General features: G+C 38.6%; 1 protein-coding gene across 1 annotated transcript; it reads right to left on the bottom strand.

The window, feature by feature from the left end:
* Window positions 1-58,190: 58,190 nt before the first annotated feature.
* MDFI (MyoD family inhibitor) lies at window positions 58,191-109,237 on the bottom strand. The gene is made up of 5 exons (XM_032219116.1): window positions 108,924-109,237; window positions 108,479-108,694; window positions 72,583-72,807; window positions 62,555-62,830; window positions 58,191-59,669 (listed from the first exon to the last, which is right to left on the bottom strand). Exons 2-5 carry the CDS (start codon window positions 108,573-108,575, stop codon window positions 59,413-59,415), a joined length of 855 nt encoding a protein of 284 aa, XP_032075007.1. The 5' UTR covers window positions 108,576-108,694; window positions 108,924-109,237; the 3' UTR covers window positions 58,191-59,412.
* Window positions 109,238-109,809: the final 572 nt, after the last annotated feature.

Genomic DNA, 109,809 nt, shown 5'->3' with positions numbered 1-109,809 from the left:
GGTGCTTCAAGTTACCTATCTAGTTTTGCCATATAAGACCTGTGAAGATGTTTCTCTTTTGATCCAACATGTTCTTAAAAACCTGGAAACTGGGCCTAGAATGTTCAGTTTAGCTTTAGGTAATTTGGGTTTTAACTTTCTGGGGATGCTTTCTCTGTCTTTTTATCCTTGATATATATGTTGGAGTTCACAGTTCACATTTCTATCCTTATATATAATCTCAGTTTGAACTCAAATCCTCCCCTATTCAAGAGCCATTTTAGACCTCTCAGAGTTTTCATTTCATGCCTTTCTCTCTCTCTTTCCCCTTTTTAAGGGGGCACTGAAATTTATACAATATTTAAGTAGCATAGCGGAGTCCTGGAAGATATTATTAATGTAAAAGGGACAGGCTGGAAATGCACTTGAACCTGGTTACAATTAGAGGGTGATTTTTCTAAAGGTCAATGAATTCAGATAATATCCAGGGGGGAAAAGAAATTTAATACCTTTTTAGTGAATTAATTAATTATAATATTATATCGGCTTGGGGTTCTTTTCCAGAGTGATTAAGGGAGCGATCTGTCTTCGGAGAGGCTGGGGGAGTCAGCAAGTGAGCGAGAGACTGACAGAGAGAGGGAGAAGGGGGAGAAGCACTTTAATGCAAGAATAATGGAGCCTTTTCTTTCCTTTAAAAACTTACTGTATTTCAAGGCCATGCACTCCCTGCCTTCCTGGATCTATTTCTTTCTGCTCTTTGGCAAAGTATTATGATTATTGCACCAAAACCCATGCAAAGCAAAGGCCATTGTTTCCATCACTATGTGGGTCAAAAGCTCATTATGAAATATGTCTGTGTGCACATTAATGCCTTAATCAGAAATGGATACTGTATATAGATATTATAATACATACATGGCTGTATATAAGTTTGTACACATGTGGCAGATAATGTCCAAGAAAGGGAGAGCCAATCCTTTAGGCTTCCTGACCAGCCCAGGACTCAAACTTTTACTGAAGTTTTGGTTTATTAAACCTCTTCCTTTTAACTGATTACATTGGAATAATTTGCATAGAATCCCAATATAAGCATTTTTGAGCTGTAGAAAGCAGTAACTTATAAAAAACAAAAGCCATCATCACTATTAGAATTAAAGTCTTTTTTGAGACTGTCTCTATTTATTAGCTTCAATAGACAATTATATATTTAATTCTTAGACCTACATATTAACATTTGCTTTATCTGATTATTAACTAAGGTTGTAATCCTTACATCTACATATCTACACATATCTACAAAGCATGGATTTCAAAGCAGTAAAAACATGTGTGTAATTGATAAATCCATCAACTGAACTAATTAAGGTGCATTTTAGTAAGGAATATTCATAAATCAGAGCTGACTTCCTAGAAAACATATTTGATTGCATTTTGTTTGTAAACTTTGGAGTCCAATTCTATTTTTCTAATATTGTAGAATCTTATTAATGTCTTCTTTTCATATTTATGATAATTTATATATCTCCAGATATGCTCTGATTGATCTCGCCTTAACCTCTCATGACCATGTCAGGCTGAGAGTCTTCCAGATCCAATTTCTCTCTCATTGGCATCCTCTTTAAAAAAATTGTGAAGTTTCAAGAGAAATCCCACTTTGCAACTTGTTAATTTATACAAGAAGCTTAATGCTTCTGGGACTATTAAGGTGGTTCCTTGAAGAATGCAGGACTGCCTTGAAATAAATGGTTTCAGAATTGCATTCAGAGTGATTTGATCTTATTGGGCATGGAATGTCTTAGGCTAAGTACCTATTTCAGGTTGTTGCTCCTTAAGTCCAGGATCTTCAGGTAACTCAAAGCAAAATAGTATGGTCATCAAAGTCAATAAGACTAGTAGCAGTCTTGGTTTGGTTTGGTTTTATTAGTTTTGTATGCCGCCCACTCCCGAAGGACTCTGGGCGGCTTACAATAAAACAGGGAAAGGGGATAAATAAGACGATACAACAAATTAAAATACACAACATTCACAATTGAAGCGGGGCTGGGTATTTCAACAGCCCCCAGCCTGCCGGAACAGCCAGGACTTAGTAGCTTTACGGAAGGCCGGGAGGGTAGTAAGGGTCCGGATCTCCACGGGGAGCTCATTCCAGATGGCCGGAGCAGCAACAGAAAAGGCTCTCCCCCAGGGGGTCGCCAGCCGACATTGGCTAGCAGATGGAACCCGGAGCAGGCCAAGCCTGTGCGATCGAATCGGTCTTTGGGAGGTAATTGGCAGGAGGCGGTCTCTCAGCTACCCAGATCCAATGCCATGCAGGGCTTTATAAGTAACGACTAGCACCTTGAAGCATGTCCGGAGACCAATGGGCAGCCAGTGCAGCTCGTGGAGGATAGGTGTAATGTGGGTGTACCTAGATGCACCCACAATCGCTCGCGCGGCTGCATTCTGGATTAACTGAAGTCTTTGAACACTCTTCAAGGGCAGCCCCATGTAGAGCGCGTTACGGTAATCCAGTCTTGAGGTGATGAGGGCGTGAGTGACTATCTGAAGTGCCTCCCGGTCCAGGTAGGGTTGCAATTGGTGCACCAGGCGGACCTGAGCAAAGAACCCCCTGGTCACAGCTGACAAATGGTGATCTAAAGTCAGCTGTGGATCAAGGAGGACTCCCAAATTGCGAACCCTCTCTGAGGGGCGTATAATTTCACCCCCCAGACTGAAAGATGGAATAGTTAGCCAATCTTTGGGAGGGAGCATCAATAGCCATTCAGTCTTGTCGGAATTGAGTGCAAGCTTGTTTGTTCCCATCCAGACCCTGACAGCCTCCAGGCCCTGGCACATCACTTCTACTGTCTTATTGCTGCTACCAGCATGGGGTTGTCTGCTGTATTCATATTTTAGCCATTTATACCCTCGGACCACAATGCAATGATGCTTGTCTTGCTTAACCAACATTTTACTGAAATTGCTGTATCACCCTCATTTTCTCTGTGACCATGACTGCTGAATTTGAGCTTTGATGGGAAATCCTTTCAAAAGGGGGTTATTTATATCCTCACATAGTCTTCTCTTCAAAAGGGAGAGGCAAAATATTTTAAGAAGGATATCATACATGCAGTTAGTACATTCAACATTAATTATGATGTTGTTATATGTAGGATACAACTCTAAACCACTATACAAGCTTAGGAAAATGCTTGAATCCAAAATGGCTTGTATCACAATGTTTCCTGGCATAGGTTTGTGTTTGCCCAAGCCAGACTGAAATTTATAGGCTCAGTTAATCTACAAAGCCAGTGAAATTAATTATAACTTTGTATATGAAAACTCAACATAATCTTTCTAGAGATATATACTTGTAAGTAGAGGAGCATGCTGGAAATCTTGTAACTACTGTAATTGGAATTGCTTTTTCCTAAAGCTTTCTAAGAAAGAAAGAAAGAAAGAAAGAAAGAAAGAAAGAAAGAAAGAAAAAGACAAAGAGAAAGAAAGAGTTCTATATTTGAACTCATTAATCATAAATCCACAGAAGTTGATAAGAGTTTAAGAGCTTGTAATTGTACTCTGTCCTGAAGGTCCTGGTTTATGGGGATAAAATAGGGGAATGTCTTATAACTCATGAGTATTCAAATATTCATGGAAGGTGGGGTTCGGAGTTTTAATTGATTGCCTCATTAGACAACCCACCTATCAAATAGAAGCTTTGAATAGGTGGCACAATACTGAAGGTCTATGACTGATTAAAGTACAAAATTTCACACGTTTCAGTGAAGCACTTACCAACTCTAGTTGCATCACATTCAACAGGCACACAGGAATGCTCATGATGGCCTAGTTAGTCATCAAATGATTGCTTCTTCTTCACAAATGGTTTGTCATTCAAGCCCCTAACCTACTAGCTCACTATCCTAGCAATATATAGAGCATTCTAGGCTCTAAATCATCAAATAATTTCTTCACACAGGGTAATCAGTATAGTAAATTCTCCTTCAAGTTGAGATTATCTTCTAATGACTCAATGGACACATACTTGGCTAGCGACATGAAAGTGGCTCACCACTGCTTTCTCCCTGGGATGTTTAACAGCTGCTGAATCTAGCCTACAGCCTTGGGATTTCTTGGTAGTCTTCCATCCAGGTACTGAGAGGATTTGACCTTACTGGATCTGACCCTAAATTCTTTAAGAGCATCCAAAGGCAGTCAGGTTTTCATATTTTAATAGTTTTCTAGCAACACTTCATCATAAATATTTTTCAAGCATACATTTGAAAAGCAAAGAAATTTCTATCAAGTGATATTGCTCTTCCAAGAATCCACTAATGTATGAGAATACTGGTTATAGACATATACAATGCAACTTGTCTTTCTTTGAACTTTTTACTGATGTTCCTCTTTATTAACAAGGAAAAAGTCATAATTTTACAAGAGGAATGTGGAAAATAGATATGATGCTTAGCCATTTTTAAATGCACAATAGGCCCAAATTAACAATATTTGTTTTGTGACTGATAGCAAAGATGATTACTGATTGGAGACTTTTGAAGTTGTGAAGAATGCTATGTAAAATACTTTCTGAAGATACAAATGGTGTCATTGTAAGAATAAGTGAAATCTCCCTTCCCATTTGTAATACTTTCTACATGCACTCTTTCTATATTCTGTCTAGCAATATTTCTTACACAGTACTTTTTTCTTTCATTCCATCATTCAAGGTTTTTCTTAATATTGTGCAGGGTTTTCCCCCTTTTTATAAGATACACATAAAGGTAATTAGTTGTTTATAACAGTAACATTCCACCTTCTTCTTACACCTTTCATGAGATAGAGACTGAATTGCAAAATTGCTTTGTACATATAACAGTTCTATATTATACTTAGAAATACATCTTATTGAATTCAATATGACTTAACAAATTAGTTTCAAAGTTGATCATAATCAGATATTGAGTTAATATCTTAAATAAATCCTATAAGCAAATACAATGTGTCTGGAAACTTATTTTGGATATTTATATAAGTGGATTTCAAATGACAGGTTATATAGATGGAAATCACATAAATGCTTCTTGATTCTGCACTCACACTCAGTGAGTTTCAACTTTAAAGTTTCAGTTTAAGGACTTAATGAGATTTGATTCTTAAATATGCACTATATTAATAGGAAAGCTCAATTCCTTAACTACACCTTTCACTTTAAAACTAGTTCAATAGGGGAAGTGAAAAAGTACGGCAATATCATTAGGGTATTAATGTGAATGATATTGAACTGTATTCTTCAACCAGATGCCTGCCAGATTTGTGGGACTCCAGATTTTAGTGCGACTAAAATTTTTGGAAGCTATAGCCTCAATACATTAGGGGGATACTAGGTTGTAGGATGGTTAATCTTGAAGAAATATTTATAAAGTGCTCTTTCAGCACTGGTTTCGAATTCTATGTTCTATAACATAATAAATAACTTATCTTTTCTAGTCTTCTGGGTGAAATTAATAACAACATCCAATGGGCTGCTCTGGTAGCCTCCATGTTCATTCAAGTGTAGAAGACTGGAATCCAAAAAAAGGGGAGATCTTTTGCTAACTGGACCAGAGAGAGAGAAAGAGAGGACAAGAAATCTGATAGAAAAATTCTGAAGAAATAATGTTTGCAGTCTAGCCAAATCTTGATATTTATTGAACATGGTGTGTGTATATCAAGGAGAAGTAGTCACAGAAACCAGGTTGTATTTTTATAGTATTACTCTTAAATTTCATGGTGAGTAAAGAAGCTTTTTTCATTGGAAATTGTTAAATGAAAATTTCATACGATGAGCAATCTTTGGTACATATGATTCATGTAGTGAAAGATTCAGGCACAAATTATTAAAGTATAGCCTCTAGCCTCTTAAGGATGGCTTGTGTCAATCACCTGACATTTAAGGGCAACCTTGATTCCTTGAGCTTTGTCTGCAAAGTTTTATGCAAAATGTGAGGTACAAATTCTTACTAAGCACAACTGCAGTGCCTTATGAGTTTTTATCTGTGTTGGGATAGACATAACACTTCCACCTCACTCACTGTAAACTATCCTTCCTTCATTTCATCTTCTCAAGACAAAGCCCACCATCTTCCTGCACACAATTCTGTTCTTCCTTCCCATCCCCTGGCCTCTCCCTCCTTCTGCCTACATGGCTGTGAGAGAGAGAGCTTGCTTGTTCCCATTGTGCTATCTTTGAGTCCTAAATTAAAATTTATGACATCTTGAAATGAGCAGTGAGGGTAATTTTGCTTCTGAGTGAAGATGCTAATGAGTCTCCTTAATGGCGTGAATAAGGAGTTGACGGGTCGTGTGTCACTTTGCGCAGCCCGTGCCGGTGGTGTAATGGCCACAGTAAGTGTCTGTAATTATACCCTGTCTTGCTGTATTTTGGCAGCTGTTGTGGGAGAACAGGCGGCTCAGTCACATACATGGGAGGAGGGGGAAAGAGGGGGAACAAATCCCTTGTTCTATGGCACCTTGGACTAGCCCTTCTTCCATTCAACATCCCTTAAGCAGCAGGTTTCCTGGACATGTCCCATAGAGTAATTCAGCTTTGGAACTTGACATTGACTTCTCATTCAAGTTGTCTTTAGGCCTCACAGAAATGGGACACTGCATGGATAGTTGGTAACATCTGTTGTCCTCTTCTTTCACTCCACTTTTCATAAGAACATCTTGTTTTGGATACTGAAAGATCAGATGTTCCAAAAAGATAACCTGAAAAGTTACAATTCACAAGAGAAATGAACCAAGAGAGGGAAAGACACCTTGATTATAAAGTAGGAGGATGAAGCTATTCATCAAAAGCTAGAAGTTCATTCATCTACTTGAATAGAATAGAATAACAGAGTTGGAAGGGACCTTGGAGGTCTTCTAGTCCAACCCCCTGCCTAGGCAGGAAACTTCCAGTGTTGGAGCATCCACAACATCTGGAGGCAACTTGTTCCATTGATTATCGTAATTATTCTAACTGTCAGGAAATTTCTCCTCAGTTCTAAGTTGCTTCTCTCCTTGATTAGTTTTCACTCATTGCTTCTTGTTATACCCTCAGGTGCTTTGGAGAATAGTTTGACTCTCTCTTCTTTGTGGCAACCTCTGAGATATTGGAACACTGCTATCATGTCTCCCATGTTCTTTTTTTATTCTTTTCTTTTTTCTAACCTATACAATGAACAATTACAATAACAGCATTTCCTTTGCACTCTAGTTGTTTTGCTAGAGCCTTTTTTAGTTATCTCTGATATAATTTACTCCTTATGCATTTGTTGTTAATTGTTATTTGTATTTCTGCTCTCTTTGTAGCAAATAGAAAGATAGATTGGCTGCAATGTACATATTGGTTTTAGCAAAATGGCTTTTCCCATTTTTTTGGGTGAATAGCTTTCAGACAATACATAAACCAAGCCAACATGTATTACAGTCACTGGAAAAAAAGTATTCCACATTTCACCTAAACCAATACATAACTATTCTAAGCCGTTCTCTATATTGTTATAGATGGTATTGTGTTCCACCTAACTCAATTTCTTGACTAATCTATACTCAACCCCTTTGGGAGAGATTTTCTCCAACTCTAATTCCGAGCTTGGTTTTTCTGCAGGCCAATTTTGCAGAATGTATGATTATACAACTGAAGGTGCTGATCTCCCTGATGAGTTTCACGCTTCTAATATATTTAAAAATGCTTATTGTTTTCTTTTAATTGCTTTGCTTTGTCTTGCATTAACTAGTAATTCCCAATCATACTTTCATTTTTTAATATCTTTTCCAGAGTATTTCCCGTAAATGAAGGCTTGCATATTTATTGGGAGAAAAGGCGGAGCTGGAAATGGCTCAACTACTAGGGGTTAGAAGGAGGAATATGTTGCTGCTCCTTAATGCTCAGAAGTCACTATTGAAAGGTGGATGGCATGACAATAAATGTGTCTTGAGGGAAATGATATGACTATTTACCTACTTGTGTTAGACATCATGAGAGAAGTAGATAATTACTATCACAATGACACCATAACAGAGATGTTTTAATTTTGACATCACTATGGCTTGCTATGGACAGCCAAGCTGGGGCAATATAAACCAAAACTAGTTTTAACAACAAAAAAAGTAAAACATGCTTTAAAGACAGGATACAACTTTCCTACTTTCAATGTCTCTCAGGTTACAATACAAATTTAGTTGTGGATGAAATCTAGGGCAAATATTGATAAGAGAAAGAGAATATCTTATTTTTTTTTTCATTTGAGAACTTATCATAGGGTCCTAAATCTGACTATGTAGACATATAAAGTAAGAAAGGTGGAGAAGTGGTCCTCAAGGTACTTAAAATGCATTTAAGGCTCAATGTATTTGCGATCAGAACAGAGGTCGGTTGCTGCCGGTTCAGCCTGGATTGGCTGAACTGGTAGTAGCAGTGGTGGGAGGCTTTCCCCATCTACCCGGAAGTGTTTGAGTGCGTGCGGAAGTGTGTCTGAATGGGTAGTAAAAAAATTAGTAACCCAATCTCTAGGCCAGAAGGACTTTTTGCAAATACTGGCACTGGCACAACCAAGCTTATTTGAGATTAGCAAGCTGAAAAAAGTTATTTCAGGCATCTGTGCCTTTAAGATAAGATCTATAGATCTGAAACATACTGAACATGCACTTTTTCAGAAAAGATGAACCTGCTAAAGTGTCACTTTTACTTTTGAGACTCTGCAGCACATGGTGACAACAGATGCTGCACAAAGTGCTCCCTATTGCTACCAGTCATTGACTGAATTTTTGATTGAATTGCAATTGATTGTCCACACTTCAAAGGCCTTTCAGGAGGATGAGGGGATCTTCATGTTTTATGTAGAGGGCATGGCATAAAAGTGAAGGTGTGATCATCCATGATGTCCCAACCAGTGCTGGGTTGCTCCTGTTTCAGTCTGGTTTGGCTGAACCGGTAGTAGCGATGGCGGGAGGCCCTGCCCACCTGCCCAGATGCCTCTGCGTATGTGCAGAAATGTTGCACGTGAGCCCACCCGAGCCAGTAGTAAAAGTATTTGCAACCCACCACTGGTCCCAACTTTTAGAAAGCTATGATTCCCAGGCATCATTTTGACAGCTTGCTTTTTATCTGCATGTTATCATGGTTTTTAAAGTTATACATGTACAGCTTTAATAAGAGTTTCTGCAGTAGCAAGCAGGGAAATTGAAGACAAAGTTACTTCTTAGTAAACTCCACTAACCAAAAACATCTAAATAAATTCTTAAGTTACTGCATTTATAGTCCAGTTTATGTTCCATATTTACTTATACTGTAAATCCCAATATTTTTTATCCAAGAAAATCCAATCTTTAAAGTTAGTCCAGAACTAATGAGATCAAAGCCATCTAGTTTGGTTCAGTACCAGATTGGAAGCTTCAGGCTTAATTTCTCCATAGTAAGGCAGTCTCCCTTTCAGGATGTGCTAGAACTGAATTCTCCTATCTCTATGTTCAAAGAGATTGTATTTCTCTTTTTCGTTAAAGGATTTCCTGTGGACAAAAAGCTTGAACATAAACATTCACTCTTTCAGAAAGTGACAAATTGGCTTAGGGAAATCTCCAGATATGGACCAAGTGCTGAATCAGTACATTGATCTTCCTTTTCTTCCTCCCTCCCCCTGCTACTCTACAACAACAGCAAAGCTCCCAGCCGTTTCCATTACAGAAACGGGAATGCTCTCATAAAAGGATTTCTGTCAACATGAGCTACAACAGAGCCCGCCTCAACTTATGCAGCACCATCCCTTAGCTGTTACGCACTCTTTTTGATGTCAGTGTTCGGCATTCCTCCAATTGTCTTGGCATGTTGTCAGCCAGAGCTTTCTGAGAAGCAAAATTTGGACAGCCCTCTGTTTTCCCTGCCCCACCTCCAGGCTCTGCAAACCAAGACTGTATCAGAACAATTACCCTATGAAAACCTCATTCTACTAATGCCATCTGTCGTGGGAAAACGAACGTGTCAGTGGAATCATGCCTCGACTCTTCAGCACATCAGAGAGCAGGCTTCTTGCAGAATCAATAAAAGTGTCTGTTACAGAGATACAAGCCGCAGTTTTAGAGGACAATATCAATAAACTCTGGAGAGCTGCTCATATACTCAAATCAGAGGTTAGCCAGAAGATTGTTTCCCTGCGCCAGGGAGATCATGGCCATTGAAATATTGAAGTACTTGTATATAAACTGCTCTTTCAAGTATTTTTGACAAGGGTGCTAATTAAATCTTAATTGACACTGCACTAATTAGCTTCTTAATTACACAGAACCACATAATTAGCAGCACACTCTGTGCTAATTGTTAATTAGGAAAACCATGCTTCTCCCGCCCCACTCCTCCTGTTGCCTTTTTAACTGAAGGGCCTCTTGTAGCAGAGAGGCTCTCATAACAATAGGACTGGTAAATCCCTCTTCAGAAAGGCCCTACCCTGGCTGCTGCTGCTCCTCCTCCTCTCTCCATCTAATACTCCTCAGCCTGGCCACTGCTGGTTTGAAGGTTTACACTCAGAAAGAGGAGCTCTAGCTCAGGAGACTCCCCATTCTACGGAGCTGTTGGCAGCCTACCAGAAGAAGGTGTTTAGAACACTTTCCAGCTGCTAATTAATTAATACAGGATTATGATTTAACAACATAACAAAGTAAGTTCATCATTTGGCAAACTGGCCAATTAACCCTCCCCCCCCCCCCTTTGAGGTGTTCTCCATGCAGCCTGAATACTATCCCCCTTTTAATTAACTCTTTCTAAAATCAACAGACCTCAGCTACTATGTTCCAGATTTTATACTTCCTCCGCATTTCTGATCTGGGTAGGATTAACCATTTGACCAAGTCAGAATGATGATGATTGATTTTTCTATTGCTACCTTTTTCTAACTCCTAGCTCTGCTATGTTTTCATGCGCAGTGCTTACATACCTTATATACCATGGTTTCATAAAGTTTGTATTTGTATTTATTAGTTTGTCAAACATGAACAAGCTAGCAGGTACAAATATAAACATGGATATAAATGAAAGAAATGAATACAAATAGATGGGAACAATAGGGCAGGGACGTTAGGCACGCTGGTATAAAGCTTTGAGCCAGGAAACATTGGATCCAATTCTGGTAGTCAATTTTGGAGGTGGAAAACCATAGCAAGTTAGGAGAGGATTTAACTACACTTTGCTATGAGACAGGACACTTCTCATAGGACATTCCTGCAGTGGCTCCATTCTCTTCCTAAATTCCCATCCTAGGATCTCAGCTGAGCAGTCAAGTGGATTATTATCTGCCTCAACTGCTTGAAATTGGAATTGGAATTGGAATTGGAAAGTTTATTTATAGGCCGCCCTTTTCCCTGGGGGGACTCAGGGCGGCTTACAACTCATAGGGAAAACTCATAGGGAAATCTCAAGTGACAAAATTTCCATTTTGTAATTTACAATTTAAACTAGTAAAAATAAAGTTATCACACCAACAGGACTTAAGTATCTTCATAAAGTATAGATTTAAAGGATTAGATTTGATAATTAGAATGCTTGAAGTTTCTGGACTGAGATTTGTGGCATGATTAAAGAAGAAATAAACTAATACCTCCAATTATCAAACAAAACAAGACAAACAAAAACCAAAACTCCCCCACAAAAGTGGCAATTGGTGATATGTTGAAAATAGCTGAAGAATGGCATATAAAAAGCTAGAGAGAAGGAAATTGATTGAGCTAAAAACTGAGTTCCAGAAGAGCAAATATAGACAAGGAATGCAGTTTGAAAGAAATTAAGGATAACAAATAATATAGAAAGGAAAATATATTTTAAAATATTCCAGAAATCAAGTGAATTTATTATGCAAAGATGGGTACTTTTCATCCTGAAGATGAAATATGGAAGATGTACAAATATATGAAAGAACTGTAAATAAATAAGTCCCTTATTTACAAATGTTTCACTGAGCTAGAGACAGATTTCTAGGGAATGAAGTAAGTGCATTTTAGAAAACATTGCTGAACAAAGCTACAAGAATTGTGTGGAATCTTATAAGATGATTGTCAGCACTTCAATCAAGCAGTGAAATGCTACATGCGATTTTGTAAGCAGGTATGGAAAACATAGCAGTCATCAAAGAACTGGAAAAGTCAGATTTCATTTTAAAACTAAAAAGGACTGTACTGTGCTAAAAGCGCTTGCATAAATGCACTTGTGTTTCATATTCCTAAAAGAATGCACAATATTGTGCAATCTAGACTTCAACTTTGCACAGAATGAGAAATGCCAGATATACAAACTGGCTTCATAAGAGGCAGGAGTACTTGAGATCATATTGATAACTTTTCACAAATAATGTAAAGAGGCAGGTCAAAGAAGTCTATGTTTGCTTACTTAATTACACAAATCCTTCTGACTATGGTAAGTCACCTTAAATTGTGGAAAGCCCTTGAAAATATAGGTGTACACAGGCAACTCATCTGTCTCGTGAATAAGTTTTAAAATGACCAGGAAGCAATTTTTTTAAAAAAAATGGACCAAACAAAGGTTCAGATTTGGAAATGAGTGCATTAAGTATACACACTGTCCATTTCTATATTTAAGGCATAAACAAAATATATAATAAAAATGCTGGACTAAAAAAAAAACCTAGAAAATTGAATTAAAATTGCTTGGAAGAACCACTAGAAAAAGGTTGATCTTTGTCTGAAGTTCCTGATCTTATACTAGCAATGTATCAATAGATCCAAAGCATTATTTTTTTAACTCCAGAAAAGCAGCCAAATTAGCCTATGGTAGCAAAATAAATCTACATCAACTTAATGACTATCTATGTATAATATATTTTACATAGACTGGAACCTCTTCTGGTAGATGCATGAACTATTTAGTTGCAGTTGGGCAGGTATCTATATATGAAGAAGAAAATAAAATTTATAGACAGTAGAACCAAATGCTCATGAACTGCAGTACTTAGCAGTAAGGCAAATGTATTCAAGATAACAGCATTGTGATTCTTTCATTAATAAGAATACAATTTTTCTTGCTACATTAACTTTGTGCTAAAAGAGAATAGTTTAGAATTGCTTCATTAGAATTTCCACAAACTAAAGAATCCAAAGTGATAATTCTGTAATCCAATATTTAGCTTGTTAAAATACACAAACAACTGCTTTTTTTTTTTAAAAAAAAAGAACATTTAGAAGTGTTCCTCTAAAGAGGAGGGAGAAGAATAAAAAGAATATTTAAATAGTGTTTTAATAATGCTTCTAAAGTTCATTGCTAATCCATGGAGGGATAAATGAAATTGCAGAGAACAACTTCAAGCATATAACATCAGCTATTTGAGAAGGAAGCTCAAGATCTGATGACTATTCTCTTCATTCTAGTGGTCATTAAAGAGGACTGGAAACAGCCATCTTTATCCATGATAAAGGAGTAGTATAAATGTTCTGAATAATGGACTACTGGCATAGAATTGATTGCATCCCATAAAGATGTGTTTCTCAAAGCACTGCATATTTGATGAAGAAAATCTAAACTCATTTCTAAAGTTCAAACTTCAGATCAAGACCTGTATATTGTATGAGAAAGTGATCATATTGTTGTGATGATTCCAATTAAACCCCTCAGTAAAAAAATCAAAAATAATATTCACATATTCAAGTATACTGTAATATTCAAGTACAGGAAACAAAGTTTCATCATGATTTAATAGGAATAATGAACATCTGGTAGATTGTCCCCATGACTGAAATACAGTATAAGAATTGAAGAACATACATAATTCAAAAGGAATAGAAGTAACAGAAATGGAGGAAGAATGGCACTCTATTCAAAATATCTACACATGTTCAGAAATGCAAGTGAATAAACTTTACATCTGGTTTGCAGTTGTTGGCATCTACTATTGCCCAATCAAGAAGACGTGATAATGCTTTTCAGAAGCAATGTTCAGCTCTTTCAAAATGACATGAAATAATAGTGAAAGGGTACTTTAATTACTCTGGCAAATATTGAGAAACAAAGTTTGCAAAGGAGTTTCTGATTTATACTTCTGACTATTTTCTTCTCAGAAGGTAGAGAAAAGTGCAAAAATATTACTTCACAAGAAATTTAATTCAGATAAAGAAGATTTTAACAAATGCATTAAAAGTTTCATTAAAATCAATCTCTCATGGATAAAATTGCATAGAAAAAAAGTTAACTGGAATCAAACTGCAAAATAGGTCAGAGTTTCTAAAATAGGAAATGCTGAAAGCAAAATTGCAAAAATAAAGGATCACAGAAGAAGTCATTAGCTGCACAAAAGTCTTAATACAAAATTGAAGACAAGAAAATAGACACATAGAGAAGCAGTAAAAGATACAGTTCACCCAGGAGGAATGCACACAGGAAAGCTAACTCTCAGAATGAGCTTAGTTTATCAAAGGATGAGAATATTAGAATAGCTTCTTTATGTATGTTGAAAATAAAAGAAACAGAAAAGAAACATTATGCCACCTTCTCAGTGAAAACTGAAATGCTGCCAAGTGGCAAAGAAAAGGCAAAGCTACTTAATTCCTATTTTGGCTTATGTCTTCTCTAACAGTAGAATTTGTTTTGTACCAGGAAATTGTGCCCAGAAATACAGGATGGGCACTTGAACTAGATTAGACATATAATCAGGTTTAGTTGGTTTATTCCAGCATTCAAGACAACTTCTAAGTCACATCCACAAAGTGACTTGTCCATACTAATACCCTGGAAATACAATTTGAAATCCACACAAATTAAACTAGAATGTTCCCTTTAACTTTCTAATGAGGAAATTCTGGCTTTAAAATGTGTTTTCTCTAATACAGTCATTTTCTCTACTACAATCATTGTAGTTTATCTTTTCCTAAGCAAAAAACGATATTAAAAAGTGGAAATTTTTCATTTGAGAAGGGAAGACTAATAATAGTCTTCAAGTATCACAAAGAATTTTACTCAGAAGGAGAATTTTAATACAAGAATTAGGAGAGAGGATAAAAAATAAATTTGCAAATATTTTAATTTGTTAATTAGGTACCTTCCTTGGCAAGTTGTGGGAATGCTACAGACATAATATATACAGATACACTTGCCTTGATAGTAATTCTTGGAAAAATAATTGATTACATACAGCATAAAACAGCTGCAAAAAAGACAACATACTGTAACTTTAAGCTGTGTCGACAAGAGAAAATTGATCTAATGACAGAAAATAATAATTCCTTTTTATTTTGTACTAGATAGAATCCACCTTGTATATTTAAAAAAAGATTCATACGAACTAGAAGATGTTATGAGAAGAGCAATGAGGATCATCAGAGAACTAGAAATTAACTCTTAGGAAGAAAGATCACAAGAACTGGGAATACTTAATTTGAAAAGGAAAGACTAGTAGGTTTTTTTTAGATATTTGAAAGGATTACACATAGAAGCACCTGTTCTTCATTATTCCAACATGCCTGGTAGAAAACAATGACATTAAGTAAGAGAAAATCAGATTCTGCTGAAAAGTTCGAAAAAGCTTCATAAGAGTAGTTTGACAGTACAACCAATTAGCTAGCGGGTTGGTAAGCTCTTCTTTACTAGATGTGTTCAACAGAGCTTAGACAGTCAGAAATCCTTTAATATGGATTCCAGCATTGAAGAAAAGGTTGGATTCAATGGCCCTCCAAATCTATGATCCAATTATTCTAATGTCTGGGGACAGATTTGTCAAAGGAAATCTTAGAGTCAGTAGAACAGTCTGCTTATTTTGATGTTTGGTCAAGATTATGGTGCATGCTGAAAGTCCACTTTTCAGAAAGATCTGTTGAAATTAAGGGTAGATTACATACCTTCAGATTGTTTGAGGAGCCCTGGTCTGGTCTGATAATATTTTGAAAGGAGTGTTGATGAACCCCCTAAGATTCAGAGGAGAGAAAATTGTTTGGATAATTCAATGCAGAAGAACACATATATTCACTTTTGAAAAGAAGGCAATGGCTGTTACTGATGTGTCAATGGTCTCTTGCATCTTCCTTAAAGGATATGGAAGACATAGATGGATATTCAAATTTTGAAATGTAACACACACACAAACAGTAATTATATAGATTAGTTCTATTTAGTCCTAATACTATTTATTACCTCTTTCTTCCTACTTGTTTGCTATTTTGTATGCCATCTACAGATGCAATCACACAAATTTCATTAGTATTTTGATTAAGTCAGAGGTCACAAATACATGAAAAAATAGCTTATTTAATTTTTTTAACTCGTCAAACTTGCCTGTTGCAGCCAAGTTCCAACGCTTTCAATAGCCTGACTTGAGAGTTTTAAACTGAAAACCAGTTTCAATTAATGTTTCATAAAATGCATTGAGAAATTTTGATGAGGCTAATGTTAAGATTCATAAGCTCTGTAGGAAAACCTATTGGCCAATAACAGAATAAGAAAAAATATAGAATCTTCATCAACAAGTATTTTGATGAGGGATATCATGATTAAAAATAGATAATCCTTAATTTTAGATTATATTAAATCTCTCTTCTCCATGATGTTCATATGTGTGGATTCCCATGCTGACTGAGGTGTGTGGGAATTGTCCAACACACTTGGACCAGTTTGAGAATGGAGGGACTGAGGGGGCATTGGTACCCCTTACATGTTCAAAGTTCTATATTTTAGGTAAGCATCAGGAGAACATTTGCATTTTCTTTCTCTTGGGATCCTTGTTTGACTCCCCTCTTTCTTTAGAGCATATTTTTTCCCATGAAATATAAATGTGGCTTAACTCCTGTCATGCAGTTCAGCTGTCACAATAACTGAACTAATGGAACTCTGGAAGAAAAATGCAAGTGGAAAAAGCCAGACCTGCTTTGCAAGGAATGGGAGGGCAGGCAAAAAGGAAACAGCTAGATTTTAAGTAAAAAGAAGAGTAGAAATCAGGAGCTAAGGAAATTATTTGCATTTGACAAATCTTTCTAATTAAGAGGCAATTATATCCTCAGATTCCTAATTGGGATTCTGGCAGTTTTTCAGGCTTGCAGGATAATTGCAGTCTGGTAATTCTATTAGGAGGGAAATTTGGGAGAAATACCTTATCATAACATTTAGCTTTTGCCATCTGTGCTGATGAGCTACAGCAAGGATGGGAGTGTGGAACTTCTCCATTGGGGTGACTGGCAGATATGCTCAGAGAGACCTAGGGCTGGTGTGAAAAGCACTTTTTCTGCAGCCATGGGAAACAGATGCTAAGTCTTTTGAATGTGGGAAAACCATGCTCTTGTACTTGGCTCAAAGTATTGATTTTCCTCATGTTTTCTACAGGGCCGTGATGACGAACCTATGGCATGCGTGCAACAGGTGGCATGTGGAGCCATCTCTGAGGGCCTGCGAACTGTTGTCCTAGGTCAGCTGCAGCGCACGTGTGCATGCTGACCAGCTGAATTTTGGCCTTTGAATGGCCTCTGAAGGGCCAGGGGAGGCTGTTTTTGCCATCCCCAGGCTGCAGGAAAGCCTCTGAAGCCTGAAAGGGTGAAAAACAGACCTACCGGAAGTTCGGAAATGGGCCGTTTCTGGCTTCTGGAAGGCCTTCGGGGGGGCTGGGGGAGGCTGTTTTCACCCTCCCCAGACTTCAGGAGGGCTGGGGGGGGCGTGCATGCATGCATGGGGTGTGGGACAGCAGGGGGGTTGTCATAGTGAATGTGCTGGGGGCACGCGGGGGGAATTGAATTATGGGTATGGGCCCCCACACGAACGCTATCACACACATACACATGCTTCTGGCACCTGAGCCAAAAAAGATTAGCCACCACTGCTACAAGGCAATTGGCAAATCTAGAACTACATCTAAATTAGCATGAATGTTAGACCCAGGTTAACAACGCTCCACAAAATTAAGCGTATATTATCCAACTATAGAGGCATAGCTTTATTGCAAGATCACAATCATGTATGTACAAAATAGGACATGGATATTTTTCCCCCTGTAATAACTGCATTTAGTTGGAGAAATGACTTAGAATTGATTTGCCTACCCTACTATTGCTAGTAACAATATCATTTTCAGCATGATCAGCTGAATCAGATTTTAGAACTTTAGTGAAATGCCTTCCTGTTGTGGTTACTGTTTAATACGGCAGAAATTGTCTTCCTCTGTAATAACATATCACAGGCCACAAAGAAGTATGGTGGTAACCTGGATGATTTAAATTCCTGGAAATTGGTCATTATCAGGAACACTATTGATGAAGAATAGCTGAATGAAAAGGAACATTTTAGGAAATTGCTATGTACTTTGCTAGAAAGGAACTAGGATCAGTCCAATGGGAAATTTTTATTGAGTACTCATTAGGCATAGAACCATTTAAGAAGTTTAGATTAAATTTGTTGAAAGTTTGAAGTAGGCGAGACCCATTATAGTTCCCCAACTTATCTGCTAATTTATCTGAGAAGTTGTGGAATGATATCTATATTAGAGGATAATAATGGCATTTAGTATGAAGCAGTTTATCAGGGCAACTTGCCCTTGCTTTGAAATCACCTGTGAGAATTTAAATGCATTTATAATTCGTATATTACCAGCAGACAGCTCTAAGTACAATAGCGTGATGTAAATACTAGTAAATAAATATATGAAATTGTTAAATGTAATACAGCTATTACTTTTTGTTAAATGTAGTACAGCTATTACACAGCACTCCAAGAAACAGCCATGAACAATTTCAAAATGAAGTGCAAAGGAAATCAGCAAGTTAGGCTACCAGATTGCCCTCACTCAAAGGGATTCAAATTCTTGAGTCGTCAGAAAGCTTATGTTTCCTGTAATTAAAAAAATGTCAAACCTTCTGATGTAATTCATAAATGAGATGTCTCTGCTTTTATTCTCCCATCCAACTAGATTTCTGGAGGTAGCCATCAATGAGCTGTAAAGCTCAATCATTGAGATATGGAATCTGCTCTTCATGTTGTTCCTCTGGGAAGGTTGGATAGGTATTACAGTATAAAGCTGTCTTGAGACACTTCAGAATCAACATTATCTAACACCAAGGGCTTTGAGTCATGTTTGCTATTGATGGTTTTACTTTCTTCACTTAGGTAGTTTTTCCTTTAACTTCAGGGGTTTTTTTAGTCCCTTTCTCCTTTTTGGAGGCTACAGTTTTTTTGGCAAAGGCCCTAGGGCTCTTGGGGACCTCAAGGTCATGTTCTTGAGGTTGTTAGTTGGACTTTTTGACTCCATCTTGTTTCATTTCCTGGGCCAGGCATATTATTTGTTTTTCAGCTCTGTCCTCTGAATAGTCAGGGTACTTTAGTGAGGTGTTCTATATACTATAGTGTTTTAACAGTCTTCTAGAATGGTGGAGGAGCAGTGGTGAATTAAGACTCACTGGTGCCCTAAGCACTGACAAATCTTGGTGCCCTTCCTCCTTTGTACATACTGTACAAATCTTCATTGGTTTTTTCCCCCCTCAACTTTATGGTGCTCCCTTTGGGCTTGGTGCTCTAAGCACGTCCTTAGTCTGCTTAATGGTTAATACACCACTGTGGAGGAGGCAAGTCAACTAAAGATACAGTTATTACATGTGATACAGCATTCGTCCAAGATCTTCTTAAACTGGCAGATCCATGAAGGAACTAATGTTTTAGTTTTTAACAAAATAGCCTCTACCTTGGATGATTGTAAAAAGTGAAGCACCCGTTTGAACGTGATGAAAAAACAGAGGCTGGGCTGTGATGGGTGTTGGCTTGTGCTTAGATTTCCCAATGTTTATTTGCAGGAGTACTTAATTGACTCAATAAAATGTGGGGATTCTATCATATGTATAAGTGCCAATACTGAGAAAATCAGTTAGTTTGCCTTTATAAGAATTAGCTTTGCTATGAAACAGTTTCTATTGCCAGTGATCATCTTATAAGTAGGCTCATGCCAGTTGATGCACTTGAAAAGGAACAGCTGCTAATATTACTAACATAGCCTTATTTTCACTTATCTAATTAAAAATTGTATTTGCCGTTGTGGCATATAAAATGTAAACGCCACCAGTAATCCTTAATTATGGGATACAGTAATGAGAATTCCAAGCAATTCAATGAAAGCAACAGAAAGCTCACAAGAGGCAAACCAGATGAGGAAAATAGCTGCTATAGCAAGTTCAGATTCATCCCATAATTTACCTGTTTTTAATTATAATAGAAGAGTAGCATAGTCCACTGTGCTTTTAAAAATAAAATTAACATCTCCCACCCCAGTAGCTGAACTGGGTTTTTTTTTAAGTGCTAACCAAAGTTGTTAACCACTATATTCTTAAAAATTATGTATGTTGCTGTGAATTTTTTTCTAAAAGAAAGAAGAAATATATACTGTTTGGGAGTTGGGCTATACCCCTGAGGATGTCAATTTCTCATGCGGAGGTCTGCTCCCTTGTTCAGTGCCTCTATGTTTGGATCTGAACTTTTCCCTGTGCTCTCTCTAATGGGATATTGTTTTAGTCTTGGTCTTCTAAGACTAAATATTCTGGATCAACTCATATTCTAGAGTTGAATATGAGCAGTGAGTTGATCCAGAATATGAAATAAAAACTTTGATTTAGGCTGCTTTGAAACCAACCATTCTCCTAGGATAACTGATTGATGTGTGATGAGTATGCCTGAATCATTGTCTGATGATACTTCCAAATTCAGTACACAATTGAAAAAAGAATAGCAAATTCACAGTTCAGTTGACTATAGAAAAGGCTATCTATCTATTTAGGATTGACTACATTTTAAAATTGAGATGTATCTTGAAAATCTTAAATTCTCAAAGTGTAAGTTGTGCCCCTTAATGTTCATAGAGAAAATTACGACACTGTAATCTAGGAATGTAATTTCCTAGAAAATTATATTTCCTTTTCTCCTATTTTATTATTTTTATCAGGTATTTTGTAAGTACTAAGACCCAATTTTTTGTCTTTTAAACTGTAAGCTATCCTGAGTGATGGATATGAATCAGAGGAATGAGATACAAAAACTTTAAATAAACCAAAAATGAAATTTCTTACTACACAGGTATGCCAAAAGCATAGAATTGAATGTGCAGATAATTTTATTCCCTCTTCTTTTTTATGCTTCTTGTTGTTAGTTGCAAAGTCATGTTCGACCCATCATGACCCCATGGACAATATTCCTCCAGGCCTTCCTGTCCTCTACCATCCTCTGGAGTCCATTTAAGCTTACACCTACTGCTTTGGTGACTCCATCCAGCCACCTCATTCTCTGTCATGCCCTTCTTCTTTTGCCCTCAATCTTTCCCAGCATTCGGCTCTTCTCCAGTGAGTCCTTCCTTCTCATTAGGTGGCCAAAGTATTTGAATTCTTTTTTTTAAATACTACTCATGATAATAGGATAAAATTCTAGACCATTTTATTAATATATTTTTAAAAATTGTGAAAGATGTATGCATTTGTCTTCATTTGAAACTTTATGAAAGTACTGAAATTTTATATGTAGCTTTTTCAAATGTACTAGATGGTTCAAACACTTTTTGGGGGGGGGGATTCATTTAAATACAAAATTTTCCCATACCTATTCCTTGTTAAATAAATTTCTCAAAGAAGATTTTGTAATCTCAACTAAGTTTTAAAATCGAATCACCTCTTTTCAGTCACAGTTTACAGAAATACATGCGCTTCTGTGAAGACAGCCATTTTTTTCCCTGCAGGTTTTTGAGTTGATAAAGGGAAATGCTAGCACAGTTTCCTTTCAGTACTGCATTTTGTATAGCAACTGACTCCATCTTTGTCCATCTTTTTATTTCTGCTCCTGGGAAAATTAATAGGATTTCTGGTGGAATTCCTTTAATCCCTACTCCAGAGGCTTCTGAGTGATGGGTTACCTGCAATAGTACCAGATGTTTCAACTGTTGTGATGTGGGTCTTTTTAAAACCAATGTATCTTCAGATGTATCTTAGAAGAACTAGCCTGCATTTCTTAAAGTACAGGATGAGCAGTGAAACACCCACACCATATAAAGCTAAACATCGTTTTCGTTTTGATTCGTTTTCTTCTGCGAAATTCTGTATTCAGCTATCAACTGTAGGGAGTGCCGAAAACAAAGTCATTCTAAAATTATGGTGTTTGATTCTAAAAATCTAGAAGTGTTGACAGCTAACCAATATGAGCATACAGATCCAACCATAGCAATAGAAATCCCACCCAGCACCCTTCTAATTATAATTCAAGTCAATTATTTTTCTCAGCTGCATTGGGGACTAATTCCCTCCCAAAGTCCCCCCGTAAACATTTTCCCAGTGCTATCAAATTTGCTACACAAAGGCAAGACTGGGCTGTGGCTTATCTTGGCTGAGTATTATTCCTCTATCTTTCACTATGTAAACCTACTCGCCTGCTGATAAGAGGCCTTACACAAAGGATCAAAGGAAAGCAAGGCTCTTGTGGAGAGGAGGGGGTCTCTCTGTCCCCTCCTCATGCTATTATAAATTTGCAGACACCGAAAGAGCTGCTTTCCATCTCAATAACCCAGATTAAAATAATTACCCCAGGCAAGTTTCATTAGCAAAACCCCAATCCCCATGCTAGTGCTGGGATAGGATCCTACATGTTAGCTGCCTGGCTGCTTGAAATAACTTTTCAGGCCAGGCCCTGCACTGAGGCAAAGCAACAATTTCATGTTCCTCTTATCCTCTCTTAAAGGGGCTCATTAGCCTTTCATTCTGATGTCATGAAAATAAAACACCACCAGACTCTGAAATAGGATATAAATAACACAAGTAGTATTTGTTTCCCTGGAGGTGTTTGGACTGCTGGGGGTGGGTGGGAAATACCCCAAGACTAAGGCTATTCCTGCTACGAGCTTAACAGGTAGAAATTTGATCTGCATGATGAGCCAGTCTCAACAAGTCTTGAATGAAGTTTGCTCTAGTCATGGCTGAGGTATTTATAAGGACTTCTGGCTTTTGAGACTTTTTAGTCTTGGTGTGTGCTTTGACTCTCTTGTGATCTTTAGCAAAACTCTGATTTGTGTCATTTCAACTGTGTTCTGGGAAAATCAACGCACTTCCCAAAAGCAATCAGAGGTGGTATTCAGATGGTTCAGATCAATTTGGGTGAACTGGGAGTGGCAACCTGCAGGTGGGTCTGCCCACCCGCCCCGGATCTATGCTGTCCTTTTCGGCCATGTTTTTGAAGCCATGCGCATGTGAGCAAACCGTGGGCATGAGCAAAGCGTATGCACAGAAGGCGCGGAGTGGTAAACTTCTGTGAAACCCACCTCTGATTGCAATAATATGTTTCTGACTGTGTGGAGGTTTGGTAGGTGATGCACAGGGAAAATGAAACGATAGGATCTAAAACAACTGACAACATTTACATTTAGATATCAGGTAACTAGAATGAACAGTCTTTTCTCATCTCAATGAGCTCCCTCCCATTATGATTCTTGACTAGTCAATTTCACTTTCTGTATTTTTGGAAATACAACTGTATTTTTTCTGGCTCAAGGTTATTACTCCACTAGTAATTTACCTTTTTAAAGAATGCTCATAGACTTGTATTATGGCAAATTGCATAGACAAATTGTATAGAGTAGTGAAGCATGATATGTTCCATTGATCTGATAATGTTGGTACTTCAAATATTCAGCCCTAACTGCATACCCGAAATATCTACAATGACCCTGAAAGACCCTTTGTGGTTATGAGAAAACATACATTCAGTGTTGTTTGGGACAGAGTATATTTTGGTGTGATATTCTTGAGCAGAATGCAGTTGAAGGATTTGATGACATGTCAAACAAGTGTAAGAATGCGGAGAAACTAATCTGTCATTTTTGCTGCTGGCACTGATATGTATGTATGTATGTGTATGTATGTGTATGTATGTGTATGTATGTGCATGTATGTGCATGTATGTGCATGTATGTGCATGTATGTGCATGTATGTGCATGTATGTGCATGTATGTGTATGTATGTACACACACACACAAACACACACACTGTGTACATACTGTAGAACTTAAACTGTTTCACCTGATTAGTGCTGGAGAGACCACTAAAACATTTGTGAAAATATGCCACAATATAATAAAGAGATTATAACTTACTAATGATTCCTATGACCTGTTCAGATGCATAACTTCAGTAACAACACTGAGAAATTAATGTTTTTTGTTCTAAACAGCACCTTTTCCCTGAATTGTGGCAGGTTGATGCCATGTAATGAGGTTGATGGAGACCAGGTATAAAAAAAGATGGACAACATTGGGATAGGAGAAGCAATATTGTATGCATGATGGATGCCCTTTTGTATTTTTTGTGGGGAATGAGTAAGCCAAAGGGGCCTAGAAAAGGACTTGAAAAAGTATCAAAAGAAATTTCCAAACTGTTCTGTCAACCTTCCTTCAGCTTTCTTAGGAAGGACATGACTTCATCTTAAATATGAGCCAAGAGACACTAAAGGTGAGGGGTGGGGGGAGAAAGTTGGATGAGGGGAGAGTATAAAATAGCCTTCTGCTCATTCTCATTGTAGCATAATCGGTTTCCTATTAATCGGGCATTATTATTATTGTTATTATTATTATTATTATTATTATTATTAAACATCTCTCCTTTCCCAAATAATCTCTGAGCTGCAGCAATGTCCCCAGTAATAGCTCCATAAATTTCAGCCATAAAAAGTAATGGAGGGAGACAAATGAGATAATTAGGAATAAATCTTAGCGAGGTCTCTATTCATCAACATCCCCCGGAACTGGCCAATATTCCAAATCATTAGCAAGCCCGTAATTAACAAAGAACCCAGGCTTCCAATGTTAATAAAGCTTTTCCTGACTCTATATTATCAGGTAGTGGCTGACGAATCGGCCCTGTTAATATTATGGCCTTTGTTAAAGATCTCACTCTCTTTTCCTCTCACTGCTCTTTTTTTTCAACCTAAAAAAAACCCATGTCAGTTTTCCCCCCCTCTTCTGCTAAATTTTAATTAGATTTTGCATGTGCATCTGTAGAGGGCGAGTGTGGGGACAAAAGGACAAGGGTTTTCCTTTCATACTCAGCAATGCTGGCAAAAAAAAAAAAAGAATTCGAAATGCAGGCTCCTCTCCTCCCCCACTGCCCAATCTCTTTCTTCTGTTTCTATTCAGGAATATAAACCTCTCCTTGGGGTGCCTGTTTGAATCAGGTACCATGGCTCATCCTGGAGCCTTCTGGAACAGAGAATCAAAAAGGCTCAAGATCACATTTCAAGGACTCACTTCCCATTCAGATCTAAAGTTATATGCATCAAAATGACTAATCAGCTAGATGGTCTCATAGTTTCTTAACTGCCAATATTTTTAGAGATGCCCAGGATGTCTATGAAGATTCTCAGTCATCCAGGTCATTGTTGAGCCAAAGGTGCTTTTTCAAAAGACTGGTTTAGTTTTCTTTAACTGACTGACATCAGTAGGATTGAGAATAGCTAACTACTGGTATGTCATAATTTGTATCTTACCATACCAATATAGATGAAATACAGATGGTAAACTTTTTCCTGGTTTTAAAATGTAATGCTCATATTGAAGAATCGCTTTAATTTTAATAAACATTTTATCCAAATATTCAAAGGCTATATGTGTTGAAACATTTTTTAAAAAACTTTGTGAAATCACTTTACATTTGCAAGTGAACTAAAAGTATCTGAAATACAGATATTCCTCGTTTAATGACCACAATTGGAAATGACAACTTGGTTGTTAAGTGAAGCAGTCTCTAAGTGAAACTGTGACTGTGCATATGATATTACTTTCACTTGCTTTTGCTCTATATGCCTGCAAAGATTAAAAATATGAGGATTTGTCACAAGGTTATTTTTTCATTACTGTCATAATGATGAATGTCATTAAATGAGGCACTCACTAAAAAGGATTGCTTGTATGCAGATTAGTTAGATACTTGACTACATTTTAGCTCAGTGGGAATGTACAAATATTGTCAAATCGAGGTATGTTGGATTTTTTTTCTTCCCCTATTTCTTCAGCTGCATTTTTTTTTTTTACTATTTAATGCTGAAAGTAAATTTTGGCTCCTGAGATCCCAAAGTTAGAATGATTTATTTGAGGACAGGTAGTTTTCTCAGAATGAGGCATAGATAAACATTGTTTCAGTTTAATTTGTTTTTAAAGAAGAATTGGGCTACAAACTAAAGGAAATATCTATCATTGATCTAGAAGTGGCATTTGTTTAGGGCTTTTTCACATCCTCCATATTGCTCTGATCATCATTTCTGAGTTTAGATGTGTTGGAAAATGAAAATGAATTCAAGCTTCCCAGCCAGAGTGGGTTGCAAATGGTGGCGCTACCAGTTTGCTCACTCGCGCATGTGCAGAAGCTTCTACACATGCGCAGAAGTGTCCGGGTGGGTGGGGCCTCCTACCATCACCACTACCGGTTCGCCCGACCCGGGCCGAACCAGGAGTAACCCATCTTTGTTCCCAGCACATGTAAGCCATAGGTTAAATATTTAATCTCACAAATTATTAAACATAAGAGGATTTTGAGGAAATCAGACTGTGAAGTTTAAAAGCCCAATATCATGTATCATTATTATCAATATTAGTTCCAAAATGTCTTGTTGTAGGATTTTTGCACATATTAAGCATTAGATTTTTGTTCAAAATCTTCTTGTGCTAATTGCAAAGCAATCATTTTTATCATTAAAATATTTAGTTATTTGATTATGTTGCATTTTTTTTCATCAGAAGTTTGAGTTGGAATACATACTAGCTGGTGTACGTACTAATTCTTCTTCCTATAAATTTTCCCTAAGACAACATTTCTGTAAATTTTCATAGGCTGAGAGAAGGTGAATTGTCCAAAGTCATCTGATGAGCTTCTATAGCTGAGACTGGATTTAAATCTGGGTGTCCCTAATTCTAATCCAGCACCACCTGTTTGTCTGTCTGTCTGTCTCTCGGTAAGTGTGGAAGTGTAGTTTGCTTTGATTCAGTGAAGCTATTGCTCTTATATGAAAGGCTTTCATCCTGTGACTAAAGCCCACAACACAGGGGTAGGTTCTGGCAGGCACTACTGCCAGTTCGCTCATGTGTATGCTGTGTGCATGCTTGATGCACGCTGTGCATGCACACACAGTGTGCATTCATGCATAGTGCAATAAAAATTGTTCTGTGCATGCTCAGAAGCAAAAACAAGATGGCGGCACCTATGGCGCTGCCCAGAAACCAGTTCTGGGGTGTGGCAGGCCTGGGTCGCTGCCAGTTCCAGCGACTCATGCCGCCAAACCACTACCTGTTCAGCCGAACTCGTCCAAACTGGTAGGAACCCACCACTGCCACAACAGAGTGTTTTACTTCATAATGTTACTAGATTGGACACCTGGCTTAGTGAGCAATATGAAGTTTCAAGCAATTCTCTTCTTCTTGAATTTTAGTCATTAACAGCTACTGAAAATGAAGTATGGATTGTCAAGACTTTAACAGCAGATGTTTTTGTAATGCAACACATGAAGCATTAATGAGTGGGTGATAGAGGTGAACAAAGAAGATCTTAACAATTCATTGGGTTCTTGTGAAGCATCCTCCAAATGCAACCTTCCTCACTTTTTACTTTTCACAAATCAAAATTAATGCTGGGATATTTTACACTCTAATAACCATCCCTCAGTTGACTCAATTGTGGGACCATCTCCTTCCTCCATTCCTATTAACCCTGACTCAGCAGAACGTTAGGCAATGTCTGTTTTTACAGAGCAGAACTCTAACCTGAGCAACTACTGAAGCAGCTCTTTAAAACTTTAACAGAAAGTAAGTTTATTACAGGAAATATAAGGGGTGGGGATCAGCAAAGCTTAGCTAGATCTTCTTAGCAGGAACAAAGTCAGTGTGGAAGAATCCTGAGATTAGCAAAAGAAACACCAAAGTGGGTGAGAGATGAACAGGGAACATAGAAGACATTTTCAGCTGTCTCTCTACACCCCTCTACAATTTGTGACCTATAGCTTGTGTAGAGTGCAATTCAAGTGACACTTCCAATGAGAATGAGATTCCTTGGGATTTCCTGATCTCCTTCCTCTTCTCCCTCCACTGTTTGTGAATAATCTTAGGAAATGATCAGTTCACTAGCATACAACTATGCAACAACTAAAAAATGCAAGAATATTGACCTTGGACAATTCAAATAAGAATAGGTTTGTTGCAACCAAAACAAAAACCACTGACTTTTTAATAAATGTTGTGTGTGTGTGTCAAGGCAAAATTTTGCTTTTTAAGATGCATTGGTTTGAAGGCCAGAAACGCAATTTCTCAACCATTTGAACCTCAAGAAACCAGAGAACAAGACTCCATGTTTCAGTCACCACATTTGCATATGGTAATAAATTTGCATCAGTCCGTTGTACTGTACTTACATTGGATCCAACAACCTGACAACCCAAAAAAGAAGCTGAATACATCTTGTGCGGACTGGCTGACCTCTTAGCATGATGGCTACTGCCTGAAATATCTATGCTGTGAGGAATACCTGCCCATTTTGCACACATGAAAAGTGAGAGCATGCTTCTTTTTACACATGCTTTCTGATATGTTCCAATGAGACAGTTGTTTGTCTGAAAACGGGGTTGACTTTTACTGTATTCTTTTTCCACAAATACAATTCAATGATTTAATTAATTAAATGATTGATGTCAAAAGCCAATGTGATTACACTATTATTTTGTTGGCTTCAGGCCTTGCAATTTTTGGGTTTTTTTTTTAAACATGTGCCTCTACAACTGTGAAGTTTATGTCAACACTATTCTAGCTCCACTATGCAAATATATTGTGCATTAATCAGGGTACCACTTTAGAACAGTTTGGAAGAGGAATAATAACATTTCACACAAGAAGTAACTGGATAGAGTAATTTGCTACTTTCCTGCTATTTGTGAATAGAGATAGGAGAGAATCCTGAAGTTTTTCTAAAATTTAAAATATAGGATTCAATTCAGAAGTATAAAGTACCGTACCTGCCTTATAGAAACCACATGCAAAACTTTGCATGTAGAAAAGTGCACAGAAAATATATTAGAGTGAAACCACTCAAAAAAATTAAGCCAACATTTTGCTCAGTATGGATAAGATAAGATATTTGATATAAAATATTGGCAAATATGATGTAAGCTTGGGTACAATTAAACATTTCCCTCCATATTTTTTATACTTTGTAAACTTAACTATTCCAGACTATTTTTGCAGGTGCTATTAGTAGATTATTTTTTTAAATAGAATATTCATTTGATATGATTCTTCTGGTAACATATAAAATGAAATTTCTCCTACTCTGGGGCAGATTAAAATGTGTAAGTACTTGATTCCAAATTTTAAAAAATTAAAAATTGCAAATTGTTATCAAATGATAAATCTAAAGAAAAGATATTCTAAAATCCTGGATGATATGGGGATGTTCTGTACGTCTTGGGTGGCATTTATCGCCACTGATCATTATCACTTTGAATTTTTTAAAAGTTTGTATAGCAAATTTACAAAAGCTCCATTTCCTCATCGTACTCTGAAAAATTCTTTGCATTTTTCCTCTCTTGCTTCAGGTAGGACTAAAGCCTGCATTCCAGTGAGATTATCATGTGCTTGGACTAGAGCCTTTGTTTTCCCCTTGGAAGGCCTGCCTGGGCCATAGCCCCTCCCTCTGCCCCATCCCACTTTCCATATATCTTATAACACAAAGTATATAATACTTGACTCTGAGCTGTGACTGGCTGAAGTAGTTCTCATATTCTCTCTCTACAAGCATATAGACTGCATTAAACCAATGTATGGAAATCACGAGTGGGTTTTAAACATTTTTGCGAATGAGGGGGCTGACAGTGTGGCAGACCTCACTGTTCCCTTAGCTGCCTGTGTGAGGATATTAGTGAGAGCTTTTGGTCTTGAGAGACACCATCCTTTTCCAATTCATTTTTCAGCACAATTTAAAAACCATTTTAGGAACCCAATTTAAAAAATATGTAAGCCGTGGCTTAAGATTCCCCCGATTATCCCCAAATTTTCAGATCCTTTGAAATTTAACTCATATTCCAGGTGAAGGTAAGAAGGATATTTAAATTATTAAACATTTAATGATTAATAATAAATTAACAATTACATAATTTATCCTATTCAGAGTAAGTTATAAGGAAGCCAGGTTCTTGCTTTTGTCTCCTAATTACCTCAGACTATGAAAGCTCTCAGACAATTTACCTTTACAGAAAATGTACAATATAAATTAATTCAGTTAAAGACTAAGACTCTAGAATTTAGAAATAGCTTAAATACCAAAGATGCAGTTTAGGGTAATCCAACTATCATGAAAGATAATAGGCAGATCTTAACATTTCTTGTAGAAACTTTCTGCAGTTTCTGCTGCTTTGTGAGCCACTCAAGATAATCTCAACACAAACAAGGGAAGCAGAAATTAGATGGAATCTAATTTCTGTGAAACTAGATGACATAAACTGTGTTTCTTCTCCATAATGCTGGTGAGGTTTGGGTATTTCATGTCTATGTGGCCTGTGTGACAAATGGTGGATGATTTATGAAAAATGGAATCCAATCTATTACCAGCATAACTGGCCCAGCTCTTACTTTTTGTGAGGCTTTGATTATCTATATTGAACCATGAAAATGCTAATTTCATGCACAAAGAATGGATTTGTTTACTTTTCAAGTCTGCATAGAAGAAAATGGTTTGAAAAGAATGGAAGAAAATACACAATTTTTAACTGGAGAAAATTAGACATTACATTTTGGGTTGATCAAAACTCTTTTGGGATACAATATGGTGCCATATTGACTGGCCCTCATGTCTTATTGAAAGATTTGAGGAATCTCAATCTGCTATTTTTAAAAACAACTTCTTCATGTTTGTAGACTCCAATGGTAATAACATATTCTCCATGAGTCTCAGGCTAGCCCTTGACAATCTTTTTTTTAAACATAATTTTTTTAAAAATTGAAATTTGTCTTCCTCTTAATTTGTTGTCTTCCATTTGCAATAGGGAGGAACTATAGAGTCATGTTATAGTTATGCACTTGAGATTAACACTTCCTCATTTCAATATGGCTCATGAGGAGTCATTCTGAACATGAACGAACATGAACATGAATAATTAAAATGCAGTGAGCATGAATTTAGTTAGTATATAAAATGCATGCATTTCATATTTCTGTAGTATATATTTCAACATTTGAATATGAATGGTACATTCATTTGGAGATTTGTCAGAAAGATCAATTAGCGATTTGTGATCTGTTTCTAGTTATAAAGTATTGTAATTTTTCACAGACAACACAAACCATATTCCTAACAATTCCCTTTTAAATGTAGTTCTCTAATTGCACCTGTTAACACTTAAGGTAAGCGTGTATAACTGTCATTGCCTTAGATGAGTTAGCCAAATATTATCATGTTCTGTAGGGCTTGAAGAAGCCTGTGAGATGGGAAAAAGAAAAAAACAGAAGAGATATCAAGCTTATGACAACATCCAAATAAATTAAAGATCACAATTACTAGAAGCAAAAGGAAAGAGTAGAAAGTTGATTTGTTTTACCAAGGTTAATCTAAAACACGTTCCTATAAAATTCTGTCACTTTTTGCTGACACCATGATTTACGGATCTGGATAAGGGATAGATTATGGAAGAAGAGGTACTTGCATGTAACCTTGTGCAGGTGAAGAATTAATAAGCTTGTTTGTACTTGTGATGAAGTGACTTCTTTAAATATTTCTTTTCTCTTTTCTTGTTATTTCTTTCTCTTTTTGCTTTTTTTTGTAATAATACCCTAGACACTGGATATATAGAATAAAAGTTTTTGTGAATACACGGCTGGGTACACGGCTTTTAAATCCAACTATTTCTGTCTCTCTGGTCACAAGTATTAATTTAGGTCTATAGCTCTGTAAATTGAAAACTTTCTATAGAATTCTGATCAGATGAGTCCAGTTTTCCCAAGAAGAACCCAAATCAATCAGCACAGGGGTCAGTTCACTTCTTGGCTTTGTGATTTGATTTCTTTCTGGCTACATGCAGGAGCTGTGGTCAAGAACTGAAGGTCCCGTTTCAAATGGCAGGGTCAATAATTTGTTCTCTATATGAAAGAGGATTGAATTAATAATCAGCTGTGAAATATTGTCTAAATGTTGGGAAAAATAGATGTGCCCTGCAGAAGGACCCAGCAGAAATGTTATTGATCCTACACTAGTTGATGAGACATTGCTGCAACATGGTGCTAGCTCTGGGAGATAAGAGAAATAGCATGTTTAGTGAGTGTGTGTGGGGTAACAAGAAGAGTACTCAACTCCTCTGCTCATAATAAAATTCCGTATACCACCAGGCTTGAAATTTTAGGCCTGGGTAACCTTGAACTATACCATCTACATTCCGACTTGAGCTTAGTGCACAAGACAATCTGCCATAACGTCCTACCTGTTAATGACTACTTTTACCGGAATGACTACTTTAACCGGAATAATACAAGGGCTATCAATAGATAGAAACTAAATGTAATCCGCTACTATTCAGCAATAGAGTAGTAAATATGTGGAACTCTCTACCTGATCCTGTTGTCTAACCCACATACCTTTTACCTTAAACTGTCTATCGTGGACCTTAAGCATTTCTTAAGAGGTCCTTAAGGGGGCGTGCATAAGTGCATCAGCATGCCTACCACCCCTGTCCTACTGTCCCATTTATATATACTCTATTTATGTGTTTATGGCTATGTTTTGCTTATTTTTATCCATTTATTTATACCATTTTTCATGTGTTTTCATACTTGTTTCCTTATACTTGTTGCTAAATAAATACATAAATAAATGTTTGTGCATGGAGATCAGAGAAAGAATATGCTGTGACTCAAGGGCTTCTTGGTATACTTAGCTCTGGGGTTGTAAGAAACAATGAAGGAGAATATTTATAGCTCAGGGTTGAAATCAGGGGTCCTTGGTGCTCTCTGAGCTTCATTGTTTTCTTGCAGACATTTTATTACCAAAACTAGGTAACATCATCATCATCAACCAAGCTCAGAGAGCACCAAAGACCCCTTTCTGAAGAAATCCCTGGGCTGCTGTGCAATGCAAAGCCACAGCCATCCCTACAAGCCTCAGCTGCCCTAGCCCAGCCCAGTAGCATGGTGCAAAGCCGCTGTGTCCCGGGAAGCACAAAGGGACTTCTTGGGATGCTGCAGTTCTGGGGTTGCAAGAAGCTTCTAAGCTGCAGAACAGTGCAAAGCCCAGGCCAAGCGGTGAGGCACAAAGGGGCTTCTTGCTGCCTCAGGAGGTCCATAGCCTTTTCGGACCAAGCCCCAGTTACATTCACCACCATCAACCACTATTCCCAGATCTCTGCTATCCTGCATACCCCATTTGACCTTCATTGTTTTCTTGTTTCTGTTGTTGATGCGGTGGGTCTGGGCTGGCCCTTTACAAGTCAGGTGTTGTCCCCATGATTCCACCTGCCCCAAGTTTTGCAGGGAAACCATTCTGCATGAAACCATTCTGCATGAATGGGGAAGAATTTCCCATGTGCCAGCAGCTGAATGCCTGTGGAGACCCAACAAAGGAGTATTTATATCAAATGCTACTTGTGACGGCGTATTAAAGTGAGAACTTGAATGATAAAGGACATCCTGATCCAGTCCAATCTTTTAATTGTACCATAAAATATGTCTTTAGGTGTTCCATAAAAATGTAGTATATGACATTTGGCTGAGTGCTGCTTTTCTTTTCTTTTTAATTTTTTTATATTTTTAGTCTCATACACACATTTATCTTAGTTATTATTCTTATCATGTTTTAACACTTTTAAACAGTCATTTTTCCATATAAAAAATTAAAAAATATGACTGGGATTGCTTTGCTTAGCATCCCATATACCTACTGTTTTACCTCCATCCTACTTTTCTTTCCTTTCCTTTTCTCCCTTCTTCCCTTCTCTACTTTCTTCTCCTCCTCTCCTTTCCCTTTTCTTCTTCCCCTTCCTCTCCCCTACTCATGTCTACCTCTTCTCCATCATACCCTCTCTCTTCCTCTGCCTATCCCTCCCCATCTTCGTCTCCTTTCCTCTTTCTTCTTTCCCTCTCCTTCCCTCTCTTCTCTTCTCCTCTTCCTTTCTTCCTTTCATCTTCTATTGTTGTGGTTGCCTATTTTCGTCTTCCGTCTAGTGTATTTTCCGGATGGTATTCCAGCAAATCCGGTTCTAACTTTATTTGCCATTTTATATTCGCTTTTCCTCGTTATATTTTCCAATCTGTTTTTTTTTTACCTATGTCTCATTCTTTGAACATATCCTTATGTATTAGTTCTTTACTGAGGGTTGCTTTCCTATAGTTCTCTACAATATAAGGTTTTGAATGAGGCTACTATAACATCTCCCCTCCAAGGTTTCCCCCCCCCACACACAGACAAAAGGGCATCAGTAAGCAGCAAATGCATCTTATATGAGCAAGCTCCAAGAAACGCCTCAAACCTCTTAATTTATAATTACCTTAGGCCTCAACCTGTTCTTGCAAAAAACATTCTATGGGTAGAAAGAAAGGGAACGTTGTGAGAGAGTTGTGAGAAAAGAACCCATCCCATGGTGCACACAATAATTTGGACTTCTCATGGAACTTTAATGGACTGGACTAGGCAGCAAACTTCTTGATAAAAAAATACTCAGAAGAGTCTTAGTGTGCGACATTGACAGCACTTCTAATGTCGCTATTAAAGGGGGAAAGTGGTGGAGGACAGCCAATATATATAAAATAGAAGACTCAAAACTAATTTATAATTAGTGTCCGATTTTGAATAGGCATATTTTGAAAAGCTAACATTTTCTTCCATTTTGACTGTTTCTATCAACCTATGAACTTTTAAATGTGTATAATTGTTTACTATGCTGGGAATTAGAGGGGGCAACTGCAGCCCAATATACTCAGAAGGCACCAGGTTAGAGAAAACTGGCTTCAACATTGTATAATACTGTAGAGACCAGATTGTCTTTCCATCTGAATGGATTCATAGTGTGGCATCAAGGAGCACAATGCTATCAAAGACATTCTCAAGATTTACCATAGAAAATCTGTGTCAGAGAAAGAAATGGAGATTTTTTGAAGTTTCTTTTAAAGCCCTTCCGCCCTCCCTTCCCAAACCTCTTTCTACAGGAATTTCCATTCTTCCCAGCAGCAGCAGAGGGCAGTAGTGTCTCTCTCTGGTATGCAATTTATTGGCCAGTTTATTACAATGTCAAGAAAGCAGGTATTCAAATCGGAAGAAACCATGGTAGAAAAAAAGCCCTCATAAAATAGCTGGTGCAGGTATAAATATCACACAGAGGCTTACTCTTGCTCTCAGTTACAGCTATGCAAACTTTTGAGTTACTATGGTTGTGGTAGAGTAGTTAAAGTCTGTTTTCGGCCAGTTGCCTTGAATTAGTAAACTATGATCTAATTTAATTTCCAAATCCTTCCAAACTTCAAAAGCAGTGTATACATTCAGTATTTTTCTTCCCCTAATAAATCCTGTCTGCATTTAAACCCAGTACTAATACTTTATATGGTAGGACTAAGTTCACAAGTCTCTTTAAATAGATCATGTTTGTCACAGTTGAAATGGCCATAAAAAACTTCTAGGGCAAGCACTTAAGATACAATGCACATAGGGAGGGGGAAGGCGCGGAGAACCGGAAAGGAAATTATACAAATCCCTAAGGAAAACTCTAACTTTCTGGCAGAGAATTAGAGGTGGGTTGCAAATTTTTTTTACTACCGGTTCGGGCACGTGACACTTCTGCACATGTGCAGAAGCTTCTGCTCATGCACAGAAGAATCTGGGCAGGTGGGCAGAGCCTCCCAACGCTGTTACTACTGGTTCGGCCGATCCAGGCCAAACTGACAGCAACCCACCTCTGCAGGGCACTAATAGTTTATACATAGGTGGCAACCTAGGTTGCTGGGACAAAGAATCAAGAAATGGCTCATCTTCATTTTTAGAAAAATTCAGCCACAATCGAAGAATCCAAGTTCCTTTTAAGAATGTAAAAAAACAGGTCAAGAGAAACATAGCCAAAACAACTAGGAGCAAAACAAATAGAAATGACCAGGAGAACAACTACTGCATGTACATAGGCCATTCTCTAAAAACATCAAGTATTTTGTGCTATAATTCTCATATTTTCTTGGGTGCAAATAGAGGTTGCAAATTGTAATCCAACACTTGTTCACAGCTTTGTACTATGGTTGAAAAGACCAGTTAATATTTTAAGTTGGATCAATGTAATTATAGCAGAACCTGACAAAGAACAATTTTTTTTCCTAAAATTTTGGAAATGCGCCATTCATTTCTAGAAGCCCAGATTTACAGTAGACACTGACAACTTGACAGAAAGAAATGAAGAATGGAAGTATTTTCTGTCATCAAATATTATATCCCTTAGTTCTGCTTTTTGACACAAGGCAACCAGCCACATACTTTCCCCTCCTTCTCTCTCTTCTTTTGTATTCTTTTCTAGACATGCTGAGACAATTAGATGCTTGGTGATCATGATGCTTTTTGAGAGGAAGAAAGAGGCAAATTCTTGAAACATACAAATTATTCTACCATGCCATCTATAGGCTGGGATGGTTAAGATTCCACAAGGAATACCTGTCCAAAATAAGCCATAGTAGATCCTACAGTATGTATCCAAAATGCAGATGTTTTTCCTTTAACAATTTCCATTATGGAACATCTGAACATCTTCCACATCAAAGCAAAGTGAACTTAAGCCCTTAGAAACTGTGGCACCCTAGTTTGTTTCTTGCAAGATTTTGATTGCAAGAATCATAAATATGCTAGGGAACTTCAGTATGACCTACAAAAAAATTCACTTGTTGCGAACACTCCATACACCACCATTTGCATATCTTCACCCTTGGCCAACTGTAGTCAGTTTTACTGCAGCTTAGCAACAAAGCAATTCCTTTGTCAATGCTTTCATTTTGCAACTGCAAATGTGCATGGGTTCCATTGGTCAGAAGTGAGGGTTCCTACCAGTTTTTACCTCAGTGTATTATGGCAAAGCCTTCATGTGCCCTGTTCTTGCAGCCCAGCAGCTTTGTGTAGGCAGAAAAGGTTACTTTTATCTTGCCATGAAAAGGCTTGCAAGGGAGTAATGGTTAAAGTGAGATAAGGATGCTGTGGAACTGTGATTTCAGTGCTCCCCTATTACTCAGCAGAAGGGAGTGTGTCTCCTCAAGAGGAGTTCTTATGAGTGTGAGGATGGGAAGTGCAAGAGTGGGCAGTGAAACTAATGGCTATGTGGAAAAGTCCAAAGAGTTGCAGTCTAAGTTAAAATAGCATTATTCTAGATCCTGGGAAATATCTAACATGTATGCAATAAATGTAATGTAACATAAGTCTGAATCCTATCAGTCACAGCCAACAGAAGCAGCCTAACTATAAAACTGCTATATTAAATCTTTCTGCAACAATAAAGCTCACCTTTTATTGGGACAGAAGCCAGCGTGGCAGAGGGAGATAATCTGATGCCATGTTTGTTTTGGGATGGTATCTGTGCTGGGATAGTATTAAAATCCATTTTGGAGGAGAAGGCGGTTTGTAAATAATCTAGCTTCTTGGAGTAATCCCATTGACAAATGTTAACTGAAGAGATAAGGAGAACAATCAATTATTTAAAGAACAAAATGGCCTTTAGCAGGCCATCCAATGACAAACAAAAACTGTCCAGGCTCATTGACTTGGCAGAATTTCAGCCGACATCTGAGCTTTTCTTTGATATCCTCAACCAGAGAATGATGAAGGCTGGTTTGTATTATCAAAATTTTCATTTCATCTAAATGTGACCAGCAAAATATTCCCAGGTCTTTCTATGCTTTTTTGTCTTACGTGAATGCCTTAGTTCTCAAGTTTTACCACTGACATCAAGGAAGAAAGGAGAGAAGGGTATGTATTTATAGTTTCACTCCCTGATGCAGAAAGCTGTAGGTCCACCCTCAGCACTTCAAAACTTGAGGCGCATCTCCTTAAATCTCTAACATTTATCAAAATATTTTCTTTAATGTGACAGAAGGGGAAAAACAATGTTTGGTTTTAATTAATTTCCAAACAAAATTGAAATTTAGTTTTCATCTTGGCCTCACCCCAAATGTGAGCCATTTTGCTGTAATGATTAAGTCACCAGGCTAGAAACTGAAAGGCTGGAAGTTCTAGTCCCACCTTAGGCACAAAGCCACTTAGGTGACCTTGAAGCCATCACTCTTTCCATCAGCCCCATGAAAGAGAAAACGGCAAACCACTTCCAAAAGCTTGCCAAGAAAAGCTGCAGAGATTAGTCCAGGTAGTTTTGTCAACACTGACTTGAAAGCATGCATCAATCAATCAATCAATCACCTAAATGCAGCCCTCAACATCTTTTCCCAAAGCCCAGCCAAAATTTTACATGTTTGCTTTGCAGATCCTACCATACCACATGTGTGGGCAGCACACTGGATGCTACTTTTTCCTGCCTTCTCCCAACTTCCTTTCCCACCTTTTCCTGTCACTATCCAGGGTTTACTGAACTCATCAGGTTTGGCCACAATGCTGCCACATGTGTGGGGTAAGAACTGTACTGCACCTCTCTGCAGTTCAGACTAGAGGGTCACAGTGATAGGTAGAGAGTGGGGGTGGTTGGTTTCTGATGCACTGCATATATACGTTGCACATGGCAAGCTGGCTCCTTCCTGCCTTCTCCCAACTGCTGAGTGTAGACAAGTTCGTTTATATTGGCAAAAGTTTGCAAATCAACCATTTGTTATTAGAGGAATGTCTGCACCTTAACCTCTGTGTCATGCTGGTATCATCACATTTTTCAGTCCAAAAGAAATGATTGTGTTCTGGCGATACAAACATAAATAGGGAGTTGTGTAGAAGAAAAAAATGAGCTTTATTCAGTTTGCATGTATCTCCAGAGATGAAAGTGACTGGTGCCCTTTCTCTTACTCTGCATCTGATTTTCTTAAGGGTGAGGGGTTTCTTTCTAATAATTTTTCTTGTTTATTTTTTTAAGAAAAAGCAAAGCAGCACCAGAATCTCCTAGTTTCTTCTTAAAATGTGTATTGTTTACCAGCATGGGAATTCTGAGAGTTGAAACCCACACATCCTAAAGTTGCCAAGTTTGAAAAACACTGGTTTACAGTCTGTTTGTTTATTTTTCCATTGACTCACCAATGTTTCTTTTTGAGTTTTTCATCAAATATTGTCTTTTATCCTGCAAAACAGAAGCAAGTCCTTGCTTGCACGTAACATTGCTTGTCATTTGTCTGACATTAGAGATAACCATTGAGTTCTTGTGATAAGGTGATGGCTGCCTTCCCAGATCTACTATTATCACAATCAGAGGCTCTCCAGATGAGTCGGAACTAAGCCTGGCAATCACTGGCCAACATGGGGATCCTGGAAATTGTAGTCCATCTGATCCAGAGAGCTGCAGTGGAGACCAGTAAGCTGTTCTCAGGCATAGTTGAACACAAGTGTGTTAAATGTAAGAGGTTAGAAAACAGCAGCTGATCTGACTGTCTCTCCCTGGGGAATTTCCAAGAGAGAGGATGCAGGAGTAGATAGGTCTGATTCCAGAGTCGATTCGGATGGTGTTTCCTTTGCCATACGTCCTTTGACACTGCTGGCTGTGATTGGGTGTTGGACAACAAATGCAGTTCGAGTGCCAAGTAACACTTCTCCACAAGCCCTGAACTTTAGAAGCACTTTTTAGAAATCAATCATGAGTGTGAGAAAATTGCTTTAGTTTTATGAAGTTATGCAGATAGTTTATTTGGGTTAGGATAGGAGGTTTTTAAAATAAAAGATATGCATTAAAAAAAGTAAAAATCTCCATATTTTCCCTCCATAGATCCAAGACACACGCTCTTTCAGTATATTTTCAAAGAGGGTTAAAGGTATGTTCTTTAATTATCCTCCCAAATATTCCCAGTTAATGGCTTTCAAATGTTGGCATCTGTCCTTTCCTTGTGCACTTTGACTGCTGGCTCTGTCTCAGGCACACAGCAACTCTTCCAGGAGCGAGATGTTTAAACACCATCTCCTCTCCAATTTCAGCAGTGTGTTATAAAGAAAACAACCCCTGCCAGCTGGAGCAGGAAATCACTATTTGGTTTTATGAGGCACCTCTTCCTGACAGTCTTTGCCGAAAAGCTTTTGCTCGAATTACAGGGCCTGTATTTTATAGTCAGTCAGCACAGTCTTTTCATTCTCCTCAAAAACCCTTCTAGAAAAGGCAGGTATAGTAGGAATGTGGAGTTTTCTTGGGCAGGGGACCCTCTGATTTCTTAGGTTTGGCCCTGAATGCCCTGAAATGAAATTGGAGGGGGGGGGAGACCCTCATTCAGCTGGAGAACCAGGGATCAGAAGGTATGGATTTGACAAATGGCAAAGATAAAATATTGCATAGCTGAAATGTTATGTCCTCTGAGTTACGACCGGAGGCTGCTGAAGGAGTAGGAAGAAGCCCTGATTAGTGCAGACACGGCTGCCAGCCGGGGGGGGGGGGAGAATTGCTGCATTCCCATTGGTTCCCCGCCTGACAGCTACAAGTGTGGACCCGACTCAAGTACCGGCTATGGCTACTGCCACGATTTTTGCTGCTTTTTGCCCTGAGGCGGAATCCTGGGACGCGTTCCTTGAACGCTTCGAATGTTTTCTCCAGGCTCATGACCTCACAGAGCTCTCCCTTGACAGGAAGCAGGGAGTTTTTCTCAATTATTGTGGCCCCGAGATGTTCGCCACGGCTTGGGTACTATCCTTGCTGATGCCTGTCCACATAATGCCATGGGATCTGCTTCTCGCAAAGCTGAAAACCCATTGCGAGCCTAGATAAAATATTGCGTAGCTGAAATACCCAATTAAGTAAACACATATTGTACTTCAGGAGGAACAAAGCATCCAAATAAAAAAAGCCCAACATTTATTTACTGAGCCAGGAAAAATGCAGTGTATCTGGAAGCTGTCCACTTCTCAAATACAAATCCAACCTGCAAATGACGAAACAGAAGCTCATGAAAGAAAAAGATCTTACCTCTTGCTGCGCTGCTGGTGTTGGGATGCCCCGCCTCCTGCCGGCCAGCTGGTTTTCGGGTCTTCGCTGTGCATGTGTGCATGTCCATGCATGTGAGCATTCACACACAAACACACCTTTCAGTTTGGGCATGCACACACACAGTTTGGGCACTCGGTGTTTAAAAGGTTCGCCATCATTGCTATAGGCACTTCTAGAAATAAAGGTCTCCCATCTCCTGCAAATCATGGGACACCATGAAACTACTCTGCCTTTTTTTCCCCTTTGGTAAGAAAGAAAAGTGGGGGGAAAAGTGGGGACGCTCGGGAAAAACTTTCCAGCATAAAAGTTCACAAAAAAGTTGTGATGGGGGAGGAGGGAGGGAGAGCGTACTTCTTGCCATTGGATTATGAATGGCTATTGGGAGTGAAGAAATGTCCAGATACTGCATGAACTAATCATGAATGGAAGCATTGTAACTGAAAGAACTTTAAAGTTGATGATTCTGATTGTGGACAGCTGAAATTTTAAAATATATGATTTAAATATATTGTACTTCTCTATAATTGTTTTAAATATAATACTTATGCAGGTAGTCCTCAACTTACAACAGTTCATTTAGTGACTGTTCAAAGATATGTCACTGAAAAAAGTGACATTTTTATGACCATTTTTCACACGTATGACCATTGCGGCATCCCCATGACCACCTGATCAAAATCCCAGGGTCATGTGATCCCCTTTTACAACCTTCTGACAAGCAAAATCAATGGAGAAGCCAGATTCATTTAACAGCCGTGTTAGTAACTTAACAACTGCAATGATTCACTTAACAACTGTGGCAAGACAGGTTGTAAAATGGGGCAAAACTCTCTTAAACAAATGTCTCTCTTGGCCACATAAATTTTGGACTGCTTTGTTGTCGTAAGTCGAGGACTACTTGTATGCTTTTAGTTACATTTTTCTGGTTGTTTTTTTTAAGTATGGAATTTTATAATTGTGCCAATAATATGCTGGGAAGGATTTAAATACCTACATAATTTATGGCTTTAGTAGAGGTTGTTGATTCAAGGATGTGCTATGCCAGTGTTTCTCAACCTTGGCAACTTGAAGATGTCCGGACTTCAACTCCCAGAATTCCCCAGCCAGCATTCGCTGGCTGGGGAATTCTGGGAGTTGAAGTCCAGACATCTTCAAGTTGCCAAGGTTGAGAAACACTGTGCTATGCTGCCTTTTTATTTCACTTATTTCTATGGTCAAGTGTGGGTCAGCTTGTTAGAATAACAGTCTCGGCACCTCCTTAGAACCTCCTAGAGACTAAAACACATGAAGAATGGCTGCAGAAATTGGGTATGTCTAGTTTAATGAGAAGAAGGACTAGGGGTGATGTGATAGCAATGTTCCAGTATTTAAGGGGCTGCCATAAAGAAGAGAGGGTCAACTTATTTTCCAAAGCACCAGAGCGCAGGGCAAGAAACAACAGGTGGAAACTAATCAAGGAGAGAAGCAACCTAGAACTAAGGAGAAACTTCCTAACAGTGAGAACAATTAACAGCTTGCCTTCAGAAATTGTGAGTGCCTCATCACTAGAGGTTTTTAAGAAGAAACTGGACAGCTACCTGTCTGATATAAGTAGATATGGTATAGGGTCTCCTGCTTCAGCAGGGGGATGGACTAGAAGACCTCCAAGCACCCTTCCAGCTCTATTCTGATTGATTGATTGGTGTATCATATCGTAAAAGCAATTATTTTTGTATTTGAGGCCTTTTGTTAGCATACTTACTCAAACTATTTTTAATCAGCATCTTATGTAAGACTTGTGTAACCTTGAGGCTTTTGCTTTTGATTTATCTGAGGGAAGAGACCAGCTTCAGAAAATAAAATGATTATTGCATCCTTTCCAGCTGTTGTCATTTATTTGGGTAAATTTTCCCTGCCATACTTATAAACAAACTTAGTTAAAGTCTCTGTCAGGTTTTGGTGATTTCATGCATACATCCATGTTCTTTTTGTGCAAAAAGACAGATGTGATTTGTTGCTGACTTCTATTTTTTCCTCTTTTTTTATATTCCAGTTTCATTTCACTCCTGGGATTTCTTGGTGATCTATTAACCAACCAATGACTAAGTTTGAGCCTCTTTAGGTTTTTTTTAAGAAACAAACCAGAGGTGGGTTCCTACCAGTTCGCACCTATTCGGTAGAACCGGTTCGTCAAATCTACCAAACCGGTTAGAAGAGGTTCCACCAGTGGACCCGGAAAGCAGGCCACACCTATAGAAGAGGTTCCAAACTTTTTTGAAACCCACCACTGGTCCTTCGATAGGATTATTCTACACTATCATGCTCATATTTATAAAACTCAGTGCCCCTGTGAAAGGTAAGGATGACTACTGCGTTTGTGGTGCAATCAGAACATTGCGTGTGTTGAAGTTGTTTTAACGCAAACCAAAGATGCCTTTTAAAAAACAAGTTTACATCATATTCTTATGCATGCCAGTGCTGTGTGTGAGGTAATTTAAGGTGGTTCTGACAAGTGTCGTCGGCATCTTCATATCCGGTCACATGGGTGGCAAGCCACTCCCATCTAGTCACATGGGCAGCAAGCCACTCCCACAAAGGAGGTCACACCCACAGAGTAGGTTCGAACAATTTTTGAAACCCATCACTGAAACAAACCCAGTTTAGTTAAGTACTGCCCTCTGAGAAGACTGCACTAAAACATACAGACAAATATAATATCCACTTTCATTTTTGCACACATCATTTAAAAGGTTATTTTCAGAGAAAATGGAGAGTGAATAAGAGAATTCTTTTATCCCCATTTTCCTATCAGACAACCTTACTATGTGCAAATATCCAAGGAGGAATTTACAAATATCAGCGAGTCACAAAAAAAACTATTAGCTCTCTTAAGCTAATAAACTATACACCTATACTACCCACATACAGTCTAAAGAAAGATGGTGTGGGGAGTCCAGAACTGATTTTTGTAAATCCTCATGATCTGATTGCTTGTGAGTAAAACCAATATCATATTTGTTCTTATCTTTATTCTTTGGACAGAAATTTTCCATTGGTGCTTGCTCTGATATGGATAACTATCACTTGTCCGCCAGCTGGTAACATCTATAGTCTTATAAATCTGTATATTGCATGAAAATGTTTAGCCCCATAGGGATCTGAGCAATTGACAGCAATGCAGAATTTTAAATCACATAAAATCACATTTAGTTTTTTGATTCATCTCTGCAGGTTGTTTTAAAGAGAACCAAATACATAGTTCTGGTGACTCTGATCTGATTTTCCCCAGATCTTATCAATATCACTGAAATCCCCCCAAAAAACCTTAGTAAAACAGAATGGAGATTTACACTGTCACATTGTCACATGAGGGAATGCCTTTTGCCAAACTAGAGGGAATATGACAATATTTAAATATAATATAGCTCAACAGTAGTTGAGCTATCAACAAATCTGGAATTCTAAATTTGAATATATGTATCAACACAAAGACTTTTTCTTGTCAGGTAACCCTACATTCCCTGTTAGTAATCTAATAAAGTGGAATTATGGTATCTGGTTCCAATTCTTACAGAATGAATGTCACACATTCTGATGGAAGGTCTGGTTTTATATGAAGGAACAGGTGCAAAAATTGGTCTCTCCATATGAAATTTTCTGGATGGCTTCTTTTTACTCCTCCTGTCTTACAGGTTATGTTGGTCTATAAATATAGATTTGATTTGACATGTTGTAGGAAGGAATCCCATGAGATCAATAAAGTGTATTTTTCATGGCTACTTCATTCTGGCTTATTACAAGCAACTGGTAGGCAACAATGGATAAACCTGAGGGAACTGAGACAGTCAGGATATGTGGCATTCTACCTTCTACCTTTTTTTATCTTCTCTCTGCCATACCAAATATTCTTTACATATAGGAACTAAAGAAATAGCAGTTGAGCTATCAACAAATCTGGAATTCTAAGTTTGAATATATGTATCAACACAAAGACTTTTTCTTGTCTCATATCCATAAAAGGGTCTAACTGGTCATTTAGGGGTGAAATTTAATTATATGAAAATTGAGGGTGGAATTCATAAAATTAGAAGGTGGGATTAAAGCTTATGTGAGACGTAAGCAGAGGTCACATAGCTTTTCATCAGTGAAAAAGCAAATAAGCACAATGATAAAGGTAGGAAACATCTGTTGCTAGACATGTCACAATGCAATGATAAGTTTTATAACAGGAAATGAATGCCAATTCTATGTACAAACGTTCAGGATAACCAATGTGAACTAAGCTACAACAACCTACGTTTTATTTTGGGATGGGGAGAATTATGTTATTTATTATATGAGCTTATTTTTATAACTGCAACAATGAAACACAACCATTATTCAAACAAGTTTGCAATATCACTAAACTGCTTGAGAAACTTAAATCATTTCCCTATTGTTTATTTAAAACAACTTTCCTCAAAATCCCAAAGTGTTGGATCCTTGAGGTTCCAGACGGAGCTTGGGGTTATTCCTGATACTCTCGCCCACAGTCCGGTGGAGACCCTGGTTGCAGCCTGGAACTCAGCAGCGACGGGGTCTCTTGACCGGATTGCGCCACTACGGCCGCTCCGAGGCTGTGGATCCAGGAGGCCTCCTTGGTTCACCAAGGAACTCCGGGAGAGGAAGCGCCGGAAGAGACACCTAGAGCACTTGTGGAGGTCCAACAGATCCGAATCGAACCGAGCACTTCTAACATCGTGCATCAAGGATTACATCAGGGCAATTAGGACGGCAAAAAGATCTTACATTGCCACCTTGATTGCCTCTGCTGAGTCGCGCCCAGCCACCCTGTTTAGGATAACCCGTTCCCTCCTAAATAGGAGGGATACGGGGGACCCCTTGCAGGGTAGGGCTGAAGAGTACGTCCAGTTCTTGGCGGACAAAGTTGCTCGGTTTCGGTCGGAGTTGGACTCCGATTCTGCAGGTCCAGCCGAGGCACAAGGGGATAATCTGGTAGACCATCGCTGGGTTGAGTTTCAGGATGTTGCCCCTGGGGATGTGGACAAGGCCATGAGAGCTGTGAGTGCCTCCACATGTGTACTGGACCCGTGCCCCTCCTGGCTGGTTGTTAACAGCAGGGAGGTGACATGGGGCTGGATCCAGGCAATTGTTACCGCCTCACTTCAGGAGGGGGTCTTTCCCCCCGCACTTAAAGCGGCGGTGGTGAGACCCCTCCTGAAGAAACCATCTTTGGATCCAGCCGTCCTTAACAATTACCGTCCAGTCTCCAACCTCCCCTTTGTGGGGAAGGTTGTTGAGAAGGTGGTGGCCTTTCAGCTCCAGCGGGCCTTGGAGGAAGCTAGCTATCTTGACCCATTCCAGTCCGGCTTCAGGCCTGGCTACAGCACAGAAACCGCTTTGGTCGCATTGACCGATGACCTCTGGAGAGCCAGGGATGGAGGCCATGCCTCCATCCTAGTTCTCCTTGACCTCTCAGCGGCTTTCGATACCATCGACCATGGTATCCTTCTGCGACGACTGCGAGAGGTGGGGGTGGGAGGCAATGTTTTGCAGTGCTTCTCCTCTTACCTCTCGGACAGGTCGCAGTCGGTGTTAGTTGGGGGGCAGAGATCGAACCCTAGGCCCCTAACATATGGGGTGCCGCAGGGTTCGGTCCTGTCTCCCCTACTTTTCAACATCTACATGAAACCGCTGGGCGAGATCATTCGGCAGCACGGGATAAAATACCATCAGTATGCGGACGATACCCAGCTGTATCTGTCCGTCCTGTGCCAACTCAATGAAGCGGTGGACGTGATGAACCAGGGACTTGAAGCTGTTAGGGACTGGATGAGGGCTAACAAACTCGTGCTCAACCCGGATAAGACCGAGTGGCTGTTGTGTTTCCCTCCCGCCAATTTGGCAAGTATTCCATCGCTCAGGCTGGGGGGTCAAACACTATACCCCTCAGACAGGGTCCGCAACTTGGGAGTCCTCCTGGACCCACAGCTGACTTTCGAACACCATTTGTCAGCTGTGACCAGGGGGGCATTTGCCCAGGTTCGCCTGGTGCACCAGTTGCGCCCCTACCTGAACCGGGAGGCTCTCACAACAGTCACTCGTGCCCTTGTGACCTCTAGGCTGGAGTACTGCAATGTGCTCTACATGGGGCTGCCCTTGAGGAGTATTTGGTGACTTCAGCTAGTCCAGAATGCGGCCGCGCGAGCGATTGTGTGTGCACCTCACTTCACTCACGTAACACCTATCCTCCGCGAGCTGCACTGGCTACCTGTCGATCTCCGGATACGCTTCAAGGTGCTACTTGCCACCCATAAAGCCCTCCATGGTAGTGGATCTGGGTACTTGAGAGACCGCCTACTGCCAATCACCTCCATTCGACCAATTAGATCTCACCGATTAGGCCTCCTCCGAGTTCCATCCGCCGGTCAATGTCGACTGGCAACCACGCGGAGGAGAGCCTTCTCGGTGGCAGCTCCGACCCTATGGAACGATCTCCCCGTGGAGATCCGTACCCTCACCACCCTCCAGACCTTCCGCACAGCCCTTAAAAACTGGCTTTCCTGTCAGGCCTGGGGCTAAAGATTGCAACCCACCCGAATGGTATGAATGTTGTGTTTTAATGATGTTTGTTCTATATGTTAAAAGTTTGTCCCCCCCCCCTTTTTTAAGTTGTAAGCCGCCCTGAGTCCCCCCAGGGAAAAGGGCGGCATATAAATAAACTTAAATACAAATACAAATACAATCCTAGGCAGTTGGGAAAGCTCTCAGTTATGACTGAAAGGGAGCAGCACTTAGCTGATCTTAAATGAAAAGACTAAGCAGTGTTGAACCTTGGAATATATTATATTTATTCTTCAGCAAAAGATGTGATACTCAGAAGGAGCAGCTAGTGCAGAATACAGAATCCACGGGAATGCTATAGCATTCTTGTGCAACACCTCTGCTTTATTTGGTTACTAGGTGGCTCAGTGGCTAAGACGCTGAGGTTGTCAATCAGGAACGTTGGCAGTTCGGCGGTTTGAATCCATAGCACTGCGTAATGGAGCGAGTTCCCACTACTTGTCCCAGCTTCTGCCAACCTAGCAGTTCGAAAGCATGTAAAAATGCGAGTAGAAAAATAGGGACCACCTTTGATGGGAAGGTAATAGAGTTCTGTGCACCTTTGGCATTTAGTCATACCAACCACATGACCACTGTGATGTCTTCAGACAGCGCTGGCTCTTTGGCTTTGAAATGGAGATGAGCACCACACCCTAGAGTTGGGAACGAGTAGCACATATGTGCGAAGGGAACCTTTACCTTTACCTTAAATGCCAGATGCAATTCAATATGCTCTTATGAAGTCTTTCACAGTATAAGGTCTTGTTATTTGACAGATCATTTACTTTTTATAGTTTCTGGTCATCTTGTACAATCAGTTAAAGTCAGCTTAACTTAAATCCATCCATTAAACAACATCACTGTTAGGATCTAGGGCATGTCTCATCTCTATCATAGCACTTGCCCTCTGGAGTATCTCAGAGAGTTGTTGCCCCCCCCACATTGACCTTATTTAAAAGAGGCTTTAAAACCTGGATTTTCCTCCAGGCCCTGGGCTAGCAATAGCAGTTAGACTTATATACCACTTCACAGTGCTTTACAGCCCTCTCTAAGTGGTCTACAGAGTCAGCATATTGCCCCCAACAATTTGGGTCCTCATTTTACTGACCTCGGAAGGATAGAAATCTGAGTCAATCATGAGCCAATCAGAATCAAATTCCTGGCAGTCAGCAGAATTAGCTTGCAATACTGCATTCTAACCACTGTGCCATCATGGATTAGAGAGAGTTATGGGTCTCTTACATCATTATATGCCCCTATGGACCAAATAGCCAGACATGCACTGGTAGCATTTATCAGCTGGGTCAGATTTTCAGAAGAATTCAGTATTATAGAGATACGGGGGCTAAATTCCTGGGGAAATTCACCAAAACAATAGTTTCATCTGCCAGTTTGCAATTGAAGATTATGGCCAAGGGCAGTCACACTTCGGAACTGATCTGTTTCTGGAGAGAGAACAAATTCTTACATATGTCTTTGGATAAAATTTCCCATAACATTCTCAGAAGTACTCATTTTCTTGGCCTGTATTATTCTCATTATATTTCAGATTTCTCTTCACCTACAGGGATTGAAAAGTTGGCATCACCCAGAAGTTTCAATCCATACCTCCTACAAATTCTTGTCATTGCTGGCTTGGGCTGATGAAAATTGAAGTCTAAAAATTCTGGAGAATCCCAGAATGTTCATTTTTTGCACCAACCAGACTTAACTTCAAATGACTTGCATTTGTTCTCCTCAAGTCTAATAGCAAAACAGAATTTATAAAACTGTGGTTTCTTTTCTCTAAAGGCTGTGCTGAGAGGCTAAAGTTTCCAAACAGATTGTAGTTTGGCACAACCTTGATGTCAGTCTGCCAATTTGGCCTTGTGTTAAATATTACAGGAACCAAAGTGCTTCTGTTCCCACAAGACGTTATAAGATAGCAATGCAGATCAGATTTGGAATTCTTCCATTCCTAGTCAATAAAAATGCAAAGGGTTTCAAGACAGAACTAAAGTCTTCAACTGGGGAGAAAATGGAGGTGAAGGTAAATCTGGTAAAATGTAAATCTTTAAATTGCAAAGACAAATTAGCGTCTCTCTTTTAAAAGCACGATTTACTTATTTCTTAAGATAATTCTATTTATTGCATTTCCTCAAGCAGGGTTTACTATTTCTATTAAAAATAGAAAGAGGCAAAGAATGCTTTATTTATGGCTGTTGAATATATTCAGGGGATGTAACTGTCTTGCTATTGAGTATGCTCTTATGGTTAAAAGCCCTAGACAGCCAGAATGAAACAATGGATACTGGTAGTCCTCAAATTATGACTGTAATTGAGTGTGCAATAAGTCATGGCAGTAACCTGCCATGCTGGTAACCATGTGACCACCACACCCAATTTCATGATCTTTTTTATGGTGGTCATTAAGTGAGTGCAGAAGTCATTAAGAAAATCCATTGTTTGCTCTGGGGCATTTTTCCCCAGAAACTGGAAGCAAATACTGCTTTTCGGGGAAAAAATGTAATTCTTGATCATATGACCACAGAAAACTGAAAACAGCTGTAGATGTAGTATTTTGCTGAGCACCAAAATGTATTCATGTCACTGCAGGGATCCCTGGATGTTGGAACTTCAAATCGTCCATTTTTGGGGTCCATTTTTGGGGTCCATTTCTGGGGTCCATTTCTGGGATCCATCGTATCTTCAGATGGTTGCAAAGTATGGTAATTGGTTGTAAGTTGAAGACTAGTTGTAGAATGTAAGAAGTTACAGTCAGAAGTCCATGTTTAGCTGTATCCTTTTGTGATGATTAGTGGAAAGCTTTGAGGATATCCTCTCACATGATTCCACACTACTGCCATACAATTAAAAAACATTTCAGTTTTTTGCTGGATATAAGGTTAAACAATTTTTGTCTGCAAATCGTTGGCCATCTTCTTTACTGATGTTCCTTTTCTGCTACCTGAAATATTAACTTTTTTAAAAGAGGTGAAGGCAAGAAACCTGAGTTGATCAAAGTCAAAATGTTCTAGAATTATTCCTCAAGCAATTCATTCAGTGACACTATAATTTTCTCTTTGATATTAAGTAAAGATGTTTTAATTTTCTTCCCCCCACCAAGTTTCTTAATTTTTTAAATATTGTATTTCAATTTGCATACATCATGTTTATTTTAACTAAATGTCCATTGTATTATGATTCACCTGTTAGCAGCTCTTGGAGCCATCTCAGAAAAACAGTTGAAACAAATATTTCTAAAGTAATAAATACAATGTCATGACCAATTCTCTTAACTTTTTTGAGTTATTGAAGAGGACAGCGGTTGATATTTCAGTGTGCTTGAAGTATTGAAGAAATTTTGTTAGTGTTTTGTTTGCTTCTTTGCCTGGGCTATAAATCTCCCTTGGTACCTGTTTATCCATGTCAGTGCAGATTTCACAGAAGCAGGCCTTCCATGAAAGCAGACCTATAAGGACTTTTCAATCCTTAGCCCCCTTTACTGGGTTGGTCCCCCATGTCTCCCCTCCCCCCCATTATTTGTTTTCTTTGCAGGTTGAGGAGAAGGTGATAGAAGTTAAGAGAATCTTAGAAATGCAAAACCACGCCAGCAATTGTCCGAAGTGAGCAGGACAAGGAGAAACTGCCAAGACTATAGCTGTCAAGCCATTTGTTTTCTGGAGGGAAAAGCAGCAAAGTTGGCTGATGGATCTGAAATGTTAATTTCTTCCAGCTGTTGTCAGTCTGGCAGGCTCTCAAAGGAAGTTTAATAGACTGCAGCCTTCTCTGCGCTGGCACTGCTTTAACAGAGACAGCCCAGTGCAGCCTGGTGATTAAACAAAAGTCTTCATCTCCCATGGATTTATTTTTCTTTTTGGCTTGGCTCATTTCAGTGCCATGTGTTTCCATGCTTTTTCAATGTTCAGCTTGTTATAGGGGAGGAAACCATCTTTTTGCTAAGGGGAGGTGACCAACAGAGGCCCTTGGAGATGAGAAGCAAGTCAAGTGACTGGCCTCAGAGGCCATTTCACTGCACTTCACAGCAGGCGCCAATCTGGTCCCTGACCAACCAGGAGAAAGTCTGTGCAGTGGAAAAGAAAAAGGTGTGTTTTATTGCTATTCTGAAACTCAGAATAGCATTGGAGGCAGAAAGCAATGATTGCCTTAAGTGAAAGAACGTGCCAGATTGAACTAGAGCAGAGAGGATTTTGGCTGTTATCCACAAGATGATAGTATAGCAGTGCTAGCCACATCCTATCACAGAGCAATCACCACTTGGGTTATTTGTCATACGACCATTCCTCCCTGAAAAACTGGAAAGAAATGCAATTCCAGGTGACACATAATGGGTGTCAGACCATGCAGAGGATGTCCATCCCAGCCAGTCCTGATCCAGTTAATATTTCCTCGTTCCTAACTTCCAAATGTAATTCAGAAAAACACTCTTGGCTTTGTTAGGACCATTTTCTTTGCAATATTAAACAAATCTGTTCCTCTTGCCCACATCCTCTTTTTTTATATATATTTGTGGAGAAGCGGTTGGGCTCCAGGCATTGCAGTGTAGCCTGCTCTTTTTCTCCCCTCTTTCTTAGCCTCCAGTTTCCCAGAAAAAGTCTATATCTGAGACCACAGAAGCTGCCTCTGTTATTATGAACTGGTAGAAGCCACTTTAGGCTCCAGTGCAGGTGTGTGAAATCCATGGGACACATGCAGCGCGCACACACACACACACACACACACTCACGCAACATCTCTTTTGCATCCCCCTAAGGATTCCAAGATTGTACCTTTGAAATTCAGTGGTATTTTGAAAATTTCAAGAGACTTTAAGAATGGGATTGGAATGGAAACGGTTTATATTCTACCCCCATCCCCATTTTAAAAAGCCACAAAAGAGGCCAGATAGTTTTAATCACTTTCTTCAGAAATTGGGAAATTTCTAAAATTGCCTGGGCAGGTCCTGTAAACTTTTATTAATCATCAGCTCTGTTACACAAACATTGCACAGATAGATCATCCAGAAGGCATTTGAGACAGTTGAAATACACAGCCAAAATCACTGGCAGGCAAAAAAAAAAAAAAAGGAACAAGAGTCATTTTAGGCTAAGCACTTCCTTCCTTCAGAAAGTCACAATGCTCCAATGCTTCTAAGACTGCCTACCGCTGATCTAGAAAAGATAGGAGAATTGGCTGTTTCCCTAAATAGAATATAGACCATTGCAATGGTTTATTCATATCCCTCCCACATCATTCCAATGCAGGTAGCAATTTAGAAGCACAATCTGATTGCAGCTTACCTTTTCACAAGCATCATCCTTACTTAAGCAATCCAAAGGATGTTCAAGAGGCCAAGTGCTTATTAGTCCCTGCCTCCACCCTACAACACATTGTGACTGGATGGCTAGTAGTAGTCTTGAGTGAAGAGGTCGTCCTCACTTGAAGACATAACTGATTTGAAGCTATCTCTTCCCTTTTTTTCCTAACAAAACATTTTTGCAAGTGACCCAAAGTTTGATTCCTCCTATATTTGAATGTAACTGCCATCACATTTGCCATTTTTATGGTCCCTAGGCAATTTAGCTTTGCCAAACTTAAAGCGTTGCTTAGCCCTGTATTGGCCCTTTAAATCTCTATTTCTTATGTTCTTAGAGTGACAAAAATAATTTAGGGGATTTACAGGCTCTGGGGATATTTATTTTCCTGTAGTTATGATCTCTCATTTGTCTATGATGCTGACCAAGGCAATAAATATATCGTCCATTTGGCTGTCTTCTCTTGATAGAATAAGCACTGCATGGGGGAAAAGCTTTCCCTAAGAGCTTCTTCCATGTGAATGTATATCTATTTGCTATAGTGCTAGGAGACCCTGTGGTTTCAACATGTCCTATCTGTTTGTTGAGTATCAATAATGCTATTATATAAGAGTAGATCAAAGAGGAAGTCAAACCATAATCTCAGTAAAGATCAGATCTTTTGACAAATATCATACAGTAATTCCTTTAGTTTGAAAGGGATAAAAATTAGTTTCAGGATTTAGATCTTGATCTGATCTTGGCTCATCAAGTTGCACTTGAAATATCAACAGAATTTTACTATTAAGAACACTTCTCCTGGGAAAGAAATAAAAAGGATACCACAACGTGTGAAATTTTGTATGGAAAGTGTTTCACAATAAACATATTTGCGGAATAAATTCAACACTCTTTTTATATGTATTCAAGTTCTTCTGCCTCCTTGTTTTTATTCTTCATTCTGCAATTTTGTTTCATTTCATCCTCACAATTTTAATTTGTTATTTGAAAGAAGTTCATGCAACAAGAGAATGACAATATCAAGGCCATTCACAATGACTTTATGATGTGTGTGACTTAAATAATTTTTCGCACAGTTAAACCAAATGTTTGGCTGCATTATCTCAAATTATTCTACTGTAGCTGCAACCCTACATACAGACCAGTGGTCGGATTCACATTTTTTACTTTTATCTGTGGATGTGGCTTTGTGGGCGTGGCAGGGAAAGGATACAACAAAATCCCCATTTCCTCCCCACTCACAAAATTTTTATTACCAGTTCTCCAGAACCTGTCAGAACTGGCTGAATACCACCTCTGATACAGACACTGGATGGGAAATTCACATTAAATATTCATAATATAGTGTGACTATATTGTGCTGCTGTATTGTGGGGGGAAATCTGTTTATGTTTTTAAAAAATAAATTATTTTGACTCCTGCTGACTTCAAATAGCTTTCTTAATAACCATAAGATAGTAACTTGCCAAGAATTACACAAACATAATCCTGCTTACCTTCCAAGTTCAGGTAAGGTCAAACATGCTGCTACCTGTAAACTCTAAAAGATAACATGTTTGCGGTTTACCCTTAATTATCATATTTGTTTACATTCTCCTTTCATGAAACAACTGCACCTTAAACACTTTCAGAAGACAGGGGGGCAAACTTTTTAAAAATTATACTGTTTAGGATCACAATAACATTACTGTAAACCTTAAGCAGAACAAGTAATTTAGGGCAAGCATGTGGAGTGGCTGGGATTTATTGCTACTGTAGTATATGATACACTTTTCTAAGGGTGTTTACAACCAGTTTGGTTCCAATCAAAATTACTATGAATTTATGGTCTATTTTTCTGTGATACACATTGACATTCAGCTCTATGATTCCAGGGAATTTAGCGTCTGAGATGGTTTAACTTTATTTTGTCAAAGATTGCAAATTAAAAATAGAAATGCATAAGTAACAACTAGGATAAATTAAAGACACATAGAAATGAATAAGATTTATGCATACATTCAAAAAGTAAATGAAATACTAATAAGCAATAAGGTGGTAGCTGACATTGGAAAAGTACGAATTAGTCCCATAAATGACACTTGGCCAATCCAAGCATGGGTGGGGTTGAGCCCACTGATTTTTGATGGCAACTGCCATGGAGAAGAATCTAGTGACTTTTTTGGACATTTCTGTGGAAATATCTGCTAATAAAAACTGTACAGTTTTGGACTCTGCACAAACACAGACTGGATGCAATACAATACTGTAATAAAATTGCCAGACCTGATATAGTTCACAAAAATGTGAGGTGTTGTTTCAGTTATTCCACCTGAACATAGGCAGTGGCAATCTAGATAAAGAATGCTACTGAGCTGCCTCTGCACTAGATTTAGGGTCAGGATATTAAAGTTAGTTAATGTAAATGACTTTTTTTGCTTGAAGCAAAATAATCTTTAAAAGGTAGTTTGAAAAATGAAGATGGGATAAAAGTTGTCTGATGCATAATTTGAAACTAGATCTTTTTATCTTCTATCGTGAAATCAAAAGTGCATTATTTGTGTTAGATGTAGCTTTCACCAAAGCCATCATTGATATTGCCTGAATAAAGCCCCAGATAGAAGGAAGAGTTAAATTATGTATAAGCTGAACGCGGAGGTGGATTCCTACTGGTTCAGACCAGTTCGGCTGAACCGGTAGTTTGCTGGCCTGGGTTGCCGGAACCGGCAGCAACCCAGGCCTGCCACGCCTCTGAACTGGTTCCCCGATTGGCACCGCATGGTTTTCCCCCCCACTTTATAATGTTCTGCACATGCACAGAACTATTTATGGGCAACTGTGCACGTGCGTGGAGCACACGAATGGCATGTGCATAAGTGAACCGAGCAATTTGCACACACACTGAACCGTCAGTAATGCCAGCAGCAACCCACTTCTGGCTGAACCAAAGAATGACTTCCAGTTTCGTTTCAGTATCTTAGGTGGCATTCTAAGAATATTCTGGATATTCTTATCCAGGAAGCTCTGGAAGGAGATCCTAATTCAAGTCTCAGTAGGGCACTGGGGATAAACTAATGGACATAGAGCAGCGGCCCCTAAAATTTTGGGCACCAGGAAACTGTTCCATTGAGAAAAGTTTTTCCATGGATGGGAGGCGGCATTGTTTTGCATACTGCCTGCATCCTGCAGATGGTACTTCACTTGTTTGCGGGGGCAGGTTGCTAACACATTTTGAACTGGTTTCGGTCCATGGACCGGGGGTCAGGGACCCTGACATAGACAATGATTCAATTCACTATGGACTACATTGTTTCTAAAGGTGTTGTGTTTTAATAAGGGTATCTCCTTGCTTCTGAATAATCTGCTCTTGTCTTCATTTGTACATCAAAATCATTTGGAAAGAAAACCTATAATCTAAAGAGTTTATGCCTTTTCCTCTGTCTGCATCTCTGCATAACTGAAGAAGAGGTTGTGCCTAATCTTCTGTTGCTTTATGAGTCTATATGCCCCAGAGTTATTGATTGTCCATTCCCTTTTTAAAAGCATCTTCCCATCCCAACCCCGTGAGACTAGTACCTACTCACATGCTATACATGTGAACCATCAGTTGAAGATAAATAACCTCATTTTTTAAAAAATAATTTCTTTACAAATCTGTGAATCTGTGCCTTCCTTTCCTTTGTAATTGATCAAAACACTACATTTTCTTTTCTAATACAGACTGAGTTTTAACATCTCCAAAATCACAGTACCAGGTGGCAGTTATTCCTGGCCGCTGACCCATAAATCCTTGGGAAATTGTCTGTGAAGCCTGATGTGCAATGCGTCACTTCTGCTAACATCAGGGGAAGTCTGTTTGTCTGCTAGCTGGCGCAACACAAATATAAGAACAATAAACCCATTTACTCCCTGCCCAGTTACTACGTGAGCCACCAACCCTGTGAGCACTGAGCTTGCCTTGGCATCTGAACAGCTGGTCATTGCAGAATGGCTTTCCAGGGAACTGTAAAAACCAAATGTGGCAAGACATTAATTAATTGAAACTAAAGACATCTGTTGTTAATTAATTCCCTAAACCCTGGTTAACTCTTCCCTTGCTCATGTCTGCAGGATTCCAAGCCAGCAATTCTCCCAGCCATATGGCCAAGCTTAGGACATGCCTATAGTTCAGGTGAGTAGCAAAATTATATTGGGGTAAAATTAAGTAATTAAAAGAAATGGAAGATAAAAATCTTATACTTCTACCCTGTTTCCCTGAAAATAAGACCTCCCCGGATAATAACCCCAAAAAGGCTTTTGAGTGCATGCGCTAAAATAAACCCTCCCCCCAAAATATTGCAACACAGCAGCAGCTATGAGGTGACCATGCTCACCACCTCCTGCACCTCAAAATAATAAGATCTCCCTGAAAATAAAGCCAAGCGCTTATTTCGGGGGTCAAAAGAAAATAAGACAGGGTAACACAGTAAGAGATATAAGGTGAATTCCAACAGATGCCTTGCACATGAAATATCCTTTTGAGTGGTAAATAATAAGGTGGATGTTGGGTCTACCCTTTATTCATATAACTTCCAAAAGAGAAGAAAAATTTCTGCCCTTGAAAGAATTTGATATTTAAATGACTGTTTGCCATTTATTTTTATTTATTTTATTTATTGGAATTTGTCAAACAAAAATGATAACAAGAATAAGAGAACAAAAATACAATGACAAGGACGATAGGCACATTAGTGCACTTATGCACGCCCCCTCTACAATCACTTAAGTTTGAAGTAAGGTCCACAGGAGTCAATTTGCGATTGAAATTGTGAACAATTGTAGGTGAGACAACTTAATTGTCTCAATTAAGACAATTTAACATGATTTTATTTTCAAAGTTTGAAGTTGATGTATATATTTGTATTTGCATTCCTACTCCTATTCTAGATAACTGATTCACTGTTTAAAAGCATTTCTGATTCTTGCAAAATGTATTCAAACAATATTTTGGGACACATTTTCAAGACCCATTATTGATGGATAGCTGCAACTGGAAGCAAATTAAAAAGTTCTTTTAAAGCAATTTCATATGCTGATAATATAAGAGAAGTATGTGTAAATTCCCCTCACAGACCTGCATGTTTACACTATAAGGAATGTAAATTGTTGAAGTTTGTACATTCTAAATTTGAACAAGGAGCATTCTGTATGTATATTTTGTATTAAGGCATTATATTTATGTATAGAAACATTTCAACTGAAATGTATAGTACTTTCAATTCCCAAGCCAGTACACAACACTGAACAATTTAAAGTCAAAAGTGAAAAATATTTTTATTTACAGTAACAACAACAGACAAAATATAAAACTTTCCCCAGACTACAAAGAGGCAGAGGACTGCCTTACATGCTACAAATTGTCTCATCCACTCGCCCAAGATACTGGATGTCTTGATTTCAATTTTCTTTTAAAAAGGATATGATTTTTTTTAAATAGCAAGTGACTCATATCCGGTGTCTTTGAGTTAGGTTTAGTGTTTTCCTGCTGTGAAAAAAAGCAAAGGACAGCAGTTTCCCTTGTCTTCTTTTAGACCAATAATCTCTTCCAATCTGTTCAAAAGCTTTTTCCTGACAGATCTCAGCGGTGGCAAAAAGGCCTTCAACATTGTACATTGAAAATGAAGAGAGCCATGTTCTGGTCACATGGAATGATACAATGCCAACATTGACATGTCTCTATCAAAAGACAAATGGCAGACGGAGCAGCAGGAATGAGATATGGGTCCCACCCAAGAATTCACAGGAAAAATCCACTCCTAATTGCTGACAGATACCAAGTGGATCTACATTAGTATGGATTAATTAGGGGCTGTTCCTTGCATCACGTTACTGGAGGAATTTAGTTGGTGTGCCAGGGATAAATCCAGAACAACTGCATGAAAACATTAGGTAAGCTGCCATTGCTTTGGATGCTCAGGAGGCAGCTAATTACCACCTAATGGGCATCAGATAAGGCAGCAGTAACAATCCATGCTGCTGGACCAGTAGTATGACTTATTGTCATACTAAACACAGCCTGGGCATATCTTCAATGATCTTTGGTGTTGTGTAATCGCTTCAGATCTTAACCAACTGGCATAGCTAGTCGTGCAACTATTCTTCTCTGGTATTTGGCTCAGGCAGCAGGAACACTGCTATTCCCCAGCCTCCATGTGGAAAGTTCTGATGTGAGGGCAAAGAGAAATAATAAAGAGTACAACTCCATAGAGATATCCTGCTATTTCTTCAAACTGTTCATTGCTGTCTTGGGAAAAAAAGAACCACATCTTCTAAACAGTTTCTGAGCCCAGAATCGAATTCAATAGAATTAACTCTGTCAACTCTTCTATTCAGGTTTCTGGTTTTAAACTTGGATCTTCTCAAACCTCAGCCATCTGATAACTAAAGAAGAACAACAGAGACTTAATTAGCATAGTTTTCGCCTAAGGGTCTCACTCCAACAGCTTCTGTTGAAGGATCAAGATTTGGCTTCAGGAAGAAAAACAAAGGCCACAGCACTCCATGCAGATCTCCAGGCAATCAGCTGACTCGCAGCAAGCATCAATGATGCCACAATCCATGTCACAGGGCAGGTCACAATCAGCACATTCCCCAGAGCCGCAGCAGCAGCAACAGATGCAAGAATCTTCAGAGCTGCAGGAGCCACAAGTGGCACAGTCCAGCATGATGTTGCAGAGGGTCAGGAACTCACAGAAGAGGCAGGAGAGAATACAGTGGACGCAGCAGTCTGGAATAAGAAAGAGACAAGACTATCAAAAGCAGCCACAGATAACCAAGTACAAGAGGCTGAAATAGGGCAGGAAGGCTGGATCAAAATGGAAGGAAGAAGAGAAATGATGGACCACTTTTTGCACAGCTAGAGTACAGCACGATGCTGCAAAGGCATCACTCTGAAGCTCTAAGGATGCCAAGAAGACCACTAATGTTGAAACAAACCGATTGCATACCAGCATCTGAAAGCTCCTAGGACCAATCTTAGGAGATTTTGTAAATACCCTGCAGATGCAGATGGAGGTGGCGGTGGCTGGGCCTCATAATATAAAATTTTAGCTTCCATGGATCAGAATATAAATTAGTGGTCTTTGAAGGGGCTGAATGTATGAGTGAGTAAGTGATTATTTGGGAGGCAAAACAAAAATCCCCTCTAATAATATTTTGGCAGTTTTGATTACAAGTCTGGAGTACTTTCAGTTGCACAGCTCATAGTACTATCAATCAACAGTGTAGCTAGTCCATCTTTCTATACTTTACAGATTTTCTTTGAAAGGTAAACAGGAGGGGGAGAAATAATAAGTAAATGCAGGAGAGTATCAAATAGAAGATAATGCCTTCTGAGCTCTCAATAAAATTCCAGAGATAGTAGGGTTTTTGATGAACCCATCCTGGTCTCACTATTTACAGCACTGACAGGGGTATTTGTAGTCCTCCTAGATTTTTGCAGAACTAAAGCCCCCCCACCCCATGCCCCTAGCATTAGCTTTTCTGGTAGAATTCCCCAGACATAATTTACAGAACCCTGAAGGCATACAGAGCTTTCCTTTTGAACATACCACACATTGTCAAGGGTATATAGCAAATTTCATGATGGGCCAGATGTCCAACAATTCTCAGATGATAAGAAAGAGTCCTTCCATCAATTTCTTGGAAACAACTGCCATTGGGCTTCTCTGGCAGAATAACCACTAGCCCCCCCAGTAAATTCAAGAATGAAAGTATGTCTTAAAAATACCTTGAAACAACATTAAGGTTTACAATCAGTGCTTTAAAAAAAAGATTGGGGAAAAAATTGGGGGAATACTGACTACAGTGGATGATGTGATGCTGGATGAGATCCTTGTGCAGAATGTACTGGGTTCTTTTCCTTGATTTTGAGGGAGTTTTAAGGACAAGTGGCTATAAAATCTCTACAGGATGTACCAGATAAGCCTTGTTCTTCAAGGATATTGCTCACATAACACTGATCTCCTGCAGGAAGAATCCAGGCTAGCTGGAAACTCAATATAAAACTTTCACTTTTAGTTGATTTCACTTAAGGTCAGGACCTTAGACCCTAGGTGCCTTATTTTTGGAACCCCTGAATAGAGATGATGCCTATATTAAGATTTTCATAACAGTTTTATTATACAGGTAGTCCTTGGACTTGGAAATTCGGACCGGAATTGCTGTCACTAAGCAACATAGTCTTAAAGCATGATGTCATGTGACTGTGCTACCACTCGACTTGTGGGAAATCGATAGGGAATATTTGAAATTGTAATTACTGGGCTCCTGCTCACTGTGATACCATAATTGTGAGGCACATGCCAAACTCCCAGACCATTGTGGGGATACTAGGATGACTAGAACTCTAGTTCATGAGTCTTCCCTATTCAGCATTGTTGCAAGTTTGAATGATTGCTGCATGAGTGGCTATAACACATCTGCATTCCCCACATTAAAATGTCAGGAAACCATTCAAGTAGCTTTTGGGAATTGTGGTAGGAGAGAAAGGCTGCAAAAAAAGAAAGATTCAGGAATTGTGGAGCTTCAACTGCAATTCTCCTAAATCGTCTCATAAATAAATGAGTATTTGCTTACAGTACTTACTCTCTTTTTAACTGTCTTCCCCTATTTGCACAAAAAACCATTTTTTTAAAAAACATAATGCACTCAGGAATGCAATTTGCAAGGGTGAGGAAAATACACAGTGAAGCAGGAGTTTGGCATTTATATTGAAAAACAAAATGCAAGTGTGTAGACAAAACAAAGAAAGGAACAATGGAATTCAAACTCCTGACCTGCCTAGTTTCAAAAACAGAAAACGTTCCCCCAAACTTATGTTTATATACAGCAAAATTACATTATCGTGATTCCTGAAATGCTATTCCCAAACAGGGACACAGAAATAATCAAAGATAAAAGAATAAAGGCATGACTACCCAGAACTTTCCTATTTTGAATTAATGCTTTCGAAGACAGTGGACATATAAATAATTCCCTTAGCCCAAAAGATACAGGATATCTTACACCACCCTTTGGCCATGTCAGTGGATAAAGCTGAATGGAAAGGATACCAATGTTGTGGGATCAAGGACTCGTGTTTTAAAAAGCAGGTCCAGTTCTTAATAATCTCCCAAGGTGAAGAACCAGTTGAAGACCTAGAGCTGATAGCCTATATTAATTAAACAAATTCTTAAAGGGATCGAAATCCAAAACTAATGTAAATGAAAAAGTTCTTCAATCTTAGATTGGATGAGAACTATGCTTTTTCCCGTCCTCTCATCTTATATGCTTCATTATAACTCTTCTGCCTCTATTCCTCCTGTTTTAAGTTTCTGCAATCATCTGATTTCCCTCCAAAGCAGTTTTTTTTCAACCATGGCAACTTTAACATGTGTGGACGTCAACTCCCAGAATCCCTCCACCGAACATGGCTGACTTGGGCAATCTTGGGAGTTGAATTCCATGCATATTAAAGTTCCTAGGGTTACAAACAACTGCCTGAAGGGGATGGTGGGGGGGTTCAAAGTATAACCAATTTTACAGTCCTGGAGGCTATTCTTGGATTATGTCACAATAAAAAGACCAAGTAGGAACATGGTCTCTCTCATTTAGAGGACCAAGTGAAGATACCTTCTTGTGCTTCAGTAGGGATCTGAGAGGATGCTGATTTGGAGCTGCTCTTGCTTTTTTTGCTGATATGGCTGTTGATGGAGTGATGGGACTGCAGTTTCCGATGAGGCTTCTGGGAACTTGACAGTGATCTAAGTTCAGAACATAAGATCCCATTGCCAGTCTCTCCCTTAGAATTGCTGAGGTCATCTGATAGATATCCAGCACCATTTTGTAGCAACGGGATACAAGTCAAGTCTGAAGGAATCTGGACAGTTACACGGCTTTGAGGCTGACCTGTTGGAAGAGGAAAGACAATTTTTTCTCCTAAAAAAATCCTAATTTTCCAATTATTATCATCATTTTATACAGAATTTTTAGTTAACTCACCAGTTGATGCACTGATCTTTAAAAAAAAATGAAAAAGAATCTAACCAGACTTTATGTAATATCTATACCTCTGCAAAATTGGGTAGAAGCAGAGTAATCAGTAGAATCTGTGTCTAATTTTTTTAACCCTTAGTTTCAAAAAACAGGAATGATATTTTGGAACGCACCTGGATAAAAACAGATATACAAATAGGACAGCATAAAATTGTAACTGTAGCTTCCACAAGATTAAGTTGGGAGTAGATGTACACATGAGATTTATGTCTATGGGGATTCTCAGTCATCCAGGTCATGGTTGTCCCAAAGGTGCTTTTGGATACTCTATCTAATTTTCTTTTTAACTTTTGTAATATGTGTTTTTTTAATGTTGTACACCGCCCTGAGTCCTTTGGGAGAAGAGCAGCATATAAATCCAATAAACAAACAAACAAACAAACAAGAGGCAACAAGTGAAAACTTAAACCCCTCAGAGAGGGCCCACAATTTGGGAGTCCTCCTGGATTCACAGCTGACATTGGAACATCATTTGTCGGCTGTGACCAGGGGGGCCTTTGCCCAGGTTCATCTGGTGCATCAATTGCGACCCTACTTGGATCAGGAGGCACTCCAAACGGTCACTCACGCCCTAGTCACCTCAAGTCTGGATTACTGCAACGCGCTCTACATGGGGCTATCCTTGAAAAGTGTTCGGAGACTGCAACTAGTCCAGAATGCAGCCGCGCAAGCGATATTGGGTGTACCTAGATACACCCACGTCACACCGATCCTCCGTGAGCTGCACTGGCTACCTATTGGTCTCCAGACGCAATTCAAGGTGTTGGTTATTACCTTTAAAGCTCTACATGGCTTAGGGCCAGCATACCTCCGAGACCGCCTACTGCCACATTCCTCCCAATGGCCGATGAGATCCCACAGGGTGGGCCTCCTTCAGATGCCGTCAGCCAAACAATGCCGGCTGGCGGCTCCCCAGAGGAGAGCCTTCTCTGTGGCTGCTCCGACCCTTTGGAACGAGCTACCCCCAGAAATCCGGACCTTGCCCACTCTCACGGGCCTTCAGAAAAGCTGTGAAAACCTGGTTATTCCAGCAGGCCTGGGGCTGTTGAGGTTGAGGTCTAGCCCCGATCGTAACAAATGTATGTGTGTTGTTTTTAACATGTTTTTATTGTCATTTTTTATTATTATTCTTTCTTCGATGTAAGCTGCCCAGAGTCCTCTGGGATTGGGCGGCCTATAAATCGATTTAATAAATAAATAAATAAATAAATAAATAAATAAATAAATAAATAAAAATAACTAGACTTTCTGGTTATTTTTTAAACCAGAAAAACTAGTAAGTTCAATAGCCTCTTGCAAAAAGTATATTTGGGATATGAGAGTTATCTTGAATCAAGATTTTGTGCTATCATTTTTGATAATAGCATTTTATTATTGGACCAAAAGAGAATAGATTTGTTAGAATTATTTCTATTTCTTAGAATTACATCTATTTCTTCTTATTGTTTCTCCTAAGCATAACTTGCACCTGGAGCAATCATTTTATTGGCTTTAATGTGTCAGAAAGCATTCTGAGAAATAACTCTATTTTTAAAGTCTGCTTTTGCTCTATAGTCCTTACTGCAATTAAATCTTTTAGCTAGGCATGTACTGAAAATGGTCCCCAGCAATGTCCCTTTCTGTGACTAAGATCTTTATAAATTTTAACTCATAGATGAAGTAAAGCTTTATAACAATGATTAAAAGTTTCCTCATGTTATTGTTTCTGTTTCAGGGCAACTAAGGGATTAGCAATGATTTGTTCCATCATGAGTCAGCTCTCAGAGAAGTAGTTTCCCTTATTATCAGCTTCAATTGTGAGCAACAAAGGTTGGTCACAAGTTAGCAGGGATAGATTTATCTCATGATAGATGCAAACAAACATGATGTAGTAATCAAAGATAATTATGTTGTAAGGTAGGACAGCAGCTGTTCCTATGAGGAGGAGTAAAAAAGAAGAAAAAAGTAGCTAAAGATGAGGTTGTTCCTTTTCCCTTAACAATAATTGCCCTTGAAGTTTGAAACAGCTATAAAGCCCTTCAAACCCAGGACAAAGTTCCCATATTCTACATATGCATAGAAATTTACTGTCTGGAAATATTTTCTGCAAAAGTTAAAATAATATGGTCTTTTAAAATAGTGACTATGCCAAGTGGGTCCATCAAATCTCAAAAAAGACCCTACAGGAGCTCCTCAATAACAGACAACACAGAGAACAATAAAATAACCAAGTTGTCATTCCATATGTTGCAGGAATATCAGAAAAGCTCAGGAGGATCTTCAGCCAAAACAACATACTTACACACTTTAAACTGAAAAATACACTAAGGCAGAAGCTTGTCCACCTCAAGGATAAAACATCCAGACACAAACTGAGCAACATGGTATATGCAGTACAATGTATTGAGCCATGTGCAGATCAGAACATTGGGAAACAAAACAACCACTTCATAAACGTATGGCTCAATGTAGGAGAACAAACCCATCAGGACTAGATTCAGCAGTCCAACTGCATTTAAAAGAGAAAGGCCACTCTTTTGAAGATAGCAAAGTCCACATTCTGGACAAAGAGGACCACTGGTTTGAAAGAGGGGTTAAAGAGGCCATCTATGTTAAAACTAAACAGCCTTCTCTCAACAGAGGGGTAGTGATACAACGTCATCTATCTCCTGTCTACAAGACAGTCCTTTCAACAGTTCCAAGAAGGCTCCACACCCATTTACATTACTCAGGTAACACTGATGACACAGATGAACTTCCAGGTGGCCTCAACAACTCTCTAAAAGCATGTAAATGACCAGCTGTCTGGAAGAAGTATAAATCCTTCCATTCCTCACCATCCAGTCAGAGCTGAAGAGGTTTTGTGATGCAAAGCTAAACATCTTTGAAGAAAAACCAGAAAGTCCAGATGCCTCTTGAAAAAGCACCTTTGGGACAACCATGATCTGGATGACTGAGAATTTCCATAAATATTTTTAAAATAGGTTTTAGACTTTATATGATAAAAAAAGCTAAACTAAACATGTAGATTAAGGTATGATATGTTATTTTTCTGCATTTCAACAATTTCTAAGACCTAGAACATCTGTAAATCAACAGGACTTTTAAAAAGCATTAAATCATTCATTCTCCCTTACCTTCAGTCTCATTGGGGCCTGCTATCAGGCAGAAAGGTGGAATAGAAGAATAGTAAGCTAATAATAAATAGTAATAAAGAATCAAATTCTGAGTTCTTAAGAATGATTTATGAGTTTTAAAACTCAGAAAATTGTATTGACCACATGCCAAAATTGAATCGATGTAATGCAACATGTTTTGCATAAAAAGTGTAATTTAAATACTCATTCTATGCCAGTTTTTTTTTATTAAAAAGGAAATACATATTTGGAAGTATTTCCATTCAACTTTAATTGTGTTTATATACTAGTAATTGTACTCAAGATCACAGCAGAAGTCCAAAACAAACAAATAGAAAGCCCTTAAGGAAATTGAGTTATCTGGGAAAAACTGCTGATTTTAAGTCTTCTTTGCTGGTGGTGATGAGAGCAGAACTCCTTCGCTGTATGTGATGCCTTGGGGGAGTGGCCTTTTCTGTGTTAAGCAGCTTTTTTGTCTTCTCTGAGCACTGCTAGACAAGCCCAGTGCTGGCTGACCTGTTATTCAGCTCTTTTCCACTGCAAAACCATGTGACAATAAAAGAGCTATGATTGTAAACTCCTGTCTAACTGTAACTGTGTGGCTGCATTTTCTTCAATGAAACTTTCTAAGAATTTATGACTAAGAGATCATATGTATACATGATTAATTTGCCACATCACCAGCATGCTGGATTTCAAATGATATATACCAGCCCCTGGAGGAGCAAGAAGTAACCAAAGCTAAATGGAAACCACTCTGGTGGAGGCAACATGTTAACTGATTGTGGTTTGGCTGTGAATGCTCAAAACCCCTTTAAGCATAAATTCAGAAAAAAATCTAGTTTAAAGACTGAAAACTAATGGCAGTGCTTTAGCTAACCCCTTTTAGGGCATGATATTTTGAAGTCCATGTTTCAATTCTGCCATGTATTTTCAAATCAGATATACTCCTATGGGTTTTATATAGTAGTACACGCAGATGAGGTTCTAATGGTGCATACATTTTCTACAGTCTATATATTATGTCTGGAATGAACCGGATATACAGAAAATGACCTGGTTCCCACATTTACACCATGGACTTTTACCAAGTGTTATCAGACACAATTGGCTGGGTTCACATAATGCACTAAACCAAAGTTCACCAAAACACATTGTTGCTTCAGTACAATATGTGAATTCAGAACAAACTGGGCTTCTTAAAAAGTGCTACTCAAAATAATTGGGAAAAGGTAAAGGAGCACTTTGTACATTTTTAAAGAAACCATCCCAACTTTTCCAGTGTTAGTCAAATGTTTAAACTTTCTGAAGACTCTAATTAAGCAATGTCTCAATGTTCCTGTAATCAGAAGAGTACAGAATGATCCTTTGGTATACAAAATGTGTTGGAGCAGTCTTAAAATTGTTGATTTAATGAACAATGGACAGATCCATGGAAAAAAATAAATTATCTTGGCCAGGAAATATATTTGAAGGAAACAAAGCATAATTTAAACAAATTATGAACTATAAATACATATGGATTCATGTATGTGAGATTATCTTCATCCTTCTCAACGTTCTGAAAATCCCTCAAAATCAGGCTACATTATCAGGATTTGGGGTCTAATATGGAGAGATTTTGTGATATGACCTCCTTACTGTAATTAATATCTCCCCCCCTTTTTTAAACTGACTTTTTATAGTTTTTAAATTAAGTGCTATATACCATCCAGAGCCACTTTCATGTTAGATGGCCTGCTATATAAATATGATATATAAATAAATAACATAATCTTGTTAGACCAGAGCCAAGCAAAAGGGTGGGTTGGTTAAAAAGCAATGAACCAGACCCCCCCCCCAGTAGATCTTGTATTTTGGGGGGGGGGGAGGAAGTAAGTTTTATATTTCCTCTCTCTGATTTATAAAGCAGCAGTGAATTAGCAGAAAGTGTTGAAAGCTAAAGAAACCATGAGCCAATTCAAGAAACAGAAGCTATATTCTTTCTGGGGTGTCAGTTGGACAGGGCTCCTGGACTTCCCAGATGAAAAAGGCCACACTGAGTCATACTGAGAGCACCATGCATGGCCTTCAAGCACAAGATGCTCCTTGTGTCAAGATACTGTGGAGCCAGGAAATGCACAGTAAGTAGATGCCTGGCTGTACAATCCTAGTTTCTTTAGTTACGGGTAACCTATCAAAAGGGTGCTACTCATACTCAAATCTTTATTATGAATACTGGAATCAAAGAACACAAGTAAAATGGAATGTGCAAGGTCACATACCGGTAACTTGTGGTTTCCATTTAAGTATACATCCTTTGGTAAAGGCAGAAAATATCTAGTTGCTTTGATTTTGGTTTGATCAATAAAATTGGATGCTCGGTCCTGCAAAAGCACTCTTTGCAAGCAACAAAACTGAACTACTCTCCTTCTACGTGAGTCATCTATAAGCATTACGAACCCAGCGACAAACACATAAGAGAATGCTAAGCTAGACAGATAAAACATCAAAAGAATTTTTTTAGCTACAGGCCAGAGCTGTTGATGATCAATAATGGTTGCATGAAATGAGCATGAAAGCATTATGTAAATATTTCCCCCTCTAAAGAACGGGACAGAATGGAACAATAATTTGGCTTTCTATAAGGATTATTTTCCTGGAGAATAGATAGAAACAATTTCTGGCCAATGAGTACTTGTCATGATTATGAAACACTCAACTTTAACAATTTTCAATTTTATTTTGAAGATTTCTAGAACAGCAGTCTCAAACCTTTGGGCACCAGGGACTGCTTCTATAGACAGAGGTGGTCCTGCAGACCAAAAGGGGTATGGTTTTGTGTGCTGCCTGCATACTGCGGATGGAGCTTCAGTAGTTTGCATGTCCTGGTTTCTGGCATGCTATGGCCCAGTGCAAGTCCACGGATTGGGGATTGGGGACTGGGGACTTCTAGAAAACTTTTCAGTTGATGATCTCAAAGCATTCCAAATCAAAGTTTGGTTGCATTTTATAATATTGTCCTTAACCTCTTAGCCACAACTATCTTGTTTAATTCATAACTATGAGGCTATGAACTAAGAGGCGGTATGTACTGCTGCATATTATTACATATATCACCTACACCCTGTGTATAGGTAAAGGTAAAGGTTCCCTCACATATATATGCCAGTCATTCCTGACTCTAGTGGGCGGTGCTCATCTCCATTTCAAAGCCGAAGAACCAACGCTGTCCAAAGACGTCTCCATGGTCATGTGGCTGGCATGACTAAATGCCCAAGGTGCATGGAACGCTATTATTTTCCCACCAAAGGTGGTTCCTATTTTTCTACTTGCATTTTTACATGCTTTCGAACTTCTAGGTTGGCAGAAGCTGGGACAAGTAATGAGAGCTTAGTCCGTTACGCAGTGCTAAGGATTCGAACAGCCAAACTGCCCACCTTTCTTATTGACAAGCTCAGCATCTTAGCCACTGAACCATAGTATACCCTATGTATACTGTATTATAATTAAAATTGAATCAAGTTTACATTCCTTAGGCTACTTGTTAGGAGTACAGTCTCCTCTCCCCTTTTTTGGAAATAAATTGTTTCTTAAAATACAATTTGTTTTTTGACCCATCTATGACCCAGGTATGCAAACATCAGCATTCTGAAAACAGTCTGCATTGTGGTTTCCTTTCTGCCTTTTTGTGACTTTGGAATGGCCGCATTAGCATCCTAATAGCAATTTTTCATGAACATTTGTTACTGATACAGTAATGGTTGCCAAGGTCCAACTATATCTACAGCTATGTCTGCAGAATAAGAAGAGCGAGTTCTGTCTTTGTATGTAAATGCTTTCTGAGAAGAAAAACTTTCAGCTTAAGTTTAAGAATGGCTTTTGCTGGCTGAGTTCAGTGGAGCCCAAGAGAATATGGGTTCACACACCGACATGACCTTAACTGCAGTGGTATGAGTGAACTATTCTAATCATCATTATTTTAGGGACAAAATTATAGAGTGGAGACTCCCCTAATAAGATAATTACAGGTGGGGTTTTTGCTGATGATAAAGAATTTTGTTCCCAGCACACTATTACAATTTTTCTTGGCCCTCAAATAGTCTCCCTTTTCAGACCAACACCCTGTGCTCCACTAGCAATCTCAATTATTTCTAGAGGTCTCTTTGATTCAGATTTATGTGGTCAACAGGCAGCTCCTCTCAAACTAAAAAGAGTGAGAGTTGCATTCAAACTAATAGATTTTTTTGTTTTGTTTGCCGAAGAAACAAAGTAAACAAACCAAGGACATTTATATGCCACATTTATAGATAGAAAATGTAAGAAATATGAGTTTTATTATTTGGGGAAAAATAGATTTTGTAGCAAAAAGTTTTAACTCAAAGGCTCAGCCAGTGATAAAAATGTCACTCTCTGATATTTGGAATAGCAATGTGACCTTCTTTTGACTTGGCTTCAACTACATCCATACTATTATAATGTAAGTTGGGCTATAAAAATTGTTTTATTCCTAAATTATACTAGCAACCAAGTAAAGAGAATTGGTTCTTAAGTTGCAGAGATACTATGATTTTAGAACTCACTCAGTCTGAGAACTGCCCTTCAGCTGAGCTCAACTGACAGCTACACGTACACTAGAAGACGGTTTTCTTAGTAAAAATGGAGGAAAAGATTACCACTGTTTGCTTCCAGTTTGTTTTTTTTTATTTCCCAATTTATCCTACAGTCCTGACAGTTATCTAACATTACTGCTAGTCTCTCATCTGAGAACAAACCATGTTTGTCTTTACTTCAAACCAAACAAGCTTCCAGGCAATCTCATCTCAATGCTTCTACTTGCTGAAAAGCTCACCTTTTCACTTTTGTTACATGTTGCAAGTCAAAATTCAGTTTTAATAATTAAACATACCTACAGTATTAATACAATATATCTGAAGCACACCTGATATAAAAGTTGCCAAACTGAAGACATAGGTTTGCCATAGGTTTGAGTATACCTAGCCAATCAGTCATAAACTGCAACTGACATAAAAGGACACCATGAATAGGATTGGGATTGGAGCATCTGCATTTTATATTTTTCTGCGTGTTGATGAAATTAGATAAATGAACATTTCTAAAAAGCAAACGGATGAATTTCAAATCAGAGAAATCCATTCATTTCCCCACCTAAATTATTTAAATCTCATCCATTGAGAGAGCATTTGAAAAAAGTGTATGTTTAGTTCTGTTGATAGTAAGAACAATATCTTAATATTACAATGTCATATTAAGAGTACATAGTATAGAATGTTTTAAGGTGAACAACAACATGCTCTGTTGCAATGGTTAAGAAGTTCAAGGAGGATTGTATGATATGAACCCTATGTTCATTGGAACTATTTATAACATAAAACTGCATTCAAATGTTGTACAGCAGGGGTGTCAAACTCAAGGCCCAGTGGCTGGATTTGGCCCATAGGGTGCTTAGATGTGGCCCACAGGGCTGCCCTGGAAACAGCAAAGGACCAGCCCGCAGTACCTCTGCCAGGGAAAATGGAATTCGGGATAGCCATGGGCGATTCTCCCGAGCTCCGTTTTCATTGGCAGAGGGTTGTAGGAAGCCATCACAGCCAAAAACGGAGCCACCATAGGCATCCAACATGAGTGACGTCAAGCTCGCCACACCCACCCTGGCCCCCCAAGGTCAAACACAACCCTGATGCGGCCCTTAATGAAATTGAGTTTGACACCCCTGCTCTATAGCATGATACCAAGAATTAAACGTCAGCATAATTCATAAATAAAATTGCCACCTACAAAAATTAGAAAATACAAATTGTAATGTTTTTTCAAATATGTTTGGGAGATTGTAAATATATGTGTTTGCGTTACCATCTTTACTGGCTGTACGAAATTCGCATAACTTTTTGGTCACAAGCTTTTGAAGAAATTGAAAAACTATCTTTTGTAATCAATCCTGCTTTTGAATTATTGACCTTATTTCCTGTTGTATGATATTCTTCTACTTCTTTCTGTAAATATTAAGAAATAAATACTATTAAATACAAATATTTAAATAAATAAATAAAAATTGATTCAGTTGCCTGCCCAGTTTGTTATCACTACTAAAATGTAAAATTGAAATAAATCTTTCAGTCGATCAAAGATATTTAAATTCATGGGAAATTGCTTTAGTTGAAAATTTTCAAAGGGTCTTTTAAAAAAATCTATTATAAGTGACTTTTTTCCAAGTTTCATTATGGTTTTTATTAGCTATATTAAAACTGTTTTCCCTAAAAAATTACCTTGTTTGTTCTAGATAGAAATATTGAATATTGTTGCTTAGATGTTTGGGACGCTTCCATTCACTCACTGTTTTACATACACTTGTTTTCATTTTTTAAAACCTTCTTTTGCCACAATTTATTTTTCATTTTGTAACTTTGTTTTATTTTATCGTGATATTTTCTTTTTCAATTTAAAAAAAGGAAAGGAAAAAGTCGATGTGATCGGAAGGAAAAAACATACACGTCACTGCCTCTGCTGCTGTGAAGTTGCCCTCGGATTCTGTGTTGGATGAAGAATTTCCATTCATCAGGGATCTATGAGATGTTGAACGTTCTTCCAGTGAGATTTCGTCTTTCACAACTGTGGTCTGATTTTGAGAACTAGGAGTAGAGGTTACGGAGTATGAAGTTGCTGATGCTACCTCTGAAGTTGGCCTGGAGGAAGGGCATGAGTTTGTATCTTGGCCTGCAAGGGAAAAGAGTGTTTCAGCATGAATATAGCTTACTTATATTATGGGCAGCATGTGACTTCAGAAAATCCAAGCTGATAAAAGTGTCTCTCTTTTACGTATACATGCATGCAGAGAGAAATAGAAAAGTGAACTTCCTTGTCTGTCATCCCATTATATATTAGCATGTATCAGCAGTGAAGAATATGTATCAGCAATAAAGAATAAATGGGTTTGTGAACCTCTGTTATTTGGCATGAAGTTCATTTGCCATTTTGTGCATGAGCAAAACTGCCCCCCCCTCCTCAGAATCTCCCAGTGACAACTATCTGTAGCATCCCGATTTTATATTGGCTGTCCTCTTCTCACATACTACTTCCACAATGAAAACGAGAAACTGCGTAGCAAGAAAACAGTCCTGCACTTTTGAAATTGTATGACAAATGCATTACTGCAACTTTGTTTTGGTTATGTATTTATTATTCAAGTATCCCTATTTTGGGTACTTTTTTGTGTGTGTGGGGGGGGCTCTATTAGACCAGCTTTCCAAATTCTATAGATGGAAGGATTTGTTAGGCTGGTATGTAAGCCTCACAAATGAAGGCTAGTTGCAAGAATTGGATATTTCTAGTTTAATGAAAAGAAGGAATGTTCCAGTATTTAAGGGGTGCCACAAAGAAGACGGGATCAACCCATTCTCCAAAGCATCTGGAGGAACACAAGCAGCAATGAATGGAAACTAATAGAGAGAACTAACCTAAAACTAAGGAGAAATTTCCTGACAGAACAATTAATCAGAGGAATGACTTGCCTCCAGTAGTTGTGGGTACTCCAACACTGGAGGTTTTTGAGATTGAACAATCATTTGTCTGAAATAGCAATAGTACTTAGACTTATATTTTGCTTCATGGTGCTTTATAGTTCTAAGCGGTTTATAGAGTCAGCTTATTGGCCCCAACAATCTGGGTCCTCATTTTATCGACTTCAGAAGGATGGAAGGCTGAGTCAACCTTAAGCCTGGTGAGATTCAAACTGCCAAATTGCAGGCAGCCAGCAGGCAGCAGAAGTAGCCTGCAATACTGCATTCTAACCACTGTGACTCTTTGTTATAGGCCTTCCTGCAGAAGCAGGGGGTTGAACTAAAAAACCTTCAAGGTCCCTTCCAACTCTGTTATTCTGTTAAATAAGATCCATCTGGACATGCTTTATATACACATGTGACAGGATATCAATTTAGCTTAGAAACAGACTTATGTATGGCCTGAGCGCTTCAACCTCCCGTCTCATGATGTTTCCCCCTTTAGAGCATTGCTGGAGTCTAGTGCTGAATCAGGGTAGAATATCATGTGCTTCAGACATCATGGGAAATTATGGCCCAGTGTCAAAAAGAGAAAAGGAAAGGATTTGTGTATGGCTGGACTATGTAAGAATACAGTAAATACTAAGAAACATATAAATCCACATGTAAAAGTGGATTAATGCGCTACTATGTCCAAACATTCTTATAATTAGCTTTAATCTTGTTGTGTTTAGATTTTAGGACTACTATTTGCATTTCTCTGTTGAAACTTACTTAAGTTGGTCATTTTGGTCCATCATTTTTAATTTACAGAAGACTTAAAACTGTATAATAAAGTGTCTTGTTTCAAATATTACCCAGCCATGTATGTACTTCAAAGCAATTGCTCTCTTTTCCTTTCTGGCAAAACACGCACCAATTAAAAAGGCATTGAAGTCATTTGTGAAGCAACAACAGTGAATTGTATATAATTGGGGGATACCTTAATGCAATTGTTGAATTTTATTGGGTAGAAATGGAACCTGTTGAAAGAGAGGAATATAAGCGCATGAGAAGAAAACTGAAGATTCACTGAAATCAGTGGACAAATTCCCATGCAGACTCTGAGATGGCAGGCTGACAAATCTCTCTCTTCACCCCTAAAACCTCTTCAATTTCACCACAGCACTATTGCTTCCTACTCCCTTGGCTCCTTCCTGCTCCTGCTGGGCACTCAGAATAGCAACAATTTGCACACAAGATGAGCAGCTGGATGCACCAGCTTTGGAGGGGGTGGAGTCACATTTTATATAAAGTAAATTACACCTTAGGTGAAGAGAGTAAGACCAAACACCCATAATTACACTGCCGGTAACAACAAGCTCTCCTTGCAGCCAGGCAGGGGGCTGAAGGCAGGAAGCAAGAAGCTTTGGACCCATCATTATTCTGAATAGAACAAGTGGTCCTACATGCAGGCAGTCAGGGAGGAGAGAAGGAAGACCGCACACACATAATTTTAGTCATTGTAACACAGGGGCCAGTATGAGTACTGAGGTATAGAGTCTAGGGGTACTATAGTTAACAAGCTATTTTCTATGTGATTCAGAAACATCTGCATAAACAAATGATCTGAGGTGACTCATACAGCAGCATTGTAGAAGCTTTCCCAGAAATGATTGTTTCGTTCAGTATCAGAGAGTGCTCTAGGAATTGGCAATCTTCATCAAACAGAAGCCATCACATTGTAATTTAGTGTATTCTCTCCCTTCCCTGAACATTTACTTTAAGAAAGAAAAGCTGGCCTTTCCTTCGATATACTAAACAATCATGATATTATTATCATACTGGAAACTTCAGCCACGCCTTTGCAGCTCGTGGGAGAGGTCTCTTTTCTGTGTGAGGAATTTAATAAACAAATAAAAATAAATTTCCAAAAATCCCTCTCCTCCCCATCATCTGTTGCCTCTGCTCATGTTCCACATTTCATTGATATTTACAAATAATCCTACCCCCCTCCCACCCCAATAATGTATGGGGACAAACTAAATTGGGAAATTACCTAATTTCAAGAAAAGCCAGACCCCATTGTCTTTTTTAAGTTGACAGAAGGAAAACCAATTTAATACATTCATTTGTTTATATCAGGGGTGTGAAACTCAAGGCCTGTGGGCCACATCTGGCCCAAAAGGTGCTTAGATGTGACCCATGGGGCTATCTTGGAAACAGCGAAAGACCAGCCCACAATGCTCTGCCAGCAAAAATGGAGTGTGGTTCGCACAAGCTCCATTTGCACTGGCAGGAGGCTGTCGCAGCCAAAAACAGAGCTTGGGAGCTGGTTTTCACTGGTGCCCCCAACATGAGTGATGTCAAGCTGGCCATGCCCCCTAGCACAACCCTGATGCGGCCCTCAATGAAATCAAGTTTGACACTCCTGGTTTATATGAACTTCAAGTCTCTCCATCTCCCTGACACAAGTGGTGCATGATATTAAAAAATAATAAATGAACCAGCAAAACAGTAAGAAACATGTTGGGAGTGCAATTATATTAATTATGTTTTAATTTTAATTAAATGAAAGTAACATAGTTGAACCTAGCATTTGTACTGCCCACGGCCATTATTTTTTAGGATATGGTTTTAACTTGCTATCCAAAGGCCAAGTATGTTCCTTAGTCCTACAACATTTATGGACCCTGTACTGTATGGACCCAGTGCTTAACTAAGATATTTTGGAGGCAATAACTTGTGCTATTTACTGTACCCTGTAAATCCTGAATTATTATCTGAAATACAATGTTAAACATGTGATTTTATAAAAAAATTTTTTAATTAACTCCATCATTTTAAAACCATATGTTTAAATATAGTATCTTTAAAACTTACATGGCTAATAGACTTTTAGTGGTACAGATTAGTGCTAAAGATTTCTACTATTGTAGCTATTATAGAAAGTTGCTTCCTGTAATTTCAACAAGTAGACCAGACTAGAAAACCAATGCCATGCAGATAAGTACTACTTTTATTGTAAAAGCTATAATGACAAAATCATGCACATCTGAACGTGCTTCCGCCTTGCTCCCTTTAACATCCTGTAAGGTAGGGCCTCTGATTTGATGGAAACCAAGGCACCAACCCTCCAGTGGTGTGTAAAGGTGTGCTCCAGTGGTGGGATCTGGGCAGTACAACCCAGTACAGTTGTACCAGTAGTAGCCAGGAGCAGTGGCCACCGTACAGGTACAGTGGCTTGTTTGGCCCACCTACCCACCCCCGTTCCATAGTTGTTTATAACACGACCGCCCAATTGCGCAAGCGCATATAGCGTGCAGCACCTGTGCAACCACCACCGAGCAGCTGGGTGTCACAGGGCGGTGGCGTGTGCCCGGCTAGGACGCCTGGCCCCGTGCGCAGTGTACTGGTTGTGATGGGATCTGGAACCCACCACTGGTGTGCTCCATTAAAATAGCAAAGGAGTGAGAATGAGTTAGTAAAGTATTTCCTACCAATTTTAATTTGGTAAACACCCAGTTATAAAGCATTAGGTGTTTTGCTCACATTCAAAATACTTTTTATTGCTGTTATACTTTTTTCAGTCTAGAATCAAAGAGTAGAATAACCACACTGTTGCATCTGGTTTCTCTTGTATCTAGGATAAAAAAAAGAAGTAAGGTCTTCTAATCCCAATATTTTATTTTATGATTATGATTATGCTCATAACTGCAGATGTTGCTATCTTCCCTGCAGGATCTTATTAACTGAATCAGTAACACCTTGACTCTACTCAGATGTCACAACCAAAACGTCTTTTGCTCACTTGCCTTTCCCATTTCCATGCAGTTGGTCGTTTTCCAACAATTACATATTGCCATAAAGCTTGAATGAGGCATATATTTATTGCTAAAAGGTAAGAACCTGTTGAGTTTGTTTGTTAGATAGATAGATAGATAGATAGATAGAGAGAGAGAGAGAGAGAGAGAGAGAGAGAGAGAGAGAGAGAGAGAGAGAGAGAGAGAGAGAGAGAGAGAGTTTGCGTGTTTTTTTTACTCCTACTCATTCAACATTTGGGGAGGAGAACAACAGTTTTGTTTTTCTTTAAGGTAAGAGGAAGGATATGTTGGGAGTTTGGGTATTTTTATTTCATTTATGTTAATTTGGACATTGTGAGCTCAGTTTCAGAGAGCTGCTGTTTACCTTGCCTTCATTGTATTGTACATTAACTTCTGCATTTGTATTGTAGTTTACAAGCAGCTATGGAGCTATTTTGAGCCAAAAAACAAACCCAGAAATATGCTGCAATATATATTACCTGCTAAATACAACTTGCCTCTGTCATTAGAAACTATACTTTTTAGTACTTTTCTAATTTTGAGTTTGAAGCAAACTGGTTAGCAGTAACTACACAAATACAGTGAGAATCATGGATTATCATCCAAGATGGAGAACCTGTTGTCAGAAGTTGGCAAATCTATACCTTCAAATCTCCTTCATTATTAGCCATACTCCAAGCCAGGGAGAGGCTTGGAACTGCTATTTGGCAAAACATGGAGAGCTACAGATTTTCCATCCCTGTTTCATGTTATTTAATAAGAAGTATTCTGATTTACGGAATGCCACCTATTATCAAATAGATGAATATTCAGACAACATCTTCTGAGAATTTATGTGGTCATAGTAACAGCCAGATGTTCCATATTCCTTCTGCCTCTAACTCAAAAGAGTGGATTATTTACTTGGCCTTCCCTGCCCCACAGATTCTCTTATCTGATCTATTGTGCATAGGTAACAGTATAAATTGCTTTGATTTTATCAGGAGCAGCACAGAGGCATAATTTATTTCAGCTAAGCCCACAGGCTCATGCAGTCTTTTTACATACACAGATGGAACAAGTCTTTCAAAGAGGACGGAACTGTTATTAAAGAATATCACAGATCACATAGATGTGTTACCTATACTGCAGTATATCTCTTAAATAACACTCTCCAGAATAAGAGGAACTCCAAGAAATTTTCAGCTTTGTGGAAGAGAAAAAGACCAAGTCATGCATTAAAATACCTTGCACTTTTCCTGACCTGGTTCAGCTGTACTTAAAGTAATGCACTCAGTCATATTTCAAGAAGGAGCTCTCTGAAAGACTTCACACACATGCAGCTTGGTGTCTAAAAACAGGAAGACAAATATTGGTTTGGCCTACCATGTCTTCCCTCCTCAATACTGGGATTATTCTAAGGCAACCCCCCCCCCCCGCCCCCATTCTAACATCTTTATCAGTGAAAGATTGAACAGATCTTTCAACATATTGATTCTTTAAGATTACTGTAAGGAATACCAGAAAGTTCATACAATTTAAAAATATTTTTACACTCTACAATAATTTCCTGAAAGGTTTTATAGCACATACACAACACATGTACATATATAAAACATATACATGCACATACAGTACACAGATAGGGATAGTATAATGTGTCCCCAAAAGTAAGCCCCATAGTTAATTAATTATGAATTTTGTCAGACCCAAAAACCAAGAAAGCCATGTCCTCTAAGCAGTGTCCTTTATTATCTTCTAAGGAGTGTCCTTGAGGGGCTGCCACAAAGAAGAGGGAGTCAACCTATTCTTCAAAGTACCTGAAGGCAGGACAAGAAGCAATGGATAGAAACTAATCAAGGAGAGAAGCAACCTAGAACTAAGGAGAACTTTCCTGACAGTGGACCAACTTGCCTTTAGAAGTTGTGGATGCCCCAATACTGGAAGTTTTTAAGAAGACATTGGACAATCATTTGTCTGAAATGGTATATGGTTTTTGCTGAGCAGGGGTTGGACTAGAAGACCTCCAATATCCTTTCCAACTCTGTTATTCTCTTATTGTTCCTTACTATACACAGAAATCATGCCAAACTAAAGCAACTGTTGGCATCACTAGAGATACAGTCTGGAAATCACTAAGGAGGATCTTCCTTCCTTCCTTCCTTCCTATGTACTTTCCTTCCTTCCTTCATCTCAGAATAAGTTTATTTTAAAAACTAAACAATGTTTGGAATTTATATTAGTCATTCTAATGTTAAGTCTGCTCTTGAACAGCATTTGGAAGTGTCAACTGCTGTGGAACGTGGAAGCATGGGTGGCAATTGTTGCCAGTTATTCAATATGTGTAATACCTCTAGTTTATGAGCTGCCAGTGTGCTTCCGGGAGCAATTCAAAGTACTGGTTTTTCACTTTAAAGCTCCTAGGGACATGCCTAACATTCTCAGGATTTGATATTCCTAAGTGGGCCTCAATGGATTTCCATAACATCAAGAAATGGTGAATTGAAGATGGCTTCACTCAAAACAAAACCAACAACCATAGTAGAATGAAGGGCCAGCAAGTGAAGCCACCTCTTCATAATTCTCATAATTATCTCTGGGAAATAACGGAATAGTCATCTTCTCAAACCACACTTGGTGTCTTAAAAGGACACTGAGTTTGCATACTTCCTTTTATAATTACTTTTGGAAATTGCTATTTCTGCTTTTTCTGTAATGGTATATAGGAATAACTTTGAAGAAGGGTTGTTGAGGAAGAGATTCTGCCTAGAGGATGATTAGTAAAAGAAAGGGATAACCATGTGAGGTTCTTTGTTTTTCAAAGACTGGGCAGACCACAGTGTAGCAAATCTGTAGACAATGCTTTATTGCAGCACACATGTTCCCAAAGTGTGTGCTACAGGTTATTGCTCTGGGTCAACTCCATTCTTCTACATGGGGCCACATATCCCCCTGCCACATACATGTCTTTATACTTAGTCTTTTAATATTCAGTTCAAACACGAATTTCAAAGTCTGTAAAGTATCATAAAACTTGCTGTTTTTCAAAGGTTCTTATACTAATTAAGATAAAATGCTGTTTTACCATGGTTGTTCCTTTTCTACTTGCTCCAAGCAAAGCTATAACTCCAAGCAGGATTCCCACTATGATATGCTGATAACTAATTTTTGTAGTCCTAACAGTTGAACGATAGTCCTCTTGCCTCCTTATAATAGCTGTGAAACTCCAGATATTGCCTCCACTTCTCTGTCTGCATTCTGTTTGCTTATTATCTTTCCTTCTACACCCCCTTTCTCCTCTGTCATAGCATTTTTTTAAAAAAAATATTTCATTTAGTTTGTCAAACGTGTACAAGGTAACAGGTGTAAGTATGAACATGGACATGAACAAAGGAAATGAGTACAAATAAATGGAGACAGTAGGACAGGGACGGAAGGCACGCTGGTGCACTTATGCATGCCCCTTTACGGACCTCTTAGGAATAGGGTTAGGTCCACAGTAGACAGTTTAAGTTTGAAGCTGTGGGGATTTGAGGATGTAACAACGGAGTCAGATAGAGCATTCCAAGTGTTGACCACTCTGCTGCTGAAGTCGTATTTTCTGCAATCGAGTTTGGAGCGGTTTATCTTGAGTTTGTATCTATTTTTTGCTCGAGTATTATTGAGGTTGAAGCTGAAGTAGTCATTGACACGTAGGACATTGTAGCAGACAATTTTGTGTACTATGCTTAGGTCAGACCGTAGGCAGCGCAGTTTTAGATTGTCCAAGCACACAGCCAGTACCTCAGCCACACAGGATGTTATGAAACAGCTGACTAATCTGCAGACATCAACTCCATCATCTAATCAAGATATTACAACACAGCCAACCAATCTGCTTGCAGCAACAGAGCCAATACTCCACACACACACCCCACACCAGTATTTATAGAGGGACGGCAGCTCTGATCACACTTTGCTCGCACAGGCATGAGGCCGAAGACACCAGCCTGAGGATGACGAGTGGGACCTCGTTAAAACGTTGCCAAGATACTCTCAATCTTATACGGGAAAAGACCCGAATACACCAAAACCTGTGCACACACACACACACACACACACACACACACACACTATATATATATATATATAAAAAGATATTTTTAGGTAACAAAAATTCACAGGAGTCAAGATATAATTATCTTCCATTTTTAACAGTTCTAGACTGCCACAGCAAAAATGGCTTTTAGAAATATCACATACCCAGCAATCTGCACATAGGGGAACAAACATCAAAGATCAATAATTTAGAATAAACAATATAGTCAGTGATGCAAAGGAGGTCAATCAGAAACATATACACAAAACACAACAATATTGATAAAAACAGATAGAAGAAGCTGCCACACATAAATAGCCTGTAAACCCAACTTTTGGTTCAAAACACAGACAATATAACTTTGCAAATAGAAAAAAAACAAGCTCAGGAAACACCAAAACCCTCAAATTCCCTGGTCTCTTTGATTTCTGGTAATATCACTCGGATGAATGTAGATGTCAATGAGAAATTAACTATAATCATTTTGCATTCTGAGAAAAAACTATATTTGGGAAACATCTGCAAAACGTGTTGATAGCACTAATTAAGATGATTAATCAGTGTGAAACTCCAAAATTAGAGGAAGATAACAACACATGCTGCTCTACACCAATGCTTTTTGAACCGTTCCATGTCCTAGAGAAATTGACTCAGTGTTGCAATACAAGTTTCAGAGCTAGAAGGTTCAGAAAAATGCCTGGAATTAATAGCATCATTCAAAGATCTGACCCATTTTGACCACATGCTGATTATCCTACATCTCAGTCTCTGGAGTGTGTTTTCAAAATGCAGAGTGCTAAATCCTGGTAGAGAAATTGATAGGATGAAAAGTTGGGTGAATGGTACTTTCTTTAACCAAATGTGTTAGCAGTGCTAAACAACCTGGCAGGTTTTTATAGCTATCATTTTTCAGTATAAAAACTATCTCTTGCTCTATCCCTTGAAAGAATCAGAAGAAGACTAATGAGACTAAGGAACTGGTTGGATTGCTGCATGCTTAGCATTTAGCCCCACCTGTTTCTGGATGGATCTTCAAATGTGCAGTGACAGTAGCTCATTATAGTCGTTTAATGGGGCATCTAGGCATCACCATTTTCTTTTATTCATCTGCTCATGTTTTAGCTTCCTTTTTTGTATATCTCTTAATGGAAATAATCCATTTAACAAAAAAAAAAATCTGGATAGAAATGCAAATCCCCCAAGGTATATTAAATCTGTGTTCAGTTAAATACACTGTCTAGTAAATGTGTTTCGGCTTGCAGTGTTATAATTGTAATACAGAACTTGTCATTTATTTCCTATCTATGCGATATACTGTATACCAGAAAAGGCTGCCAATGTATCAGATGCCTCTAGGCAATGTTGTAATATAAATATTTATTATTAGTGATGAACAATTTAACCTAATTTCTGGATTCAAACTCTTAAATGACAAATTAAATGGCAAAAAGAGGGGGGGGACAATTGAATATGTAAATAGAGCACTTTCTTTGTATCAACAATGAAACTTTCCCAAGTTTTTCTAGATTTTGCATCTTTCTTTAGTGAAATCAGTTAAAAAATAATTCGACAAATGGAAGGGCATGTTTTTGGCAGCAGCTGGGTTCTTTGAATTATCTTCAGAACTGAATATTTATAGACAGACACTTGGGTCTTATATAGGGAGACTGGAGCAATAGTTTCATGAGTTTTATAACTAATTTTGCAAGCACTGTATGAAGGCCAACATCCCATTATTATTCTTAAATGAATAGAATGAAAGGAAAACTAAATATTGTGCTTTTGTCCATAAAGTCTTCCTGATGTAAGAAATGGACCACACATGCATATACATATCTGAACACTAAGGAAATATCAGTTCATACTGTAATAATGCAGGAATGTACAGCTCATAACTATAGGCTGCACAAGGTCCCAAAATCTTTACTGCACTTTCTAGAACCAAAGTTTATGCTGCATATTTTCACTGTCACTGAAAATCAAAAGTGTGGTTTTTATTATTTTATAACAATAGCAAATAAGACGGGCAAAATTTTCCAGTATGCTTAATGAAAGTAAACTGAACAAGAAAAAATATGAGAAATTCTTTACAAGAACAAACAGAACAGCCCACAGAACAAAATACTGGAAAAAATAATCCTGCCATTTCTTTGACATAATGAAATCTAAAATTTCCTGTAGAATAAACACCATATTTCTTAATATGAAGATTAGAGATTTCCCTCCCTCCAAATTAGTCCATTTAGATAAGCAGGTAAGAATGCAAAGAAATAAAAATGCCCAAGAATTTCAAATGATTGCTTGCTGAAAATATTGGATAACTTTAAAAATTAGCTTTTGTATAAGAAGGCTGTTTACATGGTGAATTTTAAATCTTTTTATATCTAAATAAAGTTTTGCTCTCTTTTCATTTCTTCTCTATCCAATTATTTCTTCTCATTGCCTCAACTTCATCAACTTTTACTTCTTTATCTTCCTTTCTCAGAGTTGAGCTTTCCATATCCCTCACTCCATCATTAGGGCAGTGTTTTTCAACCTTTTTGTGCAAAGGCACACTTTTTTCATGAAAAAAATCATGAGGCACACCACCATTAGAAAATGTTAAAAAAATTTAACTCTGTGCCTATATTGACTATATATAAAGTGTTTTTCCCACGGCACACCTTACACTATGTCACGGCACACTAGTGTGCCGCGGCACAGTGGTTGAAAAACACTGCATTAGGGCTGCATGGTGTAAGAATGGTTTGTTTATGTGGAGAGGAATAGGAAATTTCTTTGAAAGACAAGAGGAAGAGCTGCTACCAAAGCAATAGTCAGATAATATTAGTGCTAATAATTAGGTAACTGATGATGTTACCTAGTTGGGTAATGAAATGTCAAGTGAACAGCAAGCTCTCCTCATCTCCTCTACATTATGTGTGTGAGAAAGTGACTTGAGAAAATGATTTGTAAATCAATTTTATAAACAATTTTTAAAGGGAATTTTAATTAATAGATATGAATTCCAAATATATTCTCTTTCATTTTTGGAATGTGATTTTTGGCAAGTATATATGCACACTATTACATAAGTATGCAAACATAGGAGATGTGTTGATATTTAGGAGGAAACAGAATCTCCAGGACTGATTTCGATGTAAATTTGGTAAACCTAGGTTGACAAAGTGTTGATTAGCCCAGCCAAATGCTGGATTTGTTCTTCCCTGGTGCAAAGTAGCCAATTATCACATAAGGCAGGAAATTTCAGCACGAAGGTGTGTGCTCTCTGGACTAAAACACAAATGAAGAGCCCTCAATGCACAGGTTAGCATAGCTTTTACACACTTTTGGAAAACAGAGGCACATGATCCTTAGCAAGCAATAGGCAACAAGCAATAAAATATTTATACCCATGTATGGCCCACCCAGCAGGTGGGTTCATTATTAAAATATTTCAGACCATGCCCCTCTGTATCTAACTGATAAGGCTAGTAATTAAATATACAAAACTTTCTAGCTAATTTATCTGCAACAAGAAAAGGGGAGTTAGCACGTTCTAACTAATCTGTTTATAGCAGGAAGAAGGGACCAGCTTTGTTTCCACTGCTGTCCTCATTCAGAATGGTACGTGTTGTTTGATAAGGCTATCACGTAGCCTTCCAGGAATTTTAGGGCAAGGATGTTAGGATATGAGGCCCAAGAATGAGAGGCAAATGTCCAAAGTGAAAACATTTAGGAACAGAAATGAGCAAAATGAACTCAACAAAATGGAGTTTCCCTGGCAAACACCAGCCATACCAGTCCTAAGTACAGGAAAACTAAGCTAAGGAAAGCTAGGGTATTAAACAAGATTTTTTTTCTTGTTTAGTTTTTCTGTTTACTCTTCCTTTGGAGATGGATGTCAAATTAATATTTGTCTTCCTTTTAGTTAAATACTGTAGTTTTAAAAAGTGCACCCCATGTACTATAAATATACTGGCAGCGACTTATTGCCTGTGCCATCATTTTGTCAGTGTTAAACCTATCTTTCATTTTTATGGGAAAAGGCATTTATCATACATGTACCCTAAGCAGGTTGTATTACATTAAATTTGTATTAATATGGGGAATGAAACAAACACATGGATTTAAGCAAGATTGTTATTTATACATTTTAAAGTGTGTTCATTGTATTCTATAGCACTGAAGAATTAGCAATTGGTTCTTTAACTAAATCACTTACAGATGACTTCAATCTGAAATAATCAGGCTAGCACAACATTCAAAATATCTAGAAAAGGGGCAGCAATGGCTAAGGAGTTCATTGCTATGTCTCCTGGCCAAAACCTGGCTTACCTAAATCAACCACATCATTTTGAAGATGCAAAATAGATTTATTAAGTATGCAGACAACTACAGTACCTACTAGTTTCCCAGCAAAGCACTGGCAGTCTTGGATAAAAGCCATGGTTTACATATCTTTAGCTACTACAGTTCAAAGGCAAGACAGGGGCAGAAGCATTGTAATTTATAGGAAGATATTGGACTGTTTTTGATAAATCTGTCCAGGTGGCCTTATTATTTATTCCTTCCTACTAGGACAGCATGCTGACTATACCATCTTTAGATATGGACAACCAATACAAATGATGTGGTTTACTGGGCCATTGTTTTCTGACTGGTTGTTCCTCTTGTCACTCCTCGGGGTCAATTCAGTGTGCTGTGAATGTTTTATTGTAAGGACACTTTAAGCAGTTCACACAGGTGGGAGCATCTTATAGGAGTGGTAGAAAACACAGCTCCCAGCTTCTTTTACCACCAAACTATAAGAAATCACATTTACTATAGAAATTCTGTTTTGTTTTTTTTAAAAAATCCTCTATTTTGGTTGGTAATATTTAGGAAACCCCATTACAGGACACAGTGGTGGGTTCCGGACTCCAGAGCAGCCAGTATGCTGGTAGGGCATCTACCACCCAGTGACACCCAGCTGCCCGGTGGAGATCATGCAAGGCGCCACATGCTGTGCGCATGTGCACAATGGGCCGGTCACAGTATTAAACGCCCATAGAACACGGGCAGGCCAAACGAGCCACTGGACCAGTACAGTGGCTGCTTCTCCTGGCTACTCCCAGTACGGCATACTGGGCCTTACCCCCTGGAACCCACCACTGGCAGGACAGCATAATGCTTTCACTTTAAGACAAACTGGCAGTTGCTATTGGAAGTTACTTCCTTAAGGAAGGAAGTGAAATGGCAATATATAACTTTGTTTAATGAATAAAAATAAATATTTCTATATTTCATTTTGTTTCTATATTTTATTTTGTTTCTATATTTCATTTTGTTTCTATATTTCATTTTGTTTCTATATTTCATTTTGTTTCTATATTAATGCAGACATGAGCTTAAAGGCTGAGAAAAAGCACATGTGGAACAGATCTGGATAACTTTCAAACAGACCATCATGCTAACAAAAATTATGGCAAGTCTAATCAAGGACATGCTGGTACAGTAATTGTCTAACCTTCTCAGGTCAAACCAGCACAGGTTCTTCAAGAGGAAATTGTGCTTCTCTAACCCTTTAAGAGATCTTTGGAGAAGTTAATTGAAGATTAGATATACGGCAGCTAGTGGACATTATTATTAATGAGAATTATAATTTGAATTTATCTGACTCCTTTTACTGTAAATCATAATAATCCCTCAGTGTAGATCATAGAATATCATACAGTGACAGATTTGATTGGTTTGACAAGACAACCTTTGATTTTAAATGAAATTACATACCTGAATGCTCATCTATAGAAATTTCTAAATGCTCGGTCTCTGAATATCGGCCTAGATATATTGCAAAAATGTCTAATATTGTCCTCTTTTCCCCTTATTTTAGTTCCCAAATAACTCCAATTCTATTTATTTTGTGTATGAAATTTAAATTGCATAGGATTCAAACTCTGTTGATAAAGATCATAACTGTGGAAGAGAACAAAAATGGCAACTTGAGAAAAATTCCAACATTTCCTATTACGATGCACTAGCAGATGATTTAATAGAACTGGTTCCCTAATGGTAATTTATTTATTTGTAGAATAAATAAAAAAGTTATATACCACACATAAGAAAAAAATGTCTATGGCAATTGTTTATCAATCGTGATATAATGGTAACATTTTGCATTTTTTAATAACCATATAATATATCATGTAGAATATTGTTTGGCCTGAAGTGTGCATATCCCCCTAGTGGCTTCTGGGATTTCAGCATTTATTTCCTATATTTTGAAACATATTTTTACCAGAAATATATTTCAAAATAAGAGGAATTCCACCCATCCTCTGTTCTTCAGATCCCAATTCTATAATCAGAATTAATTTCTTTTAATCCTGTAATCATGGAATGCACCAAAATATTAGAGATTCTGCTTAGCTTCTCTGCACTAAACATCTTTCCCGTCACTTCTGAAATCTGCCTAGAGTATTTTAATCAACTCTGCAACTGTCTTAAGATTTAGACTTTTGCTCTGATACAGATACACAGGTTTTGTATCATCTTCTGTTTCAAAACCCTATTCTGTACTGAGATGCAAACCAAAGAAAGCCAGATAACAGCATAGCTTGCTCCTAAGTCATTGTGTACTGATTGAGCTTCATAATAAATATGCAAATGGGACACTTTTGTACCTACCATACTATCAATAGCCACAACTATGAATAAACAAAATTGTAGATAGAATCAATCAACCAGTCACAAAGTCTGCAATCAAAGCTAATTATAAGCCATATAGGGTCTAATCTCTGCTTCCATACAGATTGTAGGGTTGATTGTTATCATTATCTTCCTGTAAACAGGAGCAGCTGTAGTCACCAGCTTGGTGGTCAGAAACTTCAGAGGAAAGAGAAGTACCTCAACCACAAGTGACCATTGGAGCAAGCTGTAAGCTATCTGTAGGTAGCACTAGTACCTAGCAACGCAGTCAAGAGGCCCCTTTATTGAGAACATAAAAGAGCCACACAGAGCACAGAAGTCATGAACAATTCCCTCAATCATTAGATGACAGATTGTTTCAAAGCTGGGTAGCTGCCCTGAGGACGACCAGGCTAATCCAGGAGAGGGTGTGCTTACCCTAGCCAAGTGAAAGAAAGAAGGTGTAGATACACTGAACCCTAATCCTTAAAAAACATCCTGAAAGTCCATCAGCCATTTTGCACCATGCATAAAACAACAACAGAAAAGACCCCAAGAGCAGTATTGCAAGAACTGGATTCTGTTTATCAGCTGAGGAAATTGAAGATAATGACAGCAGAGTTTATGAGGACATAGATAGGTGCAGATACACATGTCTCTATGTAAGATACAAGCAAGCTCCCATGAATGGCTCTAGTTCCTTTGCATTTGCCCCCCTCTTCTCTATGAACAATGTTTGTCAAACTTTATAGTGTTTGGGACACACAATACTGAACAAAAGGTCAAAGATTTTGATGTGCAAAGGCCAGTTAACAATTTGCCTGTGCAATGTATCTACACAACAGAATTCTGAAGAAAATAGAATGTTTAGCAACAAAACCAATTCTCCAGAGTAATTGCTACTGCAGGCATTAGTTAAAAAAATAGATAGACTTGCTTGGAGACTCTGTAAAGATGCAGTAATTCCACATTTTTTCAATTACTACAAAACAAGGCTAGATTGGGAATAACAAAATAGTAACTATTTTGCATAAATACATGTAATGGAAAATGTATGACAGTATTATTTGAAAACCTGAGTAGAGCAAGTTACTAGTGCTAACCAGTGTTTAAAAAGTTAGAAGCAAATCTTCAATATAAACTTTTTTTCAGCCTAAGATGTCAAGTATATATTATGTCCTGACCCAAGCTTTGATTTACATATACAAAATGAACAATTGGGGAGAGGAATTGGTTACACAGATTCAAGGCTTCCTGAAACACTCAGACCATTACAAAGGATCTGAGATATACAAGTTCTCCTCATCCCCAATGATTAAAAATTGGAAACATTATTTTGAACATTTTGAGGCAAGAAGCATATAAACAAAAACAATAGCATAAACCTAATCTTGTTAGAAAAATACCTTCCTCACTCCCTACCCTCTTAAATTGTAGGAGAGAAAGAATATTCAAGGGAGTGATATGGTATTACCACTTTGCATCAGCTTTGTCATAGCTAGATACTCACACCTCACCATGCAGATCTCTTTCTCTCCCCCTCTCCCTCCCCTCCCCCTCCCCCACACCATACACACACACCTGACATCAAAATAGGCGGTATAGTCTATAAAGTCTTCTTTAAGTCAAGCTTGATTTTTGGTGATTTCACGTTGCACTGTTTTCTGGGAAGATTTTTTCCCCAATTACCAGTTTTGCCTACCAGCCTTATTATTTTCTGGTAATCTCCTCTCAGTATTTTAGAAAATTCTAGAACAGAAAGAACAAGTGGGAAGCTTTCAAAGGAAATTTATATAAGGAGCTTCTACTGCTCCCCCTTTCCATCTGCTCCCTGAGGCATCTACCTCTCTTTGTTTAACAGTGAGGCCAGGCAAAGCATTGAGTATGGGACAGGTAGGTTTAAACTCACAGATGTTTCAACTGCAGCATGGAAATGTGTCAGATTAAAAAAATGAATCCAGGGGAACTTAAATACAGATCTGTGGCTCTTGGTTAATTATTGATTGATGGCATGTCATCAAATCAATGTCAGCTTTTAATGACCTCAGAGATACGTTTTCTCCATGGTGGTCTGTTCTTCACCTGGCCCTGCAGTGCTTTCAAAAGTGCCCCCTATCACCATTGTAATAGATATTATAATGTTACTTCAAAAGTCCCTTAATGAGGAAACTGTGCCATGCCAACAAGAAATTCCCACTGAGAAGAAAACCTTAAGCATATGGACCCTAGACACAAGAAAGCAAGCACATACATAAAATCTATCTACTTTGTGAAGATTAATAGAGTTAATGATATCTTGCAAAATCCTTACATTCCAGATGCTGTCACATTGCCTTTAATCTTTACCCTCCTTCTATTGTCCATCACAGCTTGCTTGGAATTTATGAGACTGGCTGATGTGGACATAGGATTTTTGTCTGTGCAAAAGTGCAATAAAATTGTGTAAATCAAACTGGGTTGGTAAAGACATGTTCCAGGTGCTTTGAGCAATCCTTAAGGATTATGGAGAAAAAGTCATATTACCCAAGATTAGCTTGTAAAGAACTGGTCAAGGATCAACAGTGCTTCCATTTTCTTCCCTTGTCTTGAAGGATAAAATGCAACTGCTTTTAAATTCTTCTGCAATCTCTTATATCTCCCAACAGGATAAAATAGTTTTGCTTTGAAATCAGCACCATTCTCCCCTCCCACTACCCATATTTTTAGGGCAACAGCATCATCTGCCTCATTGGATTCTGTTGCAGTCTTCCTTGATCTGGCTCTTCCCAGATATGCTGGATCAGGGGTGTCAAACTCAAGGCCCATAGATCTGGCTTGTGGGGCCACCCTAGAAACAGCAAAGAACTGATGCATGGTGTCTCTGCCAGCAAAAATGGAGCTTGGCAGGGCCACACCCCCAAGCTTTGTTTTCACTGGCAGAGGGTTGCAGGAAGCTGTCGCAGCTGAAAATGGTGCTCAGGAGCCTGTTTTCACTTGCAGAGCGCTCAGGCCATCACCGGTGCCCCAACAAGAGTGACACTGAGCTGGCCACACCCATCCCAGTTCCCTCGAGGTCAAACACAACCCTAATGTGGCCCTCAATCAAATCAAGTTTGACACCCCTGTCCTAGATTTTGAACTCCCCATTAATGAACAACTATATTGGCTAGGTGAGAGTCACTGTATTTGGGATGGTAGCTATTAAGGCCGCAGCTCTCCTTATATCCCCAGTCAGTATGCTAGTATAGATAACTGAATTTATTATCTGAAAAGATCAAGAAGGCACCTATTTGTTCTTTTACTAGAAATCCAAGGTCAAAAATCTAAGTCCAGAATCTTTTCTTCGGAATTTTCCCAGCTCCTTCTATAAAAATGTTAAATTATTTTTAATATAAATATGTCAGCTTTCCGACCATTTGAAAGTTAATGATAGGCTTATATGGATATAGATATATAATAATTAGACATCTATTGTAGATTTGTACGAGACTATCTAAAAATAAAAAAACACATTATGTCAAGCAAACTTTATGAAATCGCTTGTTTTATTGTGCCTAATTGTGTACTTCCATTCTTAGAAGGGAGGTGGGTTAATCTTTGCTAAATTGGTATTGCCCAGATGTGATGGACTATAATTCCTATCATCCCAGACAGCATGATGTTGAGAAAAGTGACACACTAGATTATCAATGGCTAAAAGGATGGAATATATGTGTGTGTGTGTATGTGTATACATACACACACACATACATATATATCCTTGCTTCAAGATGGCATAATTTAGGCTCCTCCCCAATATTTCTTAGTTAGGCCCTGATCTCAAAATTCTACATTGTATGTTTTATTAATTTTATTTCAGCCAATGAAAAATTATGCAACATATTGACAACAACTGTAATGCAAATCTGCACAGCTGGAAATTTTAAGTAGGGTCTTCACTGGTAAGATCATAATTGTGGCCATCACGATACAAAAAAAGATGTTGAGACTAGAAAGAGTGCAGAAAAGAGCAACAATGATGATTGGGGGACTGGAGGCTAAAATGTACGATGAATGGCTGTGGGAACTGGGAATGTCTAGTGCATCCAGTCCTTCAAAAGAAAGATTAGGGGTGACACGATAGCAGTCTTCCAATATTTGAAGGGCTGTTCATCCTTTTCTCCAAAGCACCTGAGGGCAGGACAAAAAGTAACAGAAGGAAACTCATCAAAAAGACATCCAATTTAGAATTAAGGAGAAATGATCTATTGGTGAGAACAATTAATCAGTAGAACAGCTTGCCTCCAGAAGTGGGTGCTCCATCACCGGAGGGTTTTAAGGAGACTGGACACCCATCCTGTTCAAGGCGAAGGTTGGACTAGAAGACCTCCAAGATCCTTTCCAGCTCTATTATTCTGTATTCTGTAAGTCACTAGATGGTCTTTGCTAGCTACCATCTACTATATGTTTGATTGTTTATTGTTAATCTCTTTTTAGATTGTACCTTTAACCTTTTGTAAAAGGTTTCTTTACTTGCTTTTTGCATCATCCATTTTACGGAATTTCATAAATAATGTTTGGTTCAGACAGTTCAAACTAGATCGGATGAGGGAGTCTATGGATGGAAAGAGTATAGTCTGAAGCTGGGCATGCACGTGATTTTACAATTCTGGGAAATAAGAGAATATGAAACTCAAGAATACCCAAATGGGATGCTGTTTGGTGTCTGTAACGAGTACAATCTAGTTAGGTAATTTCAAAGGAAATCCAATTAAGAATAAGTGCAAGAATGCAATGCTTAAGCAGTAGAGAGCAGATCCCAGAAGGGGGATTTGTTTGTTTTGCTTTAAAATTCAAACCTTTGAAAAGGGCAAAAGGCAGCTTATTGTGTTTTCCCCCCTTTCTTCAGCTTATTATTATTTTAAACATATATAGATATTTCATAAGTTGCAATGAAGCTAGAAAATGAGATCACTGCCTTCTGAAAATAGTTTGAGGTGGAACTGATAGATATGGTAAGTACAGGGCTTTTTTTCTAACCTGCTTACAACTGTTTGTCTACTCTGTAGTGATATATTGACACAAAACAATTAATGGATATATGATTACACTCCAAGTAATTCTTGTCAAGTCTTGACTTCTATACTGCCCTGTTTTCCTGAAAATAAAATTGGGCTTTTGAGTGCATGCACTAAAATAAGCCCTCCCCCCCAAAAATCCCTTGTAACACAACAGCAGCCATGAGGTGACCACGCCTGCTGCCTCCTGCACTTCAAAAATAATAAAACCTCCCCCAAAATAAGGCCAAACACTTATTTGGGGGAGGGTGTCAAAAGAAAATAAGACCCTGTCTTATTTTCGGGGAAACACAGTATACAGTATTATAATTTGGGGATGGCATTAAGAATTGGTTATTTTAAGGAAAACCTGGAAGGTTGGTATAAATCCCACCCTTGGATTGTGTTTGAATGTGGTGGACTTGGTTGCTTTCTTGCTAACGTTTATTGACTATCCTGTTACCATTGGATGAGTGGAATAAGATATCCCATCTGCAGAATTAAAAAACAACAACCAGATGTTAATCCAGCCACAATAGATAATGAAGAAGCCATCCTGCTCTTTCACTTGGACAGCAAAATCTCTTGAATAAGCCCCAAGTCCTTCTGTTTAATGAAATTTAACCAGAGGCTCGAGGGAAGGGGACAGCACTCTGCCTCTTTAAAACTCTGTTCCCTGTGGGGTTTGCTTATTCCAACATTGTTCCAGTGTTTCTATTCAAGGGTTTGTTGCAACCATTTAACTGCAGAAAACAATTGTGTTTTCTTTCACAATGTTTCTGTGTTGCTTTTGGTTAGAGTTGTAATTATATCCAGTTATATCAGTCTATGTCTTATTTCAGGGCAAGCCACTCGGGGAACATCAAGATTTACATTTAGAAAGCAATGAAAATAAAAACAGCCATTGATGTATGTGACATAGCCCAGACAAAATGAAGTGAGGTGTGTAGTGAATGGGCAGGCAACCTCTCCCCTACTTATTCACTGACAGCCAGATGTGTGAGTTTCAGTCCACATGCAAATTCATTTCAGACATGGAACTTTTATCTTCCTAAGGGATATTGTACACTCTGGGTCATATGCAACATCATATTACCTCCCCCTCCCCTTTGTTATTAGAGAGAAAACTGGTGCTGTTTAAAATCTCAGATGGAACTTGGCCGAGAAGAGAAAAGAAACATCTTCCATCTTCGCAGCAGCCTCGGAATTAAGTGACTGGAAACTACAAGGATCTGGATAAGAGTCAAGGAGAAATTGAGACAGAGGAAAATCTGTTTCAGGGAAAATTGCTATCATTGAAAGGATAAATAACAACATTTAGGTGGAATTGTTGCATAAAATTATTTTCGTCCGTTGATGTTAAACTTGCTTCTATTTCTATACAATTATCTTATGATGATTTTTGAGCAACATGGATCCTCATTACTTTATTTATTTATTTATTTATTTATTTATTTATTGTTTATTTATTTATTTATTTATTTATTTATTACATTTTTATGCTACCCATCTCCCTTACAAGCTTATAAATTATAAACACAATCTGTATAGAAGAATTTTCTCTAATTTAGGAATAGATCAGTGACATCCTGTGGTGTTTATTTTTTCTGGTTGTATGTATGTATGTATATATGTATGTATGTATGTATTTAGTGTCACAACCCCTGGTATGCCCAAATATGGGGGGAAGCAGACTGCTTCCTTTCTCTGTCTATCGGCTCCTCACAAGAGACCATCATGACAGAAAGCCATTATTTTTACTGTTGCCTTATATATTGCATTTTTTACTGTTGCCTTATATATTGCATTTGTGCTGATAAATATAATAATAATAATAATAATAATAATAATAATAATAATAATAAATCATATATATATGTTGCATTTGTGCTGATAAATAAATATAATAATAATAATAATAATTTATCAATAATAATAATAATAAATTGCATATATATGATTTATTATTATTATTAAATTTGTATGTTTAATAATGACCAACTCTCAGTGTCTCCGGATTTCTTTTTAAGATGCTATTACTTTAAGAGCTCTATTAACTCCATTCATTGCTGAATGTCTTGCAGGCAACTATTTAATACTAAAAATGTTTTTTTTTTTTTTTAAATTCTCCCTTGTCTAAAATAAGGGTAGATTTTATTTCAAGTTTGTCCTTTTTATCTTACTTGCCAGTAAGATGCACAGTCTCTTTCTCTCTCTATCTCTTGGGAGAGAAAGGGAAAACACCAGATGCAGTAAACCTATTGAAGGTGAGTGGTGGCAACAAGAAGTTATCCAAAGGAGAGAAACAGAAGCAGAATGTGAGGCTCTAGAAGGCTTTCAGAAGAGGACATTTGAGATGTCCGGTCTTTCACGTTGCAAGCTTAGCTCTGACACAAGGATATTCTCACAACATTTATTCTTGGCAAACCCATGTAGATCTGGTTCTGTCTTGTTTTCAAATCAATCTTTTTTTTAAATCTCAAATCGATCGTTTCTTAATTCGCTCACAGATATATGGAATTTTATTTTTTATATTTTGAAAATGAAGATAACATTTGCATTTCTTTAGTGCTTTGGCATATCAACTATTGTTTGTTTGTTTGTTTGTTTAGTATCCTGACTGTATTATTTTTACAAATAACTGAAGGAGGCAAACATATCCAACACACCTTCCTCCTTCTATATTCCATACTATAACAACCAGCTGTGAGGAGGGGTTGGACTGAGAGAGAGGGACTAACCCAAGGTCACCTGGCTGGCTTTCACAGCTAAGGCAGGGCTTGAACTCATGATTTCCTGCTTTCTGGTCTGGTGTCTTAACCACTAGATCAAATTATTCTCTAGGATTTCTCAAAAGTTTAACCAAACTATTAGTAAGTCATTTAGTAGTACCCTAAATAAATTTCAACTGGCTCAGGAGATGCATTAACATGTTCAAACTAAACAAGTATTCCCTAAGCATGTTTCTCTTAATCTTCATCCTGTCCCCTCATCCCTCTTTTTATAATTGTTGGTAAAACATATATCCTACAGTATTCTTACAAAAGTCTGAACCCCAGGAATCAAGTTTCGTTATTGCTGTTGTTATTATCTTTTAGCATTTTGTCATCTTCACTGACAAAAGTTGGCATACCAAGTCTTTTCTCTTTCTCTTTAACATTCTTTTCTTGACAATGTCAGCTCATTCTGAGCTTTGGTTTCTCTAATACCCCCCACTCTCTTGTGCGCATGCGCATGCACCCACACACACTCTCACTCTCACACACACATGACTACATTTAGCCTTAGAACTCAGTACCACATAATAACGTTTCCCTCAATAGATCAAAAATAGCTTATTTTCTTATAGCTGAGGAAGAAAACTATCGGTAACACAAGCTAGATATTTTCTGAAAATAACACCTTTAAAATAAAGACCTTTTCACAAATAGTTATTCCTCTCAGCAAGATTTGCAATTTTTTTTTGAAACATTTCATCCACATCTTTTCTTTAGAGAGACAGGTGAAGAGGTAGACATCAACATCATTATTGCTTTTTATTCTTTCCTTCATTGAATTTAGCAGGTGTTCCCTATGATATCTCCAAGTTCAGTCACATGGATATTTTCAACTTGTAGTACAGCTTCTCCTTCCTTTTTATCACTTCAGTTCCTTTAGAACAAATTGTATCTTTCATTTTTTTTGTATTCCAGTCATAGGAAACATCTAATTGGGTCACCACCATGCCTATTAAATTAATCTGTTTACTTATATAGAAAAAGGTTTTGCTCGGTATGTGGAAGATTTGACACAAAGCAAGCACTGACAATTTAATAATAACAGGAAGATATTGATTTGCTAATAAAACTGGGATGTATCTCTTACAGGTACAGAGAGACATCCAGTAGTATTTATTGATGGCACAGTAAACTAAAATGTGTATAGAATTATATTGGCTGATAGCAGTAGAAAGGAAGAAACATTGAAATAAAGTCAGCACATCAACTCCAGGCCTGACTAACATTTTCTCTCATCTGAAATTATTAATTCAGCAGATTCAAAACTTCCCAGGATACATTTCTGTTTGGTTTTGCTATCAAAACATCAGTGTCAGAGTAGGGAGCTAATAGAATCACCTTCTCCATCTAAGGACCTGGATTTAACATTTCAGTCCTCCTCCAATCCTACCTCCACTAAAAACCACCAAAGATACATTTAAAAAGTTATATACTGCATACCAGCAAGGGAATTAAAATTTATCTGAGAAAGGAAGTGAGTCACAAAATTACAGAGGGACACAGCCTGAAGTAAATGACTTAATTTCAGCTTAGAGATACCAGTTTAAAATCATACATAGATTAGAACCATACATTATTTCTTTAATTTTTTTCTAAGTAATATGTCTTGCAATAGGTGTTTCATAACAAACAAACAAAAAAAAACAGTAGATACACTTGTTTCCCAATGCTTGGATTATAGTTAAGCATATGCATTCTGAAGGTTGAATACATTCTGCACATTAATTTTCACTCTTTCTCTGTGTGATAAAATGATCAGCTCACAAATCAATGAAATGGGGATCCTTACCAATCTTAATTAAGTCCCAAATCACACAAAAGAAGTTGGAAGCAGACTCCTCTAAAGTGCTTGCCTGTGCATGTGTTGGTTTATTCATTTTATTCAATTTATATAGCCAACTATTTCAAACTGAGGCTATATACCATCCAGCACTCCTAATAGCTGAATATAGTGAGATTTATTGCACTTAGTATAGTGTATTTCGCTGTTCATAAGGAGAAAACAATAGAGTGGTTGCTACGAGGAGAAATTAACAACAGAGGTGAGGTTCCTTCTATTTTTATATTAAAGTCACTCTGAGCTGTGAAGCCAAAAGAATAACCCATTGGCATTGGCATTTGCAATTCCCAAAATTGCCTTAAGCAGAATTGGTGGGTGAAACAGCAAGAAGGAAGGAATGCACTGAGCTGTTTTGACTTTTTGTGGGGCACTTGAATGAAATTCTTCTTAGGGAAAGGGAGCAGAGGAAAGGGAGCAGACGTGAAACTTGACTAGGATGCTCTCTGTTTTTGTCTTCTCTTCATAGAAGAACAGCTGGCTGCTGCCAAACTGATGTTGTCCCCTCCATCATCTCCAATCAGGATTCTTGAAATAAATATTTAGCAGATTTGCTCCAAAGATAAACCCTTTTGAGAAGGGAGAATGACAATTTATTGAGTCCAGGAAATAGGAGGCAGAAAGTAACAAGAGTTCCCACCAAAGACAGTAATAGTTTAGATGTGATCTCAAAGTCCTTTTGGCTGAGTCAGAAATGAACCAGCTCAGATCCTGAATATATTGGGCTGTGTGGGATTACCAAGAATTGGAGCAGTTTTAGAATCCTTGTGTAGAAGCTGTTAGTGAAGAGATTGGAGGAAAATAAGTGACTTTAAGTTGAATAGTGGTTTTGAATCCTTGCTCTACTTTTGATTCTGAGGACAACTCCCAAGATATTTTAAAATTTAAAAAATCTCATAAAACAATAAAAACTGAAAGCAATAAACTCTTAATATCATCAGAAATGTTTAAGCAGAGAATTAACATAATATTTCAAAAACCTTAAAAGCATAAACATTTCCGATATTTACATCGCCCATTCTTTGGGACCCACTAGTTCGATATGAGATGGGCAGATATGTAAATGTTTCAAATAAATAAATAAAAAACATTTCCCCTGGGAAAAATCAAAGTTTAGGGTTGGGAAATCTTTTGGATTTCAAGGCGAAACTAAGTGCACCCGAATAGTACCTTCATCTCCTTAAAATAGCTGCATCTTTTCTCAAGACTGTACAGTTGCTGTCTATAGCTGCACAATCTCAGGAACTGAGAAGTTTAAGTTTAGGAGTTTAGAAGTTTAGGAATCAAGTGATCCAGGGGTGGGTTCCGACTGCTTCACTCAGGGATGCGCTGCTCTAGTGCTTGCTTGATGCGCACTATGCACACACACACAGTACTAAAAATGCTTCTGTGCATGTGCAGAACCAAAAATCAAGATGGCGGCGCCTATGGTGGTGCTGAGAGAACTGGTTTGGGGGGCATGGCAGGCTCAGTTATTACCTACTTGGCCAAACAGGTCCGAACTTCCTCAAAACAGAACTGAAGAGAGCATGCCCTGGTCCAGTGCTTTTCAAACTTGGCAACTTTTAAGATGTGTTCACTTCCGTTCCAAGAATTCCCCAGCCAACATGTCCACCCATCTTGCCAAAATTTCAAGTTTGAAGGACACTTCCCTAGTCATTTGATTTCAGAGGCAATAATGCATCCACTTCTGTTATTAAGATATTGCTACCAGCTGAAGTTTAAATAGGTTTCAGTAGCTATAAAACCTATGGTTTATTGATTTTCCCCCACTTTGGTATTTTAAATGAGCAGATCAAAATAAGAGCAAAATGTAAAGTGGGTCAGATCAATATCTATGTGATACAACGTTGTTAGCAGCTTTCCCCCAAAGTCACAGATGATCACCCTGTCTGCTTATTCCACCACAGTGGTTCTTGCAGTCTTGTACAATCAAACTTTGTGCATACATGTCACTTTCTGCCTGTCTCTCCCTCCACATCTGGTGCCAATAGTTGCAGTACAAAACTTTTCCGGCAAAAGGATAAAGACCCTGTTTGCATTGGCACAACACCTTCAGCCAGATGCTGTCTGGAAGGTTCCATATTTAGAAGAAATGAAAACATATCATACCATAACAAGAGTAGGACTGATCTCTGAGGGAAAGAATCAACTTAGCTTCTCCTTTGCTATACTTAAATTTTCTCATTTTACCTGCTGCAAAACCCAGATTGTGTGGCCCTAAATATTAGGCAGATTTAAGCCAAGAAACTGACAGATAAAATTATGGATATCCTATGTCATAAAGGGTCACCAATTTAAAAAGGCTAAAGATTTAGGCTGAACAATGGATGGATCAGAGGCCAGATACATGCTCTGCTTGGCTCAACAGGCTTAAGTCTGAGCAAAGCCCCAGTATTTTGTAAAAGATGCATTGTTTGGAAGCATTTGAGGGGCTGGACAACACAACTAAGCCAGGATCTGGATACAGAATAGCTTTTAAGACACACATTATACCCCAGGGCAAACTAGCTGGATTTGGTTAGAAAGCTGTACTGTATGTCTGTGACAACTTAGTGCTGCCATTATGCTTTTTTTCTAATCAGGAAAAAAAAATACCACAGAGCTCAAAACAGGAAGGCAGGAGCAAGAGAGCTGAAAAATAAAATTCTAGGAATAGATGTACATCTCATGCAGTTCTATGTAAATCATAAAGCAAAACAGAATTTTGATTACAGAAAGATGAGTGACAGGAAAAAAAGAGAGCAAGAGACACTCATGTCAGAACTGCCAAGGTTTGTTCGGCTTTGTTTTCACATTTGCCTATGAAGTAACCATTTCTTCAACTACATCTATTTTAAGAGACTGTGTACTCATTCCTACTCCACATCAACACATATAATAAATGGCCCTTTTTCTTATTTCAGAGAGGACGGGGAGTGTAAGAATGTTTTCATTTGCTACTGAGCTTAGTTGAGATCCTCTACTTTTCCTGCTTTTGTGAAAGCCAATGGTTATCCAAAAAAATGCTCTAAGGAACCTAAAGGGCAACAATTCTTCTCTAATTCTCTAATTAGTGGCCCAGATTGGCCTTCATAATTATGACTTCATTAATCATAGCTTAGAAAATAAGTGCTAAGAATGCTGTTTTCTCCACCTTCTAGTCAGTCCACTCAAGTAAATCAGACAGGAAAAACAACTAGATAAGCTAATTCTACTTTATTGTAAGGCTACATTAACAGAATCTTGCAAGTCTGAAGGTACACATTCCTTCCACTTCTTTTAATTACCTTAATAAAAGTTAGGGAAGTTTTTCCTAAGACTTTTTTTCTTTGACCATTAAGCTGCTGGGGGCTCCTGCCTCTCTTGTATGTTTGTTTCTTAGGCAGTATCTCTTCCCCTCATCCTCCAAAGCCATCCACACATTCTATTGAAGGTATTAATCTAAGGTCTGTTGGTTTTGACTCCAGCTAGGATTTTTTATAATGAAGTGGGAGGACAAGAGAAAATGAGGACATCATTCATAGCTTCATTAACCTTAATCTGTGGCTCTATTTCCTACACTGCAGCCTTATGACTTATATTGATTCTCTCATTGCTTAGACCTGCTGATGATTTTTTAAATAGGGAATCAAATGCCTCTAATCTCCTTAGTTTGTTGATATGGTTAAACTTTACAGCAAAAATACCTGAATACTTTGGATGAACTACTTGTTTAGTGGACTGGCAGATTGGCCTTTTATTCAAATTTATTGTTGTCAGAATCAGAACTACATTTCAAGGAAATATCATTGAGACTGCAATGGACTATCACCTTGAAAGTGCAAAGTTTTTTATCTAGAAGTTATAAATCATCCGTGAACCTCTGTCTCTCAGAATCTGATAGTGCTGAAGATTTGCTCATGGGTTAGTTTAAGCCTCTGAACGATACAGTGATGCCATGACAAAGCTTACAATCATCCTTCTTTTCTTTGTTGCATTCTTGAACTTTCCTTCAAATGGGGAACTTTCAATTCAAGCTATGACTGCCACTGCATAAAGAATAACATTTCATTGTGTGGTAGTACCACAAGGAGATGCTCTGTGAGGTCCCTGGAAGGGACATCTGGCTTGCCAGACCTCCCAGCTCCTGTTATTTCTGTAAGATGGATGCATATCATGAGAAGGCCTCAAACACCTAACAAAATAAGGCGTTTGATGCCATTCTATTATATGAGCAGAGACAAACTAGTTTTGTATTGATTTTACAAAGAGAGCAGGAAGTTGGGATACAAGATTAAGAGGGCAGGATAAAATATTCCTCTGATAGTTGAGCAATGACTTGCTGAGACATCTTTACTTAAGAACAACTAGTATTTAATTAGCTGTCAGTTCTCTTTGAAGACTGAAAGCCTTCAGTCAGCTAAACATTTCCAAAGTGTACCTACAGGTCTAGTCAATCCTGCTTTGTTTTCTGAAATCAGAAATCTTGAATGATGCAAACATGGGTGAGAAGCACATGCCTTTTCTTTATGCTAACACAGAGAGGCAGAAATGGAAATCAGTTTTCTGATTGGTGTAGAATTTACATTTGCATTGGTGTCTGAAATAAAACAATATAAACAATCTGCATTCCTTCACTGCAGTTTCCTAAACAACTTTCCTGGAAATTAAGGCAAAATTAACCACTGCTAATTACAGGATATATCCACTGCTTAATTGCACCACATTCCTGTCTTATGGATGATGAAGATATATTGAAATAAGTAGGATCTATAAAGGCAGCATCAAAATTTAAGATACATCTATGCAGGGAATATACATGAACTAGCAACCTGAATATTCTTGAATTCATTTCCATGATTTTATCTTGTATTCATTAACTTATTTGCGCAAATCAACATGAGACCACCAGAACAGACTGTCCATACATAGACTTTCATTATCAGAGATTTGTGACAAACAACCATTGTTTCCCTAATGTTCACTTTTCCTATGGCATAATACGAGCCACATTTTAACATAAAGTGCTAGCCTTTGATTTCTGTCTTAAATGCATCGGGGAGTAAGTTCCATTGCAATCAAAGAGAGTTATTTCTTAATAAATATCTGTCAGATTAATTATGCCAATGATTACTTCCTTGGGTAATCCAGAAAGACAATACTTACAACATTAAGTCTGCCCAGGAAATAATAACTGTAGAGAGAATCCAGCATATGCTTCTGTGAGGTGGCACTCACAGTACAGTAATAGTTTGCAGAAAAATATGATCACTGCATTTCTCTTGGGGATAAAGAATTGGATTTCCTATACAAATTATTTCACAAAAATGTAAACTATATAGAAATCCACCAGAAGAACTCTTACTGTAGGGCTGGCCATCTTTTTGGTAGCCCAGAAGCTACATTTTATTTAATGGGGGAGGTGGGGAGGTTGAGGGTAACAGAAGGCAAATTGATTATATCATGACATCATGCAAATAGTGACTTCTGGGTGTGTATATTCGTCTGTTTTGGCAGGATTGCAGACTAAAGTTTATTTTCTATAAAAATAGGCAAGACATTATCCTCTGTTTGTCAGGAGTTTCTAGCCAAATTATGGAGACATGATTTTGGAAGGCCTTGGGGATTGCAGAAAAGGGCTTTGATCACTTATGAGCAACATTTTTTACATTATAATTCTAAATATACTTTTCCAAAATAAACCCGAGTAAATTCAATAGCACATATTTTCCAAAAGAACTGTACGTATATTTCATCCTATATCTAGCTCTTGCCAGTGTTCTTTAAGATATATAATTTATATCTGGCCATGTGGCATTCACATCTCCATTTCATGAAAGTTTGAAAATAATAGTGCTTATAAAAATCCAGGATAATGCATATTTGTTTTTCTATGCAACTTTCCCTATTCATGAAATTTTTATATTCAGCTTCCCCCAACTATATCCCCTTTATGTTTATTAGAGCCTTTATGGTGTAGGAGATAACCAGGCTAAGTCTGAGGGAGGGGTCAAATGCATCATCAGTCATGAGTCCCTTCATGCCCACAAGAGATCTAAGTCAAGCCCATCTTGAATCCCTTTGACGCTTATCTACCACCAATTTGCTTTGACCATTAATAGTTCAGATTCTTCTAGAGAGTAGAAGTTTGCAATACATCTTTATACTCATTTGAACTGCCTGGATCTTCTGGTTTTTCTGGAGCTTGACATTTTGTTCTCTACTATCTGTGCTTATAACTAAAGCCTTGAGATCAGTTTGAAAACATAACTATACATAATCCTGTACAGTCTATTTAAATTATCAACAGTCAATATAAGTCAGCAACCAGGAGACAGTGAGTTCTAGTCCTGGCTTACTGTAGACTTGATAGGCAGCTGGATGACCTTGGGCCAGTCACTGTCTCTCAGTCCAACCCAACTCACAGGGTGGTTGTTGTGATGGAAATAGGACAAGGAAGGAGTATTATGTATATTTGCTGCCTTGAGTTATTTATAAAAAATTATAAAGGCATGTTGAGGAACATAGCAGGGTGGAGACTTCAAAAGTAGCCACCATCCTTGCATTGCTGCAAGAGATCCAGAACTGACCCCTCCCTCCTATAAATTCCATCCATCCATCCATCATTATTATAGTCACAGTCCAGCAAATGCAAGCATTAAAACAATAATAGTATACAAATAAAAGACAGACAGAATGATATATTGTAATTAGCGGTAAATTAACAGTGGGCAGTTAAAGTTTGCCTAATTTTACATTTAGTCTAATTTTTAGGAGAATTTGGCCACATTCAGAGAAGCTACTTCAAACTGATCTAATATCAGTAGTTTTACATAAAAGATCAGTATTTCCCAGATATTTTATTTGGTAAGGTGTTATAAATTGAGTGTGTGAGTCCTTATAGAAGATTTAGTACAGCAGGGCATAAGCTACCATTTCAATGGCCCCTGTGCCTTGTCCACAGGGGCACAATCTCAGTGCATATAGCTGCTGTGGGAAGTGTATTGCAGTGCACTAAAGTTAATGCCCTTCAAATTTTTGGGATGGTTATTTAATATAAATATCTCACTGCTTTAAAGGGGGGAGTTGTGACTGCTCAAAAAAGCATTCTCTGGAGGAGCCCAAACTTTTTGGATTTCCAGATCTTTATTACATTGTTTAAAGTGCTCTAAGTGCATGCTCATACCCCATCATTAGAAGCACTTCCCTAGAGAAACCAAGATACTGGAGTTTTTGTGAGAAGGTCCTGAACCATACTGATTTGAAATTGCCTTCTATAAGGAGAAAACTCAACCCTGCAGGGGAAAAGAGTAGTTTTAACCCATGTGCAAAAATATAAATCCATGCACCTGTTTGGATTTTGGCTAGTCCTACCCTCCCTCCTTAGTACTGCATTTGGGATGCAATATGCTACCTAAAATATGGCTCTTAGGAATTTGGATTCCACCTTTTCCAGAGGAGTAAAAGAGGAGTAAGATCCCAAAGAGTAATTGTATGGGAGCCTTAGATGAATATAACTTCAGTGCTGCTGGAATATATTTTGTGCTCCTCTGGAACCCTTAATCTCCACTGAGCCTTATTTATCTGTTCCCAGGCTGAGGCTGACAATCTGATGAGATTTATGTATAATAGAATGCAATAAAGGATCAAGTTTGAACCCTAAAATGTAGGTGTGTTGCTTGTGCATGACAGGGCATGATAATTTTTTTTAAAAAGCCATTTCTCTTATAAACTAAAAGATTGTAGAAGTTCCCTGAGAATGGCCTCCAGGACAAATCCAAAAGCTCAGAAAACTAAACCTTTGGTCCCAGTGACCGACCCAGATTGGATCCTACAACATTTTAACCCTTTTATTCATAATTAACCTACACAAGCAGGTATTCATTGTCCAGGCCTCAAGGTAAGACTAGGTCCTTTCAGGTCTAATAAATCCTTTCCTTTTCTTGCAATTTCACAGGAATACAGCATAATTTATTTTTATTCCTTTCATTATTCATTCATGGTTTTTCTTTCCATTTTGTTCCTCTTACACCTGAAGTTGCAATCTTCCATCTACCATGTCTACCAGAAGGTCCCACCTATATTAACCTCTACCTCATGATTTTCATCAAAAGAAATTTTACATAATTTCTTTTAAATATGTTAGTGAATAGGCTAGTTTATTAAGATTACCGCAATTCCACTACAACATTCTCTGCTAATGGTAGTGCGCAGTGTCACAAGCACAACCAGTTTTTTTCTCCCAAATATGCTCACACTACTGTATGAAAGCTGAGATCGCAAGTCTGGAGAAACCTTGCACACCAACATGTTGTTGCCTGTAATCCAATCCATTCAGATGTGAATACAGTACCTACCGACCCTACCTATATATGCATACAGCTCGTGTATCAGCACGCCTCCAATCTGTGCAAAAAACTAAACTTTTATTTTAGCCAGACAGCTCACACAGTAAATAGTCTGAGTCTTGTATTTATTTAATTCAATATCTGTGTTTTAGTTTTATCCTAACATAGAACATAAGAGTTGAAACAGCATGGTAAGTCTAAAGCCTGTTACAGAATGGTAATTAATGGAATAGAAATGGTACTTAAGGGTGCTTGCTGAAGTTTATAGCTCGTCCTACAATGCAAACATAGCTAATCATTTTGTTTAAATCTGCCTCCAGCTCCTTTCTCTCTTTTATATCTAATATTTCTTAGTAAAATAATAATATAAACAGTAAAGTTTGAGCCAAATGCGGAGTTCTTATGACCCTCTAGGCCAGGGGAGTCAAACTCAAAGCCCATGGGCCAGATGGCCCACAGTATCTCTGGCAGCTAAAGTGCGGCATTAGGAAGCTGTGCATGCCCCCCCCCTGCACCCCGTTGTTGGCTCCTGCAGCACTTTACCAGCCAAAACAGGGCACAGGTGTGTGTGCACCCCTCCTTTTTTGTCTAGCAGGGTGCTCAAGGAGGTGTCCATACCTTTCCCCCCACCCGAACCGACCCGCGGAATAGATCTACAATGCTGATAAGGCCCTCAAAGAAATCCTGTTTGACATCCCTGTTCTAGGTCACTGGAAGTTGTAGTTCAGGCACTTCTGGAAAGCTACAACTTCATCATAGATTGGGGAAAAGAAGAATTCATGCTTTTAAAAATATTCAGAAACTTACTTTGGAGATAGTTCACAGTGTTATAATTTGGGAAATACCCCACAGTAAGACTTGTGGCATGATGGTTGCATAGCAAAACAGCTGTCCATTCAGAACTGAAATTCAGCCTTCCTTCTCTCAATCTGCCCTTTCCACTCTTGTGTGAAATGACTGTTCCACTTAGTTCACTACACTTTTAACTAGAACGGATGTTGACCCAGCAGAAGCATTCATGCCACAAATTATATCTTGGTTAGAGCTTTTGTGACTTAGGTTAATTAGCTGAACCTAGCTGACTTGATTGTCTCAAAGGAGCTTTTTCAAAAGGCAACTGGACTATGTTTTTTTCTTGAGTAAGAAAGCATTTTGCTTTGCATCCAAGAAGCTTCATCAGTTCTGACTCTGATGAACTGATGAAGCTTCTTGGATGAGAAGTGAAAGGTCTTCTTCCTCGAGAAAAAAAAGCATAGTCCAGTTGCCTTTTCAAAGAAGCAGTTAAGACAACCATGACCTGGTTGACTGAGAATCTCCATAGAGTACAGCTGGCTCGATTATTCCAGTGTTTTATGCAAAGCCAGAAAAATGGTGAATTCGGTAATGGGGTTTTTGCATCTTGTGTGAATAGAGCACCGTGGTCTCTTTCCAAACCCCAAAAGCTATTTTGGCTCTAAAAGTTGCTGCTAGATGGTGGAATGCAACCTCCTGGTTTGGAGCACCGAGCCGATTTCCCCGCCCCACTTCGAAGCCAGATCTGCTGAAAGAATTAAAGGGAACAAAGGGAGACGTTCTTTCCCCGGCTCCAGTTTGGGCGAGAGGATGCAAGCAAGCAACTTTGAAAAACTCAGGACGGGGAGGCGGGGCAGGGGAAGAACCAGGACGGGGCCCCAAAGGAGCTGGCCCAGAATCAACAAGAGACGGTGCCTGAAGGCAGGAGACCTCCGGAGAAAAATTGGATTCTCAGCTCCCCTCCCGAAACTGGCCAAGCCCAGCGTCCGCAAGAGCCTCGAAGTTTCTTGCAAAGCCAGCTGCGCCCGAGGAGAGCTTTCGAGAGAGAAGGCAAAGGGGAAACGATCGGCTTCACCTCGCCCCTTGCCCTCAGCCTTCCTTCGGCTCTCCAAGGGTCTCCCCCGGAACCAAGCGCTGGCGGAGCTCATCCACAGGCTTTCAGGAGCAAAGTTGAGGCTGAGACGAGCCGGAGCCGGGGGTGGGGGAGAAACCCAGTGCAGCCCCAGCGCCCTTCTTTCCTCGGAAATGGAATCTTGGGAGGGGGAAACGGCAGCCCCAGGCAGGGTGGGTATGTCGGTATGTGTACAAAAAGCACAAAGCGAGGGAGCCAACAGCTGCGGGTTAAGGAGCTTTGTGAAACTTCATGCCTACACGCAAAGTTTGGCGAGGGAGGGGGAAGACATACATACTTTCCTCTCTCGCAGTGTTTTGTTTGAAAGTGTTTGAAAATCCGAGCAGAGAGAAGGGGTTTGGATTTCCATGCCTTTCGTTACAGAAAGAAATAAAGGAAGAAGGAAGGAGGGAGGGAAGGAGGAAGGGAGGGAGGAAGGAAGGAAGAAGGGAGGGGGAGGGAGGGGGAAAAGGGGAGGAAGGGAGGGAGGGAGGAAGGAGGAAGAATGGGGGGAGGAAGGGAGGGAGGAAAGACACTCACCTGTACTGGGGGCAGGGATGAGCTTCGAATCCCCTTGGGGGTCTCCATCGGGCAAGTCAGTGGAACGGCTCGAGAGGTCGCTTCGCACCTGGGACATCGGAAGGAGCCCTGCGAGGAGACGCCGCTGCCGCCGCCGCCGCTCGCAGAGACAGAGACAGACAGGGCGAAGTTCATTGAAGACGCTCCCTCTCCGGCCGGCCCACAAGACGCTCACCCCTGGGGATGAATCAGACGCTTCGCTGGAGAAACCGCCCCGCGCCAGCCCAGGCTTCCCAAAATCTCTCGCTCCCCAGATCGTCCCCCTCGCGAAGAAAGCCCAACCCCACGCAAACGCCGCCTCCAGCCACCTCTTCGGCGTTGTGAAATTCCGCAAGCCCACCGCCCTCCACCCCGCTTCCCAAAACGGACGTCTTAAAAAAGAAGTGGGAGAGAGGAGGGGACTTACTTTGGGATGAGCCTTCAGCCGCGCTTGAACCAGCGGACGATCATCTCGCCGCCGCCTCCACGTGCAATTCTCTCCCGCTGCTTCGCTCCACGGCTCCTACCTTCGCCCTCTTGAAACAGAGCTCAGAACGCAAAAGGCGCGAACCTTGGATTGCCTGCAGCCTTTTTATAAAGGCTTTAACTTTTCTCCCGGAACAATTCTCGAAGTTTTCCGAAGTAAAAGAAAGCAAGAACTGGGGAAACGCGTCCAACCACCGGAGCTCTGCCTTGCCTGGTTCTGTCTAGAAAGTTTAGCAGCAAACGGGCAAGTTTCAGCCTCTTCCCCTTATCCTGTAAGCTCTGCCTCCCATCGGTTATTTTTTAAAACAGGAAATTGCATCCAGTCTTGATTACTCAGTTTCCTTTGAGCATGAGATATTTGGAGTCCCTAAAACCCGTAATAAGTAGCTTGGCACAAAGTTGGTTCTCTCTTTTTTCTTTTTGAAGCACTAAAAATAAACAAATGCACTCACACACATCCTATTCTCCTCCCCACCCTCAAACCTGCTGCAGCAGTTAAAACGGGACAAGATATTATGAAGGGAGTTTATACTTCAGGAAATGGAATAGCCAAAATGACATCTCCAAACTAAAACATAAAATCAAAGCTGTCTGTCGATGGTGCTTACATCTTATTCATTAAAAAGCAACATGAAAATTAGATTGCAGAATTATTTAGGAGTATTTTTTTTAAAAAAAAACTTTGACTTAGCTGGGAAATAAGTTTCCAGGGGGAGGAAAAAAGCACTTTTACTGAGTTTAGGCTACTGCTGATATATTCACATTAGCCTAATTCAAAAGAAATCACACAGGATTTTTGGGGGTAATAAATCCCATGCTTTCCAAAT

This window comes from Thamnophis elegans, chromosome 5, assembly GCF_009769535.1.
Source record: "Thamnophis elegans isolate rThaEle1 chromosome 5, rThaEle1.pri, whole genome shotgun sequence".
NCBI classification, from domain to species: Eukaryota; Metazoa; Chordata; class Lepidosauria; order Squamata; family Colubridae; genus Thamnophis; species Thamnophis elegans.
The sequence above is the reverse complement of the archived record's forward strand: the minus strand, read 5'-3'. Positions and strand labels throughout refer to the sequence as shown.

Excerpts from the sequence above, each read along its gene's own strand:
- MDFI (XM_032219116.1), bottom strand. The coding sequence starts at position 108,575 with ATGTCCCAGGTGCGAAGCGACCTCTCGAGCCGTTCCACTGACTTGCCC. Across the intron at positions 72,808-108,478 it reads CATCCCTGCCCCCAGTACAG|GCCAAGATACAAACTCATGC; the intron begins GTGAGTGTCTTT and ends TTTCCCTTGCAG. Across the intron at positions 62,831-72,582 it reads AGCAGCAGAGGCAGTGACGT|GTCAGCCTCAAAGCCGTGTA; the intron begins GTATGTTTTTTC and ends CTCTTCCAACAG.